Source organism: Catharus ustulatus, chromosome 10 (genome assembly GCF_009819885.2).
Source record: "Catharus ustulatus isolate bCatUst1 chromosome 10, bCatUst1.pri.v2, whole genome shotgun sequence".
NCBI classification, from domain to species: domain Eukaryota; kingdom Metazoa; phylum Chordata; class Aves; order Passeriformes; family Turdidae; genus Catharus; species Catharus ustulatus.
The window spans coordinates 1,367,616-1,490,962 of record NC_046230.1 but is presented as its reverse complement, the minus strand read 5'-3'; the positions used below and the strand labels follow the sequence as shown (position 1 = coordinate 1,490,962).

Sequence of the window (123,347 nt, the reverse complement as noted above, 5' to 3'; positions counted from 1 at the left end):
AACTTACAGAGGAAAAGCCATGAGGGGTTGCTTGGGAGACCACAGTAATCCTTTCCCCATCTCCACTCTTGGGTTTTGACAGCCCTACCTCTCTGTTCCTTGAATCAAGGAGGTATCTGCCACAGCAATTTGCCTTCTTATTATGTGTTTAGTTGAGATTTAAACAGCTTCTGACTTTCTTCCTAGGCTGTTTCATCTGTCAATTCTCACAACATTATTTTCTACCAACTCCTCCACTGTGGTGACCAGCCCAGCCACCCTCCCTGGCTCAAGCTGTGTAATGGATGGATGGGATGTGGCTCTGGGAAGCCAGCACAGTCTGCCTGCTGCTCACCTGGGGTCCCAAACCCACCTGTTTCCCTGCAGGGCTCCTACAAGGAGACAAAATGTCAAACAGCTTCCCCAGATCTCTCAGAACCCTTGGTTACTTACAGGCAATAGTCTTGCACTAAGCATGCAATATCAAATGTTATGCTAAGAGTTTTAGCTACATCCACTGTGTGATTCATTTACAGTCTAAACAGAGTTTTACAGGAATTATGAAAGTTTAAAATAAGCCAATGGTAACCCTCTTTTTTTCCATTTTTTCTCTGTCTAGATTGAAATCTAATATGAAGTGCAAGCGATGACAAATCTGGTATTTAGAAGAGCCAGGTTTAAGTTAGTGGGCAGTAGTAGCTGGATTGTTACAAAAGTCTTGTCCTCTTGCACTCCTTGCCACTTCCAGAGTGAACAGCTTTCTGTCCATGTAGAAAGGGGGAAAGGGCAACACTGCCCTTTCCAGTTAGCCACTGAAGGACTAAGCACTGGGAAGGATTCTCTGTAATTACATGGGAAAGCTGGAAAATTTTTCTGGCTGGAACCTGTTTTTACCCCTCTTTGGCTTTGCATTATGGACATGAGTGGGAAGAGGTTATCTGGTCAGACCAGAGCCCAGAGGAGGTAAGTGCCACTAAGGAGGGAAGTGTCAGCAGTTCCTGGCTGGACAAGGAAGAATTTGGGTGATGCAGAAGGGATGACAATATGTTACTGGCAGGAGAACACTGGACATCATTGTCATTAAAGGTTTTTCATTGTCTGGGCTGACAAAGCTGCCTGTGTGTTTTTGTGGTTTGCTTTCACTAAAGAAAAGGGGGAAGAAGTCCCAGAAATTCAAACTGCATGCACCTGAGTCAACACGCCCGTCCTAGGTGGCCTAAGAAGAATGGCGTGGGTGAGTGGGAGCTAGGTCTGACAACACACCAGTAAATCAGCAGTGATGGTTAAAAAGATATGTGCTGGCACTCCCTGAAAAGAAACACAGGCTGCCCCAGCCTTTGTTTCTGTGCATGCAGGCAGCTGAAGGTGTGGGTACAGGCAGGATGGCTCATCCTCCTCTCCTCTGTGAAGTCTGACGCTCTTGCCTAGAGCTGTGGGTGTTTGATTTCACTTGTGAATTGTATCAACCTGGCAGGGAAGCTGCAGCACTTACATCAGGTGATGATACAAGGCGAGTATAGAAGCATCAGGCTTCATTTTGGAGTGGATAATTGGCGTGCACGGCTATCCATACCTTAGTTCCTATCCCTGTGCGTTTATAGGAGAGGTGAAAGTTGTAGTTTGTGGGGTTGCCTGGTGTCACTGTGTTCAACAAGGTGTCACCTGCAGCTCGTGAGCTCCCTGGGAAATGCTGGGAGCAAACTGAGACCCAGCTGGCTTTGTGCCTCGCTCCAGAAGGAGCTAAAGACAGAACTTGCAAGGAAGGAGATGTGCTTATTTCTAGCTTGGTTTTGGAAGTGTAGATGAAGGTGAAATTATGTCTTTCTCTAAGCTCTAAGCAAACAGTTGCTTCTCTTTTTCACCTAAACTCGGTGAGCTGCTTAATAACCTTTTCTTGTGAGAGGTGTGGAAAACGGCTTCAATACACAGGGACATTGGAGGGGGATCTGGTGTCTCTTGGGATTGATAATGCTCAGATCACATCAGGCACAACTTCTGTGCTGTTATGGCAGTGGTGTGCAAGGCTTCTTTCAGGGATTGTTCTGGAGAGTTGCAAACACAGCACCCTCTCAATGTCTCTCTATTGAAAGGAGCCTTTCCAGGGGCCAGCCTTGGCACCTCTCATCTTTCACCCGAGTCCTGTGAAATACTTCCCTCTGTAGGTGGGTGGCTCCTGCTCCTCCAGGATGTCACCTCTGCAGAAGTTTGGATCTCCAAGTTTTGCAAGAGTTTGCATCTGTGTGTTCATTTGGTTACAGTTAGCTTGTAGCTTCATGTGTGATAAAGGGAGCAGTTAATTTAAATTGCATCTTTTGACAGCCAGGTGGACTTGAAGCTTAGTGCTCTACCACAAACTTGTATTCAGTGTACAATGAAGAAGACTAACTCAGGGAGAAAACTTAAGCAATGAGTGTTTGAAAAAATAAAAAACTCATCGGTTCAAGATATGTTTTAGGGAGATACATGGATGTTTGCAAAAGCAGAATGGAGGATGAGCAGGGAAAATCGGGCATGAGAGGTGGTTTGAAAAAGTGTTTGTTTAGTGCAATTTGTTCAAAGTAAGACTCTTAAAGTCAGAGAAGGGCAGGAGCAGAGGGAGTGGACTGAAGGTGGTTTGGTTTGGAATTAGTGACTTCTGGCAGAAGTTGGATCTCTTGGAGCAGAAACAGACACTTCCCAAACCCCAGTGAGCTTAGCTTGCTGTTTCCATCCAGGTCTGAGTGTGCTGCTGGTTTTGGACGTCAGTGTGCATGGAAAGCTGTGCTTATGGGAACAAAACCAACTTGGAATGTCTTTATTTCCATTCCTGCAAATACCTTGCAGTGTTTTTCCTGCCCGGCCCTGGCATCCTTTACAAAAACAACAGTGAGGTGCTTCCATGGCCAGCACTGGTTCTAACCTGTGACAAACAAAAGGGTCATTGTAACAAGGGGATTAAATCAGCCAAACCTTTGCTAATCCTGCTCCAGGACAGCTCTGCTCTGTGTTATCACCTGTTCCACCCCCTTGTAGTTCATACAGAGCCCTCCATGGGTGCTTACCTCGTACCTCTCTGGTGATGCTGAAATGCCCTGGGCCCAGTTATAAACATAACTTGTAAAATGGGGACTAGCTGAGTCTTTCTCTAATAGCTAAAGACAAATGAAATGCAGGGCCCTGGATGGTGGAAGTGGTACCAGCATTCATAGCACTCATTTCATTTCCCAAAAGAAAATAAAAATCACTAATAAGTGTGAAAGTAGGCTGCATTTCATTAAAAGCCAATTTCAGGTATATCCAGCAGCATAAAAATGGGAAAACTGAATTGTATGCTCAGCGTGTCATTTATATATTACAAAATCACTGTTATTTGTGGTGCCTCAAGTGTTACATAAACACTAATTTTAACAAGTATATGGAGGGAGAGTTCCTTAGTTTTCTCCTGCTCAGCTGAGTGTTCCACACCCATTCAGAAATGCCAAATAGATGCATTACCATGTAAAATACTTCCAAAAAACGGAAGCTGATCTTTAACTGGGATAAGTCACTGAAGTATCCTACCATCAAGGAAGCTATAAATCTTTTTAATGAACTGAGAATCTGTCTCCTCTCTCAGTTGCCTGGTTTTTCCTTGGGTATCTTCATAACAGACATTATCCTACTTGATTCTTTCTTGGTTTACCAAAGATACATTAAAGATACACATTTCTTAAGTAAATATGTGGGACGGGGCATTTGCACTGCAATTTAGGAGGAAGGCTGAACAAATGGTTAAGGCTGGAACTCCAGTGCCTGGGACAAAGGGCAGAACAGTTTCTTGCTAGGGGAACAGAGTTTTATAGGGAATTTGGAAGGTCCTGTCTTGTCCCAAGTGCTAGTTTAAGGCTGTTTGTATGGGATGTGTGAACCAGGACTGAAGCCAAAGAATTTCAGGGAAACAACAAAGAAAAATTGTTTTGTTAGAACTGAGCTGCTCAAAGCAGTTTTGACAAGAAGCAGCTTAATCTTGTTGAACTGTCATGGCAGATAATTTGAGTCTGACCAAGCTAATTATGACCCATAGGTTAGATAAACTATTTTCTTATTTTTAATAAGAATTCTAATTTGCATAAATAACATGTGCAGTCTCTTATTTGTTTTTCTTTCCTGCTTCCAGTTCTAGACCTTGTTTTTGTAGGGAGATTGGTGAGTTACTGGGACAATGAGATGGAGATTTGACTTTGGCATGAGGTACTTGTGTGGATGAATTGTGTATCCTGGCAGCAGCCTGAGCTCCCTGTGTCCAACTGGGCTCCAGAGGTGCCAGGTGTGTGGAATGCTGTGAATGCCCCATCATTTCAAAACCACCCCAGCCTTGCTCAATCAGCTTTGTAGGCTGAGCTCTCTGAGAGACCTTGAGCTGTCTTTGAGCTCACATCCCAGCTGAGCTGTTGCCTCTGAGTTTCTCTGCTGAGCTCTTGTGGAGGTCTGAGGTGTCCCTGTGCCCCAGGGTGGATGCAGTGCCAGATGGAGGTGACACAGATGTAGCTGGCAGTGGCTGCTTTGTATTCCACCATCTGCCTGTACTGGTGAGGGATGAAAAAAAAGTGCTATAAAATTGGTGTGTTTTCGTAAACTGGGCCCACACAGTCATTGTTGGTTTGACTTTTCACTGCTGGGACACTGGGGTCAGGTGGGGGTGATCTGGGCAAAACTGTACTGCAGCAGTGCCAACCTCTGTGTTTCTCACTACTATGGACCTCAAAAACTTTCCTTGGGTGATAAAGCAATAAAACCATCTCCTCCCTGGCTATGTCCAACAAGGAAGGAAGGAAGTCTCTCCAGATCTCAGTTCTTGATAAGTGTAAAGCAAACAAGGGCAGAACAAGTGAGTGTGGGGTATGCAGGGACACCTGGGGCTGGAAGCTGAGCTTTGGTGAGGCTGTGCTACTCCAGGTTTCATGGTGAAGTTTCATCCAGCTCTGCATGCCTGTCCCTGGCCTCCTGACTCCTTCCTGCCTGTAGACACCCAGACCTGTGCCCTGAAGGAATTCTGATTTATTCTGGCTTAACTTTACATTTTAGTTAATAAATAAATAGAATGATGGTGCTATAATGCAGCATCGTCATATGTGACAGCAAATGGAAAAAAATAGCAAATGAGTAGCCCTGGTGGTATGTGTGAACAAGGAAGTGGTGTGTCAAGAAATCAGCTATTTTTATCACTGTTTACCATGAAATGAACAGTGCAGGAAATAGTTTTAAGCTCAGTTAATTTTCAGTTCGCTTGAATAACTGTTAATATAAATCAAAGCTTGTGTTGCCCCCTGCCCCCCCTCCTTTCTGTCCAGCCCTGTGACCCCAGGTGTGTCAATGGCCACGCTGGCACCCAGGGATTCCTGCTCCATGGAGGAGCTGTGTCCCCCTCCAGCACCTTCCCCTACCCCAGAAAGTCTCCAAAGTTCTGGGAAGGAGCAGTGATGTGTGTTTCCTTTGTGAAACCTGTGTGCTTCTCCTTTCTGAAAGCTGTGTGTATTACCTGTGCTCTAATCCCATCCCTATTCTCTATTCATCCATCCTTGGGAGCAGATGGTTCCTGTAGAGCTGTGTTTGATATTTCCATAGCCTCAGCATTACATGGATGCTTTTATTCACTAATCTGCCAGTGTAAGCAGTAAAGCATCTTTGGAAAAGCTGATACACAGATTAAAAGCAGCTGAGCTATCCCATCACCTGAAGTCATGCTTTGTTTTTTGCAAAGTGAAATTTGTCAGCACACTTAAATTCACCACTGTGCCCAGCTGCCATACAGCTGCCACTGTATGGGGGTGTGGGGGGGTTCTTATAGGGGAACTGCTTGGGAAAAACAATAAATATAGAAAAGTTCAGCCTTGTGGTTTGCTGAAGCAGCTGAAGCTGAGGGTGGAATGCAGCAAGAAGCTCATTGAAGGTGAGCAGAGGGATGCAACCATAAAGGAATTTTACAGAACTAAGGAGGAGATACCAGTATTGTATAGCAAGTGTATGTGGGAGCTGAGCACCATGCTGCTTCCAGCACAAGGACACTCAAAGGGCAGATTTTTTGCATCTCTGGTACAAACCATATGGAGGTGAATACAGCTGGTTTTGTGCCAGGCATTTTGTTACAAAATCCCTGTACTGCAAAGCTTAGCTTAATCCCTCCAAACTCCCCAAAGCCCTTGGGAACACCTGGGTATCCTGCTTGAGGTTTCCAGTTGTGATGAAGTTGCACTTCAAAGCTCTTCCATGGATCAGCAAATGCCAGAAACACTTAATATTTTCCTTTCAAGCAGGACTGAGCCTCCAGTGAGTGCTCAGTGCAAGCCTGAGGGTTGCAGTGCTTATGGAAACACCTAGAGTCAGTGACATCTGTCTGACCTGGTCAAGTTAAAAATTTTCTCTCTGTTTATTTTCTAATGTGCCTCTTGCTTTGATTCATAAAGATAGTGATCTGGTAGAACTGAGTACAGTATTTCCAAGAACACAGCCCTTAAAAACAGCTCTTTTGAAATCAGAAGGTGATTATTCTACCAAAAGCAGCACTTGGCACTTGTTCATGATCAAACAATTACAAAAACTCAGTAATCATCAGGGAAAGTAAGCAGGAAATGGCATGTTGAGTGCAAATGGGAAGAGCTGTGCAATCAGTTTCAGGAAATTCTATTAAATAAACAAAACAAAAGCCCCAAGCCGATCTTAGCAGCAACATATCTAATGGGCAAAGCACCTTCACACTTGGAGTGTCCCGAGTCAATGTGATTTTGCTGTATTATTAACATTTTAAGCTCCTTTACTGAAGCAAATTCACAGGCACCTGCAAGAAATCCTGCAAGGCTACAGCAACTTTACATTTTCAAACATGAACAAGTCATTGCCTGCTGCAGAACCTGGAGCATCTCCCCTTGGGTGACTGATGGGAGCAGCCAGAACTCCCTGGGGCGCCTGCAGGGAGGGGCTTTGTGTTGGAATGCTGGGCTCCTTCTCACTTTGCCAGAGCTGTGGGATCCCAGTGGGATTTGAGTTGTTTGTGCCCTCTTGGCACTCTGCTGGCTTTTATTGCCTGATGAGATGTGTGTGTGTGCAGGCATCAGGGGAAGAAGCACAAAACTGCAGAATGAAGCAGGGGTGTTTTGAGCAAGATTGGCAACGAGGGGCATTCCTGGCTTTTCTATTGAACCCAGTATTCAGGATTCCTAAGTTTTGAGGATGAGGCACAGGTTGGAATTTGGCTAGTGGAGACATTTACACATACTTCAAAATGTGAGCAGGTGTAATAACCTGTGGAGATCTTCACACTTCAGCCAAAGGCCATGTGTAATGAAAATTAATTTCTTTCATTCAACTGCTGTTAATGAATTTAGCCTGCCTTAACTGAGTTCCCAAGGTTGGTACTCCCAGTCCATTCAAGTTGTCATAGGTTGGTCAGTGCCTTCACTGCCACTCTTTGTTTAGTTTTGTAGTATTTGAGGTTGTTAAAGCCACTAGTGTAGTCTAAACCTAGCTTTCTAATCTCTGCTGCCACAGCTATTCCTCAGTTTTTCTCTCAAGACTGGTAATCTGATTCTTTTACATATCTGGCTTAAAGAAAAGAACTCAGAAAAAAAAAAAGGCCCAAATATATCAAATAGGATATAGTCACCTCCTCCCTCCAACTGCAGTAGATTCTTTCCACAGTAAAATACACCTTAAATTAAAACAGCCTTTGGTATGTGCTACAAAAGCTTGTACCCATCTCATTACAAAGCTAAGGAATTGAGTATTTAAAATGAGTATTTAAACTTGAATTGTTTGAGGAAAAATACCCGGAACCTGACAGTTTCCTCATGGGGAGCGATTTAGCATCACCTCAGAACAGCAATTGTCCATATTTGGGGAGTTTGCTATCCCCAGTTCATTAGCTTCTGTTCAGATTCTGAAGTGCTTCTGTCCCTGAATACCTTGGAGTCAGCCAGGGGTGGGATTGCACTGGTGGGTGAGCTGGACCAGGGATGGTGGGGAAAAATAACACGTGGTGGATCCTTCTGTGTTCTCCTGGGGGCTGGCAAAGGAGAAGGGAGCACAGCTGGGAATGTGCAGCCTCCTACATCCCCCAGCCCTTCCCTGCTGCCTCTGGGCAGGGGACAGGGCAGCTATGGGGCAGTGGTTCCAGCTGCCAGCAGGCTCTCAGGGCAGGAGATCTCTCTCTTCCATGGGAGATACTCTGTTGTACAGAGTCAGGAGACTCATGTCCCTATTTTCAATAAATTGGGGGACTTGTACCCTTCTATCTCAACCATTTCAGTACATGCATGTGGCTTTTCCCCATTTGCATGTTTTTTCTAATCATAATTTTCTGACATATTTCCTGGAAGCCAGAGTTATTAATATTTATCCTCCCAGAACTGAATGCCTCTGTTCAGCTCTGAGTCACCCTTCCAATTACAGTAAATTCACGAATACAAGCCGCACTGAGTATAAGCCGCATCTCTGGTTGTTGGCAAATATTTCGTTTTTTGTCCATAAATAAGCCGCACCCGAGTATAAGCCGCTCTGTCGTTCGCAGCGAGGACCCGCGTGCAACAAAGTTGCCAAATAGTAACAGAACTGCAGCAGGGCGGGGTTTACTGGCTCGGCTCGGGCTGTGCAGGCTCGGCCCGCTCGGGGCTGCTGATGGGGCCAGGTAGCCCAGCCCGGCGCTGGCGCTCGGCGGGGCCACTGGGGGCCAGCCACCGCTGCCACTGGGCTCAGTCACCATGGCCCAGTGCTGCCCTGTGGTGGCAGACAGGGACGGAGCCCCCCGCCGCCTCCCAGAGCCGCGGCAGTGGCGGCCCGGGTCCCCCCTCTCCTCCCCAGGCCGCGGCCATGGCGGCGCGGGGCCCCCCCGTCTCTCCCCCGGGCTGTGGTAGAGGAGAGAAGGAGGGAGCTCTCCCGCCTCTCTCCCCGCCCCCCGTGCTGCCTTCAGGCAGCCAGGCTCCACCCGTGGTGCAACAGAGTAACAATTTGTAACAATTGCAAAATGCCGACTTTGCAGCAGCTCGGCTCTGCACTCTGGCTGGCTCTTCTGAGGTTGTAAATGTCAGAAAATTATTCACATATTAGCCGCTCCTGAATATTGGCCGCATTTCCGGTTTAGGAGCAAAATCTTAGTCAAATTGGTGCGGCTTGTATTCGTGAAATTACTGTACAAATGAATTTATCCAGTATTGCTCTTTGCTGGGATGAGCAGCAATGCACCAGTCTTAGACTGCAATTTGCTGAAGGGAAAAGGTAACATGTCTGAGGTGTCTCTCTGGGGCTCAGCTTTGTGAGGGGTGCATTGAAACAGGCTGGATGTTTGGGAAGGCAATAGGGGGAGTGTGAGAGCTGATTTACTCCAAGGAGTTTTACAGCGTGCAAGTGGGAAAAGCCCCCAGTGCAGGGGAGTTCCCCAGGCTTCTTCCCCTCACCTTCCCTCCCTGACTCTTGAACTAGCCTTGCTTTTCTCCCTGCTACACTGCTCAGGACAGGATGTGGATTGCTGAAGGCATCTTAGTGCTCCCATTTGCAGACCAACAGCAATTTGCAAAAGAAGTGTTTGTTTAACTGAGTTGCTTAAGATCACTCTTCCCTGGTCAAAGGGAAAAAGTGCAGATGCTTGGCTGTTCGTTATTCAAAATAGAAAAGGCTGTTTAAAGGATTCCTAAAAGATGTAGGTGGTGGGAAATGACAAAAAAAAAAGCTTTTTTTTATTTTTTATTTTTTATTTCCACCACAATGAAATCTGCAGTGTGCATAGTCCAAAGAGGGGAGTCAGAACCAGTCATCCTGAGGAAGCCTGCAGGGAAATCCTCTGCCTGAAATGTGGGAAATGGCATTTGCTTTGGGATTGTCTGCCAAAACAGAGAACTGTCATGATCAGTCAGTGGATATCTAGAGGGCATCAGCATGAGAACCTGCTGTGCACTTGGGTCATCAGTGAAAAGGCATAAGCTCAAATCCCTCTGGGGTCGCCTGAACTGCAGGCAGGGCATCCCACTGCATGGCTGCACATCCCCCAAAGGCAGAGCTGCCCCCTGACCTGGGGAGCTGCTCATTAAAAGCCAGCTCTTTGGGAAGCTGCAGTGTCACCTGCCTGGATCTGAGTTATTCTGTAAATAAAGCTCTGCTTTGATAGAGGGGGTAGGTCAGAACTCTGACTTGGGGGTTTTAGATTTAGATTTTTAGTGGGTTTGGGTTGCACCCACTCAAGAGAAGCACAGCCCTGCCAAGCACTTTCATTCCTGTAACTGCCTCAATTGTCTGCTCACTTCCAGCAGCTCTAGATGGATTTCCTCTGTCCTCCCTGTCTTAATTATTTTATTCTTATCTGAAAGCAAATTCAGAGAAGTGCAACTAAACTAAACATGCCCTCTCTTTTCTTGGAAACACAGATCCCTGTTTGTTGGACATGCCTGTGACCTCCCAGGTTAATTGAGCAACTTCCCAGTGCACGTGGGGGTGAACCTCTCCTCAGGTTCAGTGTCAGATGGAAAATTCAGGAGGGGGAGGCATTTCCTGCTGAGTGGGCCTTGGAAATGTGCAGTGCTGAGCATGGGGCAGCAGTGTGAAACAAGTGCCCTCTCCAGGGGCAGGGAATTGTTGATGCCACTGAGCTGGTTCCTGACAGCTCAAATCAGGAGCCAGGGCTCCTGGTTCCATCAGCAGCTTCAGACTCAGCTGAGGATCTTTTAGCACTGGGAAGCCTGTCTGATTAATCTTATTCTCACTGATTTACCATTGAGTCATTATCTGGTTTTTAATGCAAAGTGCTGGGGGGTTTGAGGCAAATTATATTAAAAACCCCAAGATGTAGAATTAAGATTGAATGAAGCTCTTTGTGCTGCTAATCAGTCTTCCTTTATTCAATAAACATATTTTTATCCTTTCATCATCATTTTTGGATTGAAGGGAATTTTTGTTATTTACCATATTTATAAGTCAACCACCTTGGGTTTTTTCTTTTGTTTTCCTCTCCCTTATTTATATGTCAGTTGTAAGGTGTGGTTTCCTCTTTCAAGGTGAAAACCATAACTGATGTTAAGGTTTAAAACCCTGTTGTGACTGGAGAGTGCCTGCTGTTCCCTGGATCCCAGGGGTCACTGCTCCTGTGCCCAGCTGAGCTTTGGCATCGTGGGCTGATGCCTGTGGTGTCCTGGCAGGGTGTGCTGGGGAGCAGAGCCCTGCTGGGGAAGGGCTCTCCATACAGAGGTCATTCCTAGGCTTCCACCAAAGAGCTTTTTTTATTTCTGCTGAGACATTTGAGACCTCAGTGTTTTTCATGCTAATTTTAATTTTGTAAGATGTTTCTCATGGGCTGTTTATAGACTGGCTGGCTCTTCAAAGGCCCAGAGGGACTTCTTCTGTAGAGCAAGCCTGAGAACTTCACTCAGGGAGACTTGCCAGGAGCCCATGTCTTTCATTCATTATCCTCAAATGCACAGCTCACTAAAGAGGGTAAATCCTGCAGAGTTAATGCAGCTTCTCAGCCTGGACTGACCACACTGATGCTGAGGGAACTGCTTAAGACTTCAAGTAACGGCTTGTATCAAGTAAAGGCACGGATGTGTGTGGGGCTGGGGTCAAAGAGACTCCAGTACCCCAAAATCTGTACATTTTGAAAACTAGGCTGCTGAGTGAGATCTTCTCCAGCTGCCCTGCTCCTAAAAAGTTAGGAGATCACATACATCATCACCAAGGACAACTTCTTTTGGAGAAGGCAGTTTGCACACCTGACCCACTCAGTATTGCAGTAGTTTCCTACTGGTTTGTGTTATGCTGAAAAACTTGCAGCCTGACTGGATTCATTGTTTTGGAGCGTAAGGGGAGAATTAAATCCCTCTTCTGCTCAGTAGTGCACATGTAGAGGTTTCTTTCTGGAAGCAAAGTGAGGATTAAGCATCAATGAGGCAGAAATAAAGACAAAGGAACACAGTCCTCTCTGAGGTTGTTATAGAAGGCACTGTGCAATAATACCTCAAATTATTGTTTGTATTTGGGTTATGTAGATGGACAAGATAGGATCTTTTTCCTGTGTTTCCTCAAATTCCAATTTAATGGGAATGAATTGTTAAACCCAGGCAGCTGAACAAAGCAAAGGCAGGTAATTGGTGATTTAATGCCTGTATAAATCTGTTTCCAGTTCTTGTGATGGAACAGGGTTGTGTGCACTTTGACTTTAATCATCTTCTTTTATTTTCCATCTTTCCTTAAATAGAGGCTGAAATTCCTTCTCCATTGTTCATCAGTTTGGGCTGTGTAACTGTGTTAGTTGCTAATTTAGAGCAAGTGGAATATGATCCTCTCCATTCTTCCCATATCTTCTTTGAAATGATGTTTTTCTTTTTGGATCACAGCAACTTCTGCTGGAAGTATTTGTGGCTGGCACTTAATGCATTTCTACTACATTTAGATCATAAGGGTGACACTTGCATGAACCCTCATCAGTGGAGCTTTATTCAGAATCTTTGCCTTCAAAAAGCACTCCAGGCATTTAAATCTCATCTGTGGGAGGTACTGTGCGAAGGTTCATTAGGTGTGAGCAGCAGGCTTTGATTTGTTTAATGAAAACATGCCTGTGGTGTGTGAGGCTGGCTGCTGTGGGACTGCAGGCAATGAGAAACGTGTTCTGCGAGCAGCACCAGGTGTGGCAAGGCAAATGTGCTGCCACTGGGATGTCGCAAGAGGCCTCCTGTGAGCTTGTCAAGGTCTTTGGCTTTGTTTCCATCTCTGTAGCTGTGGCTGAGTGTGCTGGGTATCCTCGGTGTCTGGGGCAGCCCTATGGCAGGAGGCTCCTCCCCACCCTGGGATGGTTTTGGGGTGGGATGTGCTGTGCCCAGCCAGGGCAGGGCTGTGGGAAGGAGCTCTCTGCTCACACAACCCTGCCTCCAGGCTGCTACTACAGCCCTGCTTCTGCTGAGGGACTAAACCCAAGCACTGCAGTGGTGTTTGCCTCTTGGGGAGCAGGGAGCTTTTTGTGCCTCTGGACAACCTTCCACATGTCTGGAGCTGTGGTGCATCTTGCAGATTAAAGAGTGGAAGGTCAGGGAGAGGTGGTGGCATCAGCAGAGACTGACTCTGCTGACACCCCTGTGTTTGCCCTTTGGAGGACTTTTGGCTGTGTGAGGATCTGGAAAGTTGTCCTGAATTAACATTTTTTAAAAAACAGATCATTTAAATTGGTTAAACTCTCCTGTGGACTTGAATTTCAAACAGTGTTGCTTTACTGTCTGGTACTTCAGATTAATTATATTTGAAAGTAGAGTAAGGACCACTAACTCAGAATCAAAGCAACTTAATGCAGATTAACTTTAAATCCACATCCCTAAATTAACTCCAGGCAATTTCCCCATGTCCCTGTGCAGGCAGGGCCAGGACCCCTGTGTTCTCCAGAGTGGTTCTTCTCTCCCAAGCAGAAGCAGCTTTTAAGTAGGAATTTGATGGCCTAAAATTGCCTCATCATTCCTTTTTCCCTTGTTGGAAACAGCCTTTCTCTGCTGAGGAGCAAACACTGTAATGTTACAATTAATGCCACCATTGTAATTAGGAACTGCCTGGAAGACTCTCTGCTCCACTTCTAATTGGAAAATCTCATGGAAACCCCTGGAAAAACTCTCAGTCTCTGTCATCTCAGTGACAGATTTCACTGGCAGCCCCAACACTCCTGCTGAAACAGTCCTTTTAAAAGACTGTCCCACAACTGATAACTTGAACTTTTTGCAAGAGATGGGATTCACACTCAGCTGAGTGCTGCCTTCCAGCCTTCTGGCAAAGTAAAACTAGTAACAGATTCTCAAGTAAATCACGTGCAAGCATATGTGTGATGATGTAGAGCTGGAGAATTGGGTGCTCCCTCCTCTCTCCTGCTAAGAAAAGGTGCTGAAAGGCCTTCTGCAAGAAAACCTGTAGGGGGAAATGAAAGGTGCTCTGCAAAAGTTTGTTCATGGGCTGCAAGTTCAACCGGCCAGATGCACAGGACTTACTGGTGTTCAGTGAAACCAAGAAAATCAAGGAGTCAGGAAAAAGAAAGGGGCTGCCTGGTATATTCTCTCTACTTGGGTTGCCAAAACATCATGAAAGTATTGTACAATCCTTTATGGGCTGCTTAAAGTACTGGTGTCATCCTGCTGTAATTTCTTCATTTGTTATTGAACTTGCTTATATGGGAAAAGCCAACAAACATAAAAACATTTTCTAGGGGCTGGATGTTCTTTCAGTTTTCAGAGGTGTGACCCAAGAACATCACTTTTTGGGCAATATTCTTTAAGGCTTAGGGGAGAAAAAAAACCATCTAGCCCATGCAGAAGACAAATAAAATCAGTCACTACAGCAACTGCAGTGAATGTTAATCACACTAAGTTTAATTCTCCCCTGGTACTGTGCTGTGAAAAAATAATACGTGTGTCAGCTCCCTACCTTTCTGGGTGTTGTCCTGGCCACAAACCTGACAGAAGCTCTGCAGGGTAACTCCAGAATGAGTGCTGGCTGTCCCCTCTTGCACCTGGCCAGTAACCCCAAATTTCCTTGGGATTTAACTCCCTGCAGCTCCAGCAGGTGTTCCTCCTTCTCCTGTAAGACTTGTGCTTGTTCTGCTTCTAATCTGGGACCTGGGCCTTTTAAAGCTGAGCTGGCATTTATGTTCAATTCAAGATGCAGAGGATGACTGAGAACTGATTTGCTTAAAATTAAGTTTCACACTGTGGGTCTGAAGCTCTTTTACAGTAGAGAGAAAACTCCCATTGCCTGAAGAGACTTTTCCTGTTTCTTCCTGGAATGGAGCCAACACAATCCAGATATAAAAGAAAAGAGTTCTTGAAAGCTTTTTCTCTAACCAGTGCAAGGGGGTCTGTGCCTCTGGGAGGTGGCATCTGCTGTGTCCCAAGGGGCACTGCAAGGCTCCCTCCTCCTGTGAGTGTGCTGGCTGTGCTGTAATCATCCTCTGGTACTCCTGCCCAATGCTAGGAAGGGAGAGCTCTAAAGGAAATGGGGCTGCTTGCAACTCTTTAATGTTCATTTCCCTTCTGGTATCACTTTTGCTTGACTCTAAACCCAGATTTGCCTCTGAAAACTCTGCAAAGTCTCTCTTGGGATATCCTAGGGGTTCACTGGGGATTGGGTCTGCATGCAGTGAAATGCCCATGTTCAAAGCCAAATAGCTTTTCCTTATCACGAATAAAAAAGGACGCAAAGTAGTGCTAGGGGTGAATTTTGATCATTTAGCTAATTTAGCTAATTTTTCATATATTGAAGGTGATGAAAAACAGGTAAGGGAAGGTTTGGCTGCTTGCTGAACACCCCAGGATACTGCTGGTTACACAGCTACAGTGCTTTGTTTAAAAAAAATTCAGGTAAATGGTTATGAAATTATCATCTCTTTTAATGACAGCCATTGCAGGCAGCAAATCTACCTGCTGAAATGAAATTACAAGCTGCCCATAAATCTCAGAAGATACAGAGCTGTACACTCATTTTAAAAAAATGGGAGCTGTACCTCCTTTTCAAGGAGGAGGATTTTGCTCTCACTTTGGCAGTGTAAATTGAAATCTGGGGTGGTTTTGTTGTTTTGCTTGTGCTAGTGTTTGTGTATGGCCTTTTCTGTATGTTTTTCATAAAATTGGTATCACCTAAATCATATTATTCAGCAAATTGGCCAGAGCATCCCAAAGGAACTGTTGGGCAGCACGAGTGAAGTGCAGTTCCTGTCTCTTGGGTGCCAACTTGGAGAATTGTGTTAGGACTGTAGCAGTGAGTTGTTCAGGAGACAAGGCTGCTGAGGTACCACAGGAGGATATTTTTATTTACAGCCACAACATCCTGCATGCTTCCAAGCAGGGCAGTTATTATAAGCTGCTCTCAGGTGGGTTAATGGAACAGAAACCAACAATTTGTGTTGAAAACAGACATTTCTATTACAAACCATGAACTATTTAACACCTCAGACACACCAACCAAGGCCAGGTTTGTATAGTCTGACAGAACAGATCCTTGCATATGAAAAAAACACCAGTCACAGAGCTGCAATATTATTATTAATGTAGAAAATCATATTGGACTTTAACAATCCACCTAGAGACAATATCAAGGGAAAAAGATGAACTGAAAATATCCTGGCATGCTTTCTAATCTGAAAATAACAAACTGCTCTTTAAAATTATGAGCATGGGAATAAATAATTGATAGTATTGCTTAGCAGTAAGTGCATCTATTGGTTTGATTTCTCCACTAATACAACCTCAGCAAAAGCCTCAATTTGTGGCTTCTGCTTCTGTATTTTAAAACATTTGGTGTTATTTAGGTTATTAGTACAATCGTGGTTTAGTGATAAAAAAAGAAATATGTTGTGAAATAACGTTGTGATTACGAGGAAACTTTTGTTAATATTGCAAAGAAAAAATAAACCCACATCCCTGGAAGAAAAAGACAGCTTTGATCATCTGAAAAACCAAAAATATCCTTTTGGAACAGGTACCCTGGTAATGATATGCACAGTGTTCACTCACCCAGACCCCTCTGTTGGCTAATATATGGCAATTAAAGCACTCTGGTACAAGTTTCTGACAGCTGTGTTGGCAGAGCTGTGGATTTGCTTCTGTGTGAAACTCCTCTGAAAGAAGGCATTTCCATGTAGTTTGGGATTTGAAAATTCTCCACAGAATGGTGTTATTTCATGTTTTCCTTCATGAAAATATTGTCAAAATACAGAGATTGTACTCAGAGTTAACGAGGGAGAAGATTGTGCCCTGTTTGTTTGTTTGTTTGTTTATAATTCTTCCTCCAGCTGCACTTCTGAGGCTTCCCAATGCTTTTCTGTTTGTAGGAGGCACCACCTATCCCTTCCTTCCCAAAGATGGTCCAGGAGGGAGATCCCATAGAAGGTCCCCACATGTTGGATCCCACAAACCTGGGAGTTTTGAGCTTTCTGTGCTTTCTGTCACTGACCCCCTGGAGAACACTGCTTTTGACCTGAGGCCTTGGAGAAGGCTCCAAATTTGAGTGATGAGTTAGAATCATGGGTGTGTAGTTACATAGAGATGTGTGATTTCACATGGTGAGGAGTTTTAAATTTGGGGGTTTTATAATATAGTAATAAGTATGGGACAAGATGGAGGATTTTGGGTGGTGTCTCTTTGGGTATTCATCTTCCTTCTTCATGGTTTCAGGCAGTAGTTTTTGATTGGACAGTCCGTGCTGCACCGCAGGTCACAGCAGTTTGGTTATTGGGTTAAAAGTATAAATAATATAGGTGTTAATTCTCTATTGGGCTGTTTAGCTTTAAGACACCTTGTAGCAGCTGGATTCATCTCCATTTTGCTCACTTCTAGAAGGTGGCTATAGAAGTGCTGTTGAACATTCTGTACTTTTGATAAGATTTAATAAACAACCAAGCCCCAACACGAGAAAATTCATTCATTTCCTTTGTGTATTTTTTAATCCTGGCTCTGAGTGAAGGCAGAAGACGCTGAGACAAACCATTAATTAAGTGGTACAAATCTCCCACCACTGTTACACCCAGCCAACTCTCCTGATGGGGTCCCAGGGACTGTTCTGGGTGAATCCTCTCTGTCCCAGCCCTGCAGGGTCTCATTGATGCTCCTCCCTGCTCACAGCCTTCCTGGGCTGGCCTGGCCCCTTCTGCTCCTCATGTGCCCTCATAGCTACACTTGTACAAAGGGCTGGAATCACTCTTGTTTTTTCCTGATGCTCACAAAGTGGCAGATTTCCAGAGACAAAGGCTTTACCCAGCTCAGTGCTGTGCATTCAGAGTTGCTTCCTCCCTGAGTGTTGGGAGGAATTTATCTTTAGGTGCAGTAACTTTGTAAGCTGTTAATTAAAAAGAAAAGTCCCTAAAATACTTATTTTCCTAAACTTCACCTCAATCTCTGAAGTTTGAAACATAACCAATACACACACTTAAAATTTTAGTAGAGCTTTACTTTGTAACTGCATAGTTCTTCATAATCCATTCAGGTTGTGTTGAAAAGCAACGTGGGACTTCTTGGAGGAGCATAATCCAAACCAGGGAGGGAAGGACCATCTGCAAGCTGCTAATTCTCTCCTGTTTGCCTCCTCTCTTCACAGGCAGATTGTTTCCTGGAGCTGTCCTGCAGCACCATGCTCTGCATCTCTGTTTTGGGGTGGCTGGGCTTGGATGGGCTTTGGCAGAAGCTCTTCAGAACCTGGCTTTTGTTGTTGCTTTTTCATCCTGGGCAAGGAACTCACGGGGGATTTGTTGCATCTCAGGAGTGCCACAAAGCACCTGTAAAACTGTCACACAAAGAGAACAGCAAGTCAGCAGGAATTTAATTCACCTTGGGTTTTATAAGACAGACTTGATCTCATCATATTTTTGTTAATTAAGTTAGTGGGATAGCTCTGGAATAACATGGGTGTGATAATATTTTGTATTGGAGGTTGAAATATTTTGTAGAAGATAAATATGTCACTATGCCAAGAGACCTTGACCTCAGCATGAGAAGTACAGAGGGGAGAGAGCCATAAACAAAATTCTGGGACAGGTTACAGGCCTGTGACAGCTGTCCTGTGTCTTCATTGATTACAGATGTGACTGACTTTGTGGCAATGCAGAGAACCAAAGGTCTGCTTTCAGGTCTGTAGGGTCCTGTCACCTGACTGAGCTGATGAAAACCCTCCTATGGCACAGAGAATTTGGGGAGCTGACAATCCCTCCTGCAGTCAGGTTATGGACATACCCCATTGCTGAAAGTGTGGTATGGATTGAACTGATTGAATTATCAATGAAACTGATGCTGGCTGCTCTGAAAAGATGAGAACCTGGTTTAAGCTCTCAGAAGGGCTTGGCTTGATATCCATAACTGGAGGGATTTTTTCAGTGGCATGGCATGGCAAAACAAAACATTCTTTGTATCTGAGAGCAGAGGGAATGTGCTAAGCATGAAGGGAGGGGAACTACCTGCAGCTGGAAAAATAGGTGTTTTATGTGGTGTGGATTGTGTGCATGGCCTCCCTAAAGCTGCAGGGTCAAACACTGATAACTGATCTCTCTACACTCAAGAGTCCAAAACAACATTGCTGGTGATTCTTTACAACACAGCTGCTAGCAACAAGCTCTGACAGCTCTTGTTATCAACAGCCAAATGAAAAATCATGCTGGTTTTTCATCAGCAGCCTTGCTTGCTGGGGAAAGTGTTTTTTTAAAAGTTTTACACAATTTTTGCATCAGCTGAGGTTGCTTTTTTTCAATGAGAAGCTGCATTTTCTCAGGATTAAAAGCTTACTTTGTAATAATCATATATTTTTCATCAGCCTCTCACCACTGAGCATTGAAATATTAGCAGCTTCAAAACTCAAGGGGAGTACTGTCTGTTTTCTAGTTTTCGCTTTGCCCCCTCCTCTCAGGTCAGGCTCACGTGGCTCTTCTCAGGAACCTTTCTGCAGCTGTTTAATCCCAGCAAATTTCTGTTACAGCTTGAGAGTCTCTTCAATCTGTTTGACCTTCACCTAGTTCCTGCCTGGATGCATTTCCTCCATGTAAATGCTATTTTATCTGGCCTGTTCTCAGATTTTATCCAGCCTGATTAGATTAGATTTCTGGGCATTTCCCAAAGTAGTGGGGGGAGCCTGGACATAGAATTGTTTTAGAAATAGCAGAGAATTAGAGGGCAATGCCAGCTGTGTGAGTTGTCAAGGCATCTCCTATAGATTTCCACAGCCTCAGGAATGCTGTTGGTGTTGAATGTGGTTTTCTGGATGACCAACACTCTCTATTTTCACCTGCCTGGCACTTCTGGGTGGCTGCAGCATCTTCTGGTCTGAGGTTGTCCCCTGAATGCAGAGAAACCCAGACCACTGACTTCTTACTCTGCCCTGAATATAGAACCCTGAGCACTGATTGCTTCTAAAACACTAACAGTGTTTTAGCAATGGAAACCAAGTGGAATTTTTAAAAAATTCCCAAACCAAAACCCTTCCACAAACAAAATGGAACATGTATGGAGCACTAGTAGTAAAAGTATATGGTGAACTTCAGGAGTCCAACATGGATAAACCCAGTTTTATTTGTGGCTAGCTGCTATTTGTGTCAGCAAGGCATTTAGTAAAAAAAAATTAATTTAGAATTGTCTGTAGAAAACTCCTGTGGACAGTCTGTGTTGTTTTGGAGTGCTCTTTCCAGCCCATGCACACGCTGTGATCAGCCTGTGATTTCTGGATTGCCTCTCTGGGTTTAAGCAGGGTTGGATGAGTTTGAGGTGAGTCAGAGTTACCCTTTGTGTGTTGGTGTGCTTGGGGCTTTTCCTCTGGCAGGGCAGGCCAAAAGCTCTCCAATGTTCCAGGCAGTTTCATGAGAGACTTTATTCAAAAGTTAACAGTAAAGGAGAAGGGAAAGAAGGGCTCCTATCACAGAGAAGATGTCAGGGAATCCTGCAGAGAAGGGATGTCAGGGAATTCTGCACCCCCCTGAGCTGTTTGTGGCAGTGACTGGAGCTGATGGATGCTGTGGAGATGATGGATGGTGTCATGGAAACTTTCACTCCCTGGGAATTTCTCATGTCCCAGTAAAAACACCCACATCTAATTTAAGCCAGACTTAAATCAATGTTTTACCATCATCATTTGTTTTCAAGAGGGACTGAGCAATTTACTGTCTGTGCTTCCTAACAGCTTCCAAAAATAATTTCAAGTGGAGGACTCAGAGAAACAAATGATCCACTTGCTATAATCCCAGCAAGGCAAAGATCAATGCAATGTGCCTAAGCACCAGGACCTGGCTGAGGGATTGGAAGAGCTCTGATGCTCTCTGCTTTGCTGTGTAGATCTCTGCTCATGTTCACTTTTATTCTCTGTCCCTGTGCAAGGGGCTACTGCCTGTTGTGTGCTGTTCCCTGCCCCAGCTCCTCTGGCAGTGCTTTCAGGCAGATCCTCACTGCTCCACCAGCTCTCAGGAGGGGAGAGCAGGACCAAAGAGCAACTGAAGGATTTGAGGGGGGTTAAAACCCTAAATCAGGGAGGGGAGAGCTGGTGCTGTGAAGAGGAGGAGATGCTGTGGGCAATGTGCTGTGCTGGGGCTCGGTGCGGGGCAGCAAGAGCTCACATCCTCACAGGACTGCTCGTATCTGAGTCACCTCAGCCAATTCCTGGTGCTTTCACTCTTGCCAGAACACAGGTTTCTTCTCTTTTTGTCAAATTGTGCAATGGAAAGGAAGGACCTGTCATTTGCTATGTGCACATGTGGGGAGTTGGTTTTCCAACTTCAAAAGCGCAGATTTTTTCAATAGATTTGCTCCTTGGAGCCCTTTTTCAGAGCTTCCCTCTCAAGGATTTGAGTGATGTCACTGCTGCTCTCTCTATCTCCCCTTGCTGTGTTTTCCCCTCCTTGCATACATAGAATCCAAAAGAATGAAGGAGAGCATTTCACTGACCTGTTTGTTCAGAAACACGTAGATGATGGGGTTGTAGACAGTGCTGCTCTTGGCAAGGATGGCTGGGATGATGCTGGCTGCAGGGGTGATGAGCCCAGGCTGCCCAAAGGTGGCAATGAGTGCCACAGCTGCATAGGGCAGCCAGCAGAGGAGGAAGCACAGCACCATCACCAGCACCATGAGCAGGATGCGCTGCTCCCGGCCCCGGCCCGGCCCCCGCTGGACGCTGCTCACCTGGGTGGGACAGAGGCACAGGTAAGGCAGCAGCTCTGCTTGTGCTGGGGACCCTGATGCTACTGGGAGCTGCTGGGGTGGCTGCACTAAGGGCAGGGCTGGCAGTGTCCCCTGAGCTGGTCTGGCTGGAGAGGAGCTGCCCTGTGGGCAGGGCTGGTGTGGTGTGTACTCAGACTGTCCCTGACAGTGATGCCTTTTTGGGACTCCCTAAAATCAGAGGCCAAATAAAACTAAGAGAATAAAAAGCAGTTATATTTATTGAAGGACCTTCAGGTACATTTTGGGCAGATGAAGCCCCCCAGGGGCTACATCCAAAATGGACAATGGGTCACAGGTTTTCACACTTTTATAAGTTTGGTCCATTTGCATATTGGGGGTTAATCTTCAATTAGGTAATGAAGTCATTTACCCCAAGTTTGCCCCCCCAACTCACTTTTGTTTCCATTTCTCAGGGCCTGAGGCAGTGAGGTGTCCTTGATTACCAGGCCTGGAGAAGAATTGTTGTGTCTGACCAAAATGGGAAAGCAGCAGCTCACACTGTGTATGGAGTTTAGAGTTATACACTAAAGAATTGCAAGATTACAAATAGATGAAAAACACAAAAGCTGAAATCCTAAGGCAAAAGCACCCTTCATCTACAACACCTCCTCCAGCTTACTGCAAACCCCAGCTTCTACCAGGAGTATCCTGGGCAGGAGGGAAGGAGGAGGAATGTGCCCAGTGTGACAACAGCTCCCAGTGCTCCCAGAACCCTGCCTGAGCCCTGCCAGGAGAAATCCCCAGCAAGGATGAAATGCCCTGTACCCACAGGGCACTGGGGAAATGAATGACAGGGGGTGAGGGAACTTCCTGCCCTGAACCCGTGGCAAAAGGCAGCACTTGAGTTCAGGTGATTTACTACAGGCTCCTCCTCTGAACTCTGGGCTCACACATTGCAAGTAAATCATGCTGCACATAAACACTGCTGGCCTGCGCCTCACCTTTGTTTCCTGGCTTTCAGTGTGTTTTGAAAACCAGACCTCTCAGTGACTGCTGTGTAATGCCTGCCTGAGAAGTGCTGCAGTGAGCACAAGGAACTAATTATTACAAGCAGTTTTGTGGAGAATCCATCAGGGTGTATTTGAGAGTTGGAAGTCACCTTGAGACTAATTAAAAACCCTAACCAAAACTGTTCAAAAAATAGAGCATATCTGTAATTGCCTGCTGAGGGAACTCAAATACCAAGTACTTTATTAATATCTTGTTAATGTGCAAATGAAATCTTTTATGACACTTGTCTGTGATTTAAAAGGAAAAAAAGTGATATTTGCCACTAGGCAAATAAAGTTGTTAATCAAAATATTTCCATTAGTGAGAAGTGAATATTTCACTCACAGCCACCCACAGGCATCAGTAGCTCAGATTTATTCAAAGGCATCTCAGACAGAAAGCTCACATTTATCTTCTTGCATTCTATCTCATGGAGCTGATAAGAATTTTGTACAAATGTGTAGATTTTTGTATTTTGTAAGAATTTTATTATGCACATTCCCTGTGTGTGGACTTTTTAAATACCATGCCTTGGTATAAAACTTCACTCAGGCTGTGTGATGAAGTCCAAACAGCTGGACTGGGGTGGAGACAAGGATGGAGACAAGAGAGGGGCTGCATTTTGCATCATGTGTGCTTGGCTTTTGAGGCTCCTGATGAGAGGCATCAGCACCAGCTGCCAGGGATCAGTGTCCCCACAAACCCCAGTTCCTTTGTGCCTTCCTGAGACCCTCCTGTGCACCCCCCCTGTCAGGAGACACTTGGGATGGGTGGTGGGTGATGGCACCTCAAGGAAGACCAAAAACTCCTTTTGGTTCTGTTGGTTTCTATCAATTTCAGAAAAGGAAACCAAACCACCTCTTCCTTCAGGTGAGGTCAGAGAGGATAAATGTTTTTCTGATGTCTTCTAGGTGGAAATCAGGCTGGTGTGAGGCTGGGCATGGGAGGAGGGCTCTGGAGGGATTTCCCATGGAATAACCTTGGGCAGGGCTGGGGGCACAGGGAGCTGTGTGATTCTTGCTCTCCACATCTCTGCAAATCCTGCTGCATGGGGCTGCACAGGGAGCAGCTGCTTTTGGGCACTAAAGCCTTCACTCTAAAGCCAGTGGGACTTCTGGGCAACACTCCCTTCTCAGGTAAACTCTACCAGGTATTGCTCTCTTGACTTCTGAAGTGTTTTATCCTTTCCTAAAAAAATAAATTAAAAAAAAAAAAAAAAAAAATCTTCCAGGTTCAGATTGCTGATACCAGGAATGCAGGAATGGCTACATGGTAAGCAAGGAAAGGTTTCCATTTCCTTGCCAGCAGCAGGAAATTATTATTTTCATCCCATGAGGCAAGTGTGCTTGAATATCCTCCCACTTCTGTAACTTTCCTTGAAGCATTTTTGCTTTTAACTACAAGGCTCTCCTGGTCAGTCAAGGAAACCTGAGATACTCATATTTGGCACACATGCAGAAAACTTTTGCAAAACTAAATCAAACCCAGCAAGCTTGAAATGCTGCTGCAGGCCATCAGCAGATGGTGGCTTGGCTGTACCATGTAGCTCTGGGCTGTGCCTGGCATCAGATCCCCCTCTGGAGGCGGACAAAGCAAAGAGCTGTGTGAAAATGATACTGAAGAATGGTGCTGTGGCCTTCTAGTTTAATTGTCTTGATAACTTCCAGGAAAGCCAAGAGCACAAGTCTGGCCCATCTTGCCTTTGGTTGCTGCCCATGGAGATTGGAAAGCCAGCTCAGGCTGTTCGTGGCTCAGGGCTAACAGCAACAATGCCACTGCAGGAGTTCAGCACAGGGCTGCCCTGACCTGCTGTGCACTGTCCTTTGCTTCTGCTTTGGTCAAAAATCTAAACTTCAACCTGCTGTGCAAGAAATTTGTTTTAAAATTTTCTGTTTCTGTAGGTTTTGGTATAGAATACAACCATGAAAAATGTACTTTTATGGCCTTCATATCTTCTTCACTGGAAATTGAGTATCTGTTTCTTCTAAAATAATGTTTTAGTTTCCTAAAATTTATTTTGCCTCTGTATCAAGCCTTCTATATGTAGAATGTGTGGCCCAGTGTACTGAGTTAGCAGGACTGGGGAGCTGGAAGCCCTGGCCCCATCCTGCTCTTCCAATATTTTCTACTCTTGCTTCCCAAGGGTGTTGATTTTTCACTGGCTATGTTTCTTTGTCTTTTTTTCCTGCAGTGAAGCACCTCGAGGTGGTTATTCAACCTGCAGAAGTGATTAATTTGCCTTTTTAAAAATTTCACTGACTATAATTGGGATTGTACACAACTGTCCTCCCAGTGTAGGATCAGAAATGCTCTCAAATTGTGTTTGTGTGGTCTGGCACTGGATGTCACAGACAGAAGGACATGGATGAGTGACTAATGCAACAAACAATCAGGACAGGTTTAAATAGAGGTCACTGTGGACACAGCAAATCCCTGGTTGATATTGCTGACACTGTGCAGAAAGAACAGAGTCATCACTTTACTAGGAAAGTAAAAAATGTGTTTTCAGCACTGGGCATGGAAATGGCTCAGTCACATCCAGGCCTGGAGAACACAGCTGAGCCACCTGGGAGGTTCAGCCATGGGAAGAACTTCTGAATCTCCAGGGTTGTCTGAGAATCTCAGCTGAGTGACTCTGCTTTCTCTTATCTTTTTGTGAAACCACCATGCTATTCAGAGCCTGGAGAATTGACAGCAACACTCGTGGCACTAAGATGGTCCCTGAGAAATGTCAAAATAAGGGAGATAAAGGGGAAAATAACTCAACCAAAGGGTGCTTGTGCTGGCCTGAACATGCCAGCTGAGCCCTGTGAGCAAAGCAGAGACAAAAGGGGCAGCACAGGCACTGCTGGGCTGTGGCAGCAGCTGAGCACCTTCAGGCATCACTGCCTGCTCATCAGAAGGAGCCCAGGAGCTGTGAAATCACATGTACTCAGTTATGCTCTGCCCTGGAGAATTCATGGCTGGGGTTGTTTGAATATGAACTGAGGAACCAGACTGTAACCTAATGGAGATGCAATTAAAGTGCATAGCCTGCACATTGAAAGTCAGTCTGATTTATTCTGAAGAAGATGTGAGAATTCCTGGTGGTCCCTGTCCATCAGCATATGCCCTGCTTCTAAGAATTGATAAATGTAGGGAGCTAAATTGGATGCTCCAGGGGAAACCCTCAACCCTTTGGGTTGGGATTAGATGATCTTTAAGTTCCCTTCAAAACCAACACAACCTATTCTATGATTCTAAGATTATTGAGAATTTCCTTGAAGTTCTGAAACAGTGAGCAGTCATTCAGTGGTGGTTTAACAGTATTTCATGATCTGTTCTAATACTAATTAAAAAAAAGCTTTACTTGGAGAGGAAATAAATGGATGGCCCTCTCATAGGGAAATGTTGCAAGAACAAGTTAGATTTTATTTTTATGGAAAATTTTTTGATCCCTCCTTACATTCAAGCCTTTGAATTATACTTAAAAACCTCCAAGTACAATCATAAAAGCTAGAAACTGGTTACCTGCATCCACAGTGAAGCACTGGCTTTCTTCAAAGTCCCATCCACTCAGTGCCTTGCCATGAAAATGAGAGTGGGGAAAGCAAGCTCTGTTCCATGTGTGCTTTAATGCTTCTCTGTGAGAGGAGAGCTCCATTCCTGACACACCTGGGGCTTTTACCCCACAAAACAGTGAGGGAACAGCCGTGAGCCCAGCAGATCAGTCTGCAGGACAGATGGGGGAGAGCAAAGCTGGAGACTCAAAATGACAGGAGGCAAAAAGCAGCTCCACTGCTTGGTTTGTCACTTGGAACTTCTGCCTCCCAGATTCCCAGCATGCTGATTACCTGTGCTGGATCTGGAAAATTGGCATTTCATGAGGCTTGGCTTTATCATTGATGACAAAAATCTGAATTCCTTTGTCTGAGTGAAAGACAAACCTTTTGTAGTGTCCTTTGTGCAACACCAACTAAGCCCTGTCCCTACTGGTTGGGGCCCAGATATTTCCTATATCACAGAGGATAATTAGAAATCCCCCTGATAGATAGATAGATAGATAGATAGATAGATAGATAGATAGATAGATAGATAGATAGATAGATAGATAGATAGATAGATTTTTTTTCTGCATGCTTTGGGGAAATAGGGGAATGTGAGGTGGGAGTGTTTTGTAAAAGATGTGGAATGGAAAGGATTTATCAGTCCTCTGAAAGTCACAGAAAATGCAGCACCTTTTTCTGCAGGGGCAGCAGAGCTTCCTGCTCTGCCTTGGCTGAAACTGGGGAGCTCTGCCAGCCCCAGCTGCACACCCAGCAAAGCTGAGCTGGTGGGGCAGAGCAGAGAGGGAAATTGATTTAAAGTGGTGGGTATTAGTTTCAAGGGCAACCTCCCACAATTATTCTCAAGGCTGGGAGTCCTCCCCCAGGATTTCCAGGGCAGAAGCAAGCCTGCCTGTGGGCTGTGGAGAGCCTTGCACCTTCCTTCCACAACCACAGCATTCTTGATTCTTGGTTTCTTGCCTGGGACTAAGTGTATTTTTATGGATAATGGAACACCTTATGCACGGGAAGGAAAAAACATCTGTAAGAAATTGCTTTTGCCTCCGGTTGCTGAATAATTTCAACCAGAATTGCATCCTTCTTTTGCAGAAGGTGTTGGGCTGTTGGAGCTGAGTCCCAGTTTGTCTTCACTGAGGTTTATGGGCTGCCCTGCACTGCCCCGTGCTCACTCCTTGCCCAAGCAGAGATCCAAGAGCAGATGTCTGTGACCTGCACAGCTGAGGGTGTGTGGAAAGGCAGAGAAATCCTCAACCACATCAATACATGTGTATCACTCCAGCTTGACAACAGCCCACATAAGTTACTGATTTTTCTAGTCAAACATTTCCTTTCCCCCTGCCTTTTTCCTATGCTGTTTTACCTTTTTCTCCCTCAGTTATTGACACACAGTTTGGGTTGCCCTGAACATCTCCTTGCTTTTGGAATGCTGTGGACACCTCACCTCACTTGGCTGTGCCAGGGAAAGGGAACCAGATGACAAATGTGACCATTCATGATGTACAAAACATGCTCCAAATCCCACTGATGCTTATGCCTCAGCTTCAAATCTAAATACAGGGTGTGTTCATGTACCTTAATGAGTTGGGTCTGCGCCAAAATATCCCAAGTTTGCCTGTTCACACAAAGAGGACACCCCACTAGTTTGGGGGTCCAAACAAAACTTCTGACCCTCAGGCTGTGCTCCTGGCGCTGCCCAGCACTAACAGCTGGGTGAAGATTTACCTCTGCAGATCGTCTTTTCTTTTCCTGTAAATGAAGGCTGTGGAAAAATCTCCTGTGGTGAGTGAATTAACAAGAATGGTACAGTGGAAATTTGGCCAGGAGCACTTAGGGCTGGCTATAAGCAAAGGAAGGTGGTCTCAGGCTGGCAGGAGATCACACAGCCCATGCAGGGACCATCAGCTACTGATGGTTTTCTGGCAGCTGCTGTTTCCAGTATTAACACAGACCTCTGCCAGAGCTTACAGGGAGCTGTGAGGAGAGAGAAGAAATCCATTCCCATCTGCTGAGCTGATGTCTTTCACCTCTGCAGCAGCAATTTTTCTCATTTCTGAGGGGGCTTGGTAGGTGCTGGAGGAGCCAGTGAGGGCCTTGTGTGTTCAAGGGAGGAGCTCTTTGGCTCAGAGATCCTTTGAAGTGCTTGCAGCATCCCCTCACACCCACCTCTGTCCTCTCAAGGGTGAAACACGTGATTTAAGATCAAAATTTAAATCTCAATTCAGTCCCTCACTTGCTATTATAAACAGAGGGCTGTAAGGAGAGGTCTTGAAATCACTAAAGAGGTTAATTTTTTATTTCAAATACCAGGATATTAAAATAATTCATCCTGGTCATTGTTTGCAAAGGTTGGAGCACCAGTGTGGGCACGATGGGGGTTTGCTGGGTTCTAAATGTGGCCTCACTCTTCTGAGTCCCTGAGTTCTCTGTAACACAGCCAGGGTGCTTCCAAGCTGGGGGGCTTCCTGAGCAGGGATGTCCTTTGGAGTTAGGAATCTGCACAGCCCATGTGTCAGTGAGAATGGTTATTAAAACATCTCAGCTCCACTGATGCTCACTCTGGTTTGGCTCCCCTCCTTCTGCACCTTGCATTGCTTCTTTAATCAGAAATGACTGTGGTTCTCACTGACAGTGGAGATATTCTTAGGTGTTTTCTGTGGTACACTGCAGAGTATCAGGAAGGAGTGGAGGTGTTTCAGTGTTACCTGTGGTACAGGATGGAGTGCCAGTAAGAGCCAGGGGAGGAGGATGTGTTCTCTGGGCAGGAGGGCAGTGGAGCTCAGCCTGCAGGGCATGGCTGCTCCCTGCTGTCCTAAGGGAGAGAGCTCTGCAAGGCTCTGCTTCCCTCACTGTCTGTGCTCAGACACTCCTGATGTTTGGAAGCACCTGTGGAAAAATATTTGTGCTACAGGAGAAAAAAAAAAAAAAATCACAGCTGCTTTGTTTTCAACTAGAAAAATCCTTGATGTGTTCATCAGGTCAGTGACTGCTGTTGGAGAAATGATGCTGTGGCACACCCAGCACGAGGTGTCTCCCCTCCAGCTCTCTGGAGAAGCTGAGGACAGGCAGTGTCCCTCTTTAGGCAAATCCTGCAGTGAATCACAGTATCCCAAAGGGGGAAGTGTTGCCCATTTTCCAGATCCAGCCCCTGGGCTCTGGCCCTCACTGCACATGTGCTTTGTATTCACATTATGCCTTAGGACTTCAACTTTTATACTATATTTCTCATACATTTGTGATCCTTTGCAATTCTTTAGTGTATAACTCTAAACTCCACACACAGTGTGAGCTGCTGCTTTCCCATTTTGGTCAGACACAACAATTCCTCTCCAGGCCTGGGAATCAAGGACACCTCACTGCCTCAGGCCCTGAGAAATGGAAACAAAAGTGAGTTGGGGGAGCAAACTTGGGGTAAATGACTTAATTACCTGAAGCTGTAATTGGAAGATTAACCCCCAATATGTAAATGGACCAAACTTATAAAAGTGTGAAAACCTGGGACCTGTCATCCATTTTTGGGTGTAGCCCCTGGGGGGCTTCATCTGCCCAAAATGTACCCGAAGGCCTTTCAATAAATATAACTGCTTTTTATTCTCTTAGTTTTGTTTGGCCTCTGATTTTAGGGAGTCCCAAAAAGGCATCACATGTAGGTATCAGATCTTCCACTGCCCAGAGAAGAAAGAGTCCTGAGAAGGGGAGCCTGCAGCAGAGACCAAGGCACCACGAGCAGCTCGGATGAGGAGCCATGCAGAGCATCTGGAATGGGCAGAGCTCCTGCTGCTGTCCGAGTGGGGAAATACAGAAACCTTCCCCTGCATTTTCACTGGGACTGAGCTCTACTGAAGCCAAGAAAGCCAACTCCTTGGTTATCCCTCTTCCATCACTGACCTGCATGGTTTCTGCAGCTTTTCTGGGTTCAGCTGTCTCAAGACTGATTTTCTCTTCCCTGGTGTCTGAGGTGTTCCAGTGCTGAAGCTGTCATGATTCCTACCCTTGGGAATGTGTCTGTCTCACATGCCCAGTTCAGCCTCAATTTATGGTGGCTATTCATATTGTCCAGATTAATGCTGAAGGAGCAGTGTAAAACACCTTTCCCCCTTCCTGCCAGTGGAAGGGAATTGCTGGAAAACAGAGCTGTTCCCCCCTAGTTTCTTCTGCCCATGCTGTAGGAAACTATTACCCCAGCATCAGAAACTGCTGGACTTGCTGATTGACATAATGGAATTAGCATGTAACACATCAAATGCCTCCTTGCTGCACTTTTTTCTTTTTCATAACACTTGAGCGATCAAGGGGGCAGAGGGCTGGCTGAAACCATGCCAAGATGTTGGCTTTTCCTTCCTTGCCTGTGATTACTGCTCCAGGTGGATTTACCCTGATATGGCTCAACCCAGGGCAGGAGTCTGTGCAGAAAAGCAGAATATTGAGCCTTGCACTGATCTGCTTGGGTGAACACTGGTCAATAGTCTGAAGGCAGACCCTCAGATTCATTTGTCAAGGAGATAATAGAGGAGTAGGTTGTCTGTGAATTAAAGGGAAAAAAACCCCAACCACACTGTAATACAGTGACACAAAAGCTGGAATTGATTATATTTGCATTGTGACAAGTCATGTGAGAAGACTCAGCCAAGCTTGTCAATGGTTCTAACTAATGACTTTCTAACCCCTGTGCTCACAAAATGATTTTCTGTTTCCAGCAAGCATTACAAGGCTGCATGTGCTGACTACAGCTGCTCCGGACCCTGGCAGCAGAATGGCTGTCTCCTGCAGGATTCAGGAATTTTTCCTGTGTGTTGCTTTCAGTGAGCTGGCTATTTCTAGCTGGAATCTGGGATGCAAATCATGTTTGCCCAGGGGGTTTGCCCAGGCAGGCATCTCTACACACCACACCTGGGGCTGTGCAAAGAGCTGAAACACAGGAAGGGCAAGGGAGACTCCTCAGGACATCCCCGAGCTCAGGGTGAACCCAATGCTGGCACCAAGTGCTGGTACCAGGAGAAATTCCAAACCAGTGATTCTTGGCGGATTGTTTGCATGCCAAAGCTGTCTTTGAGGGTCCATGTGTACAGTTCCTGCTGGCTGGAGGGGTTTTGCAGAAGCTTTGACCAAACTTTTCAAACCAGCCTTGAAAGGCTTTGGAGGAGGATGAGTCCAGCCTCCCTGCACGTCCCAGAGGGATTGCCCTGCTGCAAGCAGCACTGAACAGGTCACCCTGACAGCCTCTGTCCCTCTGTGGCTGCCAGGCCCTCCAAGGACAGTGGCTCTGCAGAGGAAGAGGCAGATTTGCTGTTCTGCTCCTCCCAGCTTTCTCAGCCTGGCTGTCAGCTGCCTCCTAGGCTCTGTTTCACTTCTGTCATTTCCAAACCTTTGTAAATTCTGTCATCCTCCCATAGTGATCTGAGCTGAGGGATTACAGCTTCTCTGCTGTGGGATGGAGCATGGATGCTGGGAGCTCCTCTGGAGCTGCCTGGACATGCTCTCCAGGCTCTGCTACAAAACCAAGGCATCCTAAAGCATCCCTGCTCTCTGCAGCAAACCCCAGCTGACAGATTTCTGCCTTTCAAGAATGGAGCTGAACATGGGGGGCACAGCCACTCCTGCCATCCCCTGGGGTGCTGTGGTGAAGCCAAGGAAGCAGAGATGAACCCCCTGACCCAGCTGTCTGCCAGGGCACACCTGCATCCTGCTCTTGCTTCCCCTCTTTTTGCTTCTGCCTGGCCCCTGCACAGTCCTTCAAAGGAGAGCTGTGAAACCTGTGTCAAAGCAGAAAGACTTCTCAGAAATGGGACAATTAAGACTAAAGCTCAATGTGATTGGAAACCTAGATAGCCCTCATTTTCTAATGGTTGTTTTCATAATTCAGATTTATTTTCGACAGTGTGCTGTAATCACCTGTATTCATCTTAAATGGCTCAGAGCAAACCCTTCCCTCTGGCCATTCCCTGCCAGCCTCAAACAAGACATGGGAAGAAACACAGATCCACTCTTAATGGTGAAAATTTTCTTCAAGTTTAAGGAAGCTGTGACCTTGAAACAATCCAGTGGGAACGGGAGCCTGGACCAATTTCCAGGAGTTGAAGCATCCCTGCATATCTCCTGTGATTACAATCAAGTCAGAAATCAGAGCATGAAAATACAAATGCCAAGTGAAAGGAAACAATTTTTCATGCCTGGCTGAAACCAAACACCCTGATCTCCCAGCACAGTTCTACTCCTGTAAGTGGTGCAGATAGACTCAGTTACAGGAATATATTCATGGCAGGAGCTGAAAGCACCATTAAAGGCTTACAGAGTGTTGCCTATAATTTAGGATCCACTAAAAGCACAAACATCTGTTTTTCAATTCCTTAAATATTAAGCTGGCATGTGAAGCTTATTTTGTCCATTTTTTTTTTCTTTCTCTCTTTCACACACCAGGGGTTTTGCTGCTTCTGCACCTTGCTGCCCTGGGGGATCCTGGGCAGCAGCACAAACAGCTGGGAGCAGCCTGGGTAGGAATGAGCATGGGGATGCCCATTGGATCCCTCTGGAGATGGGAGGCAGGAGAGAGGTTCTGAGGCTTCTTCTCCTGCACCTCTCATCCCTCCTGACTTCCCAAAGGAGCCCAGGTGCATCCACAGGACCATCCAGTTCTGACTTCCCCTCTTCGTGGAAAATCCCCTTTCCTGAAAGGATAATTTAGATCCAGACAGAAAAATTTTCATATTATTTTGGGGTTTCTGCGGGACCAGAGAGCACAGGAAAGACAGCTCCTGACCTTTAGAGTTGTCATTTGAGAGGGAGGGTAACAGCCCCTGCCACCACCCTGTCCCTCTGCCACAGCACTGCGGTCCCTGCGGAGCAGCTCACTTCACTGAAGGGATCCTATTGCTCACTGCACTCACAGAGGGCTCTGCCAAAGCTGCTGAGCTCTGCTGCTGCCTGAACTGCTGCTGTAGCTCACCTGGTTCATGTCCACAGCTGTCCTGAAGACAGACAACTCTCCTGAGGCCAAATGTGGCATTTCATGTGATGGCTGCATCAGTGGGAAGAGTATTTAATGTGAAAACTTGCACCTTTCAGTGCTGCTGCACAGGTCAGCTCCAGCAGGAATAAAAGTTCTGTTGGCACTGCAGAGGGCAGAGCCAGGAGAGCTTGTCCAAGCTGTGGGGATCACTCTGACACATCAGACAGCACAGCCTTCGACAGGAAAGCAGGTTTGTTGCTGTTTCTTGCCCTTGGAGGAACTTTGGAGAGGAAGAGCCTCTCTTGCAGGCAGGACCTGCCCCAGCCCCAGCTGCTGTGAATACTTTGCAACAAGCAAAAAACCCCCATTATTTTTAGCTTTAAAAGATGGAAAAACACTGAAGCACTATGAAATCCAGCCCTTGCCTGCACTCAGGAGACTGGTCCATGGTGGGGCAGGACAAGAAGCTGTTCCCAGCAAAAGGTGACCAGGGAGGCCTGAGCTGGCTTTTGTGGGGAATGGAAGGTATTCATAACAAGAGAATGGGCTGGGGAGTGTATAAGGATTAATTTAAGCATCTCCACTGATTTAATTTGCTTTTGCCCAAAGTCCCTGAGCAATAATAAGTTAAATTAAATGTTTACATCTGCAAACATGGCTCACAGAGTGATCTTATGTAATTCCCACTTATCTTTCAGGTGCTTGCTGCACAAGGTGAGCCCAAGATCTGGTAACACTGATGGAGCTGGAGCTCAGGCTGGGGCGGGCTCCCAGGGTGCAGGGACCCAGTGTGGAGGGGTTTAGGGGGTGAATGATCCCTTTGTGCTGGAAGAGGTTCTTGCCTGTGCACAGACTGGTCCCCAGTGAGGGGCTGCCATGCTCACCAGTCTCTCCCAGCATCTCCATGCTATGAGCAGCCAGTGCTGGTCCATCACTCCCCAGGACTCGGGGCTGAAGGCAGATGTTCTTCACAAAGGAGGAAAAACCTCTGCACTGGCATTTCGTGCTGCCCTGATGGTGCTTGGTGCCTAATGTTCCACTGGGGTAGCAATATTTACAGCTAACATTCCTTATCTTGGCAAAAAAAAGCTCATGGTCATTTATGGACTGGCTTTGCTTTGTGTCCAGGGTTATCTGCTTCAGGTCTGTCTTAGTTTGTATTTGTTAAGTTACATCTTCCTGCTTTTCCTGATCCCACTAGCAGCTTGGTTATATGTGACTATTTTCTTAGCAGCCTTTTGTTGCAGGGCTCACTTTTCTGCTTTCAGAAGAGAAGCACTGATCTTCAGAAATCACAGCTCACACACTCTCCACTGACCCTGCAGCTGCTGGACCTGCTGATAATGCTCACCTCTCCATAACAGATTTAAATCCTAGAACAAATCTCATCAAGGTAGGTAAATCTTTCCTAGTTTTAATTAGGGGTAATTTGAAGTATTTAGAGTGCTCTGGCAAACTTCTCTCATCTGTGATGCTGTTATAGGAGCCTCTGATGCCTTAGAATTTTAGCTTTAATACTTTCAAGTCCTGTAGTGTTTTAGGGTATAACTGTAAAACTCCATAGCCTGTCAGCTGCTGTTCTCCCATTATATTCAGACAAAACCATCTCTTTAGGTCTGAAACTCAAGGACACCCTACAGCCTCAGGCCCCAAAAAGTATAAACCAAAGTGAATTGTGGGGAGCAGACTGGTGGTAAATGGCTTCATTACCCGAGGCTGTAATTGGAGGACTAACCCCCAATATGTAAATGGACCAAACTTGTAATTGTCTGAAAAACTCGTGATCATTGTCCATTCTGGGTGTAGCCTCTGAGGTTTCTGACTGCCCCAGGTGTATCTATTGAAGGCCTTTAATAAATCCCCACTTTATTCTCTTAACCTTGTCCAGCCTCTGTTCTAGGGAGCCACCCCAAGGCATCAGCTCCAGCTGTACACCCCTGAGTATGACTTTTAAAGCCCTGGCAGACTGGAGCCTGTCCCCAGGACAGTCACAGCAGAGATTTCCAGGGGTGAATCAGAGAGCAGAGGAGTCCTAAAGGGAAATGGTGATCATGGACTTCTGCCTGGTTTGGGGTCACAGTCAAAAGGCAGCTGAGGAATCAACTCACCTGTCTGACCACACAGAGCAGCTTCCCATAGGAATAGACAATGATGGCAAAAGGGATTACAAGGCAAAAGATGAAAAGACAGATGATGTAGGATGCGTTGTTGGCATCCTTGGAATGCCAGTTCACAGAACAGGTTATCCCTGGTCCTTCTGGCCCGTAGCTGCTCCAGCCAAACAGCGGGGGAACGGTCCAGAGCAAGGAGTATGTCCAGGACAGGATGATGCCTGCCCATGTTTTCCTGTAGTTGGTGGTGTCAGGCTCTGCTGTTCTCGTCATGGTGCAGTAACGCTCGTAGGAAAGCACAGCCAGGGATATGAGAGAGATGATGCCTGTATCAAACCAGACACTTGTATCAGCAACACATGAACAAATGAAGGCTTTGCTCTGTCTCCCCAAAAAAATATTTCAAGCTATGGATGAGACTGATGGCACTGGCTTTGCAAACAAGGTGGGCAAGGACCGGGACTGGAGGTGTCCCCCTAAGAGTGAGAGGTGCTGAGAGCCTGACTCCACTCACCAAAAGCTGGAGGTGTTGAAACATGTGTCCAGCCAAAGCTAGCCAGCTATAAATGTTATTTAATATTTATTCAAATGTTGATCAATAATTAAGCACATCTGTCTGAACAGATACGTGTGTGTGTGTGTGTGTGTGTGTGTGTGTGAGAGAGAGAGAGAGACCTGCAGCAAAATCCTGGCTTCTCCATCAGATTTGGTTCTTGCTACACCTGTAAAATTCCAGATTAATATCCAGATTTGCCCAAAGTGTGGAGCTGCTCTGGTGCTTCTCTACCAGCTCAGAAGTGCATCCTTCTGAACCATTCTTGGGGAAGTGCAGCCCCACAGGTTTTTCAGATGGATTTCATGCTCTGCATAATGAAGAACTGTGGATTAAACCCATGTCCTGAAGCCCCCTGTGCCAGCAAGTGCCCCCCTTGGGGGACAGGCAGCAAAGAGCCTTTGCAGAGACATCTGTGGGTCTCCTGCAATTGGGGTACTGCCAGCAGACAACAAAGGGACAACAAAATCACCAGTAGCAAATCAAAGGCTTCTTTTGCATGCAGAAATGCTGGAGGGGAGGTAATTTCTAAAGCTGATATAAGAGTTTGCAATTTTCCTTCCAGGCTGCATTGTGGAAGTGATGCTGGCAGGTACAAGGGGGTATTGGTGGATGCTGACACACTCTTGCTAAACTTTCCTTGCCAAGTAAAGGTTTTACATGCACAAATTTGGCTTGTAATCTTGTATAACTTCATGAGGGAAAGAGACGGCAGCAAACATCCAAACTGCAGCTGCTGCAAATATCACTTTAGAGTGTGCATGAGCAGTGTCAGTGTCTGTGTGGCTGTGTTAACTCTGGGTGCCAGGCTGAGCTGTGTTCCTGGGCTTGTTCAGGTCTGTACTGATGGGCAGAGGGATGCTCTGCTGGTAAAGCCTCGCTCAGTGTGAATGCTGGCTGGGGGGAGCCCCACCAATGTGTGCCAGTGTCTGCAGTGTCCAGCAGGCTGGGAAAAATTTTAGCACCAGGAAGCTTGAAGACGTGAACTGTTGTTATGTGTAACATTACATATATTGTGCCTGCCGTCCCCACAGCCCCTTCACTGCTGCCCCGGGGCTCTCCCTCTGTGTGCCCGGCTGACAGGAGACGACACTCGCCTGGGGAAAGGTCCAGGCACATAGGGCTGCTCTTTTCTGCCGGCCTGTCCTGCCCAGTGCTGCCCATTCCTGCAGTGGGATCTGGGTTCACGGCTGGAAGCCGCCAGATTTCCAAGAGATCGCAGACTCAGAGATGCTGAGCTGAGCTGGGCTGAGCTGAGCTGTGACACTCAGGGACAGGGCTTGGTCCTGTGCCTGGCAGTGCTGCGGTAGTAATTGAACTTCATGGGCTTAAAGGTCCTTTCTAACCTAAACGAGGGTGATTCTATGCTCCGCTTTCATGCCTTAAACTTTGTAGAGCTCTTCGGCAGCCGCTGGAAACACACTGTGGAGCCTGAATGAGGACTCACACTTAGCGCTGCCTGGGGGCTTCTGGGCTTTTCCCAACAAAACAGCCACTGAAGCTGGGAGATTTTCACGCCAGCCCTGTGCTCCTGGCCGGAGCAGAGTGCCGGGTGTCCCCTCCCCACGCACAGCCCGAGTTCATCGTGTCCGCCACTCTCCTGCCCCGGACACGCTCCCAGCGCAGCTGTGGCTGTGGGGCTGTGGCTGTGGGGCTGTGCTGTGCTGTGCTGTGGGGCTGTGCTGTGGCTGTGAGGCTGTGCTGTGCTGTGGGGCTGTGGCTGTGGGGCTGTGCTGTGGCTGTGGGGCTGTGCTGTGGGGCTGTGGCTGTGGGGCTGTGCTGTGTGGCTGTGGGGCTGTGCTGTGGGGCTGTGCTGTGGCTGTGGGGCTGTGCTGTGGCTGTGGGGCTGTGCAGCCGTGCGGGACTGCCCGTGCCCTCCGCTGCCCTCCCCGGAGCTGCCGAGGCTGACCCGTCCCGTTCTCTCTCGGATCTCCCGGGGCTGTCCCGTCCCGTTCTCTCCCGGGGCTGTCCCGTCCCGTTCTCTCCCGGGGCTGTCCCCTCCCGTTCCCTCCCGCATCTCCCGGGGCTGTCCAGTCCCGTTCTCTCCCGCATCTCCCGGGGCTGTCCCGTCCCGTTCTCTCCCGCATCTCCCGGCGCTGTCCAGTCCCGTTCCCTCCCGGACCTGCCGGGGCTGTCCCGTCCCCTCCCAGGGTCGCTCCGCGGGTGCAGCCCCCGCACCCCCCCGCGTTCCCTGCGGCCCGGGCGGGTCCCACTCACCGCAGAGGGCGGTGGCGAAGCCGTGCCAGGCGCAGGCGGCCCCCGGAGCGGCGCTGGCCCCCGCGGCCAGCCCGAGCGGAGTGCCCAGGGCGCAGCCCAGCAGGTCGCTGAGCGCGATGTTGAGCAGCAGCAGGTTGATGGGGGAGCGCAGCGCCGGGAAGCGCCAGAAGAGCAGTAGCACCAGCAGGTTGCTGCAGAAGCCCAGGCTGCCCAGGGCGCCCAGGCACACGGCGGCCGCCAGTCTCCCAGCGGGGCTCAGGCAGCGCTCGGGCTCGTCCCGGCCATCCCCGCAGGCGGCAGCGGCGCCGGGGGCCCGCATGATGCGCTCCGGCACAGCGGGCACGGCACAGCAGCACGGCACAGCGGGAACAGCACAGTGGGCACAGCACAGCGGGAACAGCACAGTGGGCACAGCACAGTGGGCACAGCAGCACAGCGGGCACAGCAGCACAGGAGCACAGTGGGCACAGCAGCACAGCAGCGCAGGAGCACAGTGGGCACAGCGGGCACAGCAGCACAGCGGGCACAGCAGCACAGGAGCACAGTGGGCACAGCGGGCACAGCAGCACAGCGGGCACAGCAGCACAGTGGGCACAACGGGCACAGCAGCACAGCGGGCACAGCAGCACAGGAGCACAGTGGGCACAGCGGGCACAGCAGCACAGCGGGCACAGCAGCACAGTGGGCACAACGGGCACAGCAGCACAGCGGGCACAGCAGCACAGCAGCACAGCGGGCACAGCGGGCACAGCGGGCACACAGCACAGCAGCACAGCGGGCACAGCGGGCACAGCGGGCACAGCAGCACAGCAGCACAGAAGCACAGGAGCACAGTGGGCACAGCAGCACAGAAGCACAGGAGCACAGCGGGCACAGCGGCTCAGGCTCCGCGCTCCGCCCCACTCCGCTCCCCCCGCCGGGCTGGCACCGCCGCAGCCCAGCGCAGGTGAGCGGCAGCGCCGAGCCCCGCACACCCCCAGTGGGTCCTGGACACGGCACGGGCTGGGGCCGGCTGCAGGAGCTCTCTGTACAGCTGAGGGTATCGGTAAATCCAGAGCAGAGCCGCAGCGCTAGCTGTGTGCAGGGATGTGCCCGGGGGATGTGCGAGTCTCAGCTCGGCCGGCAGAGCTCTCCGAGTAACGCCGTGAAGAACACGGGCTTTCCTAGAGTGCAGGAAAGGTGCGGTTTGAGCTGCCGGCCAGCTACAGAGTAAAGTATTTCTTATTGGCTGAAGTTCCTTAAAATCGAAGTTTCAGTCATATCCCACGCTTCGGTAAGGAGAGCACTCTCAGACATTTTAATGTTTTGATGTGCTGACCTAGAGGAAAAAAAAACACCTCCACTGTTCTACTCACAGGGGAGTTTTTCTCTGTGTTTGCAAATAAAACGGTAATTTATCCAATTTCCTGCAGCTTGGTTGCTATGAGCAATTAGTACTGAAAAGGAGAGCATGAAGCCTGATATCCCCCTTCTGTTCTCTTTTTATCATCTGTTTATTACAAGGAGTTGTTTATACACAGTTCAGAGTATTTCTGCTTGTAATGACCTTTAAGTTGTTTTCTTTTAAAAACCAAACCCCTGCACTTTGGGAAAGCTGGCTGCTTCTTGCCTTCCCTCTGGGCTGCTCAGGGGATGGAGGGTTAGGGAGGGACAGGGCCCAGCATGGTGCTGTTGTTTATCAGCATTTCTGAAGGCCACAAGTGTAACTGGGCAGGTAGCACAAGAGGATCAGTCACCCGAAACTCTGCATTTAGATAAAAAATAAGGATGGGAAACTGACCCTTCACCAAGTTTATTGCCCTCCTCTGGGCATGCCCTTCAGTGTCTTTCATGGAGTGATGGGCCCAGAAGTGGACATAGGATTTGAGGTACATCCATCCAGATGGTTTTTAAAGCAGTGAAGGATGTGCCTGTCCAAGCTGTGGGCTGCCAGTTTTTTCCAGGAGAGTGCTGTGGGATGTTTCAGACCATTTACCAAAAAAATGTGTCGAAAAGTCGTTTTGGTAATGCAAAATGGGTTTGATGTGACTGTTTCATTTCACCTGGAAAATCACATCACTTACTATTTGTGGCAAAAGGACTTGCCGACTCATTTGGGGGAAAAGTGCTACAGCCCAGTACATCTGTCTCTTTGATCATCTGGGAACTTGGCTGGAATTGCAAAGCTGCTGGGGAAACTGTTTTTTCCTCTGAAAAAAAAAAATTAAAAACAAAGAAAATTTTAAAAAATGGATAGCAATTATCTGAACCCAGATGTGGAATACGGAGCGATTTCGTTGCGTTTCCCTCAATTTTAGCAACGGCCACAAGATGGCACAGTGCTCCGGGCAGGATGGGAATTGGATCCCTGGGGAAAAGGGGTTTCCAAATCGCCTGGAGAAATTATTGGCTGAGTGCTTGGAATAACAGGATACTCGGGAGAAGTGGCCCCAAGCCGTGTGTGGCACAGCTGGACAGAGTGACCTGTGCCCCTTGGCATTGGCAGAACAGCTCTGTGCCGGCCCCGGGAGGAGGGGATCAGTGCCGTGTCCAAGGGCTCTCTTTTGGCCGCCCTGACAGGCTGGGAGCTGCCTGCTGTCCTGTAAACCCCTTGTCCTAATGTGGAAATCCCACCAGCCACAGCCACCAATGAAGTCAACAGCGTTGTGGCAAATTATCTTTTCTCTCTTACTAATGATAAAAGAAGTAATAATCCTCCTACAGGACTAATTACAGACAGAGAATTTGGGGTAATGAAAAGAGCTCCCTTTGCCAGCATTTGAAAAGTTGCAGTTTACATTAACTAAGAGGCTTATGTGAATAATGATTATTATTTTTTACATGGCTCTCTCTGGTCCCATCTATTCTGGTCTCAGTAAATCAGGATGTAATTAATCACAGAAGATTAAATGCTGCTGGACAAAGACTGGAAAATTCAGTAGAAGCAAAACTCTGGTTGGTTTTGACTTAAAATAAACTTGGGTTATCTGTCACGAAGGACATCACAACTCTTGCTTCCGACTGCCAGCTCCTCTTGCTGCTCTCAGAAATCAGTGTAATTCTTGTTTCAAGTTTTGGGGTTGTGTTTTTCATTTCTTAAATATTATTTTTTAAAAAATATAGGTCTTTATAAATCATCATGTCCTTGTAGGGTTGTGAGCCCCAGAGGGTCTCAGAGATGTCCTGGCCCTGAGCTGCAAGCTTGGGTTTCCCAGCCTGGATCATGCTGCTGACACAGGGTTTCAGATCTCTCTGCAAAACCTTGTTTTTGTGGTGTTCATTAGTGCCGACCTGTGGTCTGTACTCCTCTGCAGCGTTTCAGCATCCCCAAAAGATGGGGTAAGCAGTGTGGTCCTTGTGGAGCCAGGAGACCTGGGTGGTAGCATGGTCCTCCATGCCAGGGAAGGACTCTGGGGGAGGAATGTATGCCTCAGAGAAACCGGAAATTAAATAAAAGGGACATCAAACTGTAAAAAAAGACTTTAATTTAGCACTGGGGGCAAATAAACACCAAAAAGACAAAGTAAAAGCAAAATAAATACAGTAATTTCACGACTATAAGGCGCACCCTTTTGACTGAAATTTTGGTCCGAACATGGAAGTGCGCCTTATACTCCGGAGTGCCTTATATATGGACAAAGTTTGGAAATTTGCCAACCTGGAAGTGTGAGCTGCGAGCCAAACCGCAGCCAAAACAAACCCCAAACAATGACAAAGTGTCTTGGGTTACAATACAGGATATGATCAAAGTATCTGTTCTATCACTGTCTGTTGTGACCAGGTGGGGCAGTGATCCTTATCTCTGTGGGAGATATTCTACTAATGGACCATCCACTGAAACCAGTAGGGCATTGTTCTTTATCTTTGCACCCCCTGTCCCTCCTCCAGAGAGTTATCTTCTGCTAATGGCCCATTGAGTCCCACTGTGTGACTGATAAAATTACTGCATCCCATTGAGTGTTGCTCCAGACAAGGGGGCGAGCCCAGCCTTTCCTACCTTGATAAAGACTGAAATTCTGGGACATCAAGTCACCCTCTTTTCCCTGGACTCCAGAGGAAAACTGGACTTTTTTTCCATATCATCACTGGACCTTCAGAGGGAGGCTGCACCCTTCTACAAGACCACTGCTCCAACTGAATCACATCTGTCACTGCAAGAAGACTGCAGCCACTATTTAATCAAACTGCTACCAACACCCTGCTTGACGGGGTGTCAGGTTGTACTCTGACTTTGTCAGGGCTTGTTTCTTTGTAGCACTGTATTTCTATTTTAATTTCCCTAGTAAAGAATTGTTATTCCTAATTCCCATATCTTTACCTGAGAGCCCCTTGATTTCAAAATTACAATAATTTGGAGGGAGGGTGTTTCCATTCTCCATTTCAAAGAGAGGCTCCTGCCTTTCTTAGCAGACACCTGTCCTCCAAACTAAGACACAAAGTCAGAGCTCAATCTGACACCCTGTCAGGGTGACACCTGTCAGTCAGGGTGTTGGTAGCAGTCCCATTAAATGGTGGCTACAGTCCTTCTGCAGTGACAGATGTGATTCAGCTGGAGCAGTGGTCTTGTAGAAGGGTGCAGCCTCCCTCTGAAGGTCCAGTGATGATATGGAAAAAAAGTCCAGTTTTCCTCTGGAGTCCAGGGAAAAGAGGGTGACTTGATGTCCCAGAATTTCAGTCTTTATCTAGGTAGGAAAGGCTGGGTTCGCCCCCTTGTCTGGAGCAACACTCAATGGGATGCAGTAATTTTATCAGTCACACAGTGGGACTCAATGGGCCATTAGCAGAAGATAACTCTCTGGAGGAAGGATAGGGGTGCAAAGAACAATGCCCTACTGGTTTCAGTGGATGGCCCATTAGTAGAATATCTCCCAAAGACATAAGGATCACTGCCCCACTGTCACAACAGATGGTGATAGTATAGATACAGTAATTTCACGACTATAAGGCGCACCCTTTTGACTAAAATTTTGGCCCGATGCCAGAAGTGCGCCTTATAATCCGGTGTGCCTTATATAATGGACAAAGTTGTGAAATTTGCCAACCTGGAAGTGAGAGCCGCAAGGGGGGGGTGGCGCCGTGGGAGGGCTGAGTAGCGATGGGGGGGTGGCCGCAGGTGGCCCCAGGTATCGGGAGCAGCACGGGCAGGGAGGCAGGGGGCGGGAGCAGCGCTGGCAGGGAGGCGGGGGGGCAGGAGCAACATGGGCAGGGAGGCGGGGGGCGGGAGCAGTGCAGGCAGGGAGGCGGGGGGCAGGAGCAGAGCCCGCCCGGTGGCGGCATCGGGGCAGTGCCGGTGCGGGGGGAAAGCTGGCGGTGGTGGAGCAGCCCGGGCGTGGGGGGCAAAGCTGCTGGCATCAGGGCAGCAGCGGCGCAGGGGAAAAGCCCAGGGGGGCGCGGGGCTCCCAGCGTGGCATGGGGCACCCGGAGCGCCAGGGCAGCGTGGGGCTTCCAGAGCGCCAGGGGGGCGTGGGGCTCCTGAAGCGCCAGGGGGCTGCCGGAGTGCCGGGGCTACGTGGGGAGGGAAGGCAGCGGGCTGCCGCAGAAGCCGCAAGCTGCAGCAGCTCCAAGCTGCCCTGAACCGCAGCAACCCCAAGGTGTGAGCCATGGCTGCCCCAAAATGCGGCAGCCGCGAGCTGCGGCCGTCCCGAGCCCCACCTCACCAGCCGAAGGCGGGCAGGAGTGCCGGGCCCCACGCATGGGGAGGGCGCTTGAGGCTGCATTTATAGGCTACACCAATCTGTGAAAAATGTTTGCAAATTGAGCACCTGCCAGCAAACTCCACGATGGCGGGAATTCCGTTACAAATTCGTTACTTTGTTGCGCGTGGCACAGATCTTCGCGGCAAAAAAAAAGTGCGCCTTATAGTCTGGTGCGCCTTATGGTTGTGACATTACTGTACTTTGATCACATCCTGTATTGTAACCCAAGACATCAGGGCTGGCACAATTGTTACTAATTCCTTACTTTGTTGTGCGCAGATCCTCGCTGCTGAAAAAAGTGCACCTTATAGTCCGGTGCGCCTTATATATGGACAAAGTTCGGAAATTTGCCGACACCCGGAGGTGCGCCTTATACTCTGGTGTGCCTTACAGTAGTGAAATTACTGCACATTGCTTGGGATGTTAAAGTCAGCAATGTCTGTGTGAAAGCCTGGTACAGAAACAGGGTGTTCCCTGTGCAAAAGTTTCAAGAGCAGTAAGGGAAGGGCTTTGGCTAGTTGGAGTCACTGGCCTCTTCCCTCTCCATGTGGCCCAGGCAGGTGGTGTGTGGCAGGTAAAGCTCCTGGAGCAGAGCTCAAAGGCTACAAGAGGTGTTATGAAGCAGAGCCTCTGCTCACAGCAGAGAAGAAAAACAAGGAAAAGACCCAAACAACAAAAACCTCAGGAGAGAGTAAGATTTAACTCTTAACCTTTGAGATAACATTTCTGAACAGGTGTGTCAGTGACCAATTTCCTAGGATACATTTCTCACTTCCTTGGGATCCCTTTCATACCACTGCAAGACAGAGGAGCTGTGAGGCATAAGCATATAAACACTGTTTTGGTGAATCACAAAAGAGGCTGTCAATGAAGAAGGTAGATAACAAGCTGTGGAAACAAGGAAAAAGCTTAATGACTTTTTCTCAATCTCTTTTTTCAAGCCCTGTTAAGGCTCCTGGGATGTGCTAAAAGCCAGAGAGGTCCCTGTGCTCTGCACGTTACACACATTTCCAGGAATTTATTTTCTTTTTCCCAGAACTAGGCAATGACAAATACAGGGGGAGTCTCTCAGCCATCAGAAGCTGCCCTGCTGCTGCAGCTGTGGGTGCCCTGGTGCCCTAAGAGCAGCACAGTGCTGGCTCCTGGCAGGATAGTGCCCGGAACTCAGGGGACACTCACTGCCTGTGGAGTGACTCCCTAAAAAACCTTCCAGCTCCCAGCTGCACTAAGGCCCCTTAGCAGGCTTCCAAACCACCCACTCAGCTCTCTGCTCTCCTGGTTGCAAAACCCAGGTGATCAAGCTGAGCCTGGTGCCAGCTGCCCCTGTCCCCTTTGAAGGGTGCACAAGTGCCACAGCAAAGGCTGTGAGGTAGGTGATGACCAATCGGGGTGTCCTGGGGCACTCAGCTGCATCACACAACGAGAACAATTCTGGACCTACTGTTTAGCTTTGTTTGGTCCAGCTGCAAGTATTTAAAATGTCCTCCAGCAGCTCTGTGTCAATGATGTCCCAGTCTCCTGCTGTGCTGTGGGTGCTGCTGTCACCAGAGCAGCCTGAATTTGAGATGTCACCCTCACCTCTTTCATAAATAACCAGCTCAAATAGAAGTCCAAATTACACCACAACCTGGTGTTATTCACACCTAATTCTTGTGGTGTTGAGGGGCCATCTGCCAAACAGACCCTAACACCACAAATGAGCCCATTTCCTCTCTTTGGCTGCATTAAATATTATTTGAGCATCAGTTTTCACAGCCAAATTTAACACTGGTGTCTGCAATGCACTTTGACTGAAGGTGCCAAAGCTGACAGGGACACAGCCCAGCAGACACAGCACTGCTCACTGCTTGGGCTGTGTTTGGACTTACCGTGGTGATGCCAGCATCTTCAGAACTGGAATTTTCAAACCACAAGTTGTTTCAGGCAGGAATTACTTCTGCTATGTAGGTGAGGCACCTAAAAGCAGCCTGGACCATGTTTAGGGCTTCAGGTGCTCCTGCAGGGGCCTGCCTCCCTCCCAGGGATGGGTTCTTTCCCTGGAGAGAGGCTTGAGGCCGTGAGAACTGCAAGTGCTCAAACGTCAAGAGGAAATATCACTGCCGTGAAAATCTGCCCGCAAAATGTGGGCACACAAACTCTTGCACTTATGAACTATCTTTTCTGGAAATGATGATACAATGTTTAAACATTACCTTTAGACACCTAATTCAGACACCGTTTCCCCCTGACTATAACCCTCTGGTCACCTAGGGTGTTATAGCATCCAGCAGGTTGGTAAGAAAAATAGTGTTAAGTCCTGGCAGAGCCACTGCAAATTGGCTGTAAGCAAAATGGAGATTGATCACTGTTTAGAGGAAAAACAACACAATGATCTGCAATCAGGAAAGCAAACCAAGCAGAGATTTCCTGAGATAAACGGCTTGCAGTGAACTGGTGTGCTGGGGCTCAGTTCTTTAACCCATCCCAGGGCTCTGGAAGCAGCTGGACAAGTTTGAGACATCACTGCGCCTCAGCTCTGCTGGACAAGCAGGTCAGGACATACCTGTGCTGCTTCTTCAGGACAAACCTCCCACAGGAGGCCTGTTCTTGTCCAAAACAACCAATATTGCAATAAATGAGTATTTTAAAGCATTGGAAGTATTCCAACCATTGAAGCTAAGGAGAGGCAAAGGGCAGGGACCCAAATGAGGCTAAAGGGGCTACTGTCACTATTGCAGCCACCAAAGTGGGCCAGCTTTAGGTGTCTCTGGCACCAAGGGAAGCCCTGTCCTAAATAGGCAGGAGAAAGTGCAGGGTTATTTCTGTGCAGGCTCAGGGGCCAAATCAGTGACATCTGGAATCTGCACTGTGGTCAGATAATTGCACAAAGGAGCTGTAGGGAAATTTGCTGCCTTGCTAAGTCACAAGCTGGGGTGATAAAGGCTATCACACAGGAGAAAAGTACTGGAGCAAAGCAGACACAGACCCAGCTACCAAATGGACTTGGCAGTTAAATGGGATCCAGCACATCTTCATGGGGTTCTCATTTTTCCCTCCTCCCTCCCTGCTGCCCTGAGCTCCCTGCTCTGCACAGCCCCTCGGTGCTGGGAAGGGGAGCAGCCACCACCCCCACATGGGGTCTTTTTTGGTCAGTTTTCCCAACCAAATTTTGTTTTTGTGTTTTCCTAGACAAGGCGGGGGTCTGGAAGTTGGAGGCCCATGGAAAGCCTGTGTTTGCTGGCAGAGCTGTCAGAGTTGTCAGGGTTCTGGGCAGAAGGGTGTGTCTTGCACGAGGCCAGGGGTTGGAAGTGTCATGCTGTGCTGAATTCTTACCTTTGATGAGTGGTTGGATAACAGTGATTAAATAAGAGTGAAAATGCCTTGGTGTAAATCAGTGGCTCTCTGTGGGTGCACAACTGTGTGAGATGCTGAAAGCCAAGATTTCCAAACTCATTCTGGTGTCAGAGGCTGGAGCTGACCGTACCAAACCACATTTTCCCTGCTTCCTTTCCGTGCAAATGAGAAAAATGCACATCTCCCAAATGTGTTTTTCAGCCAAGTTTATGTTCTTTGCTCTTCTGTTGTATTCTCAGAGCACAGTGTGTCAGATAGATATTTTTAAGAGATATTTATAGATATGCTTATATGCTTCCCTGGCCTGAAAAGCAAAGCAAACATTACCAACTTATTGTTTTACTCTACAAGGCAGCCCTGCAAAGGTCACCCCTCCATCCCATTACTGACATATTACATTTTCTACAAGTGCACAGACAGATCTGTGGCTCACACCCCCAGAAGGATCAGGGTGGTGTCATTGCTTTCAGCCCTGCTACTCCAGTGGCACAATGTCACTGTGCTGGTGCTCTGTAGCTTGCACAGGAAGGTAAAACCCATTTGTCATCATTAGCTGGTTGCCCTCTGTCCCCAGTGCTTCTGAGCTATTGACAGATCTTGTGTATCTCTGCTAGGGAACAAGTTTTTAGCCACTTAATCCTTGATGAGACGTTGATCTTCACTGAGGCAGGGCCAGGTGCTTGCAGTGCTCGTGTGTGTAATGTTCATGCAGGAGAGGCAAACCCTGTGCCCAGGTCCTTCAGGAGCCTCCCCTGAACACTCTGTTCCAGGTTTCCACTCCCCTGGCTGCCGAGGAGCCCAGCCCAGCCCTGCAGGGGCTGTGTGCAGGCAGTGCCCTGTGCCACGCTGTGACACAGATGCTTTATCAGCCATCATCACCCCGGCACTAGCCAGGCTGCCACATTGAATGTGCTTTATCGTGCTATCCTGTGGCCTTTCTTTGCATGGCTTATCTTTCCATCAGAAAAAAAAGGGAGGGTTTCTGACATGCACTAAAGAAGAAACCAAAATGTAACTCCTTGGCATGATTATTTTCTGCCAAACCTCCCTTTCTGGTCAGTTAGTTCATTTGCCTTCAGGAAATACTGAATCAAAGAGTGATTCTAAATCACTATTCCTAAATTTCCATTTATTAAAGTTATTATTAAACCATATTTCTAAAATTGCTTTCAGTTTCAGGAAAAGGAAACAGGTTTGATGTAACAGCAAATTTTTGCTACAGACTCATCATCACCTTTCCAAATGAGGTGAGACTGACTTGAATCTAATTTATCACCTCTCCTTTGCCAGGTTATTTCTAGTTCTTAAATGATGGGGCAATTTTCTTTCTGAAACATGAGTGTTCATGGAGCACTCTCCCTCCCTGTACTCTGATGGCTTTCCTGCCTCCTGCAGCAAAAGTCACACAGTTTAAAAACCTCTGAGCTCATTTAAAAACCTCTGCTCATTCTTATCCACATTTATGAAAAAACACAAAATGGAATGGGGTTTAGAAGGCAAGTGGAAAAATAAGCAGGAGGAAAAAGGGTGATGAATGCAGTGAGTTTTAGGTACGCTTTTATTTCAGGACACCAGCATACATACATTTAGTCTAGTCTGTGCTAGCAATGCCTAGGAGACTGAGAGCAAAGCAGTTCTACAGGCAAAGTCCAGAAGTATAAGCAAAAGCCTCTAACACTCTTATGTACAACATTGCAGGAGGGATGCTTCTCCCAGGCTGAAAGTGCCTCTGTCCAAATGCAAAAATGGGGAGGATAACTACAGGCAAATTACAGACTTCTGGGGAAAGCCAAGGATAAATTGATTTGCTCTCCTGGGACTAGACAAGGTCAGAGTGTGGGTTACAATTACCAGACCTACTCTCCTCTGGTGCTTCCCATTAGCAAACCCCATTTTTTAAATTTTTTTTTTTTTTTAGTGTCTTGTGGTTGAGGAAAAGTGATGAAAAAAATCTGGCAGAGCTCTTGAAGCATTAGATATCTCCACTCAAACACAGTGCACTCAGAAACAAAATGATTCTTAGAGAGAGAGAGAGAGAGAGCAAAAGGGAAATCATCTATAGCATCAACATAATGAGGCTGGATAGGCTGGGGTGCAGCCTGAAGAGCACTGAGGATTTAGTCCAGTCTGACCTGGTCATACATAAAAGAATTCAAACCAGAGGCACCTGTGGGGTGTATTTGTACAGCATTGTACAGGTGGGTGTTGCTGCAGCCCCCCCTGTGCAAACACTGCCATCCTTAGCCCATCTATGTTTTCCTTCTTCTTGGACATATGAACATAAACTTCAAATAAATAAAATAAAATTAAATTAAATTAAACTTCAAATAAATTAAGCATTGAATTTGGAATATTAATAAAGGTGAAGACCTTCCAAACCAAAAGGATTGCATAAAAAAGTGACCTTTCAAAGGGATTACATAGGAAAGAGATGTTCATGACTGAGGGAGGGGAAGGGGAAAAAACCCAAACCAAGGTTCAGAGAGTTTTTTGCCTTCCTGTCATGGAAAAGGTGCTACCTTCAAAGGCTGGCTTGTGAAGGTTTGCAGCATCCTGTGTAGGTGTTGCCCCTATTTCACACCACACCCACTCTGTTTAGTCCTGCTGAGTGTACTGTATTTTAGCAGAACACAAACAGATGTAATCTGTACCAGTTTAGCATCTTCCAGCATTGAGATTTGGTAGAAGACAGGTAAAAAACCAGGTGCTCAGCAGACCCAGCATGAGCAGTGTTCTCCTGCCTGCAATGGGGGAGTGAATCCTTCTGTCCAGCCTAGACACTGCTGCCACCATCCCAGGGCTCCTCTGCTGCCCTGCCTTTGTGTCCCCTGGCTCCTTCCAGTGCTGGAACTCATCAGTCTGGACAGTTTGGCCAGCCTCTGTCCATCCCTGCCCCACATCCATGGTCTTCTCTCCCCAGCCACCTCTTTGGGGCTTTTCCCTAGGTCACCACCTCCAAACCAGCTGGAATTCCACAGGCTGAGCTCCATCTCCTTCTGACACTGTCATTTTTCAGTCCCCACCATCAACTGCAGTCCTTGCAGATTGTGGTGGCACAAAGTAATTTTGTACTGCTGCTCATCTCCTCACCTTTTACAGCCAGGCCTGCCTGTGGGCTGACACTCGTGGTGTGCTCTTCCCTTGAGCACTGCTGTGTCCCCCAAATGTCACCCTTCAGGAAAGAGCATCCAGAGCACTGCAGGACAGTCAGTGCCTACAATTCCTTCAGCTGAGGAGGAATGACTCCATACACCTGGACAGGCTGGGGCTGACCTGCTGGAAAGCAGCTTGGCAGAGAAGAGCCTGAGCTCCAGGAGGAAATGAAGCTGATGGTGAGCCAGCAGTGTGCCCTGGCAGCAGGAGAGGTGACAGCAGCTGGGGCTGTTGGAGAATGAGCACTGCCAGCAGCTCGAGGAAGGTGAATGAATCCTGCCCCTCTGCCCAGCACTGTGAGACTGCCTCAGTCCATCACTGGGTCCAGTGCTAGAACCCCAGTACAAGAAAGACCTGGACTTACTGGAGCAGGTCTAAGGAAAGGCCACAAAGATGATTGAGGGACTGGAATATGTCTTGTATGAGGAGAGACTGCACGAGCTGGGACTATTCAGCCTGGAGAAGTCTCTCAAGTATCTGATCCATGCGTATAAACACCCAGTGGCAGGGAGTAAACTTTTTTTATGTTTAAACAGACTTTCCTATATTTCAGTTTGTGCCTTTTGCCTCCTGCCCTCTCACTGACACTGTTGAGAGGGCAGAAGATAAAAGGCACAGATTGAAATATAGGAAAGTCTGTTTAAACATTTAAAAAGTTTAGTCTCAAAATGATCAAACACTAGAAAAGGTTGTCCACAGAATGTGTGGAGATATCCTTCAAACTATTCAAAACCAAACTGGACATCAGACAGCAGCCTCAGACAATGGCTCTGAGCAAACCTCAGGAGGCTCCTGCCAGCCTCAGTGACTGTGAGCAAGGCCATCACCGTGGGCTCTAACTCAAAACCAGCTCACAGCATCAGCCTCTCTGGCACTTGCAGCTGGCAGCTACCACAGGCAAACAGCTCCCACCACCTTTGCTTTGTGGCTCTCTTCACACAGGTCTTTCCTTTTCTCACCTGCAGTGACCCTCCTGTCCCTTCCACACTGTGACCCAAAAAGCCACTGCAGCATTTCGTGTCACTCTGCTTCCCTGCCCCTTCCTCCACAGCATCTCACAAATGCCAGATGCTATCCAAGGGTCTTATCAGCCTGTGGTTCAGAGATATCTGACGTGGCTCACACTCCTTGTTCCTGCTGTGATGGGCACACCCAGGCCTTTGGATGCCTGTTTGCCTCCTGAGGGCTGTGATCAGCACGCACATCTCTGTGGGTACGGGATGGCTGCAAGCTGCAGAAGCCTTGTGGTGGAGCAGGGTGGGCCTTATCTCCAGGATCCTGTGCCTGGTGCTCTCCCTGCACAGCCCTGTGTGACAGCTGTGCTGCAGTGCTTCCTTTGCCTGGTGCCACCCCGTGCCTCCTGAGCCAGGCACATGTGGGCATCCTGCCTTCCTTCACTCACATGGCAGTGCCTGGCAGCATGAGCTCCAGCAGCTTCTTCTCTTCTCCCACAGCTCCCACAGCCAGGACAGCACCAACCCTGCTGGTTGAAGAGCAGCCAAGCACCAGTGCATCACTGGAGCAGCCAAGCACCAGTGCATCACTGCAACACAGCAGTGCAACAGTTGGCCAGGAACCGAGCTGAGTGTGCAGGGAACACACCCCCCCTAGCAGCTGATTACTGGCACCAATTAACAGCCCACTGCTGAGCCCTTTGGGGTTTGCAGCTCTGCCTGCCCCCTGCACTTCTGTCAATGCAGAGTTGAATAGTGGAGCCCATCCCATGTGGGATGCCCAGGCCTTGGTTTAGTTGCCAGGTGAAGCTCTCAAGGGTTTGGCTGTACCTGTGCTCAAGCAGGGGTGCAGGCCAGAGCCCCATCATCACCCCCTCCTGCTCCATCCCTGCCCAGGCACCAAACCCAACCCAAGGCACCATTTGAGTGCAGCATTTGAGGAGGGTTGGGAGGCTTTCCTGCACCACTTGTTAAGCTGCTCTGTGTGCCCACATCCATGCCCAGAGCTTGCAAGCACAACTCAACATTCAGGTGTACCTCTAGCTGCATGGGGCACTCCAGACCAGATATTGCACCTTCCTGGCTGTACTTAGCTTAGACTTCAGCAGGGCATTTCAAATCCCCCCTGAGCTGAACATCTCTGTTAGTGTTAGCCATAGAACACACCCTCTCAGAAAGTGCAGAGCAGTGAGGCTCACTGTGAGCTAGTGCCACCATTGATTTGGCCAGGAGGTTGGCATGAAAACCTGGCTGATGTGAAACCTGCTCTTACGCAGGAGGAGGAGGTGCTATGGAAACCTTCAAGTACAGGGAGCTGCTGGTGCCAGGCAGGTCCTGCACAGACCCTGCGTGCCCTGCCTCGGGGGGCACCTGCTGCTGGCTGTGTCACCTCAAATCTGCAGGTAACATCACTTTGTTCCTCCTCTCTTGCTGGGTGTGAAGTGCTGAACAGGGTCCTGCTGTGCCTGGGGGAGGCAGAGGGGGCTTTCAGCATGGTTTCTGCAGGGCTGCAAGGGCCCTGCAAGGCAGGAGTCCAGGGAGCAGGTTGTGATCTCTGAGCCTTTCAGTTTCTCTTCTTACTCCAAAGTATTCTCTGGGTACTTTAACTGGAATATCACAGCAGCTGAGAACTGGAAGCTAAGTCATCCCAATATAGTAAATGTGTGATTCTAATTTTTTTTTTTTTTTTTTTTTTTTTTTTTTTTTGTCTAAGAGAACCCCTTCCAGTGTCTATCAAAGCAGATCATTGTTAGGGCAACCACATTATAGCTTTCAAGGGATGCAGTGATAGATGAGCCTGAAAGAACACAGGTTTCAAAAAAGAAGAGAAAAAACTGCTGTGCTTTAGATCCCTGGATTTGAGAGAGGTGTGAACAACAGCAGCAAGGTTGGAGCAGGCAGTTTGCACATTCCTTTATGCTATTTGGAAACAGAGAGGAAAATCTCCTCACTTCAGTACCATGGCAGGACCCTGACTGGGTGTCCTCTGCCATAGGAACAGTTTGCCTGCTCATTCTTTCTGGCCATGCTTCCCCCAGCCCAGCTCTTGCCCAAGACAGGCCAGCAGTGCCATGGGGACATTGCAACCTCTGGGAAGTGCTGCCCTGTCCAGGTCTGTTCTCGTACCTGTGCTACATCTTCACTGAATATTTGCTGAGAGCTGCCCATTCCATTTATAGGAATGTTGGTGACAGTCAGGGCTGCTGTCATGGAGGTGGCAGGTCTGAGGGCAGCTGTTGCAGAAGATGCTGTGCTGTACCAAATTTCACCCCCATTTTCCTTCTTGCTCTCCCTCTGCTCAGTTCCAGGTTCCTTCCCTTGCCCATCAGGGCTCCCATGCTGTCCTCAGCCATTTCACCCACCATATTCACCCTTCAGCCCTTGGTGCCTGCCCACTTCTGAGCTCTCCCCAGAAGGAAGGAGGAGGATTTTCCATGCAAGACTCCCCCTTTGGAGCAGCTGCTTTCCCACTGGAAAAACACTGAATGCAGCAGCCACAGTGCTGCGGCAACACCCCCTGTGCCTTCAGCCTCTGCCTTGCATCTCTTCCTCCAGCGTCTCTGTTCAGGGTCTGGCAGAAGCCTTCTGCTTCTTGAGCTGCTGGAGGAAAAGAGCCCAGCCAGGCCTTGCTCCCTAGATTCACAGCTTCAGTGCTGGGGGACACTGCTGGCCAGCTCTCCCCAGCCTGTGGTGGGGGTAGCAGGACACCCTGCACAGTACTGCTGACCTTGTCTGTTGAGCCCCAGCCCATTCTGGGTCTTCCAGCAGCAGCAAGATGCTGTTTCACAGCTGTCTCCATCCTTTTGTCACAGCTGTAAGTTGCTGCCTAGCCCCTGTGATGCTGCAGGCATTTCACCTACCCCACATGAAGCCTTTCCAGCAGCCACAGGATGCTGGCTGGTCAAGCTGTGTCTCGTTAAAGATATTTTTTGCTCAGTCATACCCTATCAGTGCTTTTTGGCCTACTTTAAACCCTCTACTCATTTCCTCCATCCTCCTCCCAGCCTCTGAACTGCCTTGTGGCCAGGAGCCCTGCTGCTGGGCCAGGTCTCCAGCTCCAAAGGCAGTGTTGGCCAGAGCCCTGTGATGCTGCAGAGCCCAGCAGCGTGGTTTGCCCTTGCTGCACATCTGCAGAGGCTGCTGCTGGCATTGCAGACCAAGATTGCATCCCAGCATTGCTGCTGGTAGACCAGTGCAGTGAAAAGAAACCTGGGCATCAGTGCAGACCTCTGCCCTGTGCCATAACCAGTGACCACAACCACTGGCAGTGCCCTGCTGCTACTTTCCATAATTCAGAGAGGTTTTCCTCGGGTGTCCCCTGCCTCTCAGGGTACAGGCAGTGAGCAGCAAGCCTCTGTTGGGAAACCCAGACCTGAGCATACAAGAGCTGTGCAGCAGTCACATCAGTGTCTGCTATTGCCCATGGCACTCACACATCCCCCCTGCAGCTGTGTATTTTTGAGTCTCTTTAGAACTGAATTCTGATTTGCAGGCACATTCACCAACTGGCCACAAGATCTGCAGTGCAGATGGAGGCAAATAACTGCATAACAGGCAGATGGGTGTCCCTTCCCACATACCTGCAAGATATGGGATTTCACCAGATCCCTCCCCACTTCTCTCTCCTGTTAGAGTGGCAAAACAACTGATTTTACATTGAAAAGTTGTTTGTTTTTGTTTTCTGAAGTCATTTAGATGCAAGCAGAAGTGATAGATACTCAGAATCACCGGTTCAGAGAATTGTTCCATGTGCATGTCACATGAAGCCACTTTGCACAGGATGGGCTCTGATGAGAGATGATTTTTATCAACCCATGAACTCACAGTCTTCACTAATATTCTTGCAAAACATCTTGCAGCCAGTGTGACAGAGGCTCAACAGCTACTACTTGTAACCTGGATTTCTGAGGGTGGCTGGATGCCTGCCTGGAGCAGGAGCCATCTAATTCAGCCCTAAAAGCAAGCTCCTTGTTCTGAAGTGGTGTTCTCTCTTCCAGATATGGCTTTCTGCTTTGCATCTGCAGACTCATACTCTCTCTGGGAACAAATGGGCTTAAAACCAGGTTAATCCTTCCAATGCTCCATTCCCCTCCTGGTGAGGTAGAGAGCAGCATATCTCATTCTCTCTCTCTTAGGGTTTCAAGCATGCCTTTGGGAGAGCAGGAATGCAGATTTGGCTGTTTTCCTCAGCTTGGACAAGGAGCTCCAGGTTCACAAGGCAGTGCAAAGGCTCAGAAACCTTCCCAGTTAGAGCCAGAGCATGAGGATTTCTATCAAGTGACGTCTTCACTCCCAGTCTGAATCCAAAACCAGGAGAACTGACCGAAGAGCTTTTGCTCATGGACTGTGCTGGGCTTTAGTTTTGGTTGCTGCAATCCCTGCCTAGCTCAGCACCAAGCTAAGAGAATTTTACATCATTTGCACAGCCTGGCTTGAGGAGTTAGTGTTCACATTGTCACAGGATGTGCCCATGACCTATGTGGGCCCTTCTAAATGCCATGTTGCCTCCTGCCCTCACACACTTTAAGATCTCCCTATTTAATAAAGGCTTTCTGCCATGTCCTATTGGAATTGTACCCTGAAACACTTATAAACTGAGTGAACATAAACAAACTTCACAAAGGATGACACAAGGCTGACTGACAAAGACAGCTCTGTAAAGCTCCAAGTCACATTTTTAACAAAGGACATATGTGTTATATGTGCTTTTTTTACAACTACTAAGAGGTCTTACCATGTCTTTTCCTATTTCAGGTCTCAGAACATCATACAATACCTGTAACTCAGGACAATGAATGTGTCCAACAACTGCAGCACCACAAATCTAGAACTGCATCACCATGTTCGCCTCATTGAACTTGCTCTGTATAGCTTCATTTTCTTTTTTGGAGCACTATTTAATGTCCTTGCCTTCTGGGTGTTCTCCTGCAAGATGAAGAAGTGGACAGAAACCAGGGTGTATGTAATGAATTTAGTGTTTGCAGATTTCTCTGTCATCTGCACCTTGCCTTCCATGGTTTATTTGCTGTGGAATGAGTCAGCCCGAGGGCAGCTGTGCCAGTTTACAGAGATGATGTATTTTATCAACATGTTAGTGAGCATCTACATCATCTCATTCATCTCCATGGATCGGTACATTGCCATAAAGCACCCTTTGAGGGCCAGGACCTTCAGGTCCCCGACAAAGGCTGCGCTCATCTGTGGGCTCCTGTGGCTCTTGGTGATCAGCAGTGCCACCATCCAGCTGTGGCAGAGACACTCAGCTCTCTGCTTCCAGACCCACAGCCCCACGCCTGCTGCTCTCAGCCTGCTGACCATTTTCTTTGTTTTCATTCTCCCATTAGCAATCTTGACCTTCTGCTCCACAGAAGTCATCAGGAACCTCAAGAAACATCTGAACACGAACTCAGCGGAGGAGAAATCCATCCAGAAAGCTGTACACATTATTTATGCAAATCTGATTGTATTTCTGATCTGTTTTCTGCCAGCCTGCCTTGGGCTGCTTGCCACGTTCATCATGGAGAGAGTTGGAGTTACCTGTTTCCTGCTCTGTGTCATGAACAACTTCTCCTCCGTAGTGAGGTGCATTGCCACATCCAACTGCTGCCTCGACAGTGTCTGCTACTACTTTGTCACCAAGGAGTTCCATGAAGCCTTTCTGTGGCCCAAAGCCAGCACTCAAAAACCAGAGACAACCCACCCCTTGCAGATAGAGACTTGCTAAAGGAAAAGGGGGAACAAAACCCACCCACAACATTTGCAACACAGAGAGGAAATACAGATTCACGGCTATTGGGATAAGTTTAAGTTTCTCTTTTTCTCTAGCAAATTCTTTGTTAGGTTTAGAAATTTGTACTCTATGTTTTTACTAAACAAATAGGTCACAGAGATGTGTAGAAGTGTGTGTGTAACTGCTTGTTGTTAACATGCCTCCATTCCACCCTCCAGCACCCACTTGTTTCTCTCAAAGGAAGACAGGTGAGCCATGATTCTCTTTTAGTTCCTTCTGCAGCTAAAATCTATTGATCCTTCTTGCCAACATGTACAGATGTACATATCATATTTTACCTCATTGTGCATTTCAGGTTGTCTGCATTATTAAACTAATCCAGTTTACATTTATCCCATTCCTTTGGAAGGTAGAGTGGCTGTTCAGGAGGTTCTGGCATATTATCAAGTACATGTCCCTACAAAACAGCCTAGGCTGTCCTGACCTTCTTCCCCTTCATCTCAACAGGCCAGACAGGTGTGAAGGAGCACTTTTGGGATGAAAGCAACACTTGTCAGTCCAGATCTCAGAGCTGAGTCCTCCTTCCCTGCAGAGTCCTGGCCCAGAGACACCTCCCCAGAGCAGCCATCCCTCCCTCCAGGGCTGTTCCTCTCACACAGCAAAGCCATTTGACTGCTGCCTCGGCAATTGCCACCCTTTTGCTGTGCCCTGGTTTGTGTTGTGGCACCAGGCTCACCCCCAGGGTCACCACAGCTCAGGCTCAGAGAATTCTCTGCAGGTGAACCCAGCTGGGGCAGGGTGTCCACAGCCTGCCCACATTGACACCCCTAACATTTCCATCAGGGAAGTGTGTTTTTCCATGAGTCAACAGCCTAGAAAAGTCAAGGGAGAGAGGAAGTCAATAAATGCTTCCTAGAAGAGGGCTTTTTTTTTTAACTTTCTGAATGTTAAAAAACCCTCCAAATGGCACTGAGCTCTGCCCCAGCAATGTTCAGTGTTCCACCACACAGTGTGGGAGAGCCTTTCCTGCCCACAAACACATCTTCCCCTGTGACCTACATGTGCCCTCAGTGAGCCCACAGCCACCCCTCACATGCTCTTGTCACCTTTGAGAATAGGAGCTCCTGTGCTGGTTTTGCACAGCCTGGTTTTTGGTGGGTGGGGGCACAGAGGTGACTGCTCTGAGAAGTTGCCAGAAGCTTCCACCAAGTCTGGCAGAGCCAGTCCCTGATGGCTCTGAGGATGGATTTGCTGCTAGCCAAGGCTGGGCCAATGAGAGAGGCTGGTAACACCTCTGTCATAACACGTTTAAGAAGAAAATTAAAAAAAAAAGAGGGACACACTGTTAATTCCAGCCAGAGAAGAGGATGAGGAGGTGAGAACATGTGAGGGAAACTACATGGGGACACCGAGGGCAGTGGGGAAGGAGGGGCAGGAGATGTTTCAGGGTCCAGAGCTGAGATTCCTCTGCAGGCTGTGGTGAGACCATGGTGGAGCAGCTGTGTCCTGCAGCCCCTGGGGATCCACAGGGATGCAGAGATCCACCCACAGCCCAGGGAGATCCACAGGGATGCAGAGATCCACCCACAGCCCCTGGGGATCCACAGGGATGCAGAGATCCACCCACAGCCCCTGGGGATCCATGGGGGATGCAGAGATCCACCCACAGCTCCTGGGGATCCATGGGGATGCAGAGATCCACCCACAGCTCCTGGGGATCCATGGGGGATGCAGAGATCCACCCACAGCTCCTGGGGATCCATGGGGATGCAGAGATCCACCCACAGCCCCTGGGGATCCATGGGGGATGCAGAGATCCACCCACAGCCCCTGGGGATCCACAGGGATGCAGAGATCCACCCACAGCCCCTGGGGATCCACAGGGATGCAGAGATCCACCCACAGCCCGTGGTGGAGGTGCCCACACCAGAGCAGGGGAATCCTGGAGCAGCTGTGACCCCATGGGAGCCTGTGGAGAGAGGGGCCCTGCTCCCAGGCTGGAGCAGCCTGTCCTTGGAGCACTGACAGTGGGACAGTGACCCACACCACAGCAGTTTGGGAGCTGTGGGAGGGACTCACATTGCAGTTTTGGGTGAATTGCTGCTTGTGAGAGTGGACCCACTCTGGAGAAGTTCACAGAGGGCTGTCTCTCGTGGGAGGGACCCCACGGTCTCACAGGGAAGAGAAAGAAAATCTTGGTGATGAACTGACCAAAACTCCATGCCCTGTCTCCCTGCAGTATTGGCAGGAAACAGGGAGGGGTTGGGAGAAGAGATGCTTTAAGGGTTTACTTTGCTTCTTATTACTTTACTTCTTATTATTCCTAACAAAATCTTATAATTTTGTTAGTAATAAACTCACTTTGGGTCTCTAAGGTGAGCCTGTTTTGCTCTTGGAGTGTTTCTTCCCAGTCCTTACCTCAACTCATGAACCCTTTGTTAAATTTTCCTCTCCTCAGCCTGGCTGTGGCAGGGGAGGGCGAGTGGGCAGCTCTGGTGGGTGCCTGGCATTTGGCCAGTGCCAAACCATGACAGCTCCAAAGATAAGAATGAATGGGACAAATCCTGAGGGAGTCGGTCTGCCTCCTGTCAGCTGGCTCCCAGAGACGGCATTGCAACTGCTGTAGGCAGTGGGCAGCAAAATCCGTCCAGATGTCTGTGAAATGCCACTGGGGCACGCTCCTAACCGTGTTCCTGATGCTCCCAGCCCCTCACTGCCACCGGGGCACGCTCCTAACCGTGTTCCTGATGCTCCCAGCCCCTCACTGCCACACTGCCGGGCGGTGGCTGTCATCACCCGGCCTCCCAGTGCTGATGAGCAGAGCTCCACTCCTGGCTGCTGAGCAGAGGGTGAGCCAGCCCAGCATCTGTCACCCTGCCATGACAGCAGCACTCTGGGTCCCTGTGCTCACTGTCACCCACTGCCCCTCGGAAAGGTCCCTGTCCCCTCCCGGCACCCTCTGCCACCGCCCCAGAGGCTGCACAGCCCGCCGGGCGCCCTGGGGACCCTTCTGCTGCCAAAAGGGCAATTTGCAACCATTACGGGCTTTATTTCAGAAATTGTTTTCCCACGACTGAAAAGATTAAATTTTAATTGCCGGGTTTGTGAGGCCGGGAGGGGGGATGGCAAAACTGAGGGTGAAGCTTTGAGCTGCTGGGACTGACAGCAGAGGGCACCGGAGACTCCGGCTCAGCAAAAGCAGGCGATAAATGAAGCGCAGGAGGAGCGCAGGAGTTCATTGCTGGTTCGGCGGCGCTGGGACAGCCGTGCCCTGCTCTGACACCTGTGGCCACCACGGGTCTCCTTCCCTGCCGGGACCTGCGTGCGCCCCGCAGCCTTCCCAAGGACCAGCCTCACATGGAGCAGGTAAAGGCTTTTCACTGTCCCACGGTGGTGCCCTGCTCTGCCCTTCAGGGTGTGCTTCCTCACCTCCTCGTGCCAGCATGTGGCTCAGTCAGTGCCTGCTTTCCTCCTGCTTCCACAGCTGTGCTGCTCTCTGTTCTGCAGCTGCACCCCATCCACAGAGGTCTTTTCCCCTCCTGCAGTTTCCATCAGTGCTGCCTCCAGTGTGGGGACACCTGGGAGCTGCCACCAGCTCAGTGCTTGCATGGGGGCTCGTGGGGCTGGGATGTCCAGCTGCTCCTCAGGCCAGTGATATGCAGGCAGGGTGGCTTTTTCACTGCACGGTGACCACAACAGGCTGCCAGGGAACAGCTGCAGCATAGGCTGAAACCACAGAGTAGCCAAAACCTATGAGGCTGAAAGCCCAAGGGCACTGGGACACCGGCTGTAAGTTAGTTCCTCCATGAATTCCACCCTAAAAATGATTGTACACCTGTGCTTCAGTATTGCCATACCAGTTCTTGTGCTAGGGTAGGCGTTGTGCTTTCTTCTGGGGTTGCCAGATCTGGCTCCCAGTCTTGGACACTAAAAACTGTCCACTTACTTCATGCAATCATGTATTTTCACTACAATTTACATGAAGAAGATAGTCTAAGTTCTCAGATTCATATTTTCTGCCCTAGCAAAATTTTGACTTCCTGCCTTGGAAGGATGAGATCAGACACATCTCACTTTCCCTTCTTTCTCTGGAGGTCTGTTATCTGCCAGGGCTGCTGGTACCCCTGCTGAGCTGTTCCTGCCAAGCAGAGAAATGGATTTGTGTTTGGGGACACTCACCCACCCATCAGTCTGCAGCAGCATTCCCACTGCCCCTGGGAGCAAAGCCACTGGGCTGGAAGGGCTCAAGCCCTGAGGATGCTCCCAGGTCTGGCAGGACACAGAGCAAACCCATGGGGTGGCTCCAGCAGCCACACAAGGGCTTTGATGGCTGAGGGACTGATGGTGCTGGTGAGCCACTGGACCCCTCCAGAGGCTGCCCCCATGAGGAGCTGCAGGGACACGAGAGGGGCACAGCTGCAGGACACTGTCACTGGGCTCAGCCTCATGCCTGCACTCTTTCCTTGCAGGGACAGCCCAACACGCACAACTGCACTGACAGAAATTCACATGATGGCATTGTACTGCTTCACATGGTTCTCTACATCCCAGCGTTCACTCTGGGGATCCCACTGAATGCAATTGCCTTCTGGGTCTTCTGCAGCAAAATCAAGAGGTGGACAGAGACCAAGGTGTACATGATCAACCTCATCGTGGCAGACAGTTTCCTGATCTTCACCCTGCCTTTCCTGCTGTATTTTACCAAGTACAAACATCCTGTAGATGGGCTGTGTTTAACCATACAAAACATCTATTTTACAAACATGCCTATGAGCATCCTCATCATCACCCTGATTGCGATTGATCGATACATTGCAATCAAGTTCCCTCTAAAAGCAAAGATTCTTCGGTCCCCATGGAAATCAGCTTCTGTCTGTGGCTTGCTTTGGATAACACTGATACTTTTTTCCAGTTTGTATCGCGCACTTTACAGTAAGCGGGTAGGTTGTTGCTTTCAGAAAGAATCTCTTCAACCCAGGTATTCTTCTGTATTCTTCAGTATTGGTGGTTTTTTTCTTCCCTTAGGGATTGTGACTTTTTGCTCACTACAAGTCATCAAATGTCTAAAAGAGAAGATGGCCACAAGCCCTCATGAGACAAAATTATTCCAGAAGGCTGTGCATATTGTTTCAGTGAATTTGTGTGTGTTTGTTGTCTGTTTCTTACCTTTTCACATCTCACTGCTCTTGCGATTTGCAGTGGAAGCTGCTGGAGCTCATTCTCTGATGCCAGGAGTTTTAACCTTTATTAAGGTCTCTTCATCCTTAGCAAATTGTAACTGCTGTCTGGATGCATTTTGCTATTATTTCGCAGCCAAGGAATTTCCAGAGTTTTCTTCTATGTTCCCCAAGTGTGTATTCATGAGGTCCAAGATGAACCCAAGCGAGGAGTCACAGCCATCCATGGACGAAGTGATGGCATAAACAAGGTGTGGTGCATAGCAGGTGTTGAGTGCCACAATGCTGCTCGAGTTTGGGGCACAGGGAATGGAACCACCTACAGTGTTTGCAATCATTGTATGTACAGGCATATCTACAAAAAGGGGCAAACCCCTCCAAAGGGTCTGATGTTAACTTGAATTTTGTCCTGCTGTTCTCAGTGACTTGATTCCAGCTGTGTCTTGTGTCATTGCATCGCAGCCCCAGGTGCCTCCTGGTGACATTATGTCTTGGTTGGCTTCATGGTCCCTCACTTTCAGTGTCTTCTGACTTGTAAACCTCTAAAAATTTTCCTCCTGGGACTGTAAGCTCATGTAAACTTAGGGGCAATGAACTTCCTTAGTGACAACTGACATTCAGTTCCCTTACAAGTCTGTCCCCATGCAGTCACTCTCGTTCAGACCATAGTCTGAAACCACTTGCTAGACCTTGGTCAAACAAGCACGCAAAGGACTGTTCCCAGCACGGAAGGTGTCCCTATCCAAACATTAGATCCACCTGCCTTGTGTCAGTTCTTTGGCAGACAACACAATGGAAGCTGCAGTGAGCAACTGTGCCGTAGAAAGAGATGAAACTACTCAGGTCATTGAGCTGACAATTCATGTCCCAAGTTCCCTCCCTGGTGTATTTTCTAATCCTCTGGTATTACTGATATTTCACTGCAAGCAGATCAAGTAACCTGAGTGTATATGTGACCAGATTAACTATTGCACATAATTTAGAAGGCAGAATGAGGGCTAAACCATCTCTTCAAAGACAGGAAAAGATATTTGAGACAAATAGTGCCTGATCTTAACAACCATCTATTGCTTAAGAAGATGTGTGATTGTGTCACTCCTGTAGCCATCAACAAATATGCTGCAATTAACTACCCTCAGAAAGCAAGAGACTCCTTGACAGACACCTCTTACAATCCAGGCACGTGGTTTTCAGCAAGGAAAAACACTTCTACTTCAGCACAGAGGACTTTCAAAAACACTTTTGGACCCAGTAGTCCCTTCTGAGACCTTGCATCTCATTGCTTATAATGAATGACTGTTCCAAAAAGATAACTATGTGATTTTTTTTATTATTTTGAAAAAAGAGATGAAGATTCATATCAACCTGTTAAGCTACTGTTAAGCTAGAAAGCAAACAACTTGCTTGTTTTTGCAGATTCAGTCATGCTCATGTTTTCTCCCAGTTAGCGTGGAGAACTTGTTCAATTTCCAATGGGCTCCAAATAGATCATCCACTCTGAAATACAGAACAGGAATGCTTGTAATCATGTGGCCTCACATACAGATCTCATAATTGTTCCTTTTTCTCATTGTAAAGGGGAGATGAGTTGACTTCCCAATCCCTGTCATCATTAAGATTTTTTGCTGTTTCCACTGCATGTTATGAAAACAAACAAAAAAAATCCATACTTTTGCAAGTGAAAATAAAGGTGTGTCATAGTGTTGGGGGTTGGGGGAGTTTTTCACTCTTTCCCTCGATGCAGAAATTTTTCCCATTATCATGCTAAGAAAGCTGACCGGGCAGCTCCCTTAGCTTTTAATTGCTCAAAACAAAAGGGAGGGGTGGGGGTGGATGGTCATGGGTTGCTTTGTCCTTCTGGGGGCACACTCTCTCTCCGGCCCGAACGCGGAGGAGAGAGGTTCTTTTTCTCCGTGGTAGAATCTGCCCTGCAGCCCGGCCCTGCTACAGCCTCCTGCTTCTGAGAGCAGCGCTGAGAACCGGGACGCAAACGGTGAGCGGAGTTTCCTTCACCCTTCTCCCACCTGGGACAGCCCTGCCGCTGCTGCCTCACCTCTCTGCTCCTGCGGCTGCTGCGACTGAGAGGAGTCCGCCCTGCCCAGCTCTCCATCGGGACTGTGCAGAGGAGAAGAGTGCCAGTGACTGGAAAAGGGACCAAGACTGAGTTTTGTTCTGTTTTGTCACTGATTTTTTCATAGCTGATGTTGTTCTTGTTTGTCTTGTAGCTATATCAGTAAAGAACTGTTATTCCTAAACACATATCTTTGCCTGAGAGCCCCTTAATTTCCAAACTGTAGTAAACTGAGAGGGAGGAGATTTTCACTCTCCATTTTAGGAAAAGCTCCTGCCTTTTTTCCTGGCAATACTGTCCCCTAAACCAGGACAGATTTTGGCACTCAGTGTGGGGCAGGAAAAGAGGGTAAAAAAAAAGGAATAACAGTTCTTCAGTTGCCTAAGATTGTCTTTTTGTGTGCTAGCAACATGTGGTCCAGTTTAACCTGGTTTGGGCTGCACATGTTCACACATGTATCTCTCCCATGGGCCCTTGGCCCAGTCAGGACAGGACCAGAGGTGAAGAATGTGCTTTATTCTGCAGCCGGGAACCATGGTCCCAAATTGCCCTGGGATTTTGGAGATAATTACAAACTGGCCAGAAGGTGAAAACTTTGGTCTCACTGATGAAGAGGAGCAGGAACAAGTGAGCTGTGCTGAGGAAGCCCCACCGTATAACCAACTGCCAGCAGATGGAACATGCTACGCTCTTTTCACCGACGGCTCCTGCCGCGTCGTGGGGATGAACTGGAAGTGGAAAGCAGCCGTATGGAGCCCCACACGACAGGTTGCACAAGCTACTGAAGGAGAAGGTGGATCAAGTCAACTTGCTGAACTCAAAACTGTTCAGCTGGCCCTGGACATTGCTGAAAGAGAGAAGTGGCCAAAGCTCTACCTTTATACTGACTCATGGATGGTAGCCAATGCTCTGTGGGGTTGGCTGGAAAGGTGGAAAAAGGCAAACTGGCAATGTAGGGGAAAACCAATCTGGGCTGCTGATGAGTGGAAAGACATTGCCACTCGGGTAGAGAAGCTACCTGTGAAAGTTCGTCACGTGGATGCCCATGTCCCCAAGAGTCGGGCTAATGAGGAACACCGACACAACGAGCAGGTAGATCAGGCCTCAAAGATAGAGGTGTCACAAATAGACCTGGATTGGCAACACAAGGGAGAATTGTTCCTGGCTCGATGGGCCCATGACGCCTCAGGTCATCAGGGCAGAGATGCCACATATAAGTGGGCACGAGACCGAGGGGTGGATCTAACCATGGACAGTATCTCTCAGGTTATCCATGACTGTGAGACATGCGCTGCCATCAAACAAGCCAAGCAGGTCAAGCCTCTCTAGTATGGTGGGCGTTGATCCAAATATAAGTACGGGGAGGCCTGGCAGATTGACTACATCACACTGCCTCAGACCCGCCAAGGCAAGCGCTACGTGCTGACCATGGTGGAAGCCACCACCGGATGGTTGGAGACCTACCCTGTGCCTCATGCCACTGCTCGGAACACCATCCTGGGCCTTGAGAAACAGGTCCTTTGGAGGCATGGCACCCCTGAGAGAATTGAGTCAGACAATGGGACTCATTTCAAGAACAGCCTCATAAACAGCTGGGCTAGGGAACACGGCATTGAGTGGGCGTACCACATCCCCTACCATGCACCAGCAGCTGGGAAGGTCGAACGGTGCAACGGCCTGCTTAAAACCACCTTGAAGGCACTTGGTGAGGGGACTTTCAAGAACTGGGAAAGTAATCTACCAAAGGCCACATGGTTAGTGAATACCCGAGGTTCCACTAACCGAGCAGGCCCTGCCCAATCTGAGCTCTTGGGAACACCAGATGGGGATAAGGTTCCAGTGGTACACATGAGAGGTATGCTAGGGAAAAATGTTTGGGTGAACTCTGCCTCCAGCAAAGACAATCCTGTCCATGGGGTGGTTTTCGCTCAAGGACCAGGTTGTACCTGGTGGGTGATGCAAAAGGATGGAGAAACTCGATGCATACCCCAAGGAGACCTTGTTCTAGGGTGAACTATCTATGATACTGTGTCTGTAACTGCATGTATGTATATAATTTAAAGGTTCCAATTTGATGTAGTATGTTAGCATGGGAAAAATTTGGGGTGGATAATGTTGGGGGTTGGGGGAGTTTTTTACTCTTTGCCTCGATGCAGAAATTTTTCCCATTATCATGCTATGAAAGCTGACCGGGCAGCTCCCTTAGCTTTTAATTGCTCAAAACAAAAGGGAGGGGTGGGGGTGGATGGTCATGGGTTGCTTTGTCCTTCCGGGGGCACACTCTCTCGCCAGCCCGAACGCGGAGGAGAGAGGTTCTTTTTCTCCGTGGTAGAATCTGCCCTGCAGCCCGGCCCTGCTACAGCCTCCTGCTTCTGAGAGCAGCGCTGAGAACCGGGACGCAAACGGTGAGCGGAGTTTCCTTCACCCTTCTCCCACCTGGGACAGCCCTGCTGCTGCTGCCTCACTCCCCCTGCTCCTGCGGCTGCTGCGACTGCGGAGGCCGCTCTGCCCCGCTCTCCACCGGGACCGTGTGGAGGAGAAGAGTGCCTGTGACTGGAAAAGGGACCAAGACTGAGTTTTGTTCTGTTTTGTCACTGATTTTCCATAGCTGATGTTGTTCTTGTTTGTCTTATTGCTATATCAGTAAAGAACTGTTATTCCTAAACCCATACCTTTGCCTGAGAGCCCCTTAATTTCCAAATAAAACTGAAACTGTAAGGGAACAGTAAACTGAAAGGGAGGAGATTTTCACTCTCCATTTTAAGAAAAGCTCTTGCCTTTTTTCCTGGCAATACTGTCTCCTAAACCAGAACACATAGCAATATATCTATAAATAAATATTTATATATTACCATCATACATCAGAATCCTCTACCCTTAATGCTAAACCTATACTGGAGACTGGGAGAAAATACATTGCTACCGAGATATAAGATCTGCCTTACAGCAGGGTATTTAACTGTGAAATATAAAGATGGGCAAGGAACTTTCTACCTTGGATAAAATTATTATCTGGTTTATATGTCAAGTTTAGGATGAGTTTCTGGCATTCTCCTTCAGTCTGAACAATGCCTCAGCTCCCTGAGTGCTCCCAGGAGATGGACCAGACAGGTTATCAGACCCGGGTCCACAACAAACTACTGGCCACCATCCAGCACTGCAATAGCAATCCAGGAGGATGGCAACATACATAACCCCAAATCTTTTCCATTTCCTAGCGGAAGAGTCTGGGAAATGGTGCTGGGGACCACCCACAGCTGCCAAAGTCCATCAGCTGCCCCAAACAGCAAGGCTGAACCACTGCATTTTACCAACATTTCTGCAAGATACAACTTTCCTGTCCCTTAAAAGAAAAAATGCTAATAATTATTTCCACTTCAGGCTTGAGAAAGAGAGGAAAGAAAAACCCACAAGGAAAAGCCTACAAAGTAATTCAGAATCTTGCTTTTATGTGAGTGAGTGACTGAGTAGCCATCAGATACGGTATTTTTGGCCCTCCTATGCATGGAAGGCAGGGGCTGGCATGAGACAATATTTTGCTGTTTGGTGGCATGTGGGCAGGTGTGAAACCTGAGTTCTTACCAGACGTTTGAGCTCCAGGGGGCTGAAGGACACATCCTGGGGAGCTGTGGGCTGGGTGCTGCTTCCAGGTGTTGGAGGCATCTCTGATCCTGCCTCCTTGGTGAAGCACGGCTGTTTCAGCGGTGAGCACTGCCCAGCAGCCTCCACGGAGCTCCACAAGCACTGAGGCAGCATCAGGCAGTTGGGAAGCATGGGATTTTCCATGCCCTGTCCAGCTGGTCCCTGGTGCTGCTGATGCCTTAGGATTTTAGCTTTTCTATTTTTCATATATATGTAATCCTGCAATTCTTTAGTGTAGAACTCTAAACTCCATACACAGTGTGAACTGCTGCTTTCCCATTTTGGTCAGACAAAGCAAATCCTCTCCAGGCCTGGGAATCAAGGACACCTCACTGTCTCAGGCTCTGACAGATGGAACCAAAAGTGAGTTGGGGGGAGCAAAATTGGGGTAAATGACTTCATTACCTGAAGCTGTAATTAGAAGATTAACCCCCAATGTGCAAATGGACCAAACTTATAAAAGTGTGAAAACCTGTCATCCATTTTTGGGTGTAGCCCCTGGGTGGGCTTTGTATGCCCAAAATGTACCTGAAGGCCCTTCAATACAACCACTTTTTATTCCCTTGATTTTGCCTGGCCTCTGTTTTTAGGGTGTCTCAAAAGGCATCACTGCAGAAGCCTGGGGAGGGTTGCAGCACAGAGAGCCCTGACAGGGTTTTGTGCCATAGGGAATTCCGTGCAGTGCTGGGAAAGAGGAAACAGTCCCAGCAGCCAGGGCTGGTCACTGTATGGGATTGCTGCACTTAGCCTCAAACTCCCCTTTCACATGCCAAAAATAACAGTGACATGTTTTGTTCTCAACCCTTCAGTTCTCTTTTGGTCAGGATCTACTGTTGCACCATCCCCGCTTGCCGTGATAAAGGCAGGAAACAAACCACACTGCAGGGCTGGTGCTGCAGGGCAGCCAGGGCCCTGTGTCCCATCCCGTGTGTGCAGATGGCATCAACACCCCTCCCATCTTGCCAGAGGCTCTGCCCCACTCTGACAGTCCAGCAGTTGCAGCCAGCAGGACACAGGGATGCAGGGGAGATGGGGATTTTCCCTGGCAGGGAAAGGCGCAGGAGCCCATCAATCTGTCAACAGGCCATACCAGTGGTACCTTACAGGAATATTTTGTCCCACTGGCTATTTTCATTAAGAAAAGCCCTTTTCCAGGTGTGGTGGATGCTGGTGTCAGTGCAAGGTCCTTTGGAGCTCACTGCAGGCAGCAGTGCAGCCTGTGCAGGCACCAGTGCTCTGCAGGGATGCTGGAATGCCCTGGAATGCCCTACCCAAGAGCTGCCAGCAGGGAAGGGAGAGCACAGCACAAGTGTCACCTCCACTGCGCCACACGGTGACAGCACTCGCAGGTCTGAGACAGGCTGAGAACTGCAGAGGCAGGGGAAATACCGAGTGAGTGCCATTGGTCCATGGCAGGGGTGATAAAACCTGTGACTGCATGCAAGGAAGGGACCATGAGCAGCTGCACACGAGGGTGTCTGATGGGGAGACGAGGTGGAGAGAAGGATGGATGGGGATCCTGATGCTGCAGTGGCCAGGAGTCAGGCACAGACCCAAGAGCCCCAGCAGGAGACAGGTAAGTTCTCCACAGACAACACTTCATCCTAGCTTTGCCTACTTGTAGCTGGTGTCAAGTTTGCTTTGGCACATTCTGGTGAACCTGCTGCTCACAACCAGCTGCTTTGTGCCAGGCCACATGGCTTGTCCCTCTCTTGAGACCTCACTGGGCTGGTGAGATCCTCATCTGGCAACGCTGTGGATGGAAAGCATCAAACTGGAGAGGTGCTATGAGCTGAGACCCTCCAGGCATGATTTTGACCGCTCGTGGTTTGTACCACTGGTGATTGCCTGGACACAGACAAGAGGAGGGTGTGAACGACACTTGAGGATGATGCAAAATTTTCTCTACAGAGGTGAAATTATCACAACCCAGAAGCTGGATGACTTGGGAAACTAAAGTACCAACAAGGACCATGACATAAAAATATTGTTGGTTGGGGATCAAAGAGTTGGACACACTGACATGTCCATAACTACTTGTAAGCATCCACTGAGGAGCAGCCCCAAGAAAGGCAAAAGCAGTCTCTGGAAAGTCAGAAGTATGTAATATATTCTGACTGTTCACTGGCACAGAATTCTTCTCAAGGGCTGGCTTGTGATGTGCAGACAATCAGAAGTACTCTGGAAGCTGCTCTAAGATGACCTGGAAAGTGCAAAGGAGAAATAAGTTTGCCCAAGGCAGCAATTCAAAATATTACAATCAGGACCTTTAAGCCCATTGATCAACTTGTCTATGCTTTTCTGGTAAATAGGCTGTCATGAGGAGCCCAAGAGCAGCCCCTGGGACACAGCACCTGCAACCACAGAGCAGTCACAAAGCCAGCAGGTCACAGGGTCATGGGGCTACGTTTTCTCAGAATTGCTGGCTGAGAAGAACTATGGAAGACATGAGAACTTCCATGATTCAGAGTGAAACACTTTGTAAGACTCACAATACTGACTGCCACCCTCACCTCTCTGACAGCTGCAGGACTGTTAGGGCTGCTCTGTCCCAGGGCTCAGGCAGTGTGACAGCAGAAGCCCCTCCTGCTCCAATCCCAGCAGGGATGGCACTCTGGAAGGCAGAGAGAAGAGCTCAGGACCTTCCAGGGCAATGGGTCCCCTCCAAGCACTGTCTGCTGGGTGAGGAGGGCCAGCAGGCACTGCCCAGTGAGACACCAGGCAATGGAAGGTGAAGCAAAGGAAAAACCCAAAGCTTTTCCACCACCAAAGGACCTGCTGCAGAGATGCAGACAAGCCTTTCACCTCCCTGCAGGACTACTGCAGGCTCCTCAGTCAGCAGGAGGTGGTACAAGCCCCACCAATGGTAATGACAGAGGAAGCTCTGTGCTGTGCTCAGGAGAGTGCTGCTGTCTTGGCCAGTTGCTGCTCTCACAGCCACCAGTGCCTCTGATAAACTGGTTATCAGAGGACACCTCACTGGTCATGTGCAAGGAGCCCTGCTCGTCGTGCCTGCACAGAGCTCCACGGCTGGGCTGCAGGAACTCGCTCTCTCCAAGGACGGCAAGAGAACAGGTAATTTCTCCTGGCTCTTTATTCACACCATTATTTGAATTCTGCAAGGCATCACCTTTCCCCAGCAATGGTGGGACACCAGAAGAGGGATAGAGAAAGAGAGGGCTGGAGCCAATGTATTTGCAAAGGTTCATTTTGATACTGAACACATCTGACACGTTTTGGGACGCTTAAGGGCTGTCTCAGCCCTTGCTAGATCTTTGCCAGGTCTCCCTGTGATGATCTTCCCTTATACCTCATGGGCTCATAATGCATTTCCAGAGACAGAGCTGCTGCAGGTATCTGCTGTACCACATTCCCTCACCTCTTCAGAGGTCTCCTGGCATTATTCCTCTGCTGCATGATTTTCAAAGCCAACCAAGACCCATAGATACACATAAATGCTGCAGCACTTGCTTGCTTGGGATGCTTTTGAGACCATGAACTTTCCCCCTAGGAGTCATGTTCTCCTTGCAGGTAAAACCCAAAGACATGTCACACATCCTGGGTCTTTCCTGTCCATGGACAGTTGCACCTGGAATGTGCTCCTGCATTAACTCCTCCAAAGCTGGAGGGCAAACAGCAATATTGCCCTTAGATCCAAGGTGATAAAACCACCCACTAGACCAAACCTAGCTCACCTCTTCCACATGGCTGCTGATCCCATTCTTTCCATGGCATCAGTGAGTTTCTTTTGTCTTGGAATTGTGGCAGTTTGGTGCAATACTTCTGAGACAAAGACCAGTTTTGACAGCCCTTGAAAGGCAGTGAGCAGACCCAGTGCTCCAATTCTCAGTGCGGCCCTCTGAGTTCAGAACTTGATGGCAGCTGAAACTAGTGAGAGATATACTACTAAGAGACACGTTAATAATTGCTCATATCACTAATGAGAAGGGATACAGAGACATCTCAGGACTGAGGGAAAGGACAGCTGTCATTCTGCTGCACATCTGGAACATTTTAAGCTGTGAGGACACCAGCTGGCTTCCACTAAGCCCTGCTATAAGGGAAGGGATGAGAGCTGGGTTTAGGCATCCCCTTCCCAATATCAGATGTTTTCAATGGCTCACATAACTCCTTGCTGCAGGATATCTGCTGCTGCCTGATCCCAGTCTGAGACAAAATAGGGGGCCAAGCCCTTTTCCCTGCCACCCTCCAGGAGTAGTCTTCCCCGGACAGGACCCAGGGACAATCTGAGTTTTTCTCTCCTTCACAATGGATCAGGTTGTGTCCTTGTCCCTCTTCTTCCCACTAGGAATCCTACATCAGGTTTTCATGGCTGGTAAAGCCCTGAACTCTCTCAGTTAGAATTAATCACTGATCCAGTCCAGAACCTCCTTTGTAAAAGGCTTAATTTGCTTTTGCAGGAACTGTACATTTTGATACACCCAAAATGAACCGCAGCAGCTGCAATATCACAGTCTATGAAGTATTTTCACTTGTCCAGCTATGTGTTTACATCCCAGTTTTGGTTTTGGGCATTGTGTTGAACGTGTTGGCACTGTGGGTGTTCTGTTGCAAACTCGGCAAATGGACAGAAACCAGAGTATACATGGTCAACTTGGCTGTGGCTGACTGCTTGCTGCTCTTCACCTTGCCATTTAAAATTCTGTCCCAGTCCCAGCGCCTGAAGGCAGCTGGCTGGTGCCTGGTTCTGGAAGGTGGCTATTTCCTAAACCGCTTTATGAGCATTGGTATCATCACCATCATCGCTGCTGATCGCTACCTCGCAATCAAATACCCTTTGAGAGCCAAAGCTCTGAGGTCGCCACTGAAGGCAGCTTTTGCCTCTGGATTCCTTTGGATAGTCATCATCTGTGAGATTTCCCTCATTAAAAGCTTTGAGGAACGAAGAGAAACGGAGTTTTGCTTTGAAAAATCTTCTGTGACCCCCTCGGTGATCACGCTGTGTACCATTATTACCGGGTTTTTCATACCACTGCTCATCCTGAGTTACTGCTCCATACAAATCATTGCAGAGCTCAGGAGAAAGAAGGATGGAAGCTGTCACAATGAAAAGCTAACCAGGAAAGCTGTCTACATTGTGTCTGCAAACATGGCTGTGTTCATCATATGCTTTTTGCCTCTTTACCTTGGGCACCTCCTCCGCTTCGTCATGGACTCGCTCAGCTCCAACTGCTCGGCCATACAGAGCATCAACAACTTTGTCCACTTCTCCTCCATTCTGGCCAACACTAACTGCTGCCTGGATGCCATTTGCTACTACTTTGTCAACAAGGAATTTAAGGAAGCATCTTCCAAGCTAGCAAAGTCCAAATCTGAGGCCAATGAAGAAACTGAAATTTAGCTCCCACGCGTAACGCATTAATGCAAAACACACATAGCACACATTTTATATTTGCTGTGTTCAACTGGGACTCACTAGCAGGAGTTCTCACTTGATTTTCATAAGAGTGGGATGGAGGGACGTTCTACCAATGAGAAACATTCAGATATGTGATTCAGTTCTGAATCAGACAACCACAGCAGTTCAGATCCTGATCTAATGATCTAGATTGCCGCTGACAATTCTCTGCCTTAATGCAAATTTGTGTATAATTATAGATTTCCCCTGACAAAAAATCCTCAGCCTTTCATTTCCACGAAACCCAAAAGAAGCTCAGGTAGTGGTAAAATATTGTGTTCCATCTCTCATTCCCACCTTGGATCAGTGCTTGTGCAGCTGTGACAAAGAAATAAGTTATTCCAAATACGAGCAAATTAAAAAAAAAATAAAATATCAGAGTGAAACCATGCAGCAAAAGGAAGGATGGTGTTTCTATAAGTCACAAACATACTAGTTTTCATGTGCTAATAATGCACAATCCAATAACAGGCATATTTAGCTTGCTTTAAAAAACTTTACAGCAATGTAACAGATACAAAATGGTCATCATTACAATACAAGGTCAGAAAAAAAATGTAATTGCTTGTACTGGGGGAAAACTTTACATCAAAAATGTTTGAGTCAAATGGCATTAAAATTAAATAAAAGGGTTGGTGCAGGGCAGTGGGAACAAAGACTCTATACTATGACTCTATACAACCTTATAATGTAAAGGATTGTCTAAAGAAAATGGTAGCAAAGTTGCTCCAAAGAAATCAACCTAAATAAAGTTGTGTCACTAGCATTGAATTCGGTTTCTTAATGAGTTAAATGGAAAAGGGGGGAGATGGGGTGGGAGAGGACCTGCTGTGCTGTCTGTGCAGGAGAGAGCTCCCTGTGGTCCAAGCCAGGGCCAGCGGGTACCAGCTCCAGCTGGGATGGGATTTTCTAGGGTAGAGCAGATGATTTTACCACAAACACCTAAGCAGGTGAAACCACTCAGCAGCTTCAGAACGCACACCCTGAGCTGGGCTGCACCACCCACACCTCAACTCACACCTCCCAACCCCAACGGGCTGCTCTATTTTGCTTTGGGGCAAATTTGGGAGGAAACTTCCAAAGGGGTTTTTCTAGAAAGCAGATGTAAGTGGCCCTTTTCCCAGCTGGTCTGGGAAAAGATTTCTTTGGAGAAAAGTGGAAAAAACCTGTTCATTTAGCAAGCAAAGTATTCACAAGTATTAAAAAGATGAATAATATTAAACCACAAAATTTCTCGCTGTTTGGAAGAGATGGCAAATTCAGAAAGTCCTTTTTGTGGGGTGTAGCTCAGCTTGTTTAGTCTTTTGTCAGTCCCTCCTGGGCTGGAAAATGCTGTGTCCTGGGCCTTAGTGGCACACAGGTAGGAGCTCCTGGTGTTTTTCTGGGTTTTTGGTCCAGAGCAGGGCAGATGAGTTTCAAGAAAAAAAAAGTCACAGCCTGGGGAACTTCTCTGCTTCAGTTAGCTAAAAACACCAACTAAAAAGCAAAGGAGAGTTCTTTCTTGCTCTCTGTGCTACAGACAGTCCATGAGAAGGAATGCAGGAGAGCAAGGGGAGATTCTGAAAACAAACTGCATTCTCTTTTAATTCCCCTTTGCTTTTGGACCCAGTCTTAAAGGTGCAGAACTCAACATCCACCATAAACAGAACAGATTGGGGATACAAACCTCACATACACAGTCCCTCTAGGACAGCTGCCATTCTGCCCCTGCTGGGACCAGCCTGCTGCCCCAAAAACATCCTGACAGCTCCCACACCCAGCCCTGCCCTTGTGTCTCCTATTCCAGGCAATGCCAAAAGGAGGAACCCCCTGCTGCAGACAGTGCAGAGCAGAGCCCCCCATCCACCTGGGCAGTGGCTGCACAGACAGCAGCAAAACCCTGCCAGCTTCCCAAGGGGATGCAGGCTTCTGCATGCTTGCCAGAGACTCAGAAACAGGGATATCTGCTCTGCAATCACCCAAACCTGGAAGTGGAATCTTTCCTTTGCTTACTACACAATGGGGAGGGAAAGGAGGAGAGGCTCTGGCTGCAAAGACCTTTTAAGGAGGTTGGTTTAGCTCCCCTTTTCTACACTTTGAGAAGATCAGAGCAGCAAGGCAGGGTGCTGTGCATGCAGAGATGGATTATCTGCTGCTGGCTCAGCCCAAGGGTCACACCCTGCTGCTCCCCCAGCCCTGCTGCTGCTGCCTCTCCTGCATCTCTGAGTAACAGCTGCACTTCTGTGATTTGATGGATTGTTCACCAGTAAGGGGAACATCTTTAACATTCTCTCCCCAGTACAGGATTTGAGAGGATGGTGCTTTGAGAGATCACCTGATTGCCAGTGTGTTTTTTCTACGCATCTAGTCTCACCAGAGGCAAAAGCTCTGCACAAACCAAACTGCTGTTTAAGACAGGCAAGAAAAAAAACCACTTCTACTCCACTAACCAGTAATAGAAAGGGTGGGGGAGATACAAAGCAGGCAGTAAACAAAGCATTTCCGAGCACGCTCTGCTAACCCACCTAAATTCTAGTAACGCCTCTTCCTCTGGCAGCCCAGAGACACACCATGAATGCCTGCCAAGCTTCCTCCCCACAGAAACCTCACAACAGAGCCTCCAAAATCGCTGTTCTTCACCATTCACGCAGGGCAGTCAGGGGCTCAAGAGTGCTGAGGCTGAAATATGCAGCCCAAGGACCAAGAAACCTCCTTGAGTTCCCCAGCTAGGAAACTGGTTTTACTCTTCTGTTTATTCACTGTCTTTTGCTTTTCCCATCTGGAGCTTTCTGCTGATTTACTGGGAGGAGTGTCCTCTAAATTCAAGACCCACCTGGCCAAGCTCTCCCGCCCATGGAGAGAAGAGGTAAGAGAAGAATTAAGCAGTGAGGAGGCAGCAGTGATATACAGGTATTTCTGGTGGGCTCAGCAACCTCTGGGAGCCAAGGGGGATCCAAGGGGGATCCAAGGGGGATCCAAGCACTTGCCAACAAGAGACTGATTCTTTCACCACTGCCTGGAAGGCAGACCATGGCTACCCAGGCAGTGCAGGCCTTGCCTGGCTTGCAAAAATCTGCCAGCTTTCGAGTATGTACAATTTATCCTTCATAGCATAGGATACACTTTCAGATTTCCCAGATTTCTCTGGAGCCAAGTCTGGACAGCACCAATATTGTGCTTGCCAGGTGAGGAGGGCTGGAAGCTGCACCTCTCAGGCTCCCAACCTGCATCATTTCACACATCCAAATCTCCCTCCAACTTTCACGTTGGTGTCACAAAGGTCTGGTAACCTCTCACACCAGAGTTCTTGCTTGGGGCTTTCCATTTGCTTTTGTTGTCACATTCTAACAATTAGCCCTGCTGCCAGCCAGGGTGGCTGACTGAAGAATGAGAGTTCAGCTGAATGTCAGGTGTGGGGGGAAAGTGTGAAACCTGCTACCAAAAAGCTGTGACATACTTCAAAAACATTTTTATCGAAGGCAGAAAAAGAGGACACTTCTGGGGAAGTGAAAATGGGGTGACTCATTGGCGTCAGCTTGAAGCAGAAACAATCTCTCAGTTTCTGAACGAAGGCTCAGAGACATCACTGGGTCGCTCTAAGGGGATGAGCTGTCCTGTGTGGGCACTGCCTGCACCAGCCAGGAGCAGTGTCTGACACCATGCACTCCTCATTCCTCAACACGCTGAAAGGCTGCAGCATCTGCAGCCCTGTCCATCAGAAACCCTGCCAGCAGCTTTGCTTTACTAACTTCAAAATTCCATTTCTGCCTGATAACATTTTTCTACCAAGGTGAGCGGCCTCTGGTTCTACCTCTCTGGTCCTTGGCTCTCCAGCCAGGCTCCCTACTTTGGTTCAGTAACAATCTGGCACAGATATTTCAAGCCTGACTTACATCAGCCTCAAAATTGCAAGAACAGTTCTGTGAGTCTTTAGCTCTTGGTGGGAATCACAGTTAAACCCTTGCTCTGTGTTGCTGTATAAAAACAGGCTCCAGAAGCACCGCATTTGCCCCAAAAGTCACATTGCACTGCCTGGGGACCAAAGGAACAGCTGTTCTCAGTACCCCACACCATCCTGCACACCCTACACAGCTCACACAGCTCGTCTGCATTGCTGCATCGATCTCGTGACTTCCCTGCATTTACACTTCTGCCTTTCACAAAGGTTATTTATTACCGGTTTTTGCTGAGAAGAGCCCTTGGTGGCAGAAGGAAAAGAACTGCCTGATCTGATCTGATTCCATGGTAGAGGCAGATTTTCTCACCAGCCAGTGCGGGCAGAAAGCCAGGAGTGATCTTGGGGCAGGAAGGAAGAGATTCTTGTTGAAGCTGAAATTTAACAGTAACGTCTTTTACTGCTCACTTCCTTTCCTTGCTCATTATTCTGCTAAGTGGAAGAATGCAGCTGAGACCCCAATACTACTCCCCCACTGACAACTGAGCAATCACGGCCAATAAAGTCCTTTATTTCACCACTCTGAAGATGTTTCCTGTCACATTCTGGACGCTGACCATGGCAGGCTGGAGTGCCCTGGGGCTGCTCCCTGTCCCCTCTGCCAGGCCCAGGGGCCAGAGCAGGCTCAGTGCCTGGGAGGAGCAGAGCCACTGCTGCACCCCTGCTCTCTGCCACTGCAGCTGCAGGGCTCCATCTCACACCGTGCTTACACTCACAGTGCCACCGGGATTTTAGACTGGGAGCGGTGCGATTTCGGTTTTGTTTTGAAGGAAACAGAACTTTGAAATATGTTAATGGGGAAATAAACTGGGCACTAATAAAAGATAAGTGCCTTTAATAACATGACTGAAGTTCTTTCTTTTGCTATTTGCCTAAAATAGGAGATATTTGGATATTTTTGGTAGGCAGAGAGCAGCAAGGGACGGTCTCACCTCCTGGCTCCTGTGGGGATGGATGTCTGCAGCTCAAATGCAACAACAGATACAATAAAACTGCTCCAGATGCACACATTTGGGTTTTGGTGGGGATTTTTGTTTGCTTTTTAAGATTCTTCTGCTCTCATCTCTCACATCTATTTCAGTCCCAGCAGGAAATTTTCAGTAGAGGCAGATCCTTTACCAACTCCCTCGCTAGGCAAAGCACAGTGCAGGACATGGAAGCCCTGCAAGGAGCTCCCCTGTTCTCAGATGCTCTGCTCCTGCTGGGCTGCCACAGGAAAAACCAGCTGGACACCCACTGCCTTACCCCAGTGAAAGGGAAGTGAGTCCCACCACCTGCCTGCCTGACACAGGCATCCTAGCCTGTCAGCATTCCCCACAGGTTTTCAAAAAAATATAAAGATTTAACAAAATAAAATAAAATAAAATAAAATAAAATAAAATAAAATAAAATAAAATAAATAAAATAAAATAAAATAAAATAAAATAAAATAAAATAAAATAGAGAGAGAGAGAAAAGGCCTCCCACAAAGATGTGAGCACAGCAGAAAAAACCCTCTGTTTCAGAAAGGTAAAGGTTTCCCAGAGTTTGTATTTAAAGGATCAACCCAGATTTGGACTGTGCTGCTGGTGACAATTTATCTACATCATCATTGTGAAGCAGATTTCAAGTGAAAACATGGAAACCAGTTATGATATCCAACCCATCTCTCGTTACTTTGGGGTTTTTTTTAATCAATTCACTTGGGCTTTTATTTGCCAATAAATGCCAGGCTGACTTACTTTCACTGGTGTATTTCAACACTTCACCTCATAAACACACATCCTCACTTCTCCCTTTACCTTCCCTTGAAACATTTCCCTATTTAACATTCTGTTATCTTTATTTTCCTGGTAAAAGTGATGCAAGGAGGGCTTGACCTTCTGCTTTCACACGGGACTGTGTTTGGCAGAGGTTAAAGAGTGTGAGTCACCTCTGGCCAAGGTTCTTCACTTCCAGCTGCACCAAGGCACAGCACGTCAGATGGCACAGACAGAAGAAAGAAATCACAACACCAAATTTTTGTGCAGTTCAAACCTCCACCCCCACTGTGCTGGCAAAGGCCCTGACAAGTGCAAAAATTTAAGTTTTTTTTTAAGCTGGTGTCAAAAGAGGGACACAGGGTGTTGGATCCCACAAACCTGGGATTTTTGAGCTTTCTGTGCTTTCTGGCACTGACCCCCTGAAGAACACTGCTTTTGACCTGAGGCCTTGGAGAAGGCTCCAAATTTGAGTGATGGAATTAAAATCACTGGTGTGTAGTTAAATAGAAGAGTGTGATTTCACATGGTGAAGGGTTTGGAATTTGAGGTTTTTCTAGTATAGTAATAGTTATGGGACAAAATGGAGGATTTTGGGTGGTGTCTCTTTGGGTATTCATCTTCCTTCTTCATGGTTTCAGGTAGTAGTTTCTGGTTGGACAGTCCGTGCTGCACTGAAGGTCATGAGAATTTAGTTATTGGGTTAAAAGTATAAATAATATAGGTGTTGATTCTCTATTGGGCTGTTTGGCTTTAAGACACCTGGTAGCAGCTGGATTCATCTCCATTTTGCTCACTTCTAGCAGGTGGCTATAGAAGTGCTGCTGAACATTCTGTACTTTTGATAAGATTTAATAAACAACCAAGCCCAAACACAAGAAAATTCATTTTCTTTGTGTATTTTTTAATCCTGGCTCTGAGTGAAGACAGAATAGACTCCTGACAAACCACTAATTAAGTGGTGCAAAACCCCCGCCACCATTACAACAGGGGACACTCAGCTCCCTGGTGCACACACACTTTGTCCCTTGCTTTTGGCTCTAAAGGTCCTGTGTCCCCAGCACAGGCCTGGCCTGCCCCCTGCATGGGTCATTCCTGGATCTGCACTGGAGCCAGCCCACAAGCCTCCCCTCTGTGGAAGGATGCATGGGGAAGCTCTGGTAGACTTTCAGGCTCATCCCTGATGCAGTAAACGGCCTCCCTCGGCTCCAGGTGTGCATTTACCTCCCCTTCCTCTCCAGACTGTGTCTGGAAATCACCCAGCCCAGTGCCACTTCTCATGCCCAGCCACTCCCAGGATCCTGCTGCAAGTCTTTTTGCCTCTTTCTGCTGTGGCAGAGGAGACAAATGGGGGTACAAGGTCCAGAGAAAAAACAGGCTTTAGAAATTGCTGTTTGGGTGATGACACTTCCTAGAGAGTGAACTGAGCAACACCTTTATCTTTCAGAGGCTTTCCTTCCTCAAACTGCTCTGTTTCATCAGAACCTGGTGCCTGCCAGGGTCACACAACATCACCACAACATTGCCAGCAGACAGTCCCACAGGCTCCAGCTGCTCAGTAAAACCACCCTTCCTCCTCTGCCCCCATGGAGGAGGAAGGGAGGCTCCCATGTCTGCAGGGTGACTTTAGTTCAGTAATTAAATGCTTCGATATTTGCAACCCAGCCTGAAGGCACCCAGTGCAGCTCCCAGTGAGGCAGCACAGGCACCACAAGAATTCCCATAAATGCAAACGAAAGAAAGAGAAATTAAACAAAAAAAAAAAACCATAAAAACCCTCACCTGAGAAACAAAAGCCAAAACAACACACAAAACAAAAGAAGTCTCTACAAGAAGAAAGCTAATCTATCTACTGTCTGTAGAAAAGGTGACTCATGATAAATTCTTGGGTGTGCACAGATCTGACCACTAAACAGGGAAATAAGAGGGTCCTTAGGAAGCTATTGCTATTTCCATCAGCCATTTGGACTTGCCCTTTCCAAGTCTGGGGGATCTTTTTTCCCTTCTATTATCATCATCATCAACATCCTCTTTAAATTATCCTCTTTGCAGCTCTCAGAGGCAGCTTTTGGTGGTCAGAACTTGTGGATGATACAATTCCCCCAAAGATGTCTGCCCCAGGCCCCTGGCATGTAGTTTAATAGTTAAGGTCTCCTAGGTACCAAGGTTGAGCTCAATTCCTTAAGAATTTGGTCACTCTCCTATCACTTTGGAAGATAATTGGTTAGAAATTAGCTTGTGTAATTGTTCAGTTCACCTTTAGAACTTTTAACTTAGATTGGATGCTGTCATTTATATAACTTTCTGTTGGTTGTAATTTCAATCCTCCTTGAACCTATAAATATGACTGACTCCCCTTTGTCTCTGGGGACCTCTGCTTCACCACCCTTCACAGGAAATAAAATTCTTGTGGAACGTGTCGTGTAAAGAACCTCTGGTCTTTCTCTGCTGGCTAAATGTGAGCTGCTGAGAGTTTGCTGATCGATATCAGTACTCTCCAGTCCTGGTGAAAGATCAACAAGAGGAAAAAAACAGTTCACAAGAACTGGCTGCTGCTACTGAGTTATCCTGACCAGTGCTAAGCATCCTGCCACAGCATGGATCAATCATCCCAGCCCACATTTTTGGTTTGTTATCAACTACAGCAAAATTTATCTGGTAGAAATAAAAAAAAAAAAAAAAAACAGTGAAAGCAAGCAAGCAAACAAACAAAAGTTAAAAAAAAAAACTTTTCTGCAGGAAGCACACAACTTCTACCTGTCTCTTTGGCTCTGTCTCACACTCCTTTTCCTTTTCTTTTTTAAGAATAAGCATTCCTAACCTAAAGCCAAGATGAAATGGTCAGAATGTATTTTATTTATTACGAACAGGACCAACAAGTTCAGGGATCTTTTCAGGCTGCTCTGTGTACCTACAGCCCCAGCTGTCACACTGGAGGTGTGCTCATGCTGACAGCCTGACAGCCAGGACATTTCTTTTCTCTGGTGACTTTGTGCTGTGCAATCCCCTTTCTTGCTGCAGGTTCTGCTGCCCATGCACCAGATGCTCCCCTGATGCTACAGATTGTGGAACTGCTGTGAGTCAGGGGCACAGGAAAGAAGAAGCAGCAGCAAACAGCACAAACACCTGGCAAACAGCAGCACTTGGCATGCAAGGTAAAAACACATTTTATCTTCCCAACAGGGTGAATTCACAGACAAGGGCAGGAGGTGCCAGAGCTCTTCCTCAAGCCTATGTTCACCTCCTTGTCATTAAAGATGTTTCTAAGCAATGCTGATACAGGTGGTTGGGACCTTGGTTTGATGAAAATCCACTGTTTTCTCTATAGCATTTACAGCAAATTCTGGTGCAGCTTTACCCCTCTTCCCAGTGCAGCAAACACCAGTCTAACCCCTCCCAGTGTGGGGCCAGTGGGGTTTCACAGGACATTAATTACCCTCTGCTCAAGCAGACACTGAGAATTCAATGTTTTGTTGCTCAGTGAATCCCTTCACCATCACAGCTTGATAAACCAGCCCCCAGCTGGAAAGTAGTGTCTTGAGTTACAGTATGGGATGTGATCAAAAGTATCTATTCTATCACCATCTGATGAGACCAGGTGAGGCAGTGATCCTGATCTCTGTGGGAGATATTCTGCTAATGGGCCATCCACTGAAACCAGGCAGGGCATTGTTCTTTATCTTTTCACAACCCATCCTTCCTCCAGCCAGTCATTTTCTGCTAATGGCCCATTGAGTCCCACTGTGGGACTGATAAAATTACTGCATCCCATTGGAAGTTGCTCCAGCCAGGGGGAAGAGCCCAACATTTCTTACCAAGATAAAAACAGAGGTTTTGGGACACTAAGGGAGCCCCTTTCTCCACTGGACTCCAGAGGAAAACCGGATGATACAGAAATGATACAGCCAAGCTCACAGCTTTTTTTAAATTACAGTTGGAGGTTCGTTTGAAGTTACTTTAGTTTTGGTTACAATGGATTATATTTTTGTTGTTGTTGAATATTTTAATACAAGATGACCAATCAATAGTTCTCTATTACCTATAGCCTAACATAACTGCTACCATCACCATATTCATGTTACTATTTTCCAATCACAAAAAGTTAGTATGTTACAGCTTAGGCTAGAAGTTGTTTTTTCAGTTTTTTCTCAGTGGAAAATTCTGAGATCTTTTTTTTTAATTGCAACACTGGCTTTCTTGTTTGTCTATGAAATTTTTTTTTGCTCGGTAAAAACATCTTTTGTTTGAGGTGGATGTTTTTTTACTCTGAGTCATAAAAGCCTCTTCCAACGTATTTTACCTTTTAGCTTCTTAGTTATCCAGTAAGAGTGGTTCAGCAATTCTTCTCTTCTACATCAAAACCTGCTATCACTTCTTTCTTCACTTTCTTAATCTGACCTTTTTCTTCTCTACCTTGTGCCAGAGTAGCCTGCCTTTGATCAGCAAAGCCTAAGCCACCAAATGGTTTGTTTCCAGCACATCTGGCTCAATAAATGACACATATATGAGCAAATAAACACAAATATCAGTAAATTAAGGAAGTTCAATCAACCAGAAAGCTGTCACAAAAAAAGAAAAAAAAAGTTTCATTTTAAGACAACGTTTAAAGAACAAGCCTCCATGAGTGATCCTCTGTAATTTCTAAAATCCTGGTTTGAGGAGAAATATTGTGGACACAAACCTCAGTCTCCAGTGGAGAAGTAAATAGTGCATCAGCTGGAATAAAGAGAAGGTAACTCCTTTTTCTGCCTTTTCCCCTGTGCTGGTGACAAAAAGTAGGGGTGTGACAGAAGAGGAACAGAAAGCATGTACATATCTAGGGAAGACACAGCAGACATGCAGCATGCAGTCAGGGAAAACAAAATAGAATTACTTCCTGATGCATTAAGCTTTAAAACCAGAGAAATGAGGAATTCCCCATGACTAATAGCATGGGTAGTTGACTATAGATATTTTTTTTGTAATAAACTGCTTTTCTTGAACTGCCAATCCTAAGATGTTCTGAATGAACTTGAAGGTTTAGTAATATTCTCCACATGGCATTGACAAACTAAAAGCAGACTTTTCTTTTTCTTTAATATAGTGATTACAGAATTACAGAATCACAGAATTACAAGGTTGGAAGAGACCTTTAAGATCATTGAGTCCAACTCATGTCCTAACACCTCAACTAAACCAGTGCCACATCTAATCTTTTTTTAAAGACATCCAAGGATGATGACTCTGTGCTAAGCTGCCTTTTCAAGTGTCTGAAGAAATTTCACTCTGGGTCTTTTGAACTCAACCATCTTCCCTCGCTGGTTGTCAGAGCTCAGATTTGACTCTGCCACACTGTATGAGTGACCTCTGTGAACTCCTGGACCCCCCTCTCAGCACAGAGCTCCTCTTTGTGGGCAGCCAGAGAAAACCTGCAAGTGCCTGAACTCACCGCATGAGGAGGAGCCTTGCACAGAAATCAGCCTCTCACCCTGCAGCTCACCTCCCCACCCAGGTTTTTCCAGTTCAGGCTGCTAGGAAGCAGCAATCCAGCTGTGCCCACGCTGTCCCAGTCCCTCTGCTGCAGTGCTGGCTGTCTGCAGCCCCTGAGCCCAGGGAACACTGGGTTTGGAGGGTCTGGAGCTCCCCTGCAAGATGGAACACCATCCTTGCCATGGCAGGCTGGAAAACTACCTGATGCTTCCCCAGGCTACTGCAGCCAGTGGTTGAGGAGCCTCCCAGAGCAGAGATTGTTTATTGATATAAAATGGCCCACCAGGGACATTTCTGCTTTCCATGAGCAAACAGAAACACGTACAATTAACCACTCTGTCCACATCTGCAGCATGTCCCTGCACCTGCCAGAGCCTCACACCAGGCACAAAAGGGACCAACAGCAGCCAGAGCCCACCAGGTAAATCCTGAGCTGGATCCTGCTCTGGATGGAAAACATCTGCACACAGCCAGAGCTACCAAAGCTGAAGATTGCTCTCCAAATGCCCAAGTTATGCTTGTTCAGCCTTGCACTGTAAGCTTGAGCAGTGTCAGACACTAAAGGGGAACCTCATCTCTGTCTGAGACTAACTCCAGTATGCCTGGGAGAGGAAGGGAAGAAGGGGGGCTTAGAAACAGGGAAAGGTGTTTGGGGCAGATTTCTGCCTGCCCAAACGAGAGTGCCTGGGAACTTGAACCTTTGCTTGGATGTCTACAAAGACATTTCAAATCACTCATTCACAGTATGTCTAACATATTTGGAAGAGAAAAACAGCCTAAAACCTGATTTCCTAAATGTTTTTCCTTATCCTCCTTTATCTAGATTCTTTCCTCCCACAGCTGTGGAAGTAGCTGGGAGACCTCAGCTCACATCAAAGCCAAGCAAAAGGGATTTGGGGGAAGAGGGGAACCAAAGTTGGGATTAAATGAGAGGGAGGTGGAAAGGAAACACAAGTGTGAAGCAAACTAGCATTAGTGTCAGAACTGATACATTTGAAATGTTCAGTTCCCCTAAAACACCTTTGTGCTCACACTTTCACTCTGCTCACTTCCATGGGAGAAGGAATGGGAAGCAGGGTCTACCCTTAACCAAGAAATATCGATTTCCCATTCTGCTTCAGGGGGCTAATCTAAAAAAAGAACAATTCTCAGAGATATTTTTCCACCCCTTGTGATTGGCCAATAACCCAGAAAGTTCTGCTTCAGCACAGCTTACTCTGACCTCCAGATGACACTAGGCAAAGAAGCATGAAGAAAATTACATTAATTCTTTTCTGATCTCTTTTTTCTTTTCTCCATTTTTTGTCGCTCTCTCTTGCTGGATTTCTTTTTATTGAATGCAGTGATGTGTGGGGAAACTCCTGACTTCAGTCAGCTGTGGCCAGTGGTGAGATCAGGGAACTAACCTGTGCTAAAGTGGGTATGGAGTGAAGCAAGCAGTCTGGGGTTCCACCCCCTGGGAAAGGGCCCCTGTCCATGGGCAGAAAATAAGGGAGGGCTTGTGCCAAGGTAGGAATTTGTGGGATTACACTGATTTGTACTCCAAGTGTGCCAGCACACTGCTGTGCCCCCCTCAGCAGTAACACACATTATCCAAGGTGCTTTGTAATGACCTCAGTCTGCATGTGAGAGCACAGACTTGTGGAAAAGGCTTGAAGAGACCATCAAAGTAAAGGCCAGCCCAAACATTCCCATAGGAAGCAGAATTTTGTCCAACCTGCTTTGTATAACTCCTCCCAGGAAAGGGGTAATTCTAGTTGCATCTGTCTTCACCATAAGAAAGGTTTATTTGCATTTCCAGGCAGAGTATTTCCAACTGCAGTGTGAATCCATTATTTCTTTTCCCATTTGCAGTGGATATAGTAACTATTTATTTCCTTCCCCTTCACAGCTACCATTTTTGTATTTTAAGACCTGTTTGTGCCCTCCCCACCCCAATATCTGTGCTGTAAATACTCTCAGCTACTTCTGTGCTTCAGATGTTGCTTACTATGTTTGCCTCTGTTTTGTAGGCTCCCTCTTGGATTGAGCTGGGTCTTCCTTCTTTTCTTTTCCCTTCCCTTCCCTTCCCTTCCCTTCCCTTCCCTTCCCTTCCCTTCCCTTCCCTTCCCTTCCCTTCCCTTCCCTTCCCTTCCCTTCCCTTCCCTTCCCTTCCCTTCCCTTCCCTTCCCTTCCCTTCCCTTCCCTTCCCTTCCCTTCCCTTCCCTTCCCTTCCCTTCCCTTCCCTTCCCTTCCCTTCCCTTCCCTTCCCTTCCCTTCCCTTCCCTTCCCTTCCCTTCCCTTCCCTTCCCTTCCCTTCCCTTCCCTTCCCTTCCCTTCCCTTTCCCCAAGACTGAGTATAGTTCTTCCTACAACCTCAAACAATTTATATCCTATAATCACATTGGCATTTTTCCTACAACAGCATCATCTTCTATTTCATTTCCAGTCATGGTCCATGTACAATCAGTTCTAAGCTGCAGATCCCCTTTTTCAGATCTGCAGCACATCAAGCTCACCCATACCTCACATTTATGCTCATAACTATTCCTATTTATATGTGTAAAACTTTGTACGTGTCTTCCTTATTCCAAATCATTTACCCAACTTGTCAACACTATTTGAAATACTAATTTTGCATCCACTGTCTTGTAGACTTGTTCATTCATTAAATAACTAATGACACTATATACAGAAGTAAGTCTTAAGTTAGGTGACCACAAACAGAGAAGGAATTTTCATAACATTTCTAATAATATAGGGAAATATAATTCGAAGAGTGTGTTCATACAGTCATAAACTATAGCTATTTTCTTTGTAACCTTGTGAATTACACTAATCCCTGTTAGTAGACAGCCTACACAAGTATCTGGAACCACTACTGCTTTCTATGCAAAAAATCTTTTTTTTCACCAATTTCTTGACTGTAAGTTGTCAGAGATCTACAGGAGCAGCATGAAGGCAGAGCTGGTGCTGCCTTTTTTCTGAGAAGGACACCTCATGCAGGGCAGGATGGCTCTGTTCAGTGACCACACTGAGCCTTCGTGTTTAAGCAGGGCCTGATGAACACATTCCCCAGGCTACAGCTGCCCTCTGCTGTTTAGCACAGAGGAGCTCCTGAGCCAGGCCCAGCGCACCCTGAGCAGGCTCTGGAGCTCCATCCCATGGTGTGCAGGCTGCAGCTCCATCCCCTGAGAGAGTGGGGCTGCCCTGGCAGCATTCCCACTCCCAAATCCACTCTGGAGGAGCAGCAACGCCCTGAGCAGGGGCTGGACTCTGAATCGCACAGGATCACACTATCACCACCCTGGAAGAGACCTTTAGGATCATGGAGTCCAAGCCAGCACTAACACATCAACTAAACCATGGCACTGAGTGCCACATCCAGTCTTTTTTAAACACATCCAGGGATGGTGACTCCACCACCTCCCCAGGCAGACAATTCCAGTATTTGATCATTCTTTCAGTAAAAAAACCGTTTTTCTAACATCCAAACTAAATTTTCCTTGGTGCAGCTTAAGGCTGTGTCCTCTCCTTCTGTCAATTGCTGCCTGGGAGAAGAGACTCAGGCAGGTTATGAGTCCCCTCACCAGCTGAAGTATTGGGTTTGCATGGCCAAGCTCTGGCAGGGTGGGAGCTCCAGGGGTGGTTTCTGTGAGCAGCTGCTGGAAGCTTTCTTGGTGCCCAGCAGAGCCAATCCTGGCAGCTCCAAAGACAGATGTGCTGCTGGCCAGGGCTGCTCAGTCAGAAATGGGAACAGCTCTGGGAGAGCAGATCTGAGAAGAGAGAAAAAAAATTATTGCACAGCTGTGGCCAGAGAAGAGTGGGGTGAGAACGTGTGAGAGGAACAGCTCTGCAGGCAGCAAGGGCAGGGAGGGAGAGGGGCAGGAATGTTCCAGGCACCAGAGCTGGGATTCCTCTGCAGCCCAAGGTGCAGCCCAGGGTGGGGGAACTGTGCCCCTGCAGCCCTTGGAGGGCCTGGGGGATGCAGAGATCCACCCACAGCCCCTGGGGATCCACAGGGATGCAGAGATCCACCCACAGCTCCTGGGGATCCACAGGGATGCAGAGATCCACCCACAGCCCCTGGGGACGATTTTCCTCTGGCCCAGGATATTTAAGGTCATCTTCACAGCCAAAGCCCCTGTTTGCAAGGAACAGAACATTCTTGGTGCATGTGTGTGAGGTGCTTCCTGGGCTCAGGCAGGAGTCCAAAAGCACAGGATTTCAAGGCAATGATGCCATTCAATTCCTGCATGATAACCTACCTTCACAAATTTCTTGGCCACTTCAGTACGATCTCTGAACAACCACCCTAATTTCAGCAACCACCCTTCCCACCCAACACAGGCAGAAATGGGGTTTATTCAGAGCAGCCTAATACAACAGCACAGTGGATTTTTAAACAGAGGCTGCTCACATGCCTTCATCCTACCCCAAACAGGTGAGGCATTCAGTCTCTCAGGACAATCCTGATTTGTGGCACAAGAATTAAGGCAACCCACCCTGCAGAGAGCTGGCTAACCAGCACACATTCAGGGCCTCTCTCTGGAGCCTGTGTCCACTGAAATTCAAAAGTTGTCATCTCAGGCTGGTATTTCAAAAACCAAGACTTCTGTCCTTTAAGATTTTTTTGAAATCTTAGCTTTTCTTTGTTAAAAAAATTTAAATAAAATAAATAAATAAATAGGAAAAAAAATGTTTGCACTGATTATGTGATGGTTTCTGCAACTCTAGCTGTAGTACATTCAAGAGGTTTTCATCTCTTTGAGGTTTTTCACTTTCCTGCAAATTGCTTTTTTGAGCCCTTTTATGTTATGTGGCTTTTCTCTACAGACTATTTATAGGAATACACCTGTGCTAAAGGGAAGAAAACTTTCCAGCATTTCAAGTAAATGTCTAGCACTCAGTTTGAAATGCAAAGCTAGAAGATTATCCATGTAAGTGGTGTGATTATATGCAAATGAAGTGCAGTTTTTATTTCCAAAGCCTCTCTTGTCAAACTTGTGTGTGAAAGCACTGGGCTATGCCAGGCAGCCAGAACAAAGTCAGTCATATCAACTCAGCTAGGCTAACATTACATAGCAGAAGGAATTAACACCACAACATCTCTGCACACAAAATAGGATGAATTCCACTCTCAGGGAAACAAGTCAGAGTGCTTTTCTCATTGGAGAGCAAGGTGGGCTTGCAACACATTGTAGCATCCAAGACTCTGAGACCAGATAAACTGATTATATTTTAAACATTAATCATATCTTGATAGCAAGGGCAGATAACTGACATGCAAAGGGGAAACAAGGTACAAGTGATTGAGCTTATCCCATTACTGTTCTCTCCAGATTCCAGATTCAAGGATAGCAAATTCTCTTCAAGGCAAAGACCACTTCTGCAGTGGAATAAATAAGAAAGTTTGATCAGTTTCCTTTTCCATAGGAGGACAGACAAAACCATGTCTTCACAAAGGACATTTTTGTCTGCAGCATAAAATAAAGTTCTCTCTCTCAAAGGTCTCAAAGACTGGCTATCTTACTGAAATAAAAAGTGTTCAGTCAGGACAGATAAGGAGAGATGAGAACAAAATGAAGCTGATAAAGTAATCTGCATATGCAATGTAACAATTAAGTCATTATAGCAGTGCTTACACAAATACATACACATGTATTTTTTCATATATAAGCATGGGGAAGGAGGACACCACACCAAGGAAAAGTCAAGATCCACTCTGATGCCTCTTGTCCACTTCATGGGATGCCTTTTCTTTTGTCTTAAAATTAAGAGCCAGACACGGTTAAGGGATAAAGGATTTTTATGTCAGTATTTAATAAGGAACCTTATAGTGCAACACTTTGCCAAGGTGGAGCAGGCTGAGATTCACACACTCAATCGATCGCAAATACAATTTCATAGACCTTACAAATTAGCATATCTAGCAAAAATACCTTAATGAGAGGCTTGAATGGTGTGGTATTCCTCCATCCCAAAAGTATTCTTCCCTGGATGGGCCTAATTCTGGTTTACAGGATGTGTTTTAGGGGGGCCAGCATTTCCAGCCTCCAACTGCGAGGCCTTTAGGACATTTGGTCCTCTGGCTTAGCAGAGTACCAGGACTGTGCTAAGCTGTCAGACTTAAGGAGTTACAAGCATACAGTTTAAGGACACTGAAAATACATAAAAGGTGTATAAAAGAAAAGGCAAAAAACCAGCATGGCACCACGTGGAGATGAGGTACCCAAAGATGGCACTGTCGAGCAGCAGTTCTCCCACCAGCACCACTCAGAACTGAGATGCTGAAGTAGATGTGGGGATCCCTCCCATTGGAGTCAGCCTGACCAGTATTCCAGGTCAGGTAACCATCACCAAAGAAGCCTTATATCCCAACCCCAAATCTTGGGAGGCATTTGTTAAAAGTTGTGGTGACCCCACAAAAAAGTGACAATGGGATTGCCTGTGTTAATACCTCATACATATTCCTAAACCTCATTTCCCAGTTAATTATCACCACCCTCAGTTCCTAGAACGTTTTCCCTTTCTTGTATCCCCACTGGCCCTCATTTGATGCAGTGGTCCACCCAACCTTCCCCACTGAACCCTGCCTTCCCTTACTCCACCTCTGCACCACTTTCCCCCATACCCATTGGACCCTAACCTCAACTCCACCCCCTCTCTTGCCCCATATTTATACCCTGGACCTCCCTGTATCTTAGTCTTCGACCACTGGCTCCTAAAGAGATCTTGTCCCCTTGGTTAGTGTATTTGGATTTTTGGGCCCTGTCCCACATTTACAGTAATTTCACGAATACAAGCCGCACCATTTAGACCAAAATTTTGGTGGAAACCCGGAAGTGCGGCTAATACTCCGGGGCGGCTAATTTATTAACAAAAATGTGATATCTGCCCTTACCTGGTACTGTGCCAGTCCTGTCCCGAGCCAAAATGGTTTGAAATCCATGGTTTCCCGTTGTTCCAATGATGAACCAATCAGAGAACAGTTTATTGCCTGCCTGTGGATGGCGGCGTTACTGAGGGGCGGGGGTTGTTATCGGGGTGAGTTCCCTCAGCGCGTTCTCTCGGCAGTTTGATAAAAGTGTGTGATATTTCTCTGTACTTTTTAAAGTGTTTTCAGTCCTGTGCGGCTGCGTGGCTGGCTGTCCTTGTGCAGCTGCGCAGCTGACTGGGCTCACGCAGAGCGGGGTGGGGGGTGGCGCTCGGCTCACGCAGCTGAGCGGGGTGGCTGTGCTGGCATGGAGATGCGGCTCCGCTCGGAGCTCGGCTGCTCACCCGTGGGGCTGAGCGGGGTGGCTGTGCTGGCATGGAGATGCGGCTACGCTCGGAGCTCGGCCGCTCGCCCGCGCTGCTGAGTGGCTGTTTAAAGGCAACACGGATCCATTGGGAATGCTCGCAAAATGACCACACTATTGTTCGTGTCTTTTTCAGCTTGTAAATAAAACTTGCAGGGAACGCTGCTGCAGCTATTGTCTGTGTCTTTTTTCACTTGGAAACAATGTTTCCAAGGTCAGCAGTAAGCCAGTAAGCCCCGGCGATCCCGTGATTGTATTGCTAAATGACGACTTTGTGAAAGTTCGCCACGAACGAAAGTGCAGCTAATATTTGGGTGCGGCTTATTTATTGACAAAGACATCAATGTTGTCAACGCACCGGAAGTGCAGTTTATACTCCGTGCAGCTTGTATTCATGAAATTACTGTACTTTTGTTATTATTAAAGTGTTTTATGTTACGGAGTCATGGTTGTTGTACCCGCTCCTCTATTTTTGCCACTTTGCCCTGATATCTGAGAATCCTAAAAAAGTATTGTTGGGGACCACCCTCAACCCCGACACCCTCCCAGCATTTTCTTGAACTATTTTTGCCTCTTTCTCAGCCACACCCACTGCATGTCCATGATAAGTCACTCAGTGGTTCAAGCTGGGGCTTTGGTGGGACCTGTGTGGACACTTGGGACAGCAGCGATGTTGACAGCAGCTCTCTACCCTCAGATCCCAGTGCCAGGTCGAGGGACACAGCTGGGACATCCACAGGCACACCCCAGCAGTACACTTGGGCTGCGATGGAGGAATGCCACTGCCTGCAGAAACCACCAGGAGAACTAAGGCAGGCGAACTGAGAGCTGTGGGTGTGGTGACTGCCATGGCCCAGGTGAGACAAACACCCCTCAGCTGGCAGCCAAACAGCCTCGTCCCTGGGACAGGAACCATTTTGGCCATGCTGAGAGGGACCAGAACTAGTCCTGCTTCTCTGCAGCCCTGTGAGACACTGCACCTAAAAGAGCTAAATGTGCTTGGCAGTCCATGAGCCAAAATGGGAAAAGCCCCAAGTGCAATGATGACGTGCATTAATGAAACAGGGCACACCTCAGAACTAGAAAATGTTCCTTTTAAGCCAATCCATGATCTTCATTTGATGCTTATCTATTGCAATTATAGGCTTGAGTGAGTAAGGCTTTCTTTCCAGAAAAGCCAGTGCCTACACTGAGGAGGGATAGATGAGGAAAAGCTGAAGGAAATGGAAAAAATGTACTTTCCATACAAGTCAGCTCTTTTTAAAGTAAGCCATTCAACAGAACTGAGCCTATCAGAAGGCTGTAGAATCAAGAGTGCATAAACCCTGCAGAGGAGGGAGCTCCCACCTCTGGTGCCAGGCTGTCTGGGGGAAGTACAGGAATGACTGTGCAAGGCACAAGTGAGCCCTGCAGCTGCTGCTCCTTTCCTGCACTGGCAGCTCTCTGTCCAGCCTGCAGTGGTGCCTGGTCACTTGTGCTGATGGTCAGTGCTCAGGTAACACATGGTGGAATGAAAACGCAAAGGAAATAATTTTCATTTTGTGTTTCATTGCCTAGTACACTGTAAAGGCTGAGAAGAAACTGTTTTCTATGGGAAAAAGTCTAGATAACATCACTTATCAGAGTTTTTATGGTGAAGATGGGCGAGCATTACACAACTCTGATCTCATCACTGCCTGCGTCAGGAAAAATAATAGTGTGCAATAACCACGCATTGGCACTGGAGTGGTGAGCAGAGCAAATAAATGCCCTATTTAACTGCTCAGAGGCCTGAGTGCTCAGGAGGCTGCTGGGAGCCTATGAGCTTCTTCTGGGTCTGTGTCCATTCCACCCCTAACCATTAGTTCCTTCTGTTGTGTGATTGTGAAATTAGCTGGCGGTTTCACTCGAAGCCTTGGGTTTGTGCACACCTCCCGTTTCCCCTGGCAGTGCCATGGCTCAGTGAGCACGGCATCTTCAGCAGCCCCAGCCCAGCTGTGCTGAGCACCCACAGAGCAGCCTGACCGGCCAGCTGGCACAGGTGGCTGTGCTGGTGAACCTCGGGGCAGACTGCAAAGCTCATGGTGCAGGAAGCTCTGTGTCTATTCTTACAGTTTCACTTAAGCTCAACTTGCAGCTTGACTGGCTGCTCCTTCCTACCAATACCCAAGAAAAATTTCTAGCCTATTGCTAAGCCCGCCAGCCAGAATTGCTTTGGCCACACACAAGCTGTTCTGTCTCTGCTAGAGGAGCAGTGGACTGGCCATGAACCCATGTCCCCACTGGCCCCTGGCTGGCACTGGCCATGCCTCACTGGCACTTTTCCTCTGGAAGACCAGACTGACCTGTGGAAAATCAGATCATCAGCTGCAGACTGTGGGTATCTGAAGTTACTGAGGAAATGGCACCATGCATGCTTGGTGTTCTTGGTGAACTTTTGAGTCAGACACAGCTGAAGATATTCTGCACTTTAAAGTGTTGCTCCCATGATTTTGCTCACCCAACCGTATTAGTGTGAGACTGGCTGCTCACCAGATTGCCCAGTTCCTTTTGTCTCATCACACAACCCTGACAAGCCTTTGTAAAGTTTCTCAAATGTAGAAATAAACCTACCCTCATAGCTGGCCAGCTCCAAAAAACCCTACACCTTTTTCTGCACCTGGGCTGCCTTTAAGTCTTTGCCTCATCTTGAAGAGGCTGGATGTAGATGAGGAAGAGGGTACTGAGCAACCCAAAGAGCATTGGTCTGAAGTGGAAGGTTTCCAGATAAATGAAATCCAAGTGCAAACAACAATTTTTAAGCCACCAATGAAAATTAAGCTTGTTCTTTTACTTGTTCTTTATACAGAAGGAGCATCACAATACATCTTCAGGTAGGTGAGAGCATCACGTGCTCTTGGCATTTTCCTTTCCAGGGTTTTTCTGCTGCTCTTCTGGAGTTAGATAAAGTCTCCAGGATCTTCCCTCTTAAGAAAAGGCAGCAAATCCCTTTAGGGTTAGCAAGCTGCGGTAGCCTGCTCAGAACAAGACTTGTTGGTTTAACTCACTATGGCTATCCAGTCTTTGCAACCCTTAAAAACACACCAAAATATCAGAAACCATTCACAACACAGCATAAAAAAAGCCTCAGACGTCTAAGTTCATCAGCTTTCTAATTCCGCACTGCATGCAGCACTCTTCACAAGGACCAGGACAATTTGTTACTCACCTCCTAGTACTCTGTTGAGCAGTGTCTTCTCCTGACTCATTTTGTTCTGGATGATTAAGTCTTGTTATCTGAGATGATATTTTACAGCTGTCTGGCAGAACAAATCACACATTCATTCAGAATGGCCCAGAAACACATTGGACTCTTCTTTTGAATTTTGGTTAATTTGCATTTGAGCATCCTAATTCTAGATCTGAGCCCCAACTCGTTCCGTTCTGGACATTAAGAACAAGCAAACACATAATTTAGACATTTGTGAAAGCTGGAGCTCAAAGCTGCTATGATATATTTTCCACTTAAAAAGAGCAGAAGAATTCATGTTGGTGTAATGCAAATTAATGTGGTTTTGCACTGTATGAACAGGTTTCCTCTGAAAGAGATTTTGATTCCTTGAAAACAGCAAATGCTGGTGCCTGACTTAGCAAGAGCAGCACTTATGGCAGCAAGAGGATAAAAAGTAGGGAAAGTTCAGCAAACTTTAAAAAAATAACCAACCAACCAACCAACCAACCAACCCTACTCATCACTGCCATAAACACTATGAAGTTTCTGGTCATACACTTCCTTTCAGTTGGATTATGGTTCCTGCAGCCACTATTCATTTGTTAACTGAATTCAATACAGGGAAACAGATAAAGTTGTTGAGATTCCCGTCTCTAGGTAGCACAAAAAATATACTCTCAGAGCATTTCAGTGGTTAATTAAAAAAACCCTGAAGGCCTTCTCCTTCCCATTGAAAACCTCAGAGCCATGCAGCCGCCTGGATCCCCAAAATACAGCATTTATCAAGCAGCAGTGCCGGGTGATAAAGGCACTGGAGCACAAAGGACTCACTGAAATAATTCCTGCTGAGCATATTCATGTATAGCACCTGAGAAACCTCAAAAGCAGTCACCAAAGACAGGGGGAAACAAGCCCTGATTTCTCAGCCAGTAATGTATCTGCCAGCCTGGGACTGAGTCATTCAGAACTTGCCCTCATTAAATATGCTCTAGATGGAAATTGTCCTCATTTAAGCCAAAAAGGCCAACCTGCAAAAAGTTGATTTATGTGCACACCAACACATGACTTGTTCACCTATGAGTGGTGAACCCACATGTATCCCAAAAAAATTGCCAGTTTAGCAAACATGCAGTTGATGTGTGCAGAAAAGATTTCTTTTGTCTAGGTCTGATGCATCAAGTGATACTACTAAGAGGGAAGTTCACAGAACCACAAGGAATGAAGCTAGCACTGGGAGTGAATGCAGCACAAAGTATTAAAATTAATTTTTAAGATAAGTCTGGAGGATGCCGGTGGTAAGAAGATTAAAGAAGCTACCCCATTTCAGCTGCAACATGGCACAGAATAACTTGTTCAAAAGTCATTCAGAATTGTAGGATGTTTGCTTTCTGCTAATATTTAGTTGCACTCTTAGGTTTCTTCCTGTGACTCTAGATTTATTTCAGTCTGTTGTTGAGTTGGAGGTTGACCACAGCTCTGAGAAGACAGAAGTTGCAAAGCCCTTGAAACCTCCCAATTCCAGAAAGTGTTTTCCAAATGCTGTGAACATGAATCATATTGCCTTCATTTCTTCTGCCATGCAATTTTCTGAGGAGGTTTATGTGAACTTTGTTTGGGTTTCTGCTTTTTTTTTTTCAAATCCCATTTTTAAATGAGACAGGAAGAAAATTGCAAGTGTTTTTCTTCTCCTACTCCTGTGGTATGAATGCTGATGTTACTTTTTCTCCAGGAAGTTAAATTACAGTAATTTCACGATTATAAGCCGCACTGAGTATAAACCGCACTTCTGAGTGCCAGCAACTTTTCATTCTTTGTCCATACCTAAGCCGCACCTGATTATAAGCTGCATGTTACAATACAGAGTGTGCTAAAAGGTATCTGTTCTATCACCATCTGTTGAGGGTGGGGGCAGTGATCCTTATCTCCATGGCAGATATTCTGCTAATGGGCCATCCATTGAAACCAGGCAGGGCATTGTTCTTTATCTTTTCACAACCCATCCTTCCTCCAGCGAGTCATTTTCTGCTAATGGCCATTGAGTCCCACTGTGGGACTGATAAAATTACTGCATCTCATTGGAAGTTGCTCCAGCCTGGGGGAAGAGCCCAACATTTCTTACCAAGATAAAAACAGAGGTTTTGGGACACTAAGGGAGCCCCTTTCTCCACTGGACTCCAGAGGAAAGCCGGATTTCTCCACATCACCACTGGACCTCCAGAGGGAAACTGCACCTTGTACAGGAGCACTGCTCCAACTGAGCCACATCTATCACTGCAGGAGGATGCAGCCACCATTTAATGGGACTGCTACCAACACCCTGCCTGAAGGGTGTCAGGTTGTACTCTGACTTTGTCAGGGTTTGGAGTTTGTTTCTTTGTAGTACTGTATTTGTATTTGAATTTCCCTAGTAAAGAATTGTCATTCCCAATTCCCATATTTTTGCCTGAAAGCCCCTTGATTTCAAAATTATAATAATTTGGAGGGAGGGGGTTTACATTCTCCATTTCAAAGAGAGGCTCCTGCCTTTCTCAGCAGACACCTGTCCTCCAAACTAAAACAGCAACTTCTCGTTCTTTGTCCATATATAAGCCACACCTGATTATAAGCCGCACTTTGGGTTCGGACCAAAATTTTAGTCAAAATGGTGCAGTTTATAATTGTGAAATTACTGTACCTCCAAAGCCAGGTTGCAATTTGAAAACTGTCACTTAGAGCTGGGTTTCTTCCTGTGTTTTTCTGCAGAGGGTTGCAGCATGTCCACAGGTCAGGAGAGAGGCTGTCAGCACTAGTGAGTGACATTCACACTTCAGCCAAAGAGGTTCCAGAAGCTTCCTTGGAAGCTTATCTCAAGGAAAGTGTGGTTTGGCTGCTGTGACTCACCTGTGAGTGAGGTTGCTCACTCGTTTGCTGCTCCACGTACCTCAGTCCTCTCACAAATAAACATTTGTTTGCCAGCTTGCAGATATGAATCGCACACCTGAACTGGCTAAAACTGGCACACCTCCCTTAAATAGTTCAGCAGCTGTGTGCGGATGTAACTGCACCTCTCAGAAACCTGAGTGCTTCACTACTTACTGATCTCCAGCATGCAAATGGAGCAGAAACTGGAGGAAGAAACGCTATTTTTATTACAACCTCCTCTACAACTTTCCACTTTCCAGCTCCTCCCCAGTTCATGGAATGATTGGAAATTTGGACGTAGCCACCACAAGCTCACAAAAGCTCTCATCTGCATCACACCAGGAAAAGGCCAGGCCAAACCTCCTTGCTTCAGAGAGGAATTGCTCCCCCACCCTATTTCGACTACTGACTGGAAACAGCTGAGGAGTCAAATCTTTACACTTCTTCCACCTTCACTTGCCTATATAAGTAGGCACAGAGTGTATCTTGAAACAAGGTTAAAAAAAAAGAGAGACAAAAACAGAAGAAAAGAAGGATGTGGTTGGTATGCCGCTTATAAAATTAAGGCACCGTCTGTAAGAAAACGTGTTCATGCTCTGTAGAACAACCTGGACTGAAGCAATACTGCTGTTCTACTTGCCTGGGTTCAGGTAAAGTAATTCCTATTTTAGTTACTGACTTGTATTTTTCCAACAATTTAATAGCAGCATTGATTGTAGATGCTATTTTCAAGCTGGTTAGATGGTTGTTACTTAAAAAGTTCATACAATAAGATCCAAAGTAGTGTTGTTTAGCTTAGAGCAGGAAGAAAGATTTCTGCTTTAGTGATAAATATAAATCTATTCTGTTGTAAACAATATACTTAGGAAAAAAATGGTAGGAAATTACCCAGCTACAGATGAAACATAGGCAGGAATGCAACCTGCTACTCATCATTGCACTGAGCAATCTTACTCTTCTCCAGTGCATCCGCAAGAGAATAACTTATATTTAACATGAATAATGTTCTAGGAAACAATGTAAACAAAGAATTTTGCTAGTGAACCTTTCATGGAGAAGAACACCCTTAGTGTAACATCTCTAATCTGTGGTCTCACACAGATTTGTGTGAATCCCAGCTAGGGCCAGATGAAGTCAGACCCAAGCTGCAAAGAGGAAACCATTCAAGAATTCTGCTGAACTGCAAAAAAACCTCGTGGAGGTATCACTGTAAAACCTTGCTGTTCATTTCCTAGGTCAGAACACCTTTGCTGCTCTCTAAGCCACACGCTTCTCAGCAGGAGAAGCTGAGAACAAATGGAGCAACGATGACACAGGCTGGACCAGCTGAGACACACTTTCTTCAGTATTGTTAATTACAGGTTCTTATATTATCTTTTGGTTTCTAGGAGTTGTCTGAAACAATCCTAAAGCCACAAGAAAGTCCTTCAAAAAACCTGTTGAGAGAAAAAAATTTCCTCAGAAGACTGGAAAAGAGCAAAAGTGGTACCTCTCTTAAGAAGGTGGAAAGGAAGGAGTTGGAAAAACCAGATCTGTAATCCTGGCTTTAGTATTTGAAGGAAATACTGAAATCAGCCACCAAAGAATCTGTTTGCAAGCATGCTGAATTCAAGTCAGCGGTAAGTTAAAAACCTGCACAGATTAATCTGAGAATGACTGAAATAGAAGTAATTTGACTTCCTCTGTGACCCTGTCAGCGAAGGGAGATGGGGGCGTAGGAGGGAGAAGCAGACTTTGCACAGTACCTTTAGAGAAATTCTCACAAGCAAAGGAAACATGAGCAGTATGAAACCTCTGTATGATGAGTGAGTACCCACGAAGATTGTAATCAGTGTCTGTTCTATAGGAAAGATGTGTCTGGTACAGTTCAGTATCATTCAGGATGAGTATTATCAGTCTTTTTACGAATAATTTGGACAATGCAGCAAAGATTGTGCTTATGAAATGACTGCAAGGTTATTTGCCAATGAAAATGATTCTTCAAGCATTACTTAGTCTGGAACAGTTGCAAACAATTACTGTGGATTACTCAAGATGTGAATTTTAAAATTGAGATACTAAAATGATAAAAAAAGTTTTTGACAATCAGACAATTATAATTTAAAGGCTCTTTTCTTGAAATTAATAATTTTCTGGTATATTGCTACATGTAATTTGGTACCAATGAACTCTAAAGAAAACACATTCAGTGAGCTAGAGATACAACAAAAGTAGCCCCAAACCTCAGACTTTGGAGAGTCATTATGCACAATTTTCTGATATATTTACAAAATACAGAGTACTAGATGGACAAGGCATGTCACTACCCCAAAATGTTTCATGTCACCTGATTTTTTCCCCAGATAGATGGGTGCCCATGGCCACAGGAAATTCATGCTCACACTAAAGCTGGTGTTCCCATGCCATGTTCCCTGTCCTGCCCTGGGTGACAGCAGCATCTGCCCAGAGTGATCCCTTGTGCACAGGGAACCAACTCAGCTTTGTGTTTTGTGTGATTTTCCCACTTCTCACATGCCACAAATGTGTTTTTCCAAGTAGCTGTACTCCAATGGCTCAAATTGACTGATTGAACCTCATCTTGATGACCAAACCAATGTTTTCTCTTTTTCTCTCATTTCTGACAGATAAATCCACTGAACACATCCAGTTTCCTTTTACTATTTCCTAAGTCAACAACACTGTGACAGCCCAGCTCATGTGGCTCTGTCCTGATGCCTTGAGAGGCTAGAACAGAGGCTAGACAGTTAAAGGAATAAAGTTCTCACACTTTTATAAGTTTTGATCCATTTCCATATTGGAGTTAACTATTCAATTCTAGCTCCAGGTTCTGCAGTCCCACCCTCCCAGATTCTCTCCTCAATTCCCTGCTCTTTGCACTTTTTGGGGCTGAAGCTGCAGCGGTGTCCTTGGTTCTGGGGCTGGAAAAGGATTGTTCTGTGTGACTGAGCTGTGAGGAGAGCTTGCTAACATTTTATATGAAGCTCAGAGTCACACACTAATGCAGTTCAGAGTCTGGAAAATGTGAAAGCTAAACCTTAAGGCATCAGCTCAGTTCTCTGCAGGTGGCAGTGGCACCCAGCCCCTCCCCAGAGGTCCCCCCCACTCCTGCAGTGGGGTCACACAGCCAAGGACAGTCTGGGTGTAGTGCATCCCCTCAGTAACCCCCAGCCAGTGTGGTTGTAGTTCTCATCAGCTTTCAGGCAACCATTTCCCTGCCTACTGAGCAGCCCTTGTCCTAAACCCTGTTTTTTCTAGTGCTATTCACTTGTTTCCAGTACACTTTGCTAAAGTGTAAGTGCCTAAAATCCCCAGCCTTTCCCTTATATGAAAAAGCAGATACTTCATCAAAGATAAGGGTCTGGTAAGAGCTCTCAAAGGCTTATTTAGCAGTTTTCTTTACAAATCCGTGTGAAGCTTAGACTCAACAGTTGCAGAAGTGCTTTAATCACATTTGATGTTCTTTCCTTTAACAGATAGATTAGACTGAACCTTTTCCAACCACAGTAATAACATCCATACTTCATAACAATTACTGAGCTGGACCTTCAGTTTTATGTGCCTGTTCTTTCTGTAGTCTGAGCTGGAAAATAACTGTTTCACTAATAGGAGTGTTGTCAAGCTCTGAGTGCATTCTGTGTTCACATACAGTTGTTGCCATTATCATTCACTGATTCCCACAAGCCATCCCTCCAGCACAACGTCAGCATTCCTTTGAAATCAGTGGTATGAGAGTTGGCAAAGTGCAAGGCTATCTCCTCAGCTGTTCTCTGTTTCTCTATTTAAAAAAATACTTTATTTTAGCCACACACACACACACACACACACACACACAAAAGTCTTTCACTAGTTAGTTTTGGTTTCTTTAGCAAAGTTTGGCTCCAATTGGCAGTGCTTAAGAGCTGTCACTTTTCATCCTCCAAAGCAAAGATTCTCCTCTTGATCAAACTCTTCTTGAAACATCTTCACTTACTCCTAAAACTTCTGCTGAGCTACTGGGTTGGCTGAACTGGACTTGGAACTTTGACTACCATTTTTTTCTACTTTATTAGGAATTTTTGAGGTTTTGATTTAAAAGCATTTTTAAGGCATAATTTGTTAAAGCATATGTATATTTTTACAAACAGTGATAACATTCAAGGCAAATTAATTTTTGTTAAGAATTGTATTATGAAGATGTCATGGTTTCCACTTGCTAATCTTTGCTGGATTATCTACGATAATATTATCTAATTTAAAATTTCAAGTGCAAACCCCAAATTTAAGCAATGCTGAAAGTTAAGCACAAGCTTGAAAAACACGCTTACTCATTTTGCACCTAGATAAAAGATTAGTCTTCTTAGGTTGACCTTTTAAAATACTGCATTGGACATAAGCACTGTATGAAACTAAAACATTATATAAATGTGGGTGCAGTAAAAGCAGATCAGCAAAAGCTACTGATGCATGGGGATTCAGATATGAGTAAAATCCCAGCTATCAGATCAACATACCTTAATATGGAATAATAATTTTATTAATTTCTGTGTAGCAACAAAACTAAGCATAAATGTTAGGGAAATTTCAACAGGTGTACAAAATATTAAAGAGAGACAGTAGTCTTTAGAGTTTTTTGACAATATGTGTTTGAAGGAGTCAGTCTCTTCAATATCTGAATGGGATTTTTTTACATGGGATGGTAATCAGGGGATGCTGGCTACTTTCCCCTGAGAATCAGACTCCCTTGTAACATATCAGGCCAGTCAAACTGGAAATAGAAAGCTCTGTTCTTGAAAAGTGTCACTTTCCATAATAGACAAAGTGCACAGCTCAAAACCAAAAAATCTAGAACTGTGTTTGAAAGTATCTTGGTTTGGCTTATTACGGCATTTACTGAGTCTTACACATTTCCAACCTGGTCTCCTTGTCATTTCAGGACAGAAATGAGTGACAAGAGTGAGAGTTGCAATTTTACAGACATTGACATGTTGGCATGGAAGGTGCAGCGGGGGATCTCCATCCCCACCTTCATCCTTGGGCTGCTTCTCAACAGCCTGGCCCTGTGTGTGTTCTGCCGCTTTTGGAGAAAGCAGACCAAGACCTCTGTGTACATGATCAACCTGGCCCTGGCAGACGTCCTGCTGCTCCTCTCACTGCCCCCAAAGCTGCACTACTCTATCACCATGGTGCCTGGGCTGGTGTGCTCCTTCATACAGGCTCCTTACTTTGTCAACACCTACACCAGCATCTACATCATTGTCTGCATCACTGTGGACAGGTACATCTGCATAAGGCACCCGTTTGAAGGTCGAGCTAACCAATCCCCCAGGTGGGCTGTCTTGATTTGCTGCTTCATCTGGGCAGCAGCTTGGATCTGCAGCAGCCCAATATATGTGTTTCACAGGAGGGGATCTATTAAATGCTTTCACAATTTGTCAGACCAGACGTGGAGTGTCCCCTTCATTGTTTCTGTGGAAATATTTGGGTTTCTAATCCCACTTGTGATGATGGTTTTCTGCTCTTCTCAAACCATCTGGATTCTTTGGAATCACAAAACTCGTGACAAAAAGAATGTAGAAGAAAGTGGCTCATTGCGAGTAATTGTCATCAACCTCGTGGTGTTCCTGGTGTGCTTCACCCCCGTCCACCTCGGGATCTTCCTGCAGTGCCTGGTGAAGCAGCATGTGATCGTGGGCTGCAGGATGAAGCAGAACATCAGCTTCTTCCTCCAGGTGTCCATGATGTTCGCCAACCTCAACTGCTGCCTCGATGCCATCTTCTACTATTTTGCTGCGAAGGAATTCTGTAAGAGAACACACCTGAGGAGGGTCACTGAGGCGTGTTCTGTCTTTAAGCTCTGTGCCATGCGATGGGACTGCCAGCAGTGGGAGAATGCCCCTTGCCAGGACACTGACACTGTTACGCCTGGCACGGCAGGGACGGTCCCATAGGGAGAAGGACAAGGTTTTCCCAGCGAGTGCAAACCTGTTCTGTGTTTTAATTCCCTTTAAAGATGAAGGAGAAAAAAGTTAGATTAGCCAGATTAGCATTAGCAAAGTGATAGACTGACAACAAAAGAAGCATTAGCCTTGACATATCTACAAAATGTGAAAAGCTTGCCAGAGGAAAACTAACCAGATCACAGGAATGCCCTTTAACATCAGTTTTTGTCATAGCTGCGTAACTGCACCAGTTTTCCTTTTACATATGTGATCAGAAAGGTGTTGCTAAGAGCAAATAGAGAAATAACTATTCATAACCTTTCTAACTTAGAAGGTATCTTGGCAGTTAAAAAGCAGTACCCAGCCAGAAGTCTGACTCTGCAGAAGATCACTGTTGGAGCTCCTCTACTTTGGCAGCTTGGGCAGCCTGGGACAGCAGTGACTCCTCCCTCCTGGAAGCATCACAGACTGCTCAGGGCTGCTATGAGGGACAGGAATTCTTGCTCCTTCGTGGAGGACATGGTGCCCAGAATAGAAATCCAAAGGACTACCTCAGGTACCAGCCATTCCTGAGCAACAAACTTTCCTGAATCATCATGGTTTTCTCCTGCAATTTTAAAGTATGGTTTGCCCATGTAAATCAAAAGAACCCATTCAAATATGAGACTTAGAGAAAGACTGAATGTGTTGAACTGTGTATCTACATCAGTGCATTTCTATCAAAGATGTAACATAACACATGTATGAGATTTTTCTGCCTGTCTTCTCATTCTTTCTTGGAGCAGGGGAATTAAGGAAGCAAGCCCTGCATCACAGAAGATGAGGGAGTGATCGATATTCTCCTCACTCCCAGCTAGAAGACTGGACCAGCTCTATCCAGCTCATTCTTTAGGGATGTCCCTCTAGCCTGCACTGTACACTTCTCTGAACACCTCAGGATTTGCCTAAGCCCTTCAGGTCAGCATTTCTGGGCTGTCACCACCCTAATGCCGTTTGCAGGTTTGGCTCTGACTCTAATCTAAAGGCTTCTTTGTTGCAATTTAAGCCAAGCATTTCTTGAATCCTTATCTGCATGGTTGGCGCTTGTAACCAGAAAAACTCTCACAAAAAGAAATAATTTTTGTTGCCTTTCTAAAACAGCTGTGAAAATAGTCTGAGACTGCTGGTAGTCAAGTTTCTGGGGCAGGTATTCCCTTTATTCAAAATGTGAGAAGAAATTACCTTCTGTCTGTGGCAAATTAAGAAGAATGGGGTCCAGGTTTGAAAATACAATTTGCTGTCCATCAATTTCCATTAAGGCAGCTGCACATATCTTATAGTGGGCCTAATTAGGAACATTTTAAAACTTGTTAGTACAAAAACTATGATCACAGTTGAGGCAAAAAAATATTTTTATCATCATCTTTGGTGCTTTCTATAAAGGAGCAAGAGGAAGAGCTCTTCAAAACAGTAGATTTTTGAAACATTATTTGTTACTGCCTCAATTACTCAGAAACTTACAGATTTTCAATATGGGTTAACCTTTCTTCTTTGCACTTTTCACATTACTTTGCTTACAAAATAGGTGTGTGAGAAAGAAGTTTTCCTAAATAAATTGTACATGTGAAGTGTATGATTTGAAAATATGTTTTAATTTCCTAATTTGACAGCACTATGTAAATCTCCTCTACCTGCACTAGCTGCCTAAAAATTACTTGACAGCAGCAGCTGTGCCCCAGCACACAAGGCTGGGATTATTAAGATTATTAAAGTCAGGGTTAATTAGGCTGCAATAATGGGCAGTGGTGGAAGCCACTGTGAGCCTCTGCTCTCGAGGATCAGTCTGCTCCTGGCTGCAAACCTGGACTACATAATCTGGAAGTTAAACTGGACTATTTTCTTCCCATTTATTGCCACCAGTGCCACTTCTTTGTTGGCCCAAATATATATAATTTCATTTGTCTGAATTTTTTATAACCCAAGACAATAATAAACGAGAGCAGCCTCGCTAAGTGTGCTTGAAATTTGAGAAAGGAAATAAAATGAAAATGAAATTAAAAGAGAGAAAGAAGGAAGAGAGCCCAGCTGTGTTGACTCTACAGATTGTTAGAGTAGTCCTATTTTTTAGCACACAACAAAGCACAGGTCTTTTGATTAAGAAAGTGTCACTTTCAATTCACTGCTTTTCAAGATGAACTTACATTCAATTAAAACAAGTCCTGCCTTTGACCTGCAGCTAAGAATACAGTTCTTTCTAAATCAGGATTTTACACCCAGGCTCCTGTGGGAAATCCACTGTTAATTCTGGAGCTTCTCCATTTGGCTGTATTTTTATACCAGGACAAAGCAATAAAAGTCCTTCTGCAGCTTGAAATGATACACAGCAATTTTAATGATGAATAAAACTGAAAAGCATTTGACATTTTAAAAGCCCAAATCTTCCTGAGCTGATACACAGATTCAGACATGGTTACTTCTCTCTTGATGTTATTCTTAATACACAGAAAGGTGTTGGAAACCTGGATGTGAACCCTTCACACACTCAGGTCTCCTCCCGCTGCCTCAGCTGTAATATAAAGTCAAAGAAGAACTGTCTTAGTGGAAAAAAAAAATAAAAACCAAGCGCTAACCAGAAACACCAAAAACAATGTGTTTTAAAAGTTACATTTTCAGTTCTGCCCTCTTCTGTGAATTGAACAAAACCACAATTGCACAATAAACCATGGACTGTACAGAGGAGCTGTATTTAATTTTTCTGGACATGGCTGCTTCAGGCCACAGGTGAGAATATTCAGAAAGCAAAATTTTGTTTTTATCCAATAAACTTCTTCAAAAGGGCCAAATCCCAGAGGTCTTCCCATAGAAAAGAGCTGATTTTGCTTGAGAGCATTTTTATCAATGGCAGTTTACTCCAACATTCTACAATTAGCATTTGTTCGACTATCAGTGTGATTCTCCAAGCTGTATTTTATAGGCTCACAAAACTAAAAGACAGAAGCGCACAAAAAGGGGAAAAACCCAATCTCCAATTAAAACAAACAAACAAAAACTCCCAGCAGAAAAAAACACACAGGATTTGTTCCCCGAATTCTTTTCCTGTCCCTTTGCTTGATGGGTTATATCATCTTCATTTCCCTGCTTGAGCACAGAACTCAGTGACACTCCACTAACTTCTGATGCTATAAAAGTGCCATCAAAACAATGCTGGACTTCTGGAAAAGTTCTAATTGCCCAAGAAGTCCTTTCTGAAAGATTTTCAACAACAATGACATCAATAAAAGGGAAATTCAACTGGTTTAATTGCCAGCAGAGGACCTAATAGATGAACCTTTTCTAGCCTTCATAATACTGCTTTTATGATGCATGAGCTTGAAGGCACCTGAGGGAGGGTCCAAGCCTAGATCCAAGCACTGTTGGTCTTCTGCCTTCTCACAAGACCACAGATGGGCATGGGCCCTGTGGAGTCAATCCAACATTTTTTCACTATGATTAAACACATAGCTAAAAATATAAACCAGGCATTTTCCATGGGAGGACGAACAACCACAAAGAAAGCTTAATAAATGTCACTCCGGTAGTTTGTCATATCAAGTAATTTCAAGTGTTCAGGAAACTTCAAAGTGAGAGCAGCCATCTCACTGCCTGAGGCAGCCTCTAGATCATGAGAAGAAGCTGAAATGGGCTGGAAGATTGAAACTGATCTTCAGAGAGACATCAGCCCAAACCTCACAGTGGCATTTCACTCTGGGGTTATTCTGCAACACCACAACTCAGTGGGCCTCAAACACATGCAAACGAGGGACAAACTGAGGCTCCTCAAAAGTATAGACTTCTGTGTGTCTCACCAAAGTGGTTTTGCTGAGTTTTTCCCCCCTCACATTCAGAATATTTTCCACTTTAGACTAATTGCTTTGTCTGAGTCTTGGGCACGCTCTCCATCCTTCCCCCCAAACCAGGAGAGGAGCCGTGCAGAGGCAGTCCCTGAGGAGCTGGCAAGTCCAGCTGGGGGAAGCAGAGCCCACCCAGCTCCTGAGGTCACTGTCACCTGCCCTGGGAGCCTGCAGGGACCTGCTCAGCACCACAGTGCAAATGACAGTAGCTTGAATCCCTTTATGAAGCCAGTGGAGTGGGGAGACTGGCTGCCACACTCTTGGTGTGTGCTCCCCAGGACTTCCCAAGGAACTGGCTTCACAAAGAGAGGCGGGAATGTGCTTGCCCTGAGCAAAGTGAAAAGTGTTTGTCTGTTATTTACACAGCTGTACAAATGGGAAAGCTGGCTTTGCTGGATTTCAAATTATTGTACTGGCTAAATGTGCGGAGAAACACAGACTGCACACACGCTGTTCTGGCTGCTGTCCTGGCACTGCCAAAATCCAGATCCCAGAGAGAACAGCCAAAGGCTCAGTTACCAGAAGGGACAGCAGCCTCTCCTGCTCTGCAGCTCGCAGTGTGTGCAGGGGGGAGGAAGGCCAGAGGAAGAGGAGCAGAGGATGCTGCAGCAGAGTGGGTGCACAGCGAGTGAGCTGAGCCTGCTGTCAGGGGAAGCATCTGCCTGAGCACAGGTGGCTGCAGTCCAAGGACAGAAACCTACTCCCAGAATAAAAATCTCATGAGGCACAGAAAACCCCTCTGACCCCTCTCCTGTCTTCAAGGCCAGATTTTGGGCATCTACCCAGAGCTGTCCCCAAGCTGCCGTGTGTGTACCTGCCCTGCACCCTTTGCCACTGCATCTCACACCGTGGCTTTCTTCAGCTGCTTTGGAAACTCTTTTTGTAAACAGCTAAAGCCATTTCTCCTGTAAAGATATGTGGGAAACAGAAGATACCAGAACCAAAACCCACCTATTTTTTAAAAGTTATATAACGTTGGACTATTTAGAACGTTCATTAGGTGAAGGCTCCCCACACATAATTAAATTATTTTCTGTTACCAAGAAAGGTATTTGCATCAGAAAATCACTCCTAGGAACTGATTGCCACAAAATGCACTCTGTAATGAGCTTTCACATTTCTGTAACCTCAGTGTTAGCTCAAAAACTCCAGAGAAATCAAACTCACCCCTTCCGCATGGATACATCAGGCTCACGCAAGCAATCTTCTATCTTTGTAACATCAGGCCAGCACAGAGACTAAAGCAAGTGTTAGCACTGAAGCACACCTGAAGAGACTAAGAATAGTCATATTTCTATAGTGCCTTTCATCTGAGGAAGTCAGAATGACTGAAGGTGAGAGATACGATTTCCCACTGCAGACAGATCTCCAGCTACTGCCGCAAACATGGGAAGCACAAAGGAGAGCCAGGTGGGCAGCAGCCAAGCAGCTGGTGTAGTTCAGGCCCTGCAAGGTGATTCTGTGTTCCTGGAGTGGCACAATTTATTGCCTTTGGCCCTGTCAAAAGTTTTGCTTCCATTTATTTAATTTTAAAATATATTTTAAAAAAATAAATTCTGGCAATACTCACTGCAGCATATGGCATGACAGAGGGCTCACCAGAGCCAAATTCATGCTGGACCTGTGGATTTTTAATTCATTCTTCTTTAAATCACTGTCATTTCTGCCTCACCAAGAGGTCTTAGGAATGGCACTGCTTTCTCCAGCACCCACTGCTCCGAGTGAGGACTCATCCTGCCAGGAATGGACTCAGTAATGGAGTCAGACCTGCTGTGCATCCATAAAGGGGCACCAGGATGACACCCACATTGTCTCATTTACACCACATGACACACTTCACTGCAAAAACCCTCACCCAGCATCTGGCAGCCCTTCCACAGCTTGCCCAGTGTCCTTGTACATGCTGCCTGGACTGAAGGTCTCAGTGCTGACTCATTTAAGCACGAAAGGCAGCCCTGAGGGGAGCCAGGGCATGCTTGCAGACCTCATGGCAAGTCCCAAAGCTTGCCCATGAGGCAGGTGTTTTCAAACAAACTCATCCTGCTATTTAACTTCTCCTCACCCCAGCTTGGTGCTTCCACAAGTCTTCCAATAGCCAGGTTTTCAAGCCCCAGTTCTGGACATACATGCAGCTTCCTATGGGGCAAAGAATGTCCCAGAGGCATGAGAAATGAGATTGCCCATGAGAAATCCCATCCATGCTGCCACCTTGCTGTCTGCTCCATGGCACCCATTTTGTGTCCACAGGTGCTGCCCAGGGCAGGCAGATTATCTCTTGGGAGATTTGAAAAATCAGTTGGTTTTCCCCCACTTCCTGAAGCACAACAGCTTCAAGGACAGCTGGATTTCCACATTAAAAGAATTAGGGGAAAATGCCTTTTTTTGTTCAAATGAAGGCTGTAGTCTACTTACTCCATTTTCATATTTCTGACACCCTGGAAAATCACACCTGCTAGTGAGAGATGTTGTTCCACAGTTAATCTTCATTCCAACCAAGATAAAATTTACCAGTTCAGCACATGGGTGAAATCCAGTTGTAGTTCTGGGAATTGCAAACACCACGTAGGCCCACAATCACCACATCAAGATCACAATCCAAACCTGCTCTTTTCCCTTTTTAAAGGTGTGAATTCAAGTAAACCCATGAGACATTCCTGTGAAAGCTAACAGAGAGAACAGAGAAATGCTGCAGATTGCTTGGTCCTATGAGCTATATATTAAAAACGTATGTATTTCATCTTTTGTGCAATGTCCTGAAATGAAACTCAAGTTTCATTTTGGTACAGCAGTGCCAGCGCTCAGTGTCCCTCTCCAGTTTCCCAGAGGTGCTCTCAGCAGCTCTATTTCAGGGCTGCATTTTGCATTTTTGCTGTGAAGAGATTGCACTGAGGGAAACAGCTGCTCCCACCTCAAGGAATGCCCCATCCTGCAGTGTCAAATATGTAAATGAGTGAGGGTCCTTCAGCTGCCCCTGAAGAGCTTCTGGCATCTCTAGCTAGAAACTCAGTATTTTAACTTCTGGCTTGGCCTCAACAAGAAGCAGTCTGTCCTCCCCAAGGACAGCAGGGTCCTCAGGCATCTGGGCTCTCAGATCAGCTCTCTGTGGACTTGGGTATCTGTATCCTGCAGAGGAAACCATACAGATGCTTATTAAGCATCTCTGCCACCCCAATCAACTCATTACTGAAAAAGATGCAGCCAATAATTATGCCAGATGCTAGCTGAGCTCTGGAAAGGAGACCACACATGACTGCCCTTGTAGGTTAATGAGAGTTCAAACAACCATTAGTATCTGTATTAATCTACTGATTGCCTGGTGTTACTGGAAAAAGTATGAAGATTGTGTTGTTTTTCTGGCACCTTTGATCTGTTTATTTGCTATGTTACTATGGTTCATTTCCCCTTCATTCAAGTTGACGCTGGCTGGATAATTTTTCTCAGTATTTCATAGAAACATAAACAAACAAACAAACAAAAGCTATTTATTTTGAAAGATCCTAACACCTCCACTTTGAACCTTTTACCTCTGCTACTGCACCAAGTTTTATCCAAAGGCAAGCGATTCCAACCCAGTGACAGCAAGACTTGCTCTCAGTTCCTACAGCAGTTGGAAAAGTTGCTGAAACACTGCAAACTCATTAAATAACCATACTGAGTTCTTGCAAATCTCTGTTCTTCTTTTTCCACTGCACTGAATTGTCTTAGGTGTGCCCAGCATGTAGGTGTTGCAATAAATTCTGAGATGGGTGCATGTTCCCAGCTCTCTCCTTCCAATGTACTGAGATCACACTGCAAAGCCAGGCCCTGTGACATAAATGCCTTGAAACCATAGATCCTTGGCAGCATAAAATACTGAAATCTGAACCGTGGTGTGATTATTTTTAAGGTTTTTTTGTTGTTTCTTTTTCAGTGTAACAACAAGTCGTAAGTGTAATAAAGACAGTAAAATTGTTAGAAAAAGTATCACTTTTAAAACCTCTTCAGGGTTTAGTAGCAAAAACACAAGATATCCTGAGAATTAAATCTTTCTCTTGAAAGTAGACAGCATGATCTGTTTTGAGTCACAAATGTCACAAATTACTCAAAATCGTATTTGACAAATTTACACAGCAAAACCTTTTGTTCTTTCTTCTCTTTTGACTTCCAGCACTAGAAATTCAGCTTGGGGAATTCAGCTGGATCATCTCTCATTTATATATCTCTGTCAAACAAATTCTGTGCCAGCTAAAGTCCTGGTTTCACTGGTGTTTTCTGGCAACACACAGATAGAAGAAGGGACCAAAGGCAATGCCACAGCCAGACCCTCCTCAGCAAGGATGCTGAGTGGAAAACAAGCATTTTGCTGGAATGCAAATGCCTGCTCTCCCTTACACCATTATTCATTCAGAGCTCAGCCTAATGCTTCAAGTGTCATCACTCATGGATTTCAGTCCAACTCAGCAGGAATTGCCTCTGTGTTGGCTCAATACTGCAGGCAGGAGAAAAAGAGAAGCAAAAATAAATAAACATATACATTCTGCTGTCTCCTAGCTGCACCAAGTACCAGGTACATTATATGAAAATGTGTTCATGGTGATTTTTGGGACAGAATTCACCACCACCACTTCCAGCCTCACTCCAAACCAACCAGTGAGAGTTCTCCTTTATGGAAAGCTGACAAGACTGACCATAGAATTTTTCAACAAGGAACATACATTATACACTGTGTCCTAGCTTGCTTCCAGCTTCCTGCCCCTGAAACACCCTTGGCCACACAAGCCATGGTTTGGTCTTTTTGTCACCCACATTTAAGCTGCTGTCTCTTACTTTCTGCTGCATTCTTCCTGCAGTTTGACCCTTGTAAAAATCCAGAAACGTCACCAGATAAATCTTCCATCCAGTTTGCACCCAGTTCACCCACTGATGGAAACTTTTTTCAATGCCAACACCAAATGCCTTAAAAATTAATTAGAGCTCTGTGTGGCTGATTCCATCACCAAACTCTGCCAATGTCAAAGTTACAACCACTCTCAGGGTCTCTCAGACTGTCTGGTCTACAAGACTTGCTTTTTCAGTTGTCACTGCAAAAGGAGCAGTCAGATGTTTTCTCAATCCCCCTGACTGGAAGGAGAAGAGGGCACCCATGAGCTTCAGTAAGATCCGTAAATGCCAAAAGATCAGACATACATTACCAAGAGACACCTCAGTTTTAAAATAATTCCGGACTATTGTAAGTTGCAAAGTATTTCTAAAATAGTCAATTTTTTAAAGACTGGGTGTCTGCAGGATTGGGCTTTTTGCTTTTTTCTTACTGTAACTAGAATTCAGAAACCAAAAGTCTAGCCCAAAGACCCACAAACATCATCTACCAAGATCAGAGCTGTCACTCAGCTTTTTTAACCACGCGGACATGATGTCACAGCCAAATTTTAGGCATTGCCATCGAAGGGACAGGTCCTTCTGGGCAGGCTATCAGCAGCACCTGGGAGCTTCAGTGGCCATAGACTTCCCACAGGGTGCATCCTATTGTGCCTAAGCCTGGGGTGCAGCATGAGGAGCCTGGGCAGGTCTGCAGGGGTGCAGCCGGAGCTTTGTAGATGAGGAGGATGTGGCAGAGCCCCTTGGGTCATGGCAGTGACACTCACGGCTGAGTTGTGGTCCTTTTAAACATGCCTGCCAGTTTAAACCTAACAGCAGGCTGTTATGAGTCATCAGGTGCTGACATTTCTTCAAATTTTTAAAGATTTAAACTCCATTCTGTCATGTGGTTGCATATTTCTCTAATACAACCACACACACACTGCATTGACAAGACATGGCACACAGCTTCAAACTAATCCCTTTGCAAAGGTCAGAAAGTCAGAAAAATACACATACTGGAGAGCAATAGAAATAAACCACTCTCTTCCCCATCACCACAGGCAGCTGAGGACCAGTACACACTGCTAGTGATCCAGAGCACTTTCAGTCTCTCAGCAAGTCCAAATTTTGGGCTAGTTCTGCTCTTCAACAAAATCTTTAATTTTATAAGTGGTTGTACCATCTAAAGTACCAAATACATCACAATCCTTCTCCAGGTCCTAAAATAATAGCAGCTACTCTAAATTTTAACATTCTGGGCAACATCTTTTGTCTCTGACCGTGGCCTTGGATGAAATTCAAACCCTCTTCCGTTCCTGAACTTTACACCTAAGTTTTGGCTTCTCAATGTTACCTTTCAGTTCTCAAAACAGGTTTGTGACTTGCTTAAACTGAATAAGGTTTCTTACAAAAAATTCCCACTTGCTTGTTCTCTTACCTCCACCTAAAGTATGAAGTTATCCACAGGCAGGGTGAGGAGAGTGATCCCTGTTGCACCCCCAGGGATCACCCGAGCAGCCATCCCCTGCTCAGGCCCTGCAGCATCCTCTGTCCTCTTTTACCTTGTGTTATCGCCCTCCCTGGCAGTCAGTCACCTTTCCATGGAGCTCCTTTCCCAGGTTTGGTGCTTGCCAGCAAGCCACGCTTGGGACTCTTCTGAGAATCTGCCCCAGATTGCCCTCAGCAGTGAGAAAAGGCTGCTTTTTCCTGTACATTGAAAGCTGTGGGATTGAGTCACCTTTCTTCTCATGTTGGAGAGCTGAGACCTGAAGTTCTCATGCACATCTGGAGCTGGAGCACGTGGTGCTAAGCTGAAGGTGAAGAACTGGGGGTAATGAAATGACTGATGTGCAACATGAAGAGAACAAGAATATGAAAGCCCTGCCTGGGTTTCCTTCTGGCTGAGAGCTTCACTGCACAGAACCCAGACCCTTCAGTTTGTCTTCAGCAGTAGTCTGTCTCCTGAACCTCAGAGAAGAGAGATCTGTATGAAACAGAACACCTTCAAATACTGAGAGCACCTTAAAACACAGCCCTTCACCCCAGGCAGAGAGATTTCTCAAGTGGAGGTCACCCATCTGAGCATGGCTCACCAGGAGGAGGGCACAAGGTGGCAATGAGGCTCCCACAGGGCCAGAGCCCCTTTTCTGCTGGCAGCAGGCAGCCCCTGGATCCCCTGGAGCTGGAATGAGGCTGAAGGCAAGCTGGGCTTCCCCAGTGGCTGTGCACCACAGCACTGCTGTGAAAACCTGGCTGTGAAAACTCAGCTGGATGCAAACCAAAACCCAGTGCTCACACTCGCTTCAGGGGTCCAGTATGTACAATAAAAATTGTGTTGGTGCAACCAGCATCAAGTTAACAAATATAACAGCACCACATACCTTTTCTCCCCCACTCTACTTCATTGCTTTATGCTGTTATGACCTGGCTGAAAATCTCTGTCCTGCTGAGTAGCAGCTGCCCCTACCAGGAGTCCCTTGGACTTTGGTATGGGAGGTGCTATTGAGCAAAAGAGTAATGAGCCATAATTATATAATGCCTCCTTTTTTGGGGGGAGAATTCCAATTAAATTAACATGTGTGGGTTTCCCTCCAAACATGCTTCTTCTCCTCAATCCAGAATCATGAGAGCTCTCCTATACAGAAGTGGTCAGTATTTCTTAGTTTGATAAATCAGGCCAGGTTAAAAGAAGAAAACAAGCACAGAAAATAGTTACTCTTTTTAACTACTCAAGAGAAGCAAATTTTAAACCACAGTTAGAGTTTCAGGCAGTGGTTTGGCTGAAGTGCCGCAGACTATGTAGACGTCATTAAACTGCAGTTCTAGAAGCTTGGACTCATCTTCATCACAAATTTGACCTGACTTTTCACAAATTTACCAAATAGAAAGAATGGAAGAAACAATATTCTGGATGCTGGAACAATTTACTCTGAAGAGCCATGAACCAAGCATCATCTCTGCAAAAATCAGATTACGGTAAGAATATTTTAAAAAATTAAGATCTTATAGTTAAGGAAAAAGATATTCTAACACTTTCTCCCTCTCCCCACTTAATTCAGATCACAAGCCAGACTGCTAAATCAGCATCAGTGTTACAGCCCTATTTAGCATTGCTTCAGTGGTTGTGGTTATTTACAAAAAAATGCTCAAGACCTGAGAAATTTTTATGCTAAAATACTTAAATGCTTGGCTTTAGAAACACTTACCAGGAAAACAACAGGAAAAGGATGTGGCCTGAGAAATTCTTGTAACATCTTCATCAGTGTCATATATTTATTCATAAGTATTTGATTTAACTGAGAATTAATAAGTGTGAGGAGTCTGAAGTGTAGGTGTGTCATGGTACCAAACAAGCGGCTATCAAGCTCCATTTTCAGGGAGGAAGACAAACATTTTTTAACTCACAGTGGATGTTGTCCACCAAAAACCCTTTAAACCTTTCACTGAAGGGGCATTTTAAAAAGGCAGAGGCTCAGAATGTGCACACCAGCCCTCTGAGGGAAGCAAACCAGTGGGAAGAGGAGAGGGGAGATGGCATGAGGGAGAGGGCAGGAGCAGCAAGGAGAGGGCAGGAGCAGCAAGGAGAGGGCAGGAGCAGCAAGGAGAGGGTAGGAGCAGCAGCTCTCCCTTCTTTTGGTTGAAAACCAAGGGTTGGTTTTTTTGGTTTTTTTGTGGAGCCACTGAGCCCCTGTCTCTGAGGAGCTCATCTCTAACTTTGCATACACAGATAGCATCCTGTAGATACAGAGGCTGACACGAAGCCCTCCCTGCTGTACTCCACACAGCCTCACCCCAACTGAAATGTTCTTGAAATTAATCAGAAAGGCTGAAATATTCAAATTAATTAGGTGATCACATACAGATGAAACACGAAAGGAAAAACATGCCATTTAATATTTCTTTTGCTTGTTACTACACACTATCAACACTGTTTCAACACTCACCACCCGAGAGTAATTAATTCTGAATTGGAAAGGGCAGACAGACAAACATTTTTAGAAGAATGTAGGGCTTCTGTAAGAGAGTGTGAACATCCAAACATGACTGATGCATGTTGTCCTCCTGGGCTGCAGACAGAGCAGGGCCCCAGTAAGGAACAAGCAAAAAATGTGTGTTGGTCTTGGATATCTGGATCTGGGAAACTGCACTCCATTGCAGGTGTCTTGTACAACCTTTGGAAAATCCTTCATATTATCTCTGCTTTGATTTCCCACACATAAAATGGAAAAAAATAAAAACCCCAAAAAAACCCAACAGACCCTTCCTATGCCAGCAGGGCAAGACCAGAACAGGTACCCTGAGAACAAAAAACCATAATCTTGGCTGTGCCCAGCAGGCAAAGCCTGACATGGTGCATTGAGATGTCCTGTGCAGAAACCTGAATCCCCCTAAATCACCCTAAAAGGGGTTTGTCCAGACACAAACACGATACCTCACTCATTAGCACAGCATTCAGCAGGGATAGTATCTGATAAACAGGTTGTAATGTTAGCAAAGCAACAAACTGATGTGTTCAGTTATGCACACAAAAGGAGGAAAAAGATTTTCATTAGCAGCCAAATCCTCTGTGTGCTCTGTCTCTGGTGATAAGAAGATAAATTTTACTAGTACATCATGATATCATAAATACATGCATTGCTGCTGGCCTGTTGACATTAAAATAGACTGTGAGTTGATGTTTGGCACAACAATGGTACACACAGTTTACATAATAAAGTAATAGAGCAGAACACAAAGAAAGTAAAACGAATTCTAGTAATTTTATTTTTTTTTTAAGTTTCCCTTTTTCATCCCCAAGCAGGTCTTTTGCAAATATACAATTTTGTAAGAATATTTCCTTTGAGGAATAGCTTATCTACAGAAATACAGGAAAATGTAGATTTGTCTGCTTCTCATTGCTGTCACTGCGTTTCTAACTAATTAATCTCTTAATGGTAATTATCCAAACTTGGAGGTTTGCTGTATTTCAATTTGTTCTACCATAGAAACACTGGAAATCATGATTCAGCTGCCAACCTGAGTTTCTCTTTTCACAGAGTTTTTAACTCTTCCCCTAAACATCCACTGCTGGTTCCAGTCACTTGAGCCACTTGATACACACTTTTTCTCTTGTCTGAAATGACTCTTGGATTCTTCTTCCATTCATTATTTTCTTGTAATGAAATGACATTCAGTGACCTTCCCTCCATGCTGTAAATACATCTGGCAGTTTCTCACAGACACAATGTGCCATTACACACCCAGAAGCAAGACAAGGAAAACTGGCTTTTCCCATTAAGAAGAAATGGAACCATGAGATATGGGGTCTGATTGAGACTCTTGTGGTCACCACGAGGTGCAAACAGTACCTCAGCCATCTAATGCAGCCCAGCTGTCTCAAAATTGAGCGCAAGTGCCTTTTGGAAAGGAGATCCAGTTGTGCAGTTATTTTCCTAGAGCTGTATGTGCAATTCACAACTGTGAAAAATAAAATGAGATCTTGACCACCTTCAGTAACTGATTTTTTTTCCCACCTTGCAGAATTCCAGCCAAAGTGCCTGTCTGATCCTGCCAGGTCAGTCATATGGTTTGGGAGTTTGTATGATCTCTCAGGAAATATTAGATTTGCGAAAATGCCATCTCAAATTTTTCAGAGGTGATGATAATTCGAAGACCAGTGTAGCTAATGGTTTAAGTAGGAAAAAAAATACCTTAGAAGTGTCAAAATGACTCAGCCATTAGGCAGAAGAGACACATAGGCTGTGATGTGTTATGCAGGGCCATCAGCTGGGGTGCACGAGCCTCGCTTGAACGCCTGCTCTGCAGAGCCAGAGAACAACTGAAAGTGCAAACCTGCAACACCAGAGACAGATATCCACCAGTTTTTAATTTCCCCCATCTCAGGGCACTGAGATGGAAAATATCTATCCTGCTGATCCGGACTTAGAAATCCCACAGGAGCAACCCCAGCTGATTTCTCTGTGGAAGTGGAGACATGTCTCTCAAAAATACTACATCAGTTCAACAGTAAGATATCGAGGCTCAAAGAGCCAGAGCAGCTCACTTGCTCTCCCAAGCAGCTGATTCAGCTCCTCCAGCACTGAAGGGACCCTTGTTCCCAGGGGCACTTTTGTACAGCCAGGGTTGGCTGGTGCCTCCCTCAGTCTTTCCAGAAGACACTAAATATCAGTGACAAATACCAGAGCCTGTGGTCAGACCTTGGCCCCTTGGCTCCACCAGCCACACACACTCAGTCCTTGTGGCCACTTCCTCCACAGAAAATTTCATTTCAGTCATTCCTGTGCTTTGGTCCTCTCAGCCCATAGCCATCAGAGGTTTTGGCTCTCCCTCGCTCATCATTCCAGGGTGAGGATGCCAGGGCAAGCAGAGCCAGTGGAAATGAGAAGCTGAGTGCTTGGCTAGTGGGGACAGGTTGGGGTAAAATAACTGAGCTACACGATGAACGGTTCCTCCCGGTGACACACCAGAGAGACTCACGGCAAGGCTGAAGACCAGTTCCTCATTTCTCCTGTAGCCACGAGATGGAGCAACTCAGTTACAAATAGTTCTGCAGAGCCGCCAGATGAAGGTGATGGGACATTTCATCCCACTTCTGGTTCACCCAGAGGCTGCAGGCTCTTCTGCATCACAGCAGTGGATGCTCTCTCTTCTCAAGCAGGGCAAATACTTTTCTCGTGGGTTAGGCTATGATTTCAATTGAGAAAAAAACTCACCATGTCTCCACTACACAACTCTGTGTGGTTACTGACATGTTGTAAGCTGGTAGGCTGATAGCAGCATCAGCCCCATGCTGACACTCTTCCCAAGAGCAGGACTGACAGCAGGAGAGCCAGGACCTTGGCTGGCACAGCCCAGCACTGCAAGGAGAAGGTTGGCCTTAAGGACAAGCACAGGGAATCAGCAGAACTTCCCAGGTTGCCACTGAGGGATGTGTGTGTCCTGAAGGGGAGATCTGTGTGGCAGCAGCAATATGCAAACAGAAAAATGCATGTGAAGCAGCTCCTTCATCAGGAAAAAGGCACAAAATGATGCATTCAGCACCCAAAATCACATGAAACAGGAGGTGCTTTGCACACTCGTGGCATTGGTGACACACACAGACGCGTCAAGGACAGAGGAGAATGTCCAGAGGTGGCCCTCTTCTTCCAAGTCTCCAAGAAAAGGGACCTAGTCTTGGACTTGGGAACTTGTGAAGAGACACATCCCATCAGCACAGAGTAGAGCTGTGTGAGAACAGAAAGGTTCCTTAGTACCCACTCCTTTCTCCCCTCTGCATCCCAAGTAAGCTATTAATGAACAGTGTGGGAGTCCTCCATGGGCTACCCCAGCCTCTCCATTGTGTTGCTCACTCAGATTCATTTTACCCTCTCCATCAGCCCTCAGCATTACACTTTTTCATCCATTCCATTTTGAAGGGAGAGGAGCCTTGGCACCTTGCACCAAGTGCATTTGTGCCCTGTGCATGCCTTCCTGGCCACTGCTTCCCTGTAAAGCTCGCAAGGAAAAGAAGCAGATCACTCACTGGTAGTGGCTAAACTACCCCTGCCACTGCTGCTTCCTCGTCCTGCCTTTCCCAAAGCATCTCTCTCCAGATGTGGAGTCTCATGGGGCTCTGTGCAGCAAGGGGACACCTTGCCCAGGGACACCTGGCTCAGAACAGCCTCCAGCAAGGTGAGAAGTGCTCATGTGGCTCAGAACATAAGGGACAAAGAGAAAATGAGAGAGAAGAAAAAGCACCAAGCATGTGAGGGGAAAACCTAGAGTGAGAGAGCACCCACTCTGAGCGTTGGTGGCAGTTTCAGAACTGGCATCTGCAATGCCCAGAGCGGGGCAGGAGCACACAGAGTGCTCTGGCACATCCGTGCACTTCCCTGCTTCCCACCCAGGCTGGCCCACCCCAGATATCTCCTCATGGTGGTGGTGCCTGCCTGTGCTGTGTGTGGGGCTTTGTTCACATCCAGAATGCAGCCATGGTCACAAGACCACTACAGGATACACAGAAGTGAAACTTAGCTGAGAAATGAGAGAAGGTACTATTCATTCAAACTTGTATTGGTTTTTTCCTTTGGTGGTGTTTCTTTTTTTTTTTTTCCTTAAATAGAGCAAATTCAACTAAAATGCCACAGGGAAACCCCAAGGGAATATTTCTTCTCTCATCTCCTATTCCCCATCTCTTTCACAGATGCACAGTTTTAATTTAGCCAATATAATACTCAACTTTGAGATTTCTTTCTTTTCTTTCCTGTGGCCTTTTTTTCCCTTTTTGGGAAAAGAATATTGTAGTTGTATCCTGTAAACGTATGCAATGGCCAAAACCCCCGACTTTTTCCCCCTTCCTACCTGAACAAAATCATCACCTGATATTCTCCATGGGTGTATTCCCTGCTCTCTGGGAGTATAAGCAGATGTAAGAGTAACCCTTGACTCTTTTGAAACATCAAGTTGAAGTGAGCATACCAGATCACTACTGAAAATCAACAATTTCTTTTTCCTTTCTGATATCATGAAAAGTAAGGGAAACAAGGATGACAGGATTTAGCTCAAAGCACATTCACTAGCACTCTATCCATGGATGCTATGTACAATCAAAAAAATCCTGTATTGGAGGGGAAAAAAAAAAAAAAAAGAAAAAAAGGTCTGTAGAACCAGAATTTCTTTATGTGTTACCAGAACCTGATTTCAAAGGGTGACTCACAGAGATGTGAGTACCACAGACCCACGTATTTACATGCTTAAATGAGCAGTATGACATCTTGTGTAACAGTGCCTGCCCACAGACATGGTGTGGGGAGGCCAGTGCATGGAAATCTGTGATGAAACAAGAAGCAGCAGCACTCAGTGCTTTCTGACATTCTGACCAGCAGCTGCTTTGCGTGCAGCTCACTTCACTGCCTTACAAGGAAACACAAGACTGCAGAATTCTACAAACTGAGAAGGAGAAAAAGTCAACAACCAGTGAGTAGATAAAGAACTGGACATTGCATGGTTCAATATGAATCAAGCAAACACTCCTTTATTGCTGTCTTCTAACCCTAACAGACAACTTCTCTACCTCTACAAGTGATCACACAACTTATCATTGGTAGAAGCCTTCTTGCATGAGGCAAACATGGGCTTTTCTATTTTTCATTGGCTTCATAGTTTCTTGGCATTCACCTATCACCTTTAGCTCTTCTTATCTCCTCCCTTGCTTTCTTGTTAAGCAACAGCTGGCCTTCTTATCTCTCTTTCAAGGTGACTTCAAGGGCAAAGCTACAGGCCTAGCTCAGGGTCATAAAAGCGTTCATATCCGTTTCCTGGCTCATTCACTACATGTCCATTTTCCTCTAAAAACATTCCCACAACCAGAGCACAAGGTAGCCCAAAGGTAAGATGACAAGAGATATTTCACTACAGCAAAACCTTGCCTTAAAAGCTTTCCTCTTGTCATGAGATCCAAAAACTAATTATATTTTACATAACTTGCATTGCTTATAGCATAGCTAGCTGAACAAAACTGGCCTTTGAATTTATGCTTTATACAATATTTTTTCTGTTTATTTTTTAATAAATCTGCACAAAAGACCCTGGTCTGAAACATCTTTTAATCATAGTGAGAATTTTCTTAGTTAAACACCTTGGTGAGAAGCTGAAATTCTGTTTCTCTAGAGCCAGAATTTCCTAGACACACTATCAAAAAATTCAAAACAAGACTGAAGAAAAAGGAAAGCAGTAATGAAATCTCCTACAGAGGCATTGAAGTAAAGAACTTTGTCAGTATTTATTACCTTTCAGAAATTCCTTAATTAACTTTTTCTCCCTTTGGCTCTCAGCAATGGGCTCCCTCCCAGCATCAGACTCACAGTGCTTCATGCTGCTTTTCTTACTTCTGTCTAAGCCAGGAATTTACAGAATCTCATTTACCTATCATTACTATGTCCTTAAGGAGCAAAGAACTAAGGTTCCTTTTTGCTGATCTTAATCTCACTCAAAGAGATCTTAATCTCTCAAACCACAGCAAGGGAGAGTTTACCTGTGAAATACTCAGGGGGGTGACTTGATCTGCACACAGAAACTTTGACTGCTCTGTTGACAAACAGCTGACAAAGCTAAAATTTGAACAGCATCAAAATCAGCAACTCGTGTAGGAAAAACACTGGTTTGAAGTAAAAACTAAAGAGCAGCAGGAGGAAGTAATTTCTGGGTGGTGACAGAAAGATCTCTGCCAGACCTTATTTACAGGTTCCATTTGCTGTCACGGAACTGGCTGGAGGAAGGGATCTGGTATTCCTGGGCATTTGCATTTTGAAGTGACTACAGCACTGCAGAAACCAATGAGCACTTTCCTAGTCCTTATCAGGAGAGTCTGAGGGCAGGATCAAGCCAGAACCCTTCCTCTAAAGAAGATAATTACTTCATGACCCCAGCTCAGAGAGTGCCTGCCTTGACACTTTTAGTCCCCCCTTTTCAGAGGAGAATCTGGCTGCATGTTTCCTGTAACCCCTGTCTCTGCTGTGGTAAGTCTGGCTGATTTAGACAAAATCTCATCTTTCTACTAAAGACAATTTTTTTCTAGAAACAGCCAATTGGAGGCTTCCTGCCTGCAGCTTTTAGACAACTTTTAGAAGGGCTAAAGGTACTCACAGTCCCTTTTTGCCCCAGAGGGGTGGGAGAGGGTGCAGGATGGCAGTGACAGTATGGGATCTTCACATTAATAAATGTGGGGCATCCTTATGTTCTTGGCTCCCTGACATCTCTTATGATAACTTGATGCAGGAAACAGGATCCACCTAGTTGTTTCCACCCTCATGATCCAAGATACTCTAAAATTAGGGTCTGCTACCTTGGTCCTGCAAGACCAAGAGATTGAATCTCTCCGAGGGGATGATGCAGTTGCATACTCTTTCCAGCCTAAATTCCAGGACAGCACAGTCTGGGGTTACAGGTAACAGTGCAAGTGAGGCCTGGACACCAGGAAGCCCTATCCCCCCTTGAGATGCAACCTTGCCCCAAAAGCATTGGCAATGAGCAGCTCCATGCTACCAGGAGCTGCAATTCAGTACACAGCAGCCCAAGAGGGGAAAAAAGTCCAA

General features: G+C 46.6%; 5 protein-coding genes across 5 annotated transcripts; 4 read left to right on the top strand and 1 right to left on the bottom strand.

Moving 5' to 3' along the window:
* Positions 1-17,862: 17,862 nt before the first annotated feature.
* Positions 17,863-38,342, bottom strand: LOC117001081 (opsin-3-like). Its single transcript, XM_033069254.1, has 4 exons — positions 37,983-38,342; positions 35,210-35,538; positions 21,351-21,584; positions 17,863-18,216 (listed from the first exon to the last, which is right to left on the bottom strand). The coding sequence occupies exons 1-4, from the start codon at positions 38,299-38,301 to the stop codon at positions 18,025-18,027; spliced, it is 1,074 nt and encodes a 357-aa protein (XP_032925145.1). The 5' UTR covers positions 38,302-38,342; the 3' UTR covers positions 17,863-18,024.
* A 739-nt stretch (positions 38,343-39,081) lies between these two features.
* LOC117001083 (G-protein coupled receptor 35-like) lies at positions 39,082-58,073 on the top strand. The gene is made up of 2 exons (XM_033069257.2): positions 39,082-39,161; positions 55,885-58,073. The coding sequence occupies exons 1-2, from the start codon at positions 39,082-39,084 to the stop codon at positions 56,819-56,821; spliced, it is 1,017 nt and encodes a 338-aa protein (XP_032925148.2). The 3' UTR covers positions 56,822-58,073.
* A 1,926-nt stretch (positions 58,074-59,999) lies between these two features.
* LOC117001082 (G-protein coupled receptor 35-like) lies at positions 60,000-62,349 on the top strand. The gene is made up of 2 exons (XM_033069255.1): positions 60,000-60,193; positions 61,297-62,349. Exons 1-2 carry the CDS (start codon positions 60,185-60,187, stop codon positions 62,248-62,250), a joined length of 963 nt encoding a protein of 320 aa, XP_032925146.1. The 5' UTR covers positions 60,000-60,184; the 3' UTR covers positions 62,251-62,349.
* Positions 62,350-70,717: 8,368 nt separating this feature from the next.
* On the top strand, positions 70,718-73,079 carry LOC117001084 (G-protein coupled receptor 35-like). The gene is made up of 2 exons (XM_033069258.1): positions 70,718-70,792; positions 72,139-73,079. The coding sequence occupies exon 2, from the start codon at positions 72,165-72,167 to the stop codon at positions 73,077-73,079; it is 915 nt and encodes a 304-aa protein (XP_032925149.1). The 5' UTR covers positions 70,718-70,792; positions 72,139-72,164.
* Positions 73,080-99,183: 26,104 nt separating this feature from the next.
* Positions 99,184-104,812, top strand: GPR55 (G protein-coupled receptor 55). The gene is made up of 2 exons (XM_033069003.1): positions 99,184-99,268; positions 102,562-104,812. The coding sequence occupies exons 1-2, from the start codon at positions 99,249-99,251 to the stop codon at positions 103,574-103,576; spliced, it is 1,035 nt and encodes a 344-aa protein (XP_032924894.1). The 5' UTR covers positions 99,184-99,248; the 3' UTR covers positions 103,577-104,812.
* The last annotated feature ends 18,535 nt before the right edge of the window (positions 104,813-123,347 follow it).

What these genes read in the sequence shown, in the direction of transcription:
- LOC117001081 (XM_033069254.1), bottom strand. Translation starts at nt 38,301, where the DNA reads ATGCGGGCCCCCGGCGCCGCTGCCGCCTGCGGGGATGGCCGGGACGAG. An exon ending in CTTCGCCACCGCCCTCTGCG is followed by an intron (nt 35,539 to 37,982) that starts GTGAGTGGGACC and finishes GGTTTGATACAG; the next exon opens with GCATCATCTCTCTCATATCC. An exon ending in ACGTGTTTCTGAACAAACAG is followed by an intron (nt 18,217 to 21,350) that starts GTCAGTGAAATG and finishes TTTGTGTGACAG; the next exon opens with TTTTACAGGTGCTTTGTGGC.
- LOC117001083 (XM_033069257.2), top strand. Translation starts at nt 39,082, where the DNA reads ATGTGCGAGTCTCAGCTCGGCCGGCAGAGCTCTCCGAGTAACGCCGTG. An exon ending in TTTCCTAGAGTGCAGGAAAG is followed by an intron (nt 39,162 to 55,884) that starts GTGCGGTTTGAG and finishes CCTGTAACTCAG; the next exon opens with GACAATGAATGTGTCCAACA.
- GPR55 (XM_033069003.1), top strand. Translation starts at nt 99,249, where the DNA reads ATGCTGAATTCAAGTCAGCG. An exon ending in ATGCTGAATTCAAGTCAGCG is followed by an intron (nt 99,269 to 102,561) that starts GTAAGTTAAAAA and finishes TTGTCATTTCAG; the next exon opens with GACAGAAATGAGTGACAAGA.
- LOC117001084 (XM_033069258.1), top strand. Translation starts at nt 72,165, where the DNA reads ATGAACCGCAGCAGCTGCAATATCACAGTCTATGAAGTATTTTCACTT.